Genomic DNA, 144,179 nt, shown 5'->3' with positions numbered 1-144,179 from the left:
TGTGAAGTCGGTCAGCGTCCTAGTGGCTGTAACCGTAACAATATGGTCCGTTTTCACTGTAATGCGCATATCGTCTTTGTTCATAATGATAGATAGGATCTTTTTCGTGTATTGCAAAGCCATAACATTTTTAGCACACCCATTTGCAAACGGTCTTTTAACGCATGTGCCAACAAAGGCTAATCAGGTTGAGCCTAGTTGGGTGGGTAAGCCTACAAAATCTGAGATAAACATTCAAAATCCATCGTATACCGGCCTCACCAGTGACTCGTTGGGTGGTCCCACTGTCTATATGCCGCGTGTCATTGAAGAGACTCAGTCAACTGTTCAAATATCGAAAACCGAGTCGAGAAAGAAAAGCACAACTTTTATTCCAGCTGAAGTTAACATTAGGACCAGACGGCAGAGTGTCATATGCGCACGTCCGTCCGTGCTTGTATGGAATGCGGACTTCATCGGCCTAGAAACTCGGGATAGTCAGGTAATTCCTAATCTACACAAAACGAGGAAGGATTCCACTGAACGATTAAAAAGGAAACTGAGGAACATAGAAGACATGCATGACCAACACAGTCCTAATAACAGTCGTAGACGCCTCTCTCAAAGTCTAAGATTTGCTCATATTGATGGTAGTCCTGAAGATGAAATATACGAGCAATATCGGAACATGTACTCAAGAAGGACCTCCCTAGCTGCTGACAGTGATGGGGTCGGGGCAGGCCAAGAGCCATATTCTGGCTTGCGACACGCAGCTGACCGGGCACCGGAGCGCAAACGTTTCGAAGAAAGCACCGGCAGTCCGTCCAGTAGACGCTGGAAAAAGTTGTTCAAGAGAGCAAAAGCTACACGCCATTGGTCAAGAATTATAAAACCTGATAAAATAATACACGAGGAAGAGTCCGACAGTAATCCAGCAGCAAAATCCATTATTTCCGAGGAGCGAACTAGCCAACTGAGCGATGAATTTAATCAGCCATATAAGCATTCGGTTGCCTCATCCATGAATGGCCATGCAAGAGACTATCTTGGCTTCCAACGTGGTAGTATTGACAGCGTGACGCCGCAGAAGTCGAATCCTAGATCGAAACAACGGTCGATTTCGTGCGTACATAACGAATGGATGGAACATAATCGAAACAAGGCTGACGTTGAACGGGTATTGAGCAATGCCAATCGTTTAGTAAAAGACGGAGACCAGAACAGGTCTACGTCTTTTGACAGTAACTGTGTGGATAACACAAAGCCAATGAGAGCGGGTGAAGGGAACCCCCGGAGGTGCGGAAAACGCCCTTTGGGCAAGTCGAGGAAGCACTGGTTGCTGGACGAGAGGACGACCAGGGAGGAGTGTATACAGAAACTCATGGATATGAAAAACTTTTTCTAAATACCCGCCATGTAAACGATTAGTGTACCTAAAATTCATTCAGTAGAAATTTTATTATATCAATTTGTTGTTGAATAATGAATTGATTTGTGTAGGGTGTCGTTTATTATAATTCTTTAGAGATGCAAAGAACATGTGTATGTAAACGTCGGCATGTGTTTGTGAAAATGATTTAATGATATAATAAAAACACCGTGACATTGGGTTTATTTGTATTTGTTGGTGGCCCAATTGACTTGAACTTGTGCTGTTATGTATATTATTTGTACATATATACAAGCAAACAAATAAAACAATCGCCACCATTTTGGAACTAGCTCGGCAAACTTTGAAATAATTGTTCGTCCTGAAAATTGGTCACATTGCGAGTCAAAAATATTGTAATTCACAAGCATTAACGAAGTAAGACTACTAAATGTGCACCGACTATATATCGTGTTAACTATAATAAAGTCGAATTCATCATGAAGTATTGACTTGACTTGGAAGCGGTTGGGGATGGACATTTAGGGAGGAATACTTCGTCCCGTTGGTTTTTTTAAGACGTTGTGCATAATCATTGAAATGTCTGGCCAATTTCAGCTATTTTCAACACACAAATATAGCAAGAAAAATAATAAAATATGTCCAGATGCATCTTAAAGCCCCCCCCCCCCCCCCCCCGGGTGCCTTCTAATCAGATCTCCAATCTGAGTATCCTGCTGTGCAGTTTTGGAGGTTTCATTATAGTATTGGACCCTAAATGGCCCTAAGCCAATAAACCAATATACAGAAAACTGGCCCCCTGGCCACCTGGGATTATCATGCCAAACATGTCCATTTAACGCGCGGTTGATTTTTCTGCCAGTCGTTCTAATGCACCAGTCAATTGTAACCCCCAGGTCCGGGGGTATACCGGGGATAGCCGGGGAAATGGGCCGTGTTTTTACTTTCCAGGTGGCCCCGCAGTGCCAGGTGACTGCGGTGGTTTTTTCTTCCAGCCAAATATAGCGGGAAATTGGCCTTATCTAGGGTCACTTGGGTGCGGGGGCACTTGGCGAAGGGTTTACCAGCAGATCGTCCCCGCAGGGCGGAGGTTTTGTCCGGGCTTGGTTGGACCGTCAAAGTCAAAGTCCCCGCTATTCCCCGGACCTGGGGGGGGGGGGGCGTGGTTACAAATGACTGGTGCATAACCTTCTTACCAAAAAACACACTGGGAATGCAAATTTGCGAATGTGTATACATTTTATGAAGTTATCGTTAGAACATATTGTGTGACTGTCAGTGAATAGGAATGGCGGAGCAAGGCAACGCGATCGAGTACTTTTTATTCATTAAGAATTTTTAAAACGTAATCTAAATTACTTAAATTAAAAGGCGTTTATGGCAGTCGGGGATCCAAAATATGTCCGTTAAATTTGCATGTTAACCTGCAATAATTAACGAATATGCGTGGCACTAACTGTAGGCCAATAGGCGATCTTATTGGCTTTAAGAGTAGATGACAATCTAAATAAATTGGTAACCATAAGCTTCTAACAGTGAATATTTATCATTCAAATAAAACGCCATGTTCTTGTTTTAAAACAAATACAAACAACAGCAAACAAAAGGCAACAACAACAAAAACTACAACACAAAACAGATTACCAACAATACAACACAACACCACGAAACGTTCGGATTTAATACGGTTTCAGGGAGCGCTTTCGTATCAATAACAAAATCTCCGCAAATACCTAGTATGTTTTCTTCGATATTTTTGTCACTGCTAAAATAACCAAATCGTCCCCGAGTTATTTGTTCCAGTTTCAACTTGTTAATATCATTGCAAAAGGAAAACGTATTCCGTCGAATCTTGTCGATTCTTTATGCGGGCAATACTGTAGTTCGAAGGGGAGATGAACGTGTAAGAGATTGATTGACCGGGGATTCTAATCGCAACTTTATTTAAATCATTCGGAACTCCTCGGCCATTTTTTCAAAAACAACCTCGGATGTATGCCGGTATATCTGTTGAAGTAGTCCGTATTTTTTTGAATAAAAGCATTAATTAAATGTACTGTTTAAGAGTTGTATTCATTGCTCTCAGTTTAAATTGATTGCCAGTGAAGTGTATTATTGCAAACATAATTACGATTCCCAAGAGTTAAGTCATAAATTTTAACTACTAAATAAGATTACTACGCGATCTATTTGCAGCGGACTTAAACGTACCACTTTTTAAGTATGTAAACCGTCCATATACATCCGAGGTTGTTTTTGAAAAAATGGCCGAGGAGCTCCGAATGTATTTAAATATAATAGTATTTTGTAACCTATTGTGACTATAAGTTAGCAAAGTTTACAACGCAGTAAATTTCCAGCGGGAAAACAAACATTTCATAACCAACGAAAAATAAACTTTAAACATGGTATATTTATTGGTATATTACTATTTCGAATACTTTAATGTGTGTTTCGATATGCAGATGCTGTGTTCAGGCCGTATATATGAGAGCGACTTGAAACCTTGACATTAAAGCAATGAAAAGATATCGAAAACAAATAAATGAATATACTGATAAGGATTTTGTTTTTGTTTTTTGAAAGATGAATGATTACTTTAAATAGTTCACACAAACATTTATTTTTCATTATCACTTATTTATGATTAAAATGTAAATAATCCTTAGGCGGTCGAAAACCCGTTGTTCCGGGATAATACCTGTTTCCGGTAACTTGACCGACCCTATTTTTTCCTCGCAGACCCTTTTCTTTTTTTAACATGAAAGAAAAAGGAAAAACTTAAAATTCTATTGTAATTTTTTTTTTTTTTTTTTAAATATATGGTCATTATTTTCGTTGTTTGTATTTCTATGTCCCTGGAGAATAAACTTTCATTGCCGATTATGTATTACCGAAACGCTTTGTCAATAGGAAAACAAAATGTCGGAGGGCGGCGAACTCTTCAGATATCTTCAAATTGGCAAATGCATGTTTACGGTCCAAACAAGTGGTTGATCACAGGAGACATATTTTGCTGTCTTTATAATTAAAATATTTAGGATTATAGTTTGCGGTGTTATTTATCCATGTCCAGGGCTCATCCTACCAGGCGACTTAGGCGATTAAGTCGCCCTGCCCGCGGCAACTTCGCTATTTTCTAAGATCAAAGCGAAGTCAACTTCGCCGACTTTTTCAAAGATCAAAAAGTCGATATCGCTAAGAACTAATGCTTGTCAAAACAGAGCGACTCCGCCTTCCGCCTGTCAGCTCGATTGACAAACAGCCAATCGTGTTAAACCTAGTAAATATGCTCCTTTGACTTCGACCAATGAGAACGCTTGTTTTATTCAATCGAGGCAAGTGTTTGCACCATTGACTTTGTGTACATGCGCTACGTCATCGATGTAATAAAATTGTAAGGGATTAATATGCCGATGTTTGTAAAAGTCAATTTGGGCCAATTAGGATTTATACTTTATGACAATAGCGGTTTAAATGATGTGCACTGATGACAAATGAACTTAATTGGGTGTGATTACTGCGAAGTTAGCGAGAAGGGCAAGTGCGAATCACAGTTCCAGGTTTGTTGTTTTTTTTTATTTCAGAAATGTTTCCATTATTTTTTCTTCGATCGGTTCACATCAATATTCTATATATGAGATATTTTGCATTCTGTTTAATAGTAATCATGCTTTCTACGTGGCTTCTGCGGGATTCCCCAGGCCTGAAACGTAAAGCTGACAATATTGATAGCGATGACATGATCGACAGTTCAAATAAGAAATCATTCAAAAAGTTAAATTATCAAAATAATTTCAGTTGGTACAAACAAGATGCAGATAAAAAATGGCACTGCGAAGTTTGTAGATGTGCTAAGTTGGACAACGCCTAAGCCCTTGGACATGACCAACCAGCAAAAACAACCAATCATCAGAGACATGGCTTGTGTAAGTATTTATTAAAACAATAGAAGCATTGCTTAGTCCGCAGATAAATCAATTCAAAGTGGTATTAATTTTAAGGTGTCTGGTTTTATATATTTTAAAACATGTTGTAATATATGCCCAAATTATTTTAAATGACAGCTGAAAATGATGAGATACTGTGTAAATATTTTTAAAGAAATATGTGTATTTTCAGCAAAATATTTTTCAGCAAATCAGCACAAGGCCGCCTTGGAGAGACAGTTCTGCGTTCCCAGGAACCCATGAGGAAAATCGTACTGGCCAAACTGTCCAAGGATGACAAGCTTGACCCCAAGCTCCTTCAGAATGCCTACCACCTGGCTAAGCGGGAGCTCCCCAAGGAGGAATTTCAGTACCACCTCCAGCTTGCCAGGGCCATAGGTGCTGATCTTGGCCATCTCATGAATGGGCACTCACCCTCTTACACATCAAACAAGAGTGTAACTGAGTTACAAGATGCCATCATGTATCATGTATTTAAATTCTGATATATATGTATGTGTGCATGATAGGTTAACTGTTTGCATGTAATAAAATGTTTGAAACTTGACTTCTTTTTAAAGGTATATACAACAAATTAATTCCAACTAAAAACAACCAGTATGACTATTTCAAAAACAATTTAAACACCTATTTAAATGCATAGAAAAGTTGTCCAGGACACACCAGAACCCACCATTTGACAATTAAAATCTCAAAATTTTCCGACCTACAGGAGGGGGAACCCCCCTCCCGCACCCTCCCCCTTTCTCACTTCTCCCTAAAATTTTGGTCTAGGATGAGCCCTGCATGTCCATAATATACTTACTTTGTTACGATTAGGCTTTGCGTATATCATGCAGGCTTCTTACGATTAGGCTTTGCGAATTCATGGAGGCTAACTGCCAGGTTCCAATACACATTTCAATAATCGTTACATTAATTTATCTGCAATTATCAATGGTTATTTACTTCGCCTTATTTTAGTCCCATCAACTGAAATCCAAACAAAAACATGCAAAAGTTAACAACACGTTTATTGGAATGTGTCGGCGGCAGATCAAACGGTACAATTTGTGACATCATAGCAAGAGCGTTGATAAGATCAAAGGCACATGGCTATGGTTTGTATTTAATTCGGTCAGTCAGATACCGTATGATCCCATTTAATTTTGACTAGGCTGGTAAGAAAATACCATACAAACAAAAAAATAATCAATAATCGTCATCTGGGAATCTTAAAACAATGACCGAAGTGTTTGAATTCAACATAAAAATGAATTAAACTTTCATTGTACGAAAATAAGATACGTAAACTAAATCCATATCCGCGTTTACTTGTTCTATTATTAACCTACCTCCATTTGAAGTCCTAGTTTAAGGAGCTCACAGTTGACAAGAAAATCGTTGATTTTCCTTAAGCAAATTAACAAATTTAGTTGATAAATGATTATTTTGCTAGAACATTATCACATATTTGTAGAGGTTGAAGTGCTGGATTTGTTATAAAAACCGATGGCGACTTATAAACGAGTATTGTGTACAAAAAAACACCAGATTTCATGGGCAAAATTTTGTTTATAGCAATGTTACCGGAAACACAGGGTTTTTTTTATGCCTAAACAAAACGTTAGAAAAAACATTAAAAACCACTTACAATTTTTTCTATCCTGATTGTCAAAAAATGTGGAACTGCATTTTACTGTGTACTGGCTAAGGTCACAAATCTGAACACTTGGAGGTTTTTAACAATTATCATGGAGACTCCGAGAGTTTTTGTTGTAGGAAGTTAATATTTGGTATGAAACATCTTAGTTTAATGTGGAAACATCTGTCAAAGTACAGATAAATGATCTCATCAATTTTATGTCGAAAATCTATCATTTAATAGACAATAAATCACCCTTCAATATATGCTATGGAGGGCACAAATACACTTGAAAAACACTTGAAAAGGGAAAATATATGGTCATACAATTATAATTAATAAGTATGCTATATGAAATAAACACTTAGCTGCAAAGTTATTTATTGTTTCCAATGTTTTCAAAACATGTGATTCACATGTAAAGCATGTTTTCTATTTAAAAAAATCTGTAGGTCAACATACGGTAACTGCAAGGCCTCAAAGAAGCGCATGTGTCTCAGACGTCATTCCCCCGTATGCTACATTTTGATTCTTCAGTGTATTAACATTGAATGGCATTTTTAGAAAAATACTTGACACAACAAGATGAAACTTCCCAAATATGACCAAGCCCCTGTATTGATCTAGATCATCAAATAATCGATCACGGTTAACAAACACTTGTTTTAGCAAGTGTTTGGGATTTGTGACCGTCAACCTGTATATGACTACAAAAGAAAGGAGGCAGGCAAAAAACTAAGTGAACAAATCTGGTAAAAAAATCTGAATAGCTTTGATAGGACTCAATTAATAATGTCAAAATCGGTCTCCAAAATAGACTGTCACCATATTTGTTTGACAAATTTATATGAATGGTGAAAATGGCATGGCAAACATTATTAGTAAGGCTCCCACATTTAAAGCTTTTTGTAAACATTTACAGAGACATTAAAAATGAATTGATGCCATATATGAAACATTGTAGTATATAAAAACTATCTGTACGCATGTATACAGTAAATTGTTGCATGTTTCATTCATTCATTGTTCATGTTGTACAGATTTATAAATGTTCGCTAGTACTCTAGTCTGCATGCATTAATAGTCAGTATCCAAATAAACTTTCTGTTGACTTGTTTATCATAAATTTTTGTGAAAATTAATCCCAGGGTTTTTGCTAGGCTTTTAATAAAAAGCTTGTCGGGCCCTACTTGCCTTCCCGCAGGGTGGCTAACTACTGGCACAGGTTTATTGCACCGACATGCCTTAATATCCACAGCCACAAGCCTTATCAAAACCGTAATCAATTTTGACAATTCACAGCTTAGGCTGTTGTTATAGTTGACAAAGAGCAAGAAGGCATGTTGGTCGTATAATTGAGCATTTAGCCATTATCATAATGGCTGGCTGATTGTGAGGTGTGGCTGGAATATTTAGATTGTCGCATCATCCAATTACGTTTGTGGCTCTCCCCAACTTCTTCCAAAATAAATTGGCATTAGAGGTGTGAAATACAATGTTCTTCATATTTCCAATCAGAACACTATTGGCCATTGATTTCAAATTAAACAATAGTGTCTTAATTGATTGGATGCTCCATTTGTAATTTAACGCAAAAAATTCACTCCACACTGTGTGGAGTGAAATTTTTGCGTTAAAATTAAATTACAAATGTCACACTTGTTGCATTGCTTTTCAAAATTGTATCATTAAAAATACAAGCAAATCTAAAAGATTTCCCACATGTAGAAGCAGAAAATAGCAGTAATTATTTTAAATTACCCTGTGTTATAAGATGGAATTATTATTGACTGTTAATTTTAACAAATACTAATCTTGTTGATATGTGGACATGCTTCAAGTTACTTTGGTACGACCATCTTTTTCAAATTTAGTGAAATGTTGCAACAATTCAGATTGTTTTACTTACGAATCCACTGTTGCTTCCTACGTATGACATGGAGAAAACTAGGAATATTTTCACACGCATTTATATTATGTGATCGATTAAATGTTCTGTAGCTTTGTAAACGTTTGTGGCTAAAAAATGACATAACGCCATTTAGCATCAGTATATTTAATATGAAAACAGAAGGAATAATGGACAGGACTAAGCTTCGTCCTTGACTGACTGCCATTTTCGAACAACTGCCTTTTCGAATGACTGCGGTTTTACTCTATCTTTTTTTGTCTTGCTTTTATGGATTTTACAATGACTTTGAAGGGTGTTTTTATCTTTATCTACAGTGTTTTCTCCCCCCCTCCTCAGCTTGGCATGTGTATGAAATCAAAACAAATATTTATATATTAAAAAGTTGAGCAGGTGTTTTATCCTTATGAAATATAAATGGGTTTAAACAAGGAGACAAAGAATGAGAACATGGAAAACAAAAGTGATGAATATCTCTGTGTTAATATATAAGATGCTGATTTAGTTGCATTTACATGAAAAACTTGCAAACCTTTTTTCAGAGTGAAAAACACCAGTTGGACTCAGAAGATGATGATGATGAATATGTGTATTCAAACTGTGTTACAAACTTTTACAAAAGGATGCGGGAGACATCATTAAAGGAGCAGATGAGACTCGCTGATGATGATGATGATGAAGGTTAGTAGCACTCTCAGTGAGAAGTGGCCCCCAGCTAAAAAGGAGAGTTCATTTTCATTTAAGCCAGTTCAAAAACATGTACAAGTATTGGCCATTCCTTTTCACGGACATTAAAATACCCATAAAATTTTTCCCCCAATTTTACCTGAACAAATTAAGTGTAATTTTAAATGTACGCAGGATAATGTAAATATGAGGATTTAATCATATTTTTCATGCATTGTTATTTTGCAAATTTCCAAAGAAGGATTACACACACAAAAGTGTGAAGATGCTTTAATCGTTTATAAAATAAGCTGTTTTATTATAATAAAAAAAATGTTTTTTTTATTAATTTTATGTTAGATTCAGGAAAAAACATGATTCTTATTCATACCATTTTAATATTCAACTTGGCTTGAGTATCTATGTCCCATCTTCATGTACATGTATACACTGACCACCTTTATATACTGCGAAATCATAAATATTTGTGGGTCTTTAATTTTCATTGGTTTCGTGGGTTGACTTATCCACGAATTCAAGATCCAAACAAAAATTTGACTTTAATCATACTGTCCATGTGAAAGGTTATACATATGTTCACATGACTATACATGGGTGCGGTTTACAACTTATAAGTACATTTACCTAAATGATTGTTTATTTTACTGGTAATATATTTTATACTACTCATTATTTATCCTTAATGGTAATAAATTAAGATCAGTTATTACTACTTGAATTTATTGCCGGAACATTATTACAAGCTGATTATCAACCCCCTGTGTGGCACATGTAAAACATGCTGATTATTAACCTCGTGTGTTTGAGCGTCGCCACTTGATTTAGTTTCTTTGATCAAATATTTCATCGATTAATTAAACAGCCTTACTATGTTTTCAGTTTGCAAAATCCTCAATTGAAATTCAATAGCTTCATTTTTTAGCTCGACTATTCGAAGAATAAGGAGAGCTATACTACTCACCCTGGTGTCGGCGTTGGCGTCACACCTTGGTTAAGGTTTTGCATGTAAGCACCTTTAAGTCATTATCTCAGTAAATACATCAGTTATTGCATTGAAACTTTAGATATGTATTCCCAACTATCTAAACTACTAAATTAATGAAGTTAGATAACAATTATTTGAATATAATGCAAATAATAGGCCTTTATTATTCGACTTAGAAATTCTGGTTAAGGTTTTGCATGTAAGCACACAAAGGTTAATATCTCAGCAACTACTTGAGGTATTGCATTGATACTTGATACAATGGTAGTCAACCATCCAACCTTCTTAATTAACCAAGTGAGATAACTCTAGTTTGCATTTAATGCAAAAACATTGCCCTTTATTATTCGACTTAGAAATTCTGGTTAAGGTTTTGCATGTAACCACATTTAAGTCAATATCTCAGCAAATATATCATGTATTGCATTAAAACATTAGATATGTATTCCCAGATAACACTTTTTTTTAATATAATTCAAATTATGGGCCTTTATTATTTGACTTAGACATTCTGGTTAAGGTTTTGCATGTAAGCACACATAGGTTAATATCTCAGCAACTACTTGAGGTATTGCATTGATACTTGATACAATGGTAGTCAACCATCCAACCTTCTTAATTAACCAAGTTAGATAACTCTAGTTTGCATTTAATGCAAATAATAGGCCTTTATTATTCGACTAAGAAATTCTGGTTAAGGTTTTGCATGTAACCACATTTAAGTCAATATCTCAGCAAATATATCATGTATTGCATTGAAACATTAGATATGTATTCCCAGATAACACTTTTTTTTTAATATAATGCAAATTATGGGCCTTTATTATTTGACTTAGACATTCTGGTTAAGGTTTTGCATGTAAGCACACATAGGTTAATATCTCAGCAACTACTTGAGGTATTGCATTGATACTTGATACAATGGTAGTCAACCATCCAACCTTCTTAATTAACCAAGTTAGATAACTCTAGTTTGCATTTAATGCAAATAATAGGCCTTTATTATTCGACTAAGAAATTCTGGTTAAGGTTTTGCATGTAACCACATTTAAGTCAATATCTCAGCAAATATATCATGTATTGCATTGAAACATTAGATATGTATTCCCAGATAACACTTTTTTTTTAATATAATGCAAATTATGGGCCTTTATTATTTGACTTAGACATTCTGGTTAAGGTTTTGCATGTAAGCACACATAGGTTAATATCTCAGCAATTACTTGATGGATTGCATTGAGACTTAAAACAATGCTTCTCAACCATCCAATCTACTTAAATAACCAAGTAAGATAACTCCAGTTGGCATAAAATTTAAATAATGGCCCCTTTTTTATTCGACATAGAAATTCTGGTTAAGGTTTTGCATGTAACCACTTTTAAGTCAATACCTCAGCGAATACATCATGTATTGCATTGAAACTTTACACACAGGCTCCCATCTATTTAACCTTCTTATTTAATCAAGTAAGATAACTCTATCTTTTATAATATATAATTTTTGCCCCTTTATTATGCGACTTAGAAACTAAGGTTAAGTTAAGGTCTTGCATGTTAGCACACATAGCATAATATCTCAGCAACTATTTGATGTATTACATTGAGACTGTATACAATGGTATTCAGCCACCCAACTTAATTGAATAACCAAGTTAGATAACTGTATTTTTGCAAATAGTGGCCCTTTATTATTAGCCTTAGAAATTCTCATTAAAATTTTGCATGGAACCACATTTATGTTAATATCTCGGCACACCATGTATTGCATTGAAATCTAATCTAACTGTGATCCATGCATGTTTCGCCAAAACTTTTCAATCCTTACATTGAAAAGCGGCGGAATAGTCGAGCGCGCTGTCTCCGTGACAGCTCTTGTTTTATATACGGTATGTTGGTGCACCTGAAGTTATGACCCTTAATTTACTGATCAAGTGATTATTGACATGGGTTTCTGCGCTAATTGACATATTTTCCCATTGAGATCACAGTTTTTCAAAGGAAAAGAAAATCCACAAATTAAAGTACCCAAGAAATTGTCCTTTTTCGAAAAACCGAGAAATTTTTCAAGCCCTAGAATATAACTGATTTCACAGTACATGTATATAGTGAGTACCTTATATGTGTTTTTTTTTTAATTGCATTGTATTTATAATAAGCTTAAAAGTGCACATTAATAATTGTAAATAATCTCTTTTTCTGTTTCACCAAACAATTAGTTATGATTTGATAAAAAATACAAGTTGAAAAGTTGAAAATGTTGATTTTTGCAATTTTTTATGAAAGATGAATGTGGCCACATATCTTACCATCAAAAATATTCAAACAACATACTTTGCATAAGAAACATGTTTAAGCGAAGTCAAAGTATAAGCTAGTAAACATGCCGGCACACCAAAAACAACAACAGAACAGTTCCTTAAAATTATGGATAATCACTAAAACGTCAAAGAGAAAAGGGAATATGTTTGCATCAATGAAGGCTTATGAATTTTTCTTACGTAAAATGTTTTAATCACCACATTGGCTTTTCTGTTTTGGAGGAAAAGCAGGACCAAAAATGCCGCTTCGTGAACTTCCTTCTTTACATAATCATGAAATCATAATTCAATTGCTTCAATACAGATGTGGAAGAGGACTTGTTCAAGTATACAGTGCAACCAGCCTTTTCTTCCATTGATGATAGCCTTGTTGTCGGGGATGACAATTTAAGCAACAATGCTTGGTAAGTAATAGAATCACAGGGTTTCGATGTATGAAATCTTCGTGCTGCTGTAAAAGATAATCATAGACACATTGTAGATAAACATTCATTGAATATAAAACTTATTACAATGTGAGGTACTGTAATATAAAGACATGGTATAGACACTGTATGTGCTGACATGAATTGTTCATATATTTTACATCAATAAATTATCTGTGATTCGCTTTTAAACTTTGTTATTTAACTTTATTAAATGCCAATATGGTTTCAAGACGAAATTAAAGGTATTGAAACTAGCAAAGAAAGGATTATAGAGAAGATTCTGCTATTCGTCGCTGACAGTTTCAGGTCAGCAACAATCGATCCTGTTGGTCTATAAACGATGTCTCTAAAGGCACCATACATATGCTGTCTGCAAAACAATAACATTTATTGAGTATTTAGCATATTCATACTGTGTGTGGCGACGCAAAATGTTTCTTGTTCTCAATATTAATTTCCAGTACATTTTGTCTCCCTGTAAGAAAAACATCTTTAACCCAACACAATATAACAGAGTTAACCATCTTAACACAGAGTAGAGATCAACAATAATGATTTTAATACTTTTGAAGCGTCTTATTTCCCCTCTGCATAGTTATCCATTGAACTTTAGAAATGCCCATTGAATTCAAATTTCGAATATTTAAGGTGTTTCCTTATATATTGTTAAGAAGTCAACTGCAAACCATTAACTTTATTTTATAATTTTATTAAGTATTTCATATACATGTATTGATATTAACCTTTCTCAATCAATCATTCATTCATTGTATCCAGTTATCATTACCCAGAAATCAAACTACAAAAACCAATCAGGCTCATGTATGTACTTTTGCTTTAACAGTTCATTGTATCAAAGTACATACATAATAAAACATAAATAAACTGGTTTGTTTATTTTCTTATATAAGTCTGGATACTCTTTCTGATTCAGTTTGATTATCAATAACTTTTTTGGTGAAATTATTCTGAATTTGTAGAAATAGTACCATGCATACCTGTTTTAATGTCAATATTTCCAGTATGTCATCATCCCCAGAGAGGAATACAAACAGCAGTCTCCTAGTGAAGTCTCCCACCCCACCACCTTCACCTCCCAAACAGCTCCCTAAAAAAGCACGGAACACAAAGAAGAGAAAACAACTCCAACGTGCCATGGAGTATGTACAATAGAGCTTGGATCTATAGCCTGGCCATTATGTTATAACCATTACGGTCTTGTTCCTTGCTTGCATGAACTGCACTTTGTCCAGGGCCTATTCAATTAGTACTGGGTTCAATTCATGTACAGGTATTGAAAATGTTGACCATTAGTTTAGAATCCATAAAGAAATTAATTAATGTGAAACTTGGTCCATAATTCACATACGGTTCTCAGAATGACAATATACATCCATGTATCCACAGTAGGGCCTTGCGTTTGGATTTGCAAACTTAAAATAAATGCATGCTCACAACCTTCTACATTTGAGAATCATATACTGTAATTAATCCTGTAATCTATTATAATCTCTGGAGGGTAAACCTGTAAACCTTGACATTGTTGCAGATGCCTGTCCTCTGATATCCGTACGGCCCAAAGTGAACTTGTGGCTGCGAACACATCAGCTGACTATGATGTACTGGTGTTGGAAGACGAAGACAGCGAACAGGTGACCATGCGGGTCGCCATACAGGGCGATATTGAAAGGTTCACGTATAAAATGGTGAGGCTTAGCATTTATTTATTTATTTTTAGCAGATTGTCTAACACATTCGATATGTTTGGGTATTAAAAAAATGAATGTACCACAGAATTGGTCTATTGGAAATGGGTTTTTTATTTTTAAAGATATAACAATATTTATGCAAACAGATAAAATGGCCAGGTTAAAAAATATCCTGATGTTTAATTTCATATCAATTTTAGCAGTGTTAACAATTGTATCTTTGAAATGAACAGATAGTTTATAACCATCGCAGGACGACCCGTTCGAAAACATGATGAATATGATCAAGGGGACTAAGGCTTGTGATAGGGTGATGTTGGTGTTTAATGACTGCACCATTTCCCGGCACGACACACCCAGGGTGGTGGGATACTCTGTTGGTGATATTATTAGTAAGTGCCTTCAGTGTGTATTATTGTGCTTTATAAAGGTCTGGTTCTACAAATACTCTCGTTATTGTACTTTATAAAGGTCTGGTTCTACAAATACTCTGGTTATTGTGCTTTATAAAGGTCTGGTTCTACAAATACTCTCGTTATTGTACTTTATAAAGGTCTGGTTCTACAAATACTCTCGTTATTGTGCTTTATAAAGGTCTGGTTCTACAAATACTCTCGTTATTGTGCTTTATAAAGGTCTGGTTCTACAAATACTCTCGTTATTGTGCTTTATAAAGGTCTGGTTCTACAGATACTCCTGTTATTGTGCTTTATAAAGGTCTGGTTCTACAGATACTCTCGTAATTGTGCTTTATTAAGGTCTGGTTCTACAGATACTCTCGTTATTGTGCTTTATAAAAGTCTGGTTTTACAGATACTCTCGTTATTGTGCTTTATAAAGGTCTGGTTCTACAGATACTCTCGTTATTGTGCTTTATAAAGGTCTGGTTTTACAGATACTCTCGTTATTGTGCTTTATAAAGGTCTGGTTCTACAGATACTCTCGTTATTGTACTTTATAAAGGTCTGGTTTTACAGATACTCCTGTTATTGTGCTTTATAAAGGTCTGGTTCTACAGATACTCTCGTTATTGTGCTTTATAAAGGTCTGGTTCTACAGATACTCTCGTTATTGTACTTTATAAAGGTCTGGTTTTACAGATACTCCTGTTATTGTGCCTTATAAAGGTCTGGTTCTACAGATACTCTTGTTATTGTGCTTTATAAAGGTCTGTGTCTACAGATACTCTCGTTATTGTGCTCGTAAAGGCCTGGTTCTACAGATACTCTCGTTATTGTGCTTTATAAAGGTCTGTGTCTACAGATACTCTCGTTATTGTGCTCGTAAAGGCCTGGTTCTACAGATACTCTCATATTGTGCTTTATAAAGGTCTGGTTTTACAGATACTCCTGTTATTGTGCTTTATAAAGGTCTGGTTCTACAGATACTCTCGTTATTTTGCTTTATAAAGGTCTGTGTCTACAGATACTCTCGTTATTGTGCTCGTAAAGGCCTGGTTCTACAGATACTCTCATATTGTGCTTTATAAAGGTCTGTATCTACATCTTCAGTGTTATTGTGCTTTTTAAAGGCCTGTGACTACAGATACTCTTGATATCGTGCTTTTTAAAGTCCTGTGTCTACAGATACTCTCGTTATTGTGCTTTATAAAGGTCTGTGTCTGCATCTTCAGTGTTATTGTGCTTTTTAAAGGCTTGTGACTACAGATACTCTAGATATTGAGCTTTATAAAGGCCTGTGTCTACATCTTCAGTGTTATTGTGCTTTTCAGAGGCCTGGGTCTAAAGATACTCTTGTTATTGTGCTTTTCAAAGCCTGTGTCTACAGATAGTCCCGTTATTGTACTTTTTAAAGGCCTGGGCCTACAGATACTCTTGTTATTGTGCTTTATAAAGGCCTGGGTCTACAGATACTCCCATTATTGTGCTTTTTAAAGGCCTGGGTCTACAGATACTCTCGTATTGTGCTTTATAAAGGCCTGTGTCTACAGATACTCTTGTTATTGTGCTTTATAAAGGCCTGTGTCTACAGATACTCTTGTTATTGTGCTTTTTAAAGGCTGGTGTCTAAAGATACTTCGCTATTGAACCAACACACGTAAAATTCTCAATTAGTTTGAATGATTTATTAGAAAATGTCCATACATTACTTTATAGAATCCAAATATTGACTTAGATATTTAATGAAAAGTTAAAATATTACTTGTATCACATTGTAATTATTTGAAGATGGTGTCTGGATTCAAGCTATGCGATGAAACTTCCTGCATGGTTTTTACCATGTTTATGATTAAATTATCAAAAGATATTCAGATAATTGTTCCAACCCAAATGAGATTTGATGTGTTATCTCATTATAGCCTGCCACCTACTGAATGGAGAAGAGTCATTTATGGAAGACTCCCATACAGATACTTCATCAGACTGTGTGGAGATTGTGGTCCAGTCGAATTTCTCTCGACAAAAAGAAGTCATATTGGCCAAGATTGTGAGTTTATATACACAGTTTATGTTCACTAGTACTAGTGAGTTTATAACCACTAACACTAGCCAGTTTATAACCCCTTAAACTAGTGAGTTTATAACCCCTTAAACTAGTGAGTTTATGTACACTTATACTAGTGAGTTTATAACCCCTTACACTAGTGAGTTTATAACCCCTTACACTAGTGAGTTTATAACCCCTTACACTAGTGAGTTTATAACACCTTACACTAGTGAGTTTATAACTCCTTACACTAGTGAGTTTATAACCCCTTACACTAGTGAGTTTATAACCCCTTACACTAGTGAGTTTATGTACACTAATACTAGTGAGTTTATAACCCCTTACACTAGTGAGTTTATAACCCCTTACACTAGTGAGTTTATAACCCCTTACACTAGTGAGCTTATGTACACTAATAATAGTCAGTTTATAACCCCTTACTAGTGAGTTTATGTACACTAATACAAGTGAGTTGATGCTCACTAAGTTACTAGTGAGTTTATAACCCCTTACACTAGTGAGTTTATGTACACTAATACTAGTGAGTTTATAACCCCTTATACTAGTGAGTTTATGTACACTAATACTAGTGAGTTTATAACCCCTTACTAGTGAGTTTATAACCCCTTACACTAGTGAGTTTATAACCCATTACACTGGTGAGTTTATGTACACTAATACTAGTGAGTTTATAACCCCTTACACTAGTGAGTTTATAACCCCTTACACTAGTGAGTTTATAACCCCTTACACTAGTGAGTTTATGTACACTAATACTAGTGAGTTTATAACCCCTTACACTAGTGAGTTTATAACCCCTTACACTAGTGAGTTTATGTACACTAATACTAGTGAGTTTATAACCCCTTACACTAGTGAGTTTATAATCCCTTACACTAGTGAGTTTATAACCCCTTACACGAGTGAGTTCATGTACACTAATACTAGTCAGTTTATAAACCCTTACTAGTGAGTTTATGTACCCTAATACTAGTGAGTTGATGCTCACTAAGTTACTAGTGAGTTTATAACCCCTTACACTAGTGAGTTTATAACCGCTAACACTAGTGAGTTTAAAAAAAAATGAAAAACTAAAAAAAAAAAAAAAAAAAAAAAAATCTTTTTTTTTTAATTGCTTTTTAATATTAAGTTTAAACCTTAAATGCTTGTACAGAAGATAGCTTTAACACCATTCTCCAATGATGAAAATTATATTCTTAAATAAAAACCTAATAAAAAAAAAAAAAAAAAGCCTACCTACCCTACCTATTTTTTTTAAGGATGTAACCCTAACCAAACAATTATTTTTTTTAGGCCTAGTGAGTTGATGCTCACTTAGTTACTAGTGAGTTTATGTACACTAATACTAGTCAGTTTATAACCCCTTACTAGTGAGTTTATGTACACTAATACTAGTGAGTTGATGCTCACAAAGTTACTAGTGAGTTTATAACCCTTACACTAGTGAGTTTATGTACACTTGTACTATTGAGTTTATAACTGCTAACACCAGTGAGTTTATAGCTGCTAACACTAGTATGTTTATAACCGCTAATACTATGGAGTTTATAACCGCTAACACTAGTGAGTTTATAACAGCTAACACTTGTGAGTTATAACCGCTAACACTAGTGAGTTTATAACAGCTAACACTAGTGAGTTTATAACAGCTAACACTAGTGAGTTTATAACCGCTAACACTAGTGAGTTTATAACCACTAACACTAGTGAGTTTATAACAGCTAACACTAGTGAGTTTATAACAGCAACAGTAGTGAGTTAATAACCGCTAACAGTAGTGAGTTTATAACCGCTAATACTAGTGAGTTTATAACAGCTAACACTAGTGAGTTTATAACCGCTAACACTAGTGAGTTTATAACCGCTAATACTAGTGAGTTTATAACAGCTAACACTAGTGAGTTAATAACAGCAACAGTAGTGATTTTTTAACCGCTAACAGTAGTGAGTTTATAACCGCTAACACTAGTGAGTTTATAACAGCTAACACTAGTGAGTTTATAACAGCTAACACTAGTGAGTTTATGACAGCTAACACTAGTGAGTTTATAACAGCTAACACTAGTGAGTTTATAACAGCTAATACTAGTGAGTTTATAACAGCTAACACTAGTGAGTTTATAACAGCTAACACTAGTGAGTTTATAACCGCTAACACTAGTGAGTTTATAACAGCTAACACTAGTGAGTTTATAACAGCTAACACTAGTGAGTTTATAACAGCTAACACTAGTGAGTTTATAACAGCTAATACTAGTGAGTTTATAACAGCTAACACTAGTGAGTTTATAACAGCTAACACTAGTGAGTTTAAAACCGCTAACACTAGTGAGTTTATAACAGCTAACACTAGTGAGTTTATAACCGCTAATACTAGTGAGTTTATAACAGCTAACACTAGTGAGTTTATAACAGCTAACAGTAGTGAGTTTATAACCGTAGTGAGTTTATAACAGCTAACAGTAGTGAGTTTATTACAGCTAACAGTAGTGAGTTTATAACCGCTAACACTAGTGAGTTTATAACAGCTAACAGTAGTGAGTTTATTACAGCTAACAGTAGTGAGTTTGTAACCGCTAACACTAGTGAGTTTATGACAGCTAACAGTAGTGAGTTTATAACAGCTAACAGTAGTGAGTTCATGTACACTAATACTAGTGAGTTCATGTACACTAATACTACCAGGGTAGTTAGTTATGTACTACTAGTGTGTTCAGGTTTTTTTTTTGCATTTGTGGAATATGACATATACCAATCAATTGGTCCCATTTTTAGCTCGACTATACGAAGAATAAGGAGAGCTATACTACTCATCAAAGCGTCGGCGTTGGCGTCGCCCCTTGGTTAAGGTTTTGCGTGCAAGCACACATAGGTTAATATCTCAGCAACTACTTGAGGTATTGCATTGAGACTTGATACAATGGTACTCAACCATCCAACCTACTCAATTAACCAAGTTAGATAACTCTAGTTTGCATATAATGCAAATAATAGGCCTTTATTATTTGACTTAGAAATTCTGGTTAAAGTTTTGCGTGCAAGCACACATAGGTTAATATCTCAGCAACTACTTGAGGGATTGCATTGAGACTTGATACAATGGTACTCAACCATCCAACCTACTTAATTAACGAAGTTAGATAACTCTAGTTTGCTTTTAATGCAAATAATAGGCCTTTATTATTTGACTTAGAAATTCTGGTTAAGGTTTTGTGTGCAAGCACACATAGGTTAATATCTCAGCAACTGCTTGAGGTATTGCATTGAGACTTGATACAATGGTACTCAACCATCCAACCCACTTAATTTACCAAGTTAGATAACTCTAGTTTGCATTAATGCAAATAATTGCCTTTATTATTTGACTTAGAAATTCTGGTTAAGGTTTTGCGTGCAAGCACACATAGGTTAATATCTCAGCAACTACTTTAGGGATTGCATTGAGACTTTATAAAATGGTACTCAACCATCCAACCCACTTAATTTACCAAGTTAGATAACTCTAGTTTGCATTTAATGCAAATAATTGCCTTTATTATTCGACTCAGAAATTCTGGTTAAGGTTTTGCATGTAACCACTTCTAAGTCAATGCTTCTGCAAATACATCATGTATTGCATTGAAACTTTACACACAGGCTCCCCGCCATTTAACCTTCTTATTTAATCAAGTAAGATCAGTCTATTTTTCATATTATATAATTTTTGCCCCTTTATTATGCGACTTAGAAATTCTGGTTAAGGTCTTGCATGTTAGCACACATAGGATAATATCTCAGCAACTACTTGATGTATTGAATTGAGACTTTATACAATGGTATTCAACCACCCAACTTAATTGAATAATCAAGTTAGATAACTGTGTTTTGCAAATAATGGCCCTTTATTATTACACTTAAAAATTCTGGTTAAAATTTTGCATGTAACCACATTTATGTTAATATCTCCGCACATCATGCAGGGTTAGACACTAACATTTTTCACAAGGTAGTCCCTCGGACTACTGGATCCAAAATCTTGGTAGTCCAGCAAAAACTCTGGTAGTCCATAAAAATGAAAGCCTTCAGTGTTTTGTGAGACTTAGCCTTCTTAGAACATTGTCAGTATAACCCTTTGATTGGTCATGATTTTTATCTGTCTCAATCTTAAAATTTCCACATTCTTCAAAACAATTTTTGGCCTTTAAATTTAATTTTAAAACCAAAAAAATGCTAAAATACCTCAGATTAAAAATCTGAAAACCATGCTAAAATACCCCTTAATCTGTCACTTTCAGGAAAATGTTGCAATAAATCACTTGACACTAAAACACCTCGACTGAGATCGTTGCTAAGTTATGGCACAAATGACAGACATCCTACTGATAAGCAATATTTGATTATTGGTATCCTACTATTCAGTATTCTTTGTTAATCTAAACAACATATCATATAATACTTAATAAAACATGATGAAATAAATTCCGAAAGTGTTATTAATTATTTTTTGTATGGGAGTAAGATAACAATTAACATGACGCTGCCTGTCACTCAAACTAGCGTCCAGATTAGGCAGGGCTTATCAGTTGCCGTTGCTATCCGCCATGACCTCATATCAACAGTAGTGTAATTACGCTGTTATATATATTTAACACAAATTATGTCTCATAATTGAGAGATAGTAAAGACAGTTTAAGAAATCCGAAATACTGACATTTTCCCTTTATGCTGCTAAAATTATAATTGATAACAAGGTACTGTTTAGTAGACTAATTCAATTCTCAAAATGTCTTAATGTAAACGTACATAATATACGTATATTTCCGTTTTAATAGCCTTAAAATAAGAAATATCATTATGAGAATTCGTGTACAATATTGATGATATCTTAGGATTTAGTTTGATTTTGAAATTTGTCTCCTTATTGTGCGAAAAGTTTTAAAACCGAGGCATATACATTTGCATTTAAGTTTGTTTGACATATTAGTGAAAAAGACACCTCAATTTATGTGAGTTACATTTTTTATTAAATTTAATTAAATATTTGATATATAGCTTAAGGTCACAAAAAGTATATACGTATAGATAAAACAAAATCATATTTTAAAATGACGCAAATCAAAGTAAAAACCTTTGCATGTATAATGACTATGGTCGTTTCAAAATTTCTATGCTGATTGTTAGAACAGTTTTGCATTTCATTTAAAACGGAAATTTATTCATTGAGAGAAACAATAAGGTAGTTATATAAATAATGATAATAATGCATTACACTAGTAAAAAACAGGTGATTCTGAATCGAAAAAGGAAGAAAAACAGCGAAATCCATTAAGTTTTGACAATGGATCTATACAAACATCTTTTTTTGTTGATTTTCGGATAGGAAATTAATACATGTTTTGTTTCCCTTTTTTTGAGTTTTAAAATAGAGACTGTTATTGTACTGTAACAAAATTCCGATGTTATTTAGAAATAAATTATTTTAAAGCCTAGACATTTTTCTACCTGAATTATACATTGCATACAATTAATAATAATGAACTTATTTAATGTTATACTTGGTTTTATTGCTATGTTTTACCATGTTCCATGCATTTTTTATCTGATTGTCATTTATAACTTTTGAATTATTATCGTCTGCTTCTGGGTATTTGTCGGAGGTCCTAAATTAAGAGGTCATGTGACACTGTAGGTGTAGCCTTATCGCTATCGGCGTGGTGTTAATTGTTATTTGCCCTAGCTTCAAAGTATAAATGTTACATTTTGGCGCGAAAATTAAAGCACACAACTCTGTCATCGTCTGCACTTACACTGCATTAAACCTGTTTTGGCCGTATGATTAATTTATCAGCTGTTCTTCTAAAAGCCAGTTTAAAAGATTTCATAAGCCAGACATAATGTTCCTTCTGTTTGCTTTAAATAAACACCGACATTTGGCAATACCCTAAACCATAATAATTATGACGTATTTTCAGAAAATCTAAAAATAGTAAAAACCGTCAAGTGTTTATCTGCATCGTATCTTTCATTGTTTTTGACTGAAAATGCAAGGGATTTAGAAAATCTGCCACTTGGACCCAAATCTACCTTGCTGACATTTAAGCAGAGGTGCACATGTCTGACGATTAAAACACACCATAGAGTGTGAAAATGTTTTTTCCCTTTCTAAATAAAGACATTCTACTGACTGGTTTAAACATTAATCGAAAGGCTATACGAAATGCGCGCGAAATTCGGTTAACAGTCCATGTTGTCCGGAACTGCTCGGCCATCCTCGGCAAGCTTTACAATGAGTGTTTACCGGTGATAATCGGCTTCTTGACATCAAGTTTTACGCAAGTTTAAGCGTAATAAAGATTTTATGCTCAATTAACTGATGTGATATTTACTTTCTTCTAGTAGTCCGACGGACTATTGACTTAAAATGTCTTGTAGTCCGACCATAAATCTGGTAGTCTCGGACTACCGGACTACTGTTAGTGTCGAACCCTGTCATGTATTGCAATGAAATCTAATCTAACAGTGATCCATGCATGTTTCGCCAAAACTTTTTAATCCTTACACTGAAAAGCGGCGGAATAGTCGAGCGCGCTGTCTCTGAGACAGCTCTTGTTTTATTTTAAAAAGTTTTGCAAGTCGAAAACTAGGGTATATAATTTTATTTAAAGAAGGGTGTAGTAAATGTAGTACAAAGCCATTTAGTTGTTTGTTATTTAACTAACATATGTAAAGTGTTACAATTACATGGACAAAAAACTGCCAAATGCAGGCTTCTCAGTTATGAGGACCCTTCTGCTACAGTACCAGGACCCGTATATTATACCAGCATTGTATGTCTCCGTGTTAAGAGACTTGCATGTAAGCCAGGGAAACCATAACTGTTTTGTTTATATTTTTATCATCGTTATTCTCTTCTTTTTTCGATTTGTTTAGGAACTTCTGATTAGGAATTTAAAAAAACAATTTGGAAAAATATGCTTTTTGCCACTGGGAACATGACAGAAAACCGGCTATAAAGTCGCTTCAAAATAAAACCCTGGAGTTCAAATACTCTTACACTATTGAGTTTATGTACATAGTATTAGTGAGTTTATTTACAATAATACTAGTAAGTTTATATAAATATACACTAATACTTACAATGTGTTTGCGGATGACCATTTTAGGATATATTTTTTTCAATGCATACCTTAAGAAATGTATTTAACTATTTATTATGAAAAAATAAAGAACTATCTTATAAATGGAAGTGTAAAAAATGCTACTGAAAGAGATTAAGCTAAATGTATCTGTTTTAAATTTATCCATTTATCTTTAATTCATATATTTATATAACATTTCAGATTAAAGAGTTAATTACTATTTTGTAGAAGTGTCCCATGTCTGCTGTGCTGAGTGAATATGCCTCCCGCATCAAGACTCCGGCTGAAGATCTAGTGTTGAACTTTGATGGTGATGTAGTGGATGTTACCCTTACACCAGAGGACCTTGAGGTTGAAGCAGGAGACATCTTTGATGTGAAAAGAAACAACGTTGTTATTATAAGATGATCTATATTGTCACCTGCAGTGTTATTGGACTTCTTATAGGCGAGCGTTAGACAGTTGGAGTTAAAAACATCTGGGAGAGATTTTTAATGTGCCAAACAGAATGTTTGAATGAATATAGTTCAATTTATTCTGGTAACTCTTAAGGTTACATCATTACATTACTATCATTCCTTTTAATGTATTGAACAAAATCCTTATGGCCCACAGGAATACTGTATGCAGTTGTATGCACAAGAATGATTTATCATTTGGTTTATTGTGACAGTGAATTTTGTCATTTTGATTGCTAGTTGATTGATTGATTGATTGATTAATCAATGTTTATTCAAGTTATAATACACCCAATATATATTTATATTTAGTAAAACTTAATGCATTAGACTAAATGTTAACAATTGAGGTAGAGTATATAGCTTACATACTACCAAAAAATAATCACATAACACGCTACAATCAAATATACAGGCAGGATAAATAAATTGCTACAAAATATTAAGTGCATTTGTAAACTAAGAATTTAGAAGCTATAGTTGGTAACTTGAGCTTAGTTTAGTGTTTAATTACCTAAGATGGTACATTTGTCAATATTTAAAAAAAACCCTTCTAGATCAGATCATGTTCTTGAGAAATTGCTAAAAAAAATGAAACTTGATAACTTGTTTGCTCGAGAATAATTTTTCTTTGAAAACTTTACCAAAGTTTTTAATCACCATATCCTATAAGATATAAAATTTTATATGATTTTCTATAATTTCGATGTTACAAGGTAAAATGAGTTAAGATTTATATTGAGTATTTTTTTAAATATTGGGGCCCAGATCTTGTATATAAAAGCAGTTAAGGTGGAACGCGACTATGATTTTTATTTCGAGTTACTTTCTGAAAATTGGTATACGAATAGAAGAGCATATGCCCAGTTAGGGACTGTTTTTACTTTTTCAATATTCGGAACAGTTTTGAATCTACGAGTCTTCAAAATATGCCACTGACCTCAATTTTGAGACGTCTGTCATATTTTTGCATTCCAACTACAATAACCGATATTTTCATCAATTCTTCGTTTACAGCTATGAAATTTCAACGTCAAGTGCGTCTTGTGAAAACGTTCACGCTCATATATTTTTCTTTCTTTTGATGAACGTTATTGTTTCTAAATTCGTCTATAACGTCATTTTTCGCGGGAAAAACGGCGTCGTGTTTCGCTGAAAAAAGTGCGCCTTTCTTAAATTCTTGAAAAAACTGCTCGTTTAATTTTTGACTTTTTTAAATACATGTATTCAATGTTTTATTACAAATCACCTGATATCAAGAAAAGGGTACCTCACCGACTTCGTTTTTGCGCAGTATCAAATAATCTAACCCCTATACCTGTTTCTTTTTCAATACGTAATGTATTCAAACGTTTAGCATGACGTTAATCGAATTGTTTTTGTTTATTAAATGGAAATATTAGAAATCTTAGTGTCTGATCAGTTTTATGTTAGGGATATTTGTAATTGTTGTAGTGCAAAATATCTAATTCCACACAAGACGGGCACTGAATAACCAGCTTTATAAATCAATGACTTAAATCTGGCAGCTATTTGAATGAGAGGCTTTCTTAATTATTAAGCAATCTCAATTGCCGAATTATAATATTTTGATAAAACATATCAATACTCGTTCCAGTCACTATGCTATGAGCTGTGACTATGCTGATTAGTGCTTTGTTTTTTGTATATACATCTATGTAGTAATAACGCAACAATAAACGGTTCTACTACTTTATTAATTACCAATTTCGTTAATAAGTATCAGTAGATATCTGCAGTTATATCCAGTTATAAGGCTCTAAACTAAGCAAAAGCATAGTAAATCCAGTGCGTGACACTCATTTCATACACAAAATATAACTAACAAATCAAAAAAATGATAATCGACAGAAATCTGCTTCTGAATATTACGGGAAAAAAATTGTCCTTTACAGTTTTGAACTTGAGTTTACATTCCATTTATTTTTAATTGATCGAAATCAGCACTGGTGAATTAAGATTTAATTTAAATGAACAAGTACAAGTGTGAACTTGAAATCCTAGCTATCTTCTCTAGAATGTCTTCAAATGTAATAAAACTTGATGATATGGCAAGGTATGCTTATACTTGGAAAGATATTCTTGTCCAAGGCTTATACACATAATGTGCGAACGAAATGGGGTATTGTTTTGGTTGAATATAATCTATAACAATATGATTATAAATATGTATGAAAATTTTAATTTAAAAAAGTTAACCAGTTCAAATTTTGGTGGCATTGACCAATTTCTTTTTGCGTAGAAAAAAATGTTCAATGGTTTAATTATGTCTTAGTGACAGTAAGTCTCGGTATGACTTGGAATTGTGTTCACTTTGTTTTTAAATTTGTATTAAGTTATGTTTATTAAAACTTAAACAAAATCTTGCCTTGTTTCATGTTTACACTATCTGCTTGCTATTCAATAAGCATGCTTAATGTTGAGGACAAATTCTGAAACCAGCTAGAATCTCTAGCTTCGAGTTTTAGACTGTCATACAGTTGTGAAGTTTGATTTAACTGGACATTCGCTTTTTAAAAAAGAAGTACCTTGGAATTGATATACATGTAAATTGCTTTGGAAACAATTTCAGCAGGGGTCTAATCACCTTAACCCTGCTTTGAGCCTGACTCCCTTTATCAAATGATAATCTTACTAGTTTTTCAGGATGGGTATTTATGGTCTGATAAAACCTGAAATGATGGAAGTATAGGAAAAAAATACAATCGGGGATACCTCGAATAAGATAGTACTGTAATGACAACTGCAACGTTTTGTCCCATGTTTATATAAATGGTTTCAACCTTGAGACTAATAACTGAACATTTTAGAGCGTTCATTATTGCTAGTGATTACATTGAAGTCCGGGCATTCCACAGAAATACCCACTATGTGGTGGTATATATTAGTAATGACTATGGAACAGTCAGTTTTGGTGACTGGGCAGTTGCTGTGACTGATATAATATTGGACGATCATCTGCACCATCTGCATAACTATATTTTGTGGTTTGGTGCATAGAGAAGTTTTGTGTACAATAATGAACACAAATCTATAGTCGCTATTCCAGCATTAACAGGTATGAACAGGTTCTTCCTGTCTACGAAAACAATCTTCACGGCAATGGCCCTTCAGGGAATAGTCCACACAACAACTGAAGGCTTACTGTTATCCTATTATATTGCACACAAATATCTTTATGATACACACTTGACAAGTTGCCTCCACATCAGCAAAACAATTTATCAGTATCTCTTGCTACCCTTCAAATGTATCTCAGCAACTACAAGATGTATTGCATTGAGACTTTACACAATGGTACTAAGAAGTTAGAAAGTTAAAAAACTTTATGTTGCATATAATGCTAATTATGGCCCTTTATAATTCAACTTAGAAATTCTGGTTAAGGTTCAGCATGTAAACACATTTCTGTCAATATCTCGGTAAATACATCATCATTGACACTTCAGACATGTGCAAATAATTGCCCTTTATTATTTGACATAGACATTCTGGTTAAGGTTTTGCATGAAAGCACGTATAGGTTAATTTCTCAGAAATTACTTAATGTATTTCATTGAGACTTTATAAAATGGTGAATGGTATACCATCCAAACTACTTGAATAATCAAGTTAGATAATTGTATTCTGCATATAATCCAAATAATGGCCCATTATTATTCAATTTAGAAATTGATCTGCATTTAAGCAGATTTAAGTTAATAACTCGGCAACTGCTTGATGCATTGCATTGCAACTTTACACTCAAGTATAATAATTGTATCTTGCAAACGATGCAAATGTTGTCTTTATTATTTGACTTAGATTTTCACTATATTATAGGATATTTTTCAAAGCATGTTTTTTTTTTATAGAATGGCAGTAATTAAATCAATAAAAACTGGTAATATTTAAGTTTGGTCTGTGTCGCCTCATATAGGTACAATGGTAGACCGAAACCAACAAAACGTACAGAGAACATGTTTATAAGATGATATTTAATTGAAGTCGCAAGACAGCATAACAACACAACATAAGCTCATGTGAGCTTTTGAATTGTCTAAATATATAAAAGGCATTGTGACCATAGCTTAACCGGCGTTCAAAGGACACACAATATTTGTTATGTTATATGTTACGCAATAATAATCACTAGCAGTTAATAATAATAATAATAATTCTTATTAAAAATAATAATAAAAATACTAATATTAATAATTATAAATATAATAAAAATAAAATCAAATATACATATAATAATAATAATAATAATAATAATAATAATAATAATAATAATAATTATAATAATAATAATAATATTTTCATCATTATTAAGCATATACAGCTTTACTGCAACCCAAATAAATATTATCACAGGTTTTTCAAATTAATTCTAATGGGGTCCTTGAAATTCAATATATTAAAGGGTAAACATAGTTTCTCTGTTTTAATTTACGGTTATACAAAATAATATCAAAACTGGTGAAGACTGTTCGCAGATGTTCTTTACTGCGACGTAGCATAACTCGAACATCACTTGATTACTGCGCCGGATTTTTGCGTAGCATTAGCCGATACATTTAGTTGAATGCAACCTACATCTCGTGACTTTCGGAGTTCTCACGAGCGTTCAATTCTGTGTTGATTTTCGTTCACTGAACTTCACAATGGTAGGTTAAATGAACGTTTTAAGTCAATAAATTGAATGGACTTCTACCAGGAACCATATATTTTCACATATACTAGATATTATCCAGCGATCGACAGTCAATCTTTATCTTAAATTTCTATGACGTAAAATAAAATCATGTTTATATGTGGTTGCAAATACAAAATTGTTTCCAGGTTACCACAAATTATAATTCTATGACTTGAATGATTTTACTTCTCGTTTCTGCTGCATTTAGATCAGTTGTTAAGATTATGATTAATTCTGCGCTGTGTATTGAAATCGCACATTATAAATAATAATAAATACTCATTCTAAAAATCAACTAAGATCTATTTTAAGGATTGACACATTTGTATAAAGTGTAATGTAGCATTATTTAGTTATTATTAAGTTATGAACATATAACCCATGGGTTGGAAACTGCCTTCTGTGTCTATCTATAGATTATCAGTGCTTGCTAGACCCGCGATTTCATTCCGGATCAAATCTGCGATACTTCCGGAGCGCATGCTCAGGATTGTGGTTTATTTATTTCCTGGATTTATTAACTGTTTTTGTCCTAAACTTTACATAAACTAATGAAATTCTTTCATCAGATTACCTTTGCCAACATTCACAATCTATACGAAAGTTCGACGGATGTCAGCTTTATAATTTGAGCCTTATACTATATCAAAATTTATTGCTATCAGTCTTTTTCTTATTTTTTTCAGCACTTTTCCTTTTGGGCTAGAAGTTTAGAAAACCATTTGCCCAAAAACAGTTTTACTTGCTCAAAATAATTTAAAAAAAACAACAACGAAAATCTAATTGTAGTGTCCATTTATTCCCCAAAGGATAACCGCAAATTGAAAACAAGGTTTCAGTCATCTCTAAGTCATCATCATCTTCACCATCCTCATCAGAATGTTTGCCACGCTGTTTTAAAAGATCGGTTTCGATTTTCTTTGAACTGCATTTTATCTGATGTACTAGTATTATTGTCTGCCTTTTTAACGCTTTTTTGGCTGAGCACCCTCAAAATATTTTAAAAACATAAACGAGAGAAGTATTCAATTACTAAGGGTCCAAGTGTCGAGCAGATGCTAAGACGATTATAAATGTATTATGAATTGAATACTACAAATGCTGAGCACGCGAAATGCTGTGATGTCACCAATTTATGCGTAAATATACAAAAGCCAATATTTAGAATGTTCATAACTGAGGGATTTAAATTTCGGAAAAATGCACTAGTCTTGCCTGTTCGGCCAGGGAATTATGACTTGTCCTAACCAGTATTCAGGGTTTCCGCCAGCCCTTTATGGCTTGTCGGGCCCGACGTGCCTTCCGCTGGCAAGGCCAATTACTGACTTGCGTTAATTATGCCGACATGTTTTAATCCGCGTAGCGACAATCCTTATCAAAACAATCATCAGTTTTGACAATACCCGATTTTGTTGCGATTACAACGGTTGACTGACAGCCAGAAGGCGTGTCGGGACTATTACGACATTTGTATCGGCCATTCAGGATCGACGACAGCATGAAGGCGTGTCGGTGAGGTTCAGCAGTGCCAATTAACCAAACTCCTCCTATTCTTTATCAGAATTGGAATGTGTGAAAAACACCACTGTCATAATTGCGACCTTCATCCCTATAATCATCTATGATTACAATAAGTGTTAATTGATTTTGGTAATATAAATCATGTGTCGTTTTATTTTGTTTCTTAATCCTGAGTCCGTTTGTTAACCAATTATTAAATTATAATTGAGAACCGTGTTAAGATATCTGTGTTATTATAAACAAGGGTTATGCTATGTCGTCTTAATTAATTGAGTCGCGTTCCCGTCTTTAGTTTAAAAGTGTAAAGTTATATTTTGTGTTGCTTATTATTAAACTTTGATTATTTTATCGTTCTTTTAATTTATTTAGAAAAAAGATAAATAAATCTGAAAATACACATTACATTCCCTTTAAGTAATTATTTAGCCAACCCGGCTTTAAAAATATTAGCTGTTGCAGCTTTAAATACGAATACACGAGCAGTCGCTTTGCTCCGGACTCTTTTGTGTTCCAGCATGCAGCATGCTTTACACGTTTTGCTGTGACGTCAACGGTGTCAATATAAATAATACCCGCACTAAACGAAACATGAGACGATCAATATCGTCGATATTGTATTGTCGGAAAACTTGAGAAATACCAATAATTAAGGAAGAGAAACCATTTAACCTTTTCACAAATAATTTTAATGTTAATCGGACTTTAGTTGGTAATTCTAAATCATAGGAACATATATAATGTTTAAACTTGAACATGATATTATTTAATCTATTATGAATGGTGTTTGATTGTTTATTCTCATTTCCCAATTTCTATGAATGATTTTTTTCTGTTACGGTTAGGGTCAAATTTAAGTTATGGTTAATATTTATAAGCCTTAATAAATAATTTAAATAATTTAATAGGTAACAAACTGATAGTAAAATCGTTCCTCATTAATTTTGTTAATGTGAATGTGTCTTGCCTCAAACTGAACATTTGAGGAACCTCCAACAACAAGATGGGGGAGAATCAAAGAAAGATGGAATTAGTATGTACAGAAACATAGTATGAACAGAAACATAGGGAAATGAAATGGAAACATTATATATTGTTGTTGATATACATGTAGCAATACTTAGCTACTCTATCTGTAATAAGTTTCACTAAAATGTATACAAAATTGCTTGGTCTTGCAAGAACTGCTTCGGTCCTGCAATGTAGACTGCATTGCGCGACCTCGTATACGGCAATTTGGTTATGACTTTCATACAGACTGCATTCAAGACAAAGTGGTTTCCATTCTAAAATCAGGAGAACTGACAGAAATTAACAGAGATCGCCGGTTATCTCCTTTCAAAGATTTGACAGATTTTCCCAATACTTGCTGAACCGACTTTGAGGATTGTGCATAAAGTATTTCTTCTGATTGTGTCACTAATATGGAGTTTCCAAATACATGGTTTATATACAAAGATGAATTGATGAATATAAGGGCCTTTGTGCCTAGTTTCAATTTTGGCCTGGTCCAAAATACCCAGTCCAGCCTGGTCCATTTTGGCTTACTTTTATTTTTTGTATTTGTTCTCAGAATCAACAGAATAAATGACAATTTAAAAAAACTGATCTGTTTTATTAACATACTAAAGAGATTTTTCTTGGTGCAATGTACTGCCTTCTATAGGCTGTTTCCCCTTGTGAAAAAGCTTCCATTTCCCCCAAAAATACATTTTTAAATCTGGCAAGCACAGTTTCTGTGAAAGAATAAAAAAACGTGTTTCTTGAAAAACAAACAAGACAGAACCAGCTTTTTTACTGTTTGATGTATAATAATAAAGAAAGTCCAAACATGTATATTTGTATATATACGCTATTTTGGCATGATTGTGTATTTCCCAATCACATTTTTGCCCAATTTGCAAGACATTGGCGGTTAAAATTAATTGAAAAAAATACTGCAAAGTCTACACCATTCTGTTATTTGATACAGATATTGTGAACTTTATTGTGTTAAAAAAGTGTAGAAAAAAACAGTTGGGGTCTGAGTAACAAAAAAATAATGGAAACTCAAAGAATTCGAGGTAAATTTGTCTTTCCCAGTCAAGAAGACCAGTGTAAGCAAACAGGGCTACAGCTTGAATGGGAAGGTTGAAGATTGACTTAAGTGCAATGTACTAGTTTCTAATGGGTGAAGCTTTAGTGCATTGGATTAGTTTCTAATGGGTAAATCTGTAGTGCAGTTGATTAGTTTCTAATGGTTGAAGCATTTTTTGGGCTTTACTAAGTTAATATTTGGGTCTGCCATTTTCAACACCATGGGTTTTGAACATACATGTATTAAAACCCCATCAGGATATGTTTGATAGTTTGACCAATGGAAACACATTTTATGCCCTAAAACAATGACTCTTGACCTTCAAAGTCTAAGGAGAGCCTTGTGTTGTATACATATGTTACCATCTTAAGATGAACAGAAACAATCTGACAATAAGATACTAATGATTTGTTTACCTCTTATATCTTTGAAGACAATTAAATTACTATTTTCAGGATGTGTTTTTAATGATCCGGAGGAAGAAAATGACAGTTTTCACAGATGCAAAAGAATCTACGACAGTGTTAGAAGTAAAGAAAATTGTAGAAGGCATAGTGAAACAAAAGCCAGAGGATCAGAGACTGTACAAAGATGAACAGGTACTTCATTTACATTTGATTATGAGCAGTTCGTTGACATTAAATAAACTAGTTTTTCCAATATGAAATGTGCAAATATTTGCAAAAAATCCTGAAATGCATTATATTGATTGGGTGTTTATTTAAACAAAGGATTTTGTGAACAATCATATGACAAGTAAAATTGACTGTTTCATAAATGAAAGCTTAACACAAGCTTTTTCTACTAATTGAGGATTGTACATTTTGCAATAAATGCATATAGTTTACCAGCCCTAAAACAGCTACTGTATGTTAAATGTGTGTTGTTGCAGCCATTAGATGACAACAAGTCGTTGGGTGACTGCGGATTTACCAGCCAGACAGCGAGGGCACAAGCACCTGCAACTATAGGACTTGCTTTTAAGCTAGAAGGTACACTTATTTCTTCACCTTAGTGATGACATTATGTAAGATAAGAGGGTAGAGAAATTAGGCTTCAATCCTTGAGTCTGTTCCAGGCAATAATCCAGAATTGTTGTTCTAACTCCCCTTAATGATTGAGAAAGACTGAACCCAAAACCTCTTGGATGAGAGGCAGACACCCACACAATAAAGTTACTAAAAGATAAATAAGCCATTGTTCTATTAAGTAAGCATCTTTGAGATTGGCTGCATACAACATTAGTACTGTTTTGTTAGGAAAGCTTTTTTTTGTGTAAACCTTTTCATGGGAAATATAGGTCGCATTGGCTGCAGCTGCAGCATTAACTACACCATGTACAGACAATTTGCATTTAATTATGATGACACATAGTGACATGTGTGGGAATAATAACTCGGTCAAGTCCAATAATGGGGTTAAAGGCCTCTGTAACTCATTGAAGTTGTAGGTTTGGGCATTTTGCAGACAATTACTTTAATTTATTTTGTATTCAATCATGATAAAACTTTCTCACAGTGTTTACAGGCATAATGTCTCTGTCAGTTTCATTGTCAGGTAAATCACCTTAGTAATCATTAATAGTTATTTCCCTTTTACATTAGAATACAGCTGGCTTAGTTTTTGTTTTAACAGTATGCTGATCAGATGAAACTGTGATTGTACTACACAGTTTTGCTTTTTGGTATTACAGTTATTGGTTTTTCTTTCATTTTTTTGGTCCTTTTAATTGCAATGATGAACGAACAGACACCTGGGATTTATCTTCATTTTCCCCTTTTTTATTCTCCAAAATGCTCATATACGCCCTTTCTGAGAATAACAACACTTTCTTGACGTCCTAGAATAATCATATGTTATAGGCTATTGCTTACTTATGGTTTAGTAGACCAAAAATAAATGCTTTTTTTTAATGTTCAGTGCAAAATGCCAAGTGAATGCCTTTATTTTACCCAGTGAGTATGCTCAAGCTTCTAAATAACAAAAGTTTTAAAACCAATTAAAGACTATAGAAATTTGGTGGTTGTTTTGTTACTAAATGAATATTTGGCTGTTTGTTATTTGTTTTTTGGGCTGTCTTTATTTTAATGTGAATATGTGCGGCAAGCCTGCTGGCGGAGGCATGAGCATGAACACTAATAGAATGAAATAAAAGCTAATTAAAATATTGAAAACGGACTACAATTGTTGGACTTAAAATGCCATTACAACATCTTGTGTTGCATGTAAAAGTGTACATGCCAGAGTGATCAAACTCAGATCTTTCCCATTTTTTTAATGCAAATGTTTTTTTGCATTTGTTTTTAAATGATTTTGTTTAATAAGGGCTGAGAAAAACAAAAGCAGATTGAATGATATAATATATCCTTGATGGCTTTATTATGATTGTTTTGGACAATATTGTTTTGAAATCCTAGTTAAAATTTACTTGAATTACTTTTAAATATGATGAAAATATTTGGTCAAAATCTGATTGAAAATATATGCAAAATTTCCAGTATTGGTTTTTATAAAGTTGGCTTTCAACCTGCAGATGGAGAGTTTGAACCTTTGGAGGTGACCCCACTATCGAGTCCACCAGAGCTTCCCGACGTGATGAAGCCCCAGGACTCGCCGTCGACACATGCACAGGAGCAGACTGCCTCATAGTTCCCTTCCCGCGATACACATTCACTTATCTCCTTTCCTCCTGCCCGCCTGTGCGGAGAATGTGTTAAACTATCCACTATTCACCACCTGGCTCAAAGTTGAATAAGCTTTTGTTATAACTTGTAGCGATAATTCACTGTACTGCCTGTAGTATACAAGCAAAAGTTTCCACTTAAAATTATATAGGTTTCTTTAATATCTTTTTGACCCATACCTTATTCGATGTTGTGCAGTTTTTAATGTTTTTAATTTGAACACCTTGCAAATGTAGCTCTAAGGGTATTTAGATACAATATATATTACTGAATATATGAGTGACTGACTTTAACCTCATTCTTGAATCCCCTTGAGCTAGTGGCAAATGCATATTCAGCTTTTTGCTCAGTTATGTTTACTTTCAGTTATTTTTGATAGGTTTAAAAAGGAAATTCAGTTGTAGGAATAACAATTCATTGGGGAAAATAAAAGCAGGAAATAATAGTTAGTACAGTAATGAAAAAATGCAGTGTTTCTAGCTATTATATAATTATTTACGATAATGAGCACTTCTCTTTTCTGAAAGTATTTTTGGCACTGTGGAAGCAAAGTGATTAATTGTGTAATTAATACTAAGGTTGTGTAATAGCTAGAGTGCACTGGTTTGGTGATAGTTTTTGTCTCTATTTACTCATCTTTTATTGTTCTATTGTGTTTTTGTGATTTGTAGGCTCATATCCAACATTGAACACCCATGCAATAAACTGTAAAAATGATCTATTTAATTTTTAAACCCTGTACCATTTAATATTTTAAGACATTTTTTGGCATGAAATTGCCAGAACTGCTGCACTGGAAGCAGATAGGAAAACAGGAAGAACTTACTTGAAAAATACTCTGACTCTGAAAAATTGTAATCCCAAACATATCACATAGAATAGATCTTATAGGTAAATCTAAAAGATGGACTAAACATACTTAATGTTGTTTGTGGAGTTTTTTTTTATGAATCTCTTCTTAACCAAACAATGACTTAGCATTAAAGTAATGTTTTGTTCGTATGGTATTTATTACTATTTAACATCAGTTAACATCTGCTACTATTCAGAAGTAAAAAATGATACCTATGCAATTAAGCAAAATGGTAATTTGTTAATAAACACGCTGTCTTAATATCATCATTGGATTCTACTGTCATTTTTGTCTTAAGAGTAGGTCCTACACCTGTAGTTTTGTTTGTTTATTTTATGTTTACCAAATAAGAAGATGTACATGCTCTTCATTTAAGACTAGTGTACAGCATCAGTGTTCTCTGACTATGTTAATATGTGAAATATTGCTTTTCGCTGAACTTGCATTGTTGTAAGTTATAATTTATTAAATATTTGTAAACTTGCAAGTTGAAGATCAAAGTAAAAGTTTTGTACTAATGCAATTTGTTTTGTCTTGTTCCTGCTGGTAATGCTCTGCCTTGTACTGGAACAGTTGTTTAAGACAGGCCGACCAACTGGTGGCTGTCAGTGCATGTTCAGCGCTATTTGATTGGAACAGTATAATTGTTTAAATTTATTTTAACCGAAAAATCCTTTATTGTCGTGCTTGTTTTGGGATAATTCAACATAAACACAAAGGCAGTTCGGTGTATACGAGTGCGTCCAAGTTTGGCTTATAACTTGGCCATTCATTGGGTGATTTAAAATGTATTGGAACATATGTTCATCATGAGAAACCGGCGTATTGGGTGCAATATCAATATGTAGGTCAAAGTTCAAGGTCACACCCAATGATCATTGGTCAACATCCACTGTTTGGGTTGTTAGTTGGTCACGCATACGTGTTTTTCAATAACTTGGCAAAAATAATCATCACAAAAGACCGCTTGTCGCTGCAATATCCATCTATAGGTCAGAGGTCAATGTCATACTCGAGCCTTGCCCGGGTTGTAACTTGGCCATCATGCATGACGAACTAAAAATAACTTGAAACTAATGTTCACTGAGAGGACGCTGAGTTGCGTACAAGACTGTCTGTAGGTCAAAGGTCTAGGTCACACTCTGGATCATTGTTCAGGTATTGGCTTTTTAGCTCACTATTCGAATAACTTGAAGGCAATACTACCCGCCCCAGCGTCGACGTCGGCGTCCGGTTAAAGTTTTAGGGCAGGTTTGGATTTTCACAGAAGTCCAATACCCTTCATTCAATTCGCTTAATACTTTACACACTTGTTCAGGGCCATCACAAAATGAGGGTAGAAGACTCCATTTTATCCGTTATACAAATTATAGTCCCTGATTGACTATGGAACTTGGATTAAAGTTTTAGGGCAGGTTGGGATATTAATAATCACTTCTATACCCTTCGTTCTATTGACTTAATACTTCACACAGATGTTCAGGACCATCACACAATGAAGTTACATAACTACACATTATCATTAATACAAGTTATGGCGCCTGATTGACCTAGGAATTTGGGTTAAAGTTTTATGGCAGGTCGAAGTTGAGGGGCAAGTTTGGATTTAAATAAAAAACTTCTATACCCTTCATTCAATTGACTTAATACTTCGCATAATTAATTGGCAGCCATCTTACTATAAGGTTACATAACTCCATTTAAACAAAAATACAAATTATGGCCCTTGATTGACTTTTTAATTTTCTTTTTATTTCTTTTGACGGGCACATTTTTATATTCTTAACCAGGTTTTCACACCTGGAAAACAACTTATTAGAATGACTTGCGTCATTGTTGAGGCGGGCTGGTTGGAGGGCAGCGTCAGTCACATTATGTATTGAATAATTTTAGCTAGGTTTGATATAAAGTGACCGAACTTGGTATATAAGAAGAGTTTATGGAGACCTTTCATGGGATGGCGTTTGAGGCCCCTAGGATGAAGGTCAAAGTAACTATTAATGGAAAAATGGTTGGTATTGAATTACTTAAGGGAGGGTCGACATATTGCGAGCAAACTTGGTATATATAAAGAATTTATAGAGACCTTTCATGAGATTGTGTTTTGGGGCCCCGAGGGTTAAGGTAACTGTTGACTTTTTTAATTTGATTTTTTTTATTGCTTTTGACGGTCAAAGCGGCGTAGTCGAGCGCGCTGTCTTACGACAGCTCTTCGTTTAATATCATTGCCTTGCATAACCATCAACTGTCCTATCACGGTTAAAAAGTATTCTTTCTCAGAATTGTTTCATGATTGTGACATTGGCGGGCTCGACATTGTTGGCAGTTTGCCGACAAGCATCTTGTTTTTGCGTACTTGAGAGGAACATTCAGTGAAACGTGCTTTCAACTTTATCTTGTGTTTCGTTAATTATTTCATACACATTTCGAAATGATCATAGTAAATGTATTCGAAAAGGAATGATTCAATGTTTGATGGTGCATATATGTAGATTAATGCTACGATAAAAAGGTTTTAAGCACATGTATGCAGATACAATTATATTCGAACTACCATAGGGAATTGGTTAACTTGACTTGACTTTTAAACAAAATGTTCTTTGTAGGAACACTACAACTGGCAACAGGTCGATGTTTCGGTGCAACTTGATGTAAGATATAATGTTCGTGAAATCGTTGATAATTCCCATCAGACCCATGATAATGGGCGCCTGAAACCATTGCTAACACTGACAGACCGTCAAGTGGAAGCACCGTCAGCACCTGGTTTATATGCCGCCAGCACACGGTACTCCCCCCTGAACCGCATATTGATTAACTAATTACAAGGGAGATAATCCGACTGCAGGTACACGCATATCTACGAAGATATTTCCTATATAACAGTTGCAATGATTTGTTAAGCTGTTAGCATAACATGTTGAAAACAGAGTTTCTACTGCATAACCGATCATTTTTTTAATCAAATCAAATTACAGAAGCCCTAGCAGCAAATATTAAAATATACCACAATAAATTCATCGGGAAAATGAAAACATAAAATACATATGCATACTATTTTTTTTCATTTTGTTGGAGCAATATTGGTATTTCGAAAGACCTTCAAAGCATTATAAATATTCTGGAATATCTTTCATGTTATCTTATAATTACATCTACTTATCATGCTTATGTGAAACACACAGAATATTTAAGGTTTGGTTTAGTTATTCTAAGTCAATTCAAGGTATTTTACAGGCGGTAGCAGGTGTCTCCGCGGGCGAAATCTTCGATAATCGATCCCTAATGTTTATGTTGATATATTATAATACCATACATATATATTATGCTAGGGCTGTCTAAGAGAATGAGCTTATTAACAGGCAGACGGGAGACACACGTCAACTCGGTACAGAACATAAAGAACTTTATGAAAAGAAGATCCGTGGAAAGCGTTTGTTATTCATATATATTCGATCAAGTATTTCATTTAAAATGATCATTACTGTATTTATTGTAGTTATACAACTGTTGCAATTGAAAAGCTTAACTAAAGGACACATCGTTGAAATAAATGAAGCTGGTAAGAATAAATTTCATGGTCAAATCAAGATGCGGAATCTGATAGTTTCGGTTGAAGATGTTAGTTTTGAAGGGTGCATCAATGAATGTAGATTTCGCGCGTCTTGCACGGCCGTGAATTACCACAAATATAATAACCTATGCGAAGTGGACATAGAGCCTAGTCCTCAAGTTGTTTCGACCGAAAAAAGAGGTCTACTTCACTGGATAAAACCAACGCAAGAGGTACTAAAACTTTATTATCTTTATATGAACTCTTATAAACGCTGCCTGTAACCTTATGAGGAAGTTGGTACTTTTTAACGAATGAAATACTCGTTCACATAAGCAGTTAGACCCGTGAAGGGTCAAAGCCACCACATGTATAATACGTTATATAAATTATATAGAATACAAACAGGAGCTCTATAGCGGAATCGATCTTATATCCTATTGGAAGAGCGGCCGCTTCGATGCAAAAGGCCCAGGGTTCAATCCCGACCGCGTCTTACCGAAATATATCAAAACTATGGAACCAATAGCCCCAATGCCTGGTGTACTGGCATTTCTTGAAAATTTGGAGAAGACAGTTCTGGTAAAACACCTGGAAAGTTCTTTCCCGTGTATCGGTGTTGTATACATGATTTGAAAAAAACCCCACACACTAAGGGGTCTTCTTGAAAAGAGCAAACAGAGTAACTGTCACTGGAAATCGCGGGGACTTATAACTAACGTCATAGTCTTGACTGCTGACGGCGAGGTTCAGACGTTAATAAACACTAAAACACAATATAGCGGAATAGTGGTGTGCGATTAGGAACACGATATTTCCGCAACTGATCGGTGCATGCATTTTCAAATAAATTAAAAACAAAAACTTTTTATTAGAATACAACCTTCATTTTCAGCCAATGAGATTGCATATAGGCAACCATTAAGTAGTAGACTTAATCATTAAAGGTCTAGTTTAAGGAATGTTTGGCATGATAATCCCCTGCTGTGCATCTCCTGCTAAATGCACTGGTGTCACAGTAGGGGCCAATTTCCTGTGTATTCGTTTATTGGCTCAGGGCCATTTAGGGTCCTTTTCTATAAAAAAACATCGAAAACTGCACAGCAGGACACTCAGATTTGAGATCTGATAAGCCATTTAACTATTAATTACACTCATTTACAGCAGTAAGATGGCAATCTAAATCAATGATTGCATTTATTTATTTCATATATGGACGCATGTTGCGAGAAAATACTGATTAATCATCCGGCGTATGTTCGCCCTGCTACTGGCGTAGTTGCCTATTTTCACCCCGCCACGAGGAGTATTTTCGCTTTTTAGTAGGCATGCGCACATTATTGAGCATCCCTTAGTAAACCCAAAATAGAGGAAATGTCAGTGGAAGGGACTTATGATGACGAATAACTGAAAACTAAATATAGTCTTAAAAACTATTATAATAAATGCATAATATTAATGAAATCTGAGAGGCAAACTAAACGGTTAAACTTGAATAAGGTTGTCCTAGAATACATTCTGGTTTGATAATTCATTTGAAAACAATATGCGACAATGCACAAAAAAGATACAAACGAACCTACATACGAACAACGTTCAAAGTGACAATCTTTGGCAATAATACAGTAACTGAAATACTACGAGAGCACAACTGGAACATAATCCTACTGAAAATTGAATGTAGGCATTTAATTCAATGAATTTTTTTAATTTAAGTTTTCTTTTACAGCGGTAAGTTTAATATGAACTTGTTTAAAATTGCAGCGGTAAACAGGATTTGTTTCGAAAGCGTTTTGTGCATGCCGACCGAAGGCGAACATTAAACATACGCCATCTAGCGTTTTCGTAGTTTCGACTGATTGGCAGATTTTTGCCCCGCCACAAGGTATATTTTCACCCTGCCACAAGGTATATTTTTGCGCCGCCACATGACATATTTTTGCCCCGCCACATGACATATTTTGCCCCGCCACATGGCATTTTTTTGCCCCGCTACACGGCATATTTTCACCACGCCACATGAAATATTTTTGCCCCGCCACATGGCATATTTTCACCACGCCACATGGAATGGTTTTGCCCCGCAACATGGCATATTTTCACCATGCCACATGGAATGTTTTTGCCCCGCCACATGGCATATTTTCACCACGCCACATGGAATGTTTTTGCCCCGTCACATGGCATATTTTCACCATGTCACATGGAATATTTTTGCCCCGCCACACAGATTTTATTATGCTCCACCACATAGAATATTTCCACCCCACAACATGACATATTTTTGCCCCGCCACATGAATTATTTTTGCCCCGCCACATGGCATATTTTCACCACGCCACATGGAATATTTTTGCCCCGCCACACAGATGTTTTATGCTCCAACACATGGCATATTTTCACCATGCCACATGGCATATTTTCACCATGCCACATGACATATTTTTGCCCAGCCACATAGAATATTTTCACCATGCCACATGGAATATTTTTGCCCCGCCACACAGATGTTTTATGCTCCACCACATGGCATATTTCCACCCCACACCATGACATATTTTTGCCCCGCCACATGACATATTTTTGCCCCGAAACATGGCATATTATGAATTTTCGCACTCCATTTAAAGGATATTAAACAAAATAGTACATAATCTTTAGTATATTGTGATTGCAGAAAAACCATTTCAACATACATACCGTCTTTGTTTGAGTATTTATACTAGATTTAGATATTGAACGTTGTGTGGTCTTTTGAGCCTCACTCTACATGGTATCTACAAGTATAAATGTGTGTGCCATTTTGTATGAATCAATTTCTATTTCTTGTTCCATATATTTTAGAACCAAAGTATTCAGTTTTTTACCTAAAGTTGAATTTTATAGAGCCGTTTCCCGTGCAAATCCCCAATTTAAATGTACACAAATGTAAAAAGTTATTATGATGGTTGCTGACTTTTGGTTTTCCCTTTCTGACAACGCGACTTTCTGATTGCGTTAAGGTGCACAATTGCCGCGTTATCGATCTAAATGTTGCGTATTTTGGCGTGTTTACGTTTACGCTCCGCCAACTCGAATCTACGACTAAGTAGCAATTTGACTCTATATCGCCTTTTATCTTAATGGACTCATTGTAGTTTATATAAACATTTTTTCGTTGGTGTTAAATTGCAAAGAAAATCATGAGCCACCATAATAGCATGCTGTCATGCTCTATTACTTAATATAGGATATACTGTAAAAACCTTATATGCGACCACCCGGTTTTCACGACCACCCCGCTGATGAGATTTTTTTTCCGAACAAATATTTTTCATGTACATAAAATTATTCAATATTTCATGTTTGTATTTCTAATCGATTCTATTCTTTTAGATTTTACTATCAAACTCGTTTTTCAAGCAAAATGTTCAAAATCTTTGCCCTATCACAAAAGCACAAAAGATTACTAGTGTTGCGATACCAGGTATACTTAAGTAACCCATTTAAGCCAATACAGACAACATTTTGAATGAATAACATAATGGTTACCACCTATCTTGGTTCTTAAGTATGTGACCACTTCTGAAACATAAAAACCAAACAATTTTACTTGGTAGGACGCTGTAGAGTGCGGCACACATTCGTGTAAGCCTGGCTATGTATGCAATATTCAGGAGAACAAGTGTGAAGTTAAAGGTAAGCTTATCGTCAACAAAGGAACGGAACCATATTTTAGGCAAAGATGGTTAAATAGTCATTATTATTGTGGGAAAATGAAAGGCGTTTGCAAAACTTAATACATTTTTTCCTATGGTGGACGAACTATATTTTACCAACGATTATTATCCACCTATCATGGAATCGCTTCTCGATTGAATGCCTTTTCTGTAAATCAAGGGTTTCAGTCAACGATAATTAAACATGTCCTTTATTTTGTTCGACTAAAACATTGTACATGAAGAAATATAACTATTGTATAAGAAGCTGTAATCCTGTGAATAAAAAAATAAAAGTCCATCTCTCAAATATGCTTGAAATATACTTGATAAGTTCAAGAAGTTTTAATAAAGAAATTTTTTTTTGCGGCAAACACATTGTTCTACTTCTTTTTCAGAATGTATCCCATTGCCATTTTCGAATAGCACCGCCATCCTCGGCAACGTAAACGCCATTGGAGCCAATGTAAAGATGCGGTGTAAGAAAGGCTTTGTCGCACAAGGACCGGCAACAATCACTTTGACGTGTGGAACGGATGGAGCTTGGAGTCCAGAACTTTTAATTTGCCTGCCAGGTATCTTATCAAGCAAACTATCTTAATAATTCAAGACTTATTGCTGCTTGGCCATTTTTCTTTTGTTTGATATTTATTTACTCCAACTTAACATTGTGTAAGTCAAAGGAATGCGCACGTTAATGGAAACTTTCACGTTATTTTCCATGGATGTCATTAGTCTAATGTGATACATATTTACACTTTCCAATAGACAAGGGTCTTTGGATAACATTTAATATTGCAAGAAAAGTGAATACTTATCAATAACTTATTTCTTTCAACTTTCCTTAGAATATAACCATCACTTCCAGCTAATTCAATTGCAGATATACAATCATTTAGTACCAGCCTTATCCTTAAAAACTTCATCTTTTGCGGGTGTTGAAAGGTCCACCTACTGCCACTCATCCGACACACAATTCCTGCGTCAGAATTTGCGTCTTGGGCTTATCTCAATGCTCCGTTTACTGAAATAGTCTGATGTTTAGGCGATTACGCACCTAGATATCGACCTTACGTGTATGGAGCATTATCCACATATCCTCTATATTGTGCCACAGACATTGAATGCGAAATGACGGCTATTCGGGTGGTCGGGTTACATGTTTTACTTAATCTATAACATGGTTTAGACAACATGACGCTCTCTATTTGAATGTTTTACGGCGTATATCAATCATGTCACCCCTGCTTATTTCCTACACTTTTTAGAACGCTTAAACTAAGATTTACCCTCATGCGAATTATGATAAATAATAAGTATTTATTTATTCACACTTGAACCTATTCAGTCGCGTCTTTGATGTCTTGCATCAAAAATCGACTTGTTTTTACTGCAATACCAATTCTGCTTGTTGCGGTTTACAACTACCTGTGTTTGTCTTAGCTTGAGAAGGAGCCACAGAAACCCGGTGTACAGATGTGGTCCGTTATTGGCTTCCTATGTGTTCCCTAATTAGGTCAAAGGTGAAGACAGACACTTTTGCAACAGAGTGCACTGTAAAGTAATGTAATTTTACAATGAAGATATTTCTTACTTTCTTAATTCCCCTTCCAGTATATTTGCCTAAGCACTAAGCAACCCTCTATTTTCTTCCGTCTTATCATTTTTATACATATTTCATTTTCTATGATAAACCACTATCAGCCGTAAATCAAGCTTTATTAACAGTGTTGCACTCAATACAAGAGCAACTTTTGTTAGATCTTGTATTTCGTCTTTTATCAGCAACGTTATTCCATCCATTTATACTATCAATACTATCACATCACTACCAAATTGTTCATAATAGGTTTCTTTACGAGCATTATTGCATACATATTTATGAGGTAGACGTTTTAATTTTAACATAGCAGTTCAACATAATTTGAAATGCTAAACGTAAAAAGGAACTTAATGAAACAATGGTAAAAAAGTTGGGTCTCTATCAATACAGTTCAATATTTTATACGTAGAAATGAAAAAAAACACTTAGTGTACCATGAAAATATAAAAGTGTTCTGTATCATCATCAAATTTCCCATTCAAAGCGCGTATGCCTGTCTGTTTTTCATAACTTTAATAACATTCTTTATCGTTGACACACTGAGCAATCCATAACCTACTTGCAAATAATCATTAAGGTGCTATTTTTCATCTGACACAAAATCTGGTAAATCTCATGTTTTTAATTCATATCCCCACACACAATCAAATTGAAAGTATCGCCCGACATTATACAGTAATCTGTCCACTTGATACATCTTTCTATTTCCCAAGCCCCACCCCCTTTCCCGAACGATGATAAGCCTAACACACCAGTGCCGTTAACCATTAAATATATTTTAGAGTCGACGAAAGTTATGAAGTCGGTTCTGTAATGGAGCCCGCAGGTGCTACTTTCTTCTAAAAATATATATATTTGGAGTATAAGTCCATTTTCAATTCACTGACAAATTATAAAGGGATTTCGAATGATCTCTCACGGTGTTTAGCCATTCGGCGTAAAACGTTCTCATCTGTGTTCATACATTTCCCGGAATATTTCGTAAACCTCTACTGTCGGACCGGCTGTCAAGTCTATACTTTCATTAATAGCACAGCGTAGTGGGGCCATTTCTTGTCGACACATACATAAGCTTGTTATACCCGTACCCGGACTTTAACAACATGTACAAAAAATAACATAACAATTTTTAAAGAAAACCTTTCTCTGCATGCCATCAGATTTAAACCAGCTATGAATAATGCTTTTGAAGCATATCGTGCCGAATTGTCTGTTGATAGTTGTTTGTACAAAGATATGAGATCGGTCTCAAACCGCAGAACAAGTATATGCATTGAAGCCGGAAACTTGAAATGAGCCTATAATTGGTTTAACCTGACTTGAAGTCCAAGGCAAGCATTGCTAAGAGATCACATGAACGGTCTTTAATTTTCTGTGGTATGATAGATATGATAAGTGTTTATTTATGCACTGATATTTGCATGAATCTCTGCATGTCAGAATAAACTTCATTTGACATAAAAGCAGCTAAAACTACAACTATATTGTTGTGTCTTGCTTGTACGATTGATAAAGAAGTCTTTTGAAATAATACTTCGATGTATGTCGTTATAATGCAATGAAACATATTGGTTGAGGTACTTGCCCAGTTACAATCATATCATGTCAAATATGATAAGTTCTACCTGCAAACAGCATGTCCCCCATAGGGATATTGAATACAAAATATAGTGACGCAACACGGATAAAATAGAACAATAAATTGAAATACATGTAATTAAATTAATTGAGTTCCTTGCTCAGCAGCATATTTTACTGATGTTTTCATTTTCTTTCATTCTTTCCGACGAAATATTGAGTTTTATCGGTGAAATAACAACAGTTAAAATATCATATCAAGGTCATTTTATTTTGCAAATAGACACTTATATTTGCCGCTCTAAGTTAAAGCATACATGGCATATAACGCATACGAGTCATCAGCGATAGTAGACGAGAACAGGTCGATATTATGCATATATTTAAAAAAAAAAATCATTTTATTTTTTTTCTATTAAAAGCATAAAGTCTCAAACGGTTTTTCAACCTTATTTTGAACTTGAATCTTAAGCTGAGTGCTCGAACATTTGCGTTCGTACGAAACAAATTAGAGAGGAAGACAACTGCTAGACCGATTCGAAGTTAAAACTGTATGACTTGTAATAGGAATGTCCCGGATAATTCACTGAAAAAAATAATTGTGAACAATCAAAGGTGGTATACACTCTTTTTCAGGAGAAAGACCCGTCTTTAAGCAAATCTGACTGACCCGTTTTTAAGCAAATCTGACTGACCTCTGACACTCACAGATTGACCATTTTAATAACTTTTTTATTGTTTGTCTTGGAAAGAGCAAATTTTGCGTAAATATCTGCAAACCAATGATAAAAGATTGCTGACAAAAATCAGATCGTAGTTTTCATATCTCCGTTCGAAAATTAATTTTTAATGGTTAAAAATGCATAAAATATCATTTTTTGAACTTATATATAAAATCAGCGGTCTGATTTTTTGTCAGCAGTCTTATGTAACGTCTTTCCATGGATTTTCGCCAAATTTGGCTCGTTCCGAGACAAAAAAAAAGTTGTCAAAACGTTAAATCTGTGGGAGTGCAGCAGTAAAACTTGTCAGCCCTTTGATTCTATGTGAGTTGGGGGACTTTAATATGCATATTACACACACCTTATTATACTGCAATGATAGCAATAAAATCAAGCAATACACCATGCACGTTTTTTTTTAAACAAACACCAACCTTGCTTTGATCAATTTTTTTTAGTTGTTCAAAGTGTTTGAGCAGCTATTAGTAGTTATTGCATTTCTATTGTCATTTTTTCAAAACATGTTGTAGGCACTGGCCTACAAGGCCTATATGTAGCTACGCCACTGTAAGAACATAGTTCGAATCTAGATAATGCAATGCTACATGTATCATTCATATTTAAATCAAGATGATTTTAAAACTTAAATTGAATCATTTACTTGTACACAATATATATTATTTTATAAGCGAGGTTGGGGAAGATTTGATCGTGCACCAAAGGTTAAGTGCTCTGATTTTTTGATAGAATTATTGCCATTCGGAGCTCCTCGGCCAATTTTTATCGAAAACACCATCGGATGTATTTGGACGGTTTACATACCCAAAAAGTGGTACGTTTAAGTCCGCTGCAATTAGATCGCATGGAAATTTCATTTAGCAGTTAAACTAATGACTTAACTTTTGGGAATCTTAATTATGTTTGCAATAGCACACTTCAATGGCAATCAATCTAAACTTGGATCAATAAATCCAACTTTAAACCACTACATTTAGTTAATGATATAATTCAAAAATTTACAAACTACTTCAACTGATGTTTTTGACATTATGACATTTTAATAAAGCGCAAACAAATATGTATGAATGCCAGACTTTTAATTCACATTGAAATATCATATCAAATGCGAGTTTTAGAAGAACTATAGTGATCTAAAATCTGTTCGTTTTAGTACGTCTGTCGCACGCGCTTTTTGGTGAAATGTACATTGCCATTGGTACATTGGTGTCATTTTTGTCGCAAATTGATAATTTTAGGCATGCAAGAAAAATAAATATCAATAATGTTTTTTTCGGTCTGGATCGAAAAATTCCGACCCCTGGGCACTTTGCGTGACCGGTATCGCTATATATAATTTATAGACAAGCGATACAACATCGATTGCGCAGTGTATTACCCAATCGAGTTTTATCCCTTGTTTATACAAACTATATAGGGTAAAATAGAGCATCGAGAGAAACTGTGGTTGAAAGGGCGCCCAACATCGCAAGACACACTTGTCCAACCTTTTTATTATTTGCAAAAATACAAATATTAGCCTTGTCGGAGTTTGCAACTTAAATGAAACGTACACATGAAATAATAGTCGATAGCCCGTGAAACAAGATAACATTGCAAGAGATTTTGAAGCAGAGACATTCACAACATTTTTAAAATTGCTCGACATTAAGGATATTCGCGACATTCATATCAATCACGAGGCGTGTGCTCGATGCTAGAGGGATGCGCCATCATTAATAAATCTGGTATAAGATTTAGTGTCCAACCTCTTATAATAATAACATAACATACTTTTATTAAGAATTAAGCATATACAGCTTATCATCATTTACATGTTAGTAGATCACAAATGTACACATACACAAAGAATGGCATACAACACCATTACCAAAACATGCATTTCATCTCATATAATTACACGAGAGAAGGAAATGATACAATATTCTATTGCACAATATTAATAATAGTATCTCTTAATTTAGAGGCTTTAATAATATAAACAGCTATTTTATGCAGGAGCTGCTTACTCTTTACATTTAGTAGTTTAACAAATTTGAACATGCTAGGCCTGTTTGTATAATACGGAGGGATATAGTCTCTCCTTAAGTCACTATATACATTACATACAATCATAAAATGATATTCATCCTCAATATCGTTCCTGTTACATAGTTCATATTTTCTATCTTGTCTAGGTATTCGTGTGTATCTGCCCCTTTCAATATTTAGCTTATGTGAGCTCAATCTCATTTTTGAAATAGCTTGTCTGTGCTTAAAGTTGTATAACACTGCTAAATAATCACTTATTTCAAAGACAGTCTTAATTTCACGATATAACGATAATCCGATTGACGTGTTCACTGTTTCCCTCCATTGGGTAGTATAAATGTCTTTAAGCCTTAATCTAAATTGAGCAATAAAGCATTTAACATTTATTACAGAGTCCCTAAACAACCACACATCATTAAAACCAGTGTGCCGAAGCATTTCTTTAATATTTGAAAGCCAATAACTTTCGTTATTATCACATTTTCGTAACATATTAACATATATAGCATACAAAATACAATTGTTATCATAGCAACTTATAAGCTTAAACCAATATTTAATAATGCGTATCTTTCTGCTGATTATCAATGGTAACCTTCCAGTTTCACCATACAGTCCATTATTACAGGTTGCCATTTTAACACCTAACTTTTGCTTTAAAAACTTTCTATGCAGTCTCTCAATATTGTCAGCACTAGAGAATCCCCACAGTTCACAGCAATAGATAAGTACTGAAGTTACATAAGTATCAAACAAATCAAAAGTTATCTTTAACGGTATACACATATCTTTTATAATATTATTTAATGAACTTACAGATTTAAGTCCTTTACTGGCCAAGTTTTCAATACCCTTTCTATATGTGCCCTTTGAGGTCATTACAAAACCTATTCTACCACTTCGATTTGGCTCCCTTTAAACGTGAATATTTCACGCCCAGTCAGTTGCCCACCTTTCCTAAATATCATAATTTTAGTCTTTTCTACATTCACTGTCAATTTCCACTTCATACATTAACTATCTAGCTGATTGAGGTGTAATTGTAATCCTTGAGCGCTGTCACTAAACAATGCACAATCGTCTGCAAACATGATCAGGAATATAGATAATTGGTCAAGTGTTAACCCGTTATTTATGTTTTCTTGCATGTGGTGTTCCAGATCATTGACAAATAACATCTGGCATGTATTTCCGGTCCGGATAGAAAAATCCGACCGTTGCCGGATAACGAAACGTGCTACGTATTTTTCTATCCGGACCAGACACACATGGTTGATTTTTTTTCAATCGTATCTTAATTTACATTTTGTGAAAAAAGGACATCGGAAAACACATTGTTGTACATTTCACAAAAACGCGCACGCAGTAATGTTTACTGACATCATGACGCGCAGTAATTTTTATTCACTGCAAACGTCATAAAGTTCCTTCAATATAACGTCTTTTAATTTGTTAAGTTAATGTTTATGGAAATAATCTATTGAAGTATCTTAATTATGCTTACATAAAGTGTATAATGAAATCAATAAAAAGCATATGCCGGTGTGATAGAAAGAGTTTTCCAGCACGGCTAAAATCACCGGAAATGCCTATTGGGTGTGCTAGAATCTCAATTCCATTCATTTCCGATTTAGGTCAATGTCTTGGTCTGAAACAAACGTATGACCTCCTTTATAAAATGCTTCCATCTAAGTACTTTACGTTTGCATATTTTTACTATTAAAAAACTGCAAAAGCCTTTATCTGGAGAGATGGTATCTGAAATGTATTCAAATCATAGATATTATTATTCTAGAGTGCGAGACCGGTTGGATCCTGTTTCAAAATTCCTGCTACAAAAATTACCTTGAAGAAATTGACTATGAAACGGCAAAGAACTCTTGCGAACAGATCGGTTCACGACTAATTTCAATTACCAGCTCCGACGAATATCACTTTGCACGCAACACGTTTCCTCCTCATAGCTGGATTGGAGCCAATGATCAAGAAGTGGAGGGATCTTGGAAATGGGAAACGGGAGAAAAGTGGTCATACGAGCATTTCGCTGTTGATGAACCCAGTGGGGGTACTAGAGAAAACTGCCTCGTCATGATTAGTCCAGGGTGGGCTGACATTAAGTGCCACCGGATATGTAAATATGTATGTGAAAAAAGACTTTGAGACTGAACATATGACACGAACACATGTAGCAAACTGAACGTTACCAAATGTTTGAATGCGTATCATTTACCTATGTATCTGCAAACAAATAATATTGATTTAAGTAATCATTTCAGATGAGAGTCACCAACTTACAGCTTAATGTGTTAAATATTTAATTGTACAAGAGGTTACTCTTGTGGCGAGCAAAATCGAAACCAGTGAATTTGGGGTTACCCTTGTGGCGAGCAAAGTCGAAACCCGTGAATTGGGGGTTACTTTTGTGGCGAGCAAAGTTGAAACACGTGAATTGGGGGTTACTATTGTGGCGAGCAAAGTTGAAACAAGTGAATTGGGGGCTACTCTTGTGGCGAGCAAAGTTGAAGCACGTGAATTGGGGTTAGTCTTGTGGCGAGCAAAGTTGAAACACGTGAGAAATGATGAATTATCGGAATATGATTGCACTGTTTTCTTAGATGTTACACGTTTCATTGTAATAATTGTAACATACAATGTCGCGAAAAATACGTCATTTAATTTGGTTTCCGTTTTGACGACATTCGATTGAATTTTCTCACGGGTTTTCTATAAAATATCAATTACATTTTGTTTTTGTTAAATTATTGCATGAATGTTATTTAGTTTCAGTGAAAATGTGCAATATATATAACCTCATGAAAACCAAAAGAAACGCCACTCGTGGAATATGACTTTTGGTGCTCACTCAGTGAAATGTATTGCATATCTTAAAATGAAACAAATGGTTAATATTCCCTATATAATACCCGCGTGATTACACTAACTGCGGATGCTCGAAATCATGCAGAATTCAATACTCGCTGAATTTGGAACTTACCGGGGCTATGAATAAAATTGGTAAATATTCCAATGAAAATGATGTAATAACAACTTTTTTTTAAAATTCGATATTGTCAAAAAAAACCGAACATGTAAATTTAGCAAACAAAAGAAAAGAGATAAGAAGAATTTGTTGAGAAACGACTCGAGTATCTGTGTGGTATTGGGGACAGGCATGTTCATGAAGCCGTCTTTCCCCTCCATTTGGTTTGAGAAATTAATATATGATTCAATCCAATCATTTTTCCCATATGCAATGATTCACAAGCACCAGAAATCAAACTTATGTGGAAAAACATTGTTACTGTATTTTATTTCTAAACGGGGATTTCTTGTACGAAAAATTCGTATTCCCCTTCTATCCCTTATTACCAGCTCAGAAGTTTAAATTGATGAGCGTTATCGGGAAGTAAGTAAGCTTATTGACGAATAATACATTTCATAGATTAGAATTAAGTAGTGACATATCTATTGTATAGTATAATCATATTCTTATTTTGTGTGTTTTATATTAATTCAATTATAAATTTTACTAATAATGACATTTCCTTGACGTTTTCAAAAACATTTGTTTAATTGTTTATTAAAATTGAATTAGAAATTTAATAATGTTTTCCTGGTTGTTGCAATACAAAAATCGTCGTCATATCAATAAAGGTCATTGTTGTTGTTGTTGTTTATTAAAATCACGTTTACCATCTCAACCAAAGAGTGGATTCCATTTTTCACTGGCTGTGAACATAAATGCTTAAATGCCGCTGTAATATGTGTTCCTTGTCTGGCAACGTTTTCGTTTCTCGTTGATTAAGTCGGAGGCAAATTGGCTTTTAGACAAAAAACCAGACCTCGTCATGGCCTTGCTGGCCAACACACAGTCATTTGATAGAAATGAACTCTTACTTTTTTTGTCATATATCCTGAAATACATTTAGTGACATTTTAACTAAAACGATTTTTTCTCAGATTTATCAAAAGAGTCACTTATACTTACAATCTAGCATTACATAACGATGCATTACTGCAGTTCAAAACGTTTATTTTTCGGTAACAACCAGAGTTCTTATGTGGTCATGTCTAGTTGACGAAATTTGTTCAATTTTCCGCATGTATCCCAAAAAATGTCAACACAATACTGCGGTCCAGTGATAAACACTATTTACAGCTAAAAGGGACTATACTCCTGACGGAGTACATTCCCTTCAAATGATTTATAACTGTTACATTGGAAGGAATCAGTTCAAATCTATTGAATGAAGAACTCTTAAATCTGCACTCTCACGGATTAATCGATTTTACAACTTGGAACGAGCACATTTTTGTGTAAATATCTGCAAACCAGTGATAAAAGACTGCTGACAAAATATTACATCGCAGATTTCCATATTTCAGTTGAAAACTAATGTTTTATGGCTTAAAGCGTTACTAACGGTTTAAGAAAAATGCATAAAACAACAATTTTTGAACTTAGATAGAAAAATCAGTGACTCGATTTTGTCAGCAGTCTTATATCAGCTATATAAAGCTATATATTGACAGAGGAACTTTTTTAGGTTTGAAGGAAACAGTTCAAATTTGCTGAACGAAGAACTCTTTTCCCACTGAAGGATTCATTTCAAACCTATCGAAATAAGCAATAACACTTAATGAAACAGAACAGATGTACCGAAAGAAGATTTCTTATCACTGAAGGAAACAGTTCAAGACTATGGAAAGAAGAACTTTAACATTGAATGAATCTGTTCAAATCTATTAAATGAAGAACACTTTAATTATCACTGAAGGAAACATGTCAAACTATTGAATGAAGAACTCTTATCACTGAAGGAAACAGGTCAAACTATTGAATGTAGAACTCTTACCACTGAAGGAAACGCTCTTAACACTGAAGAAAACAGGCCAAACTATTGAATGAAGAACTCTTACCACTGAAGGAAAGAGGTCAAACTATTGAATTAAGAACTCTTACCACTGGAGAAAACAGGTCAAACTATTGAATGAAGAGCTCTTATCACTGAAGGAAACAGGTCAAACTATTGAATTAAGAACTCTTACCACTGAAGGAAAGAGGTCAAACTATTGAATTAAGAACTCTTACCACTGGAGAAAACAGGTCAAACTATTGAATGAAGAACTCTTATCACTGAAGGAAACAGGTCAAACTATTGAATGAAGAACTCTTACCACAGAAGGAAAGAGGTCAAACTATTGAATGAAGAACTCTTACCACTGGAGAAAACAGGTCAAACTATTGAAAGAAGAGCTCTTATCACTGAAGAAAACAGGTCAAACTATTGAATGAAGAACTCTTACCACTGAAGTAAACAGGTCAATCTATTGAATGAAGAACTCTTATCACTGAAGGAAACAGGTCAAACTATTGAATGAAGAACTCTTATCACTGAAGGAAACAGATCAAACTATTGAATGAAGAACTCTTACCACAGAAGGAAAGAGGTCAAACTATTGAATGAAGAACTCTTACAACTGAAAGAAACAGGTCAAACTATTGAATGAAGAACTCTTACCACTGAAGGAAACAGGTCAAACTATTGAATGAGGAACTCTTACCACAGAAGGAAACAGGTCAAACTATTGAATGAAGACCTCTTATCACTGAAGGAATCAGGTCAAACTATTGAATGAAGAACTCTTATCACTGAAGGAAACAGGTCAAACTATTGAAAGTAGAACTCTTATCACTGAAGGAAACAGGTCAAACTATTGAATGAAGAACTCTTACCACTGAAGGAAAGAGGTCAAACTATTGAATAAAGAACTCTTACCACTGGAGAAAACAGGTCAAACTATTGAATGAAGAGCTCTTATCACTGAAGGAAACAGGTCAAACTATTGAATTAAGAACTCTTACCACTGAAGGAAAGAGGTCAAACTATTGAATTAAGAACTCTTACCACTGGAGAAAACAGGTCAAACTATTGAATAAAGAACTCTAAACATTAAAGAAAACACTCATTACACTGAAGGAAACAGGTGAAATCTATTGAATGAAGAACATCTTTCAATCTGAAGGCAACTCTTTTGATTTCGTGTGAGAAAGGTTTTCTAGATTTGTTAATCAGTTAATAGCAACAGAGTGATTTCTAGTTCAGATTTTGATAACCGTGAGAAAATAAAGCAAAATTCCCATCTTTAGTTGTTTTTTTATTAATTGTTTTTGACGCGAATTACTGTACTTGAAGGTTAACAACAATGCTAAAGTATAAATCATTCATTTTTTTAATTTAGTATTGAAGTTGAATATTTACATTTTATCCGATGATAAATCAAATAAAACATTTACATCTTCAACGGAATTTCTTTATACAAAATGAATGTGTTTTGGTGTCAAAATATTCAAGATTACTCGCTCAACAATGTGTTGTGGTTTGTGGCAATTGCATACTTTTTCCAAAAAAATGCAAATACTTTTCGATCCAAAATCTGAAACAATTTCCATTCGTTATATTTGCTCAAATCCTTAATACCCCAAAACAAGATGCTAAGTATATATATTATCATACTTAACAAAATCCTCAAAACTAAATAAAACACAAACTTTTAAAGCATTTTGGTGTTTGACCTTCCCCACTTTCACTTTGCACTCATGTAGAAGGATTTAAGCTGCATCTGAGTTATGGTAATAATGAATTCGTGTACGTATTTTGCTATTATTTAATATACCATTAGCGTGGCGTGTAAAGCATTGATGCAATTAAGAATTTATGTAAATAATGGAGTGAAGCGATAGAAAACGCAAATGTTTGATGAAAAATAGTGTTAAATCGTCCAGAATGCGTATTAAGAAGAACGTATAAGGACAGCTGACGCGATTTACGTGTTTCGACAGGTGCAATTGTAACGCTCCGCTGTAGGCGGCGGATGTGCGTTCATTGAATAACATTCCGCCATAGACGGAAGTACGTTCATAGTACGTATGTTTACTTGCTTGATAATATGTAAATTAGCAAAGCCCGGGTGTGGATTAAGAATTTACTGTATATAAAGACCCCTTCACGATCGAGCATGCTTTTCTCTGAAGGGATCTGTTGGCCTTGTTGACGTCGCACGTTACAAATGGTGGCAGCGGTGGGATGTTGACAACTGCCGAATCGGAGTTGCCTTACCCACGTGTTTCCCAGACCAATACTCGGGACGGAAGTTGTGTTATGGTCCGCTGTAGGCGGCGGATGTGCGTTCATATTATAGCATTCCGTTATAGAAGGAAGTACGTTCATAGTACGTATGTTTACTTGGTTGGTAATATGCAAATAAGCAAAGCCCGGGCTCCGTGTGGATAGAGAATTTAGTGTATTAGACCAGTGGACCCTTCAGGGTCGAGCATGCTTTTCTCTGAAGGCATCTGTTGGCCTTGTTGACGTCGCCAGGGGGGAGAATCGAGCTTAACCTTAGCATTCAAACAAGATGGCGGCGCCCATGTAAAAGGTGAGTTTTTCGGCGATTTAAAATTTTGGAAGCCAGTTTAGACACTGGCATCTTGTGAAAAACCTGCTAGAGAAAATTCCACACCCATTGGTACTTGGATCTCCATGAAACATGCTGTAGTTTTGTCAAACATTCGGACATCGGTATCGACTCGAGAGGAAAACGAACTAAAAGGCACGGCTAAGGTTAGGATCCCTCGATAATATTGGCCTGTTTTGACGATTAGCAACACTATTCATGATTGTTGTGTCAAGTTGGTGCAATATAAATGTGTATTGATCAAAAGTTATCCGTCTAGAAACCCGTAATGACGTATTTGCTTCGAAATTAGTATTTATGCACAATGCTAAGGAGCAGTGCACGCAAATAAGTGGCTAAGGTTAGGTGCCATTTATTGAGAGAGGCGTTCATTACCTACGATTAGTTTCCTGTTTGTATCTGTTCTCTCTGAGAGATTAAAGATTTCCGTAACACTGTGCGACATCATCATTATCCAGATGAGGTATTTTGAAACTGCCAAATCTGATTTCGCTGTGTTTTCATCTAGATACAGTTGAGAAAAAACTACAGTGACGCGATGTTGTGGATGAAAATCGTCTATTTTGTAGTTTTTGGTGTACCTGTTTAAATTTGAGGATGCATTTAAACAAGTAATAAAGAAATATTCACATTCATATTTAATCAATCGTTACCAGAAGCGAAACTCATCGCACTAAATTAGTACTTGTCAACGGTAGATCGGTCTTGTCAAAAATGTTGACAAAAGATTGTAATGATGATAAAGGTTTAAAGTAGATGAATGATGTTTTCTGTATACTCGTATTTGAAAATAATGTCTGGCTCGATCAAACATAGTTTAAACGGTTGCAGGCATAGGACGAATACTTTAAAGGTTGTTAAATAGGGCCGATCTAGAACTGTTATGTTTGTTGTGTCACTAAACCCTAGTTTCTCCTGACATGATAATACTCTATTGTTTAGATCTTCATTTGTGATTTAAGACAGTCTTGCTGTACGTAAACGCAAACATGGCTAACGCTATTTAGCAACCCGAGATAAATTTACCGTACGCACAGCTGTCATTAGGTCTAGAAAATGACACAGCAGGATCCAGATAATAAGATTCTGAACTTGTCTCGGAGGCAGAATCGGTAAATGCCACAAGTCGAGGGAGTGAACTGAATCTCCTTAGACCGAGCCTGGTTTGGCAATTTGTACCAACAACAAACATGTTTTCCTAAAAACAAAAATCGTTGTGTGCGAGTCTATCCAGCTCTTCTCCTAAAGTTGCACTTTTTTTTAGAAAAAAACAAAGGAAGTTATAAAAATATCTTATCGTAAGACTCCTGCTAACTTACTAGTACAAATTGTCAAACCAGGCTCGGTCTAAGGAGATTCAGTTCACTCCCTCGACTTGTGGCATTTACCGATTCTGCCTCCGAGACAAGTTCAGAATCTTATTATCTGGATCCTGGATACTTGTTTAAATGCATCCTCAAATTTAAACAGGTTCACCAAAAACTACAAAATAGACGATTTTCATCCACAACATCGCGTCACTGTAGTTTTTTCTCAACTGTATCTAGATGAAAACACAGCGAAATCAGATTTGGCAGTTTCAAAATACCTCATCTGGATAATGATGATGTCGCACAATGTTACGGAAACCTTTAATCTCTCAGAAAGAACAGATACAAACAGGAAACAAAATTACCGTAGGTAATGAACGCCTCTCTCAATAAATGGCACCTAACCTTAGCCATTTATTTGCGTGCACTGCTCCTTAGCATTGTGCATAAATACTAATTTTGAAGCAAATACGTCATTACGGGTTTCTAGACGGATAACTTTTGATCAATACACATTTATATTGCACCAACTTGACACAACAATCATGAATAGTGTTGCTAATCGTCAAAACAGGCCAATATTATCGAGGGATCCTAACCTTAGCCAAAACTACAGCATGTTTCATGGAGATCCAAGTACCAATGGGTGTGGAATTTTCTCTAGCAGGTTTTTCACAATATGCCAGTGTCTAAACTGGCTTCCAAAATTTTAAATCGCCGAAAAACTCACCTTTTACATGGGCGCCGCCATCTTGTTTGAATGCTAAGGTTAAGCTCGATTCTTCCCCCTGGTCGCACGTTACAAATGGTGGCAGCGGTGGGATGTTGACAACTGCCAAATCGGAGTTGCCTTACCCACGAGTTTCCCAGACCAAGCCTCGGGACGAGTATTCTCGGAAGGGAAAGTAATGTAACGCTACCGCTGTAGGCGGCGGATGTGAGTTCATTGTATAACTTTCCGCCATAGACAGAAGTCCTTCATAGTACGTATGTTTACTTTCTTGGTAATATGCAAATTAGCAAAGCCCGGGCTTCGTGTGGATTGAGAGTTTACTGTATATAAAGACCAGTGGACCCCTTCAGGGTCGAGCATGTTTTTCTCTGAAGGTATCTACTGGCCTTGTTGACATCGCACGTTACACAATAAACGAAATTTGCCCATGGATCACGGTTTTAAAGTGTGTTGTTTTTATTTCGTCAATCAGTTTAAAAGACACGCGATCAAATTGTATATCTTTAAAACCGTTTTATATGTTTTACATAACGTTTTTTTTCGAAAGTATTTGTACATCTAAGCTCTTCAGTGGAAGTTTATGTTTAGTTTATGTTTTTCTTACTTAAGCATTCCAGGTATATTGGGACATATACAATATTATCTTATATACATGCATTTAAATATACTTGAGCTAAACGTTTTACCTCACACCATTGAATGTAAATACGGTAACATAGGAAAGGGTGTTTAAAACAAATACACGTGCTTCTTAATAAGCTTTTACATAGATTACTTCTTTCGTCATTTTACCGTCGAATCGTTAACAAAACCTATAACTAGAGGCTAACGTATTAGGCTAAAGCGCATTAATTTCCTTATATTAACTCTTATCGATACACTAAAAGCTAAAAATAAAAAAAGTAAAAAAGAGGCCACCAATATTTAAGCATTTCTGTATGAATTAAAATACGTCAAAATCCCCAAAGCAAACTGAATGTATAGGACAGTATAAAATAACAGCCGAATTTCGTTTAATGTTCAAAATTAGCAGTAAAAAACCCCGACTCGTTCAAGACTTACACGTTTTTCCGAATCATGAAAGATATTTTAACAAAATTACTTTGTACATATGGTCAAACTGGTCCATACGCGATGGCCATACTTTTGCATTGAATTATTGTCGAGTTCTGCAAAAACACGGATGAGTATTGAAATATGTTCGCAGTACTTCAAATCTTGAACAGCAGCCTCGCACAGGAGTGAGTGTGGTCTAGTGGTATAGGTGTCAGCCTCTCATACAAGAGGTTCTAATTGCCTCAAAGATTGACATCAGTACTGGTTTCTGCACAGAAAAAGGACTCGAACGTGTTACTTAACAACTTACCTCACAATCAAGCTTTAAGACGCACCATATAGGTTCATTATCATGTTTAATCTATTCGACTTTACAACAAAGAAATGCATACAGTTGAACAAATATAAGCCTAAATATATAAAATATTAAATCAATAGCTACGTGGCCACAACTTCCCCAGTTAAACAAGCGCCAAAATATCGTTATTTTTTGTTCGGATCATTAAATTCAAATGAGGAAAACACGGGAATGCATTGAAAGTAAAAAAGGAAATGTGCATAGCCCATATTGTGCGCCTTTAAATGGTACGTTTAAACTTATAGTAACCTCATTGTGTTAAAATGCACTCAGGTAAAATATTAAAGACAAGCAACGTCCAGAAGACAACGACTATATATTTTACACTGTGTGGGAATGGACACCGGATATAGCTCAAAAAGTGATAAGAAAACATACCAATATGCTGTTGTTTTTCTAGACCAGAGGTAAGATCTTGCTGTGTTAACGGTTATCTACCGTATCCACAAATGAAACAAGTGTTTGAACTAATAGCTGAATGCTAAATTTGGCCTATGATGTGCTTTATAATGCTTAAAAATTAGCAGACCATGAAAAATGTTACTTTAAATCTGTGATGATCACCTCAAAACTCACAGAATTTCGACAAGTATTGTAATCTTAGGAAATATATCGAATAAATAAAGAAATCTGAATCGAAGGATTTTACAAACATAAGCTAAACTATGTTTATTGTAAAAACTGGCAATGTTACTTTTAAACTGTTAAAGATATGCCCTACAAATGTTCACGATACTGTACCGGGGATAGCCGTTTTGTGTACTGGGGATAGTTTCAAAGTTGAGCTATGTCCTGGGGATAGCATGTAAAAATGGACCAAGATGATCGTAACACAATAACAGTATATATACAATACACATTATATTTAATGGCTTCGATATTTCATTCGCCTTTTCTTTAGATTCTGGAGTGCTGGTCCTTGGTATGTCTCTTTGTACATTCATATGCCTTTTCAGGTTGCTTTTGTAGTCAGTTGAATTGGTACATATGCTGCACACAAACTTTTTTCCATTATCCTCAGTCACAGTTACCGCTGACAAATCCATGGATGCATCCGTCAAATCCATTTTTCAAATTATCTGCAAAAGTGAGAGTACAATGTAATGACAAATTATTGAATAAACTTAAGTTATCAATGAGTTTGGTACATGTCCTCCTAAATGAACGTATACATGTGTATGCATGCTGCTTATATTTCAAGGTTGGTCACAATACTTAGTTTCTCGGTGAAGTGAACGAGCTGAGACCATTTTCTGTTCTAAGTAATAGCAACATCGATCCAAGCTTAGAAACAGCTTCAAGTGAACAAAATTTGATCACAATATATTATTTATTATTGATGACTTAGTGTGCAAAAACGTTGCAAAAATAGCCGGGACTTTGACTTTCGGTCCAGCCAACCCCGGGTAAAATCCCCGCCCTGCGGGAACAAACTGATGGTTAAACCCCGGCCAAATGCCCCCGCACCCCAGAGACTCTACATAAGGCCCAATCTCCGCTAAATTTGGCGCTATGACAAAACCACCCGGCCCTGCGGGGGCACATGGAAAGTAAAAACACGGCCCTTTTCCCCGGCTATCCCCGGTATACCCCAGGACCTGGGGGCCGTGGTTACAATTGACTGGTGCCCGAAGTGTAATGTAAATATTTTTTATATTATACCGAATCTTTTATATTACCATTAAATACTTTTAAAGCGCTGTAGGTTTGTTTTATTAAACAAAGCTAATGAAGTTTTCTTGCGACTTTTCTACGTCGTTGTGAAAATAGCAAGCCGCACTTACTAGTTGTATGACGTCACCGGTCAATATTATATTTATGATATGGACAGCTGATGATATAAAACTGAATTTTCATTAGAATGCAAAGACATACGGACCGATCATCTCTATTTATATATACAAACAAGGGACACATTTATGTAAGGTATACTATACATATAACAGTAACACTATTGCTCTAATTTCTCGATATGGACAACATTGGACAATTTTCCCTGAGCTTGCATAGAGTTAAGAAGACGTAACCATCATCAGAGTCTCGTTAATATAAATACATCGCAACTATCCTCAGTACAGCTTATAGCTATCCCCTGTGCAGTTATTTATTTGTTTCAGCTATCCCCGGTACATCTTCAGGTCATCAAAAAGGATGAATATCTCCATAACAACAAAACATATCGTATTGATATCATACACAATATTAGATGCTGTAATTATAATGAAATCGCTCGATTCAGTTTTTATTCTTATTTTCTATTTGTTGTTTTATGTTTGAAATCGTACCACATAACTGAACATTTGTGAGCGATCATGTAACTTTCGGCGAGAATTTTGCTATTATACAAAAGAGGAGACACATTTCCATTATAGTCGTGTATCGCACAGGATTGATCTATTCGAAGCTCATCACTATAAAATAAAATAATAATAACAAAAAACTTACCATGTGTCAGAATCAAATGCTTATTGATTGATCATTTTTCGAGCTATATCCGGTGTCCATTTCCACACAGTGTTTTATATACATTTTATATCATTATCAATAAATGTTCGAACGGGGTTGGTATCTAGCTCACGGGTTTTGTCTTCTACAACAATTTACGGAGGATCAGTCCACTATTTCCCAAAGCTGAAGTTTCAATTAATTTTTGTAACATAATAAAGACGTTTATTTTTTAACAGCACAATGTTATTAAATTTGGCCAATTTAACCTATAAACCATATCAATATAGCTCTAGCCCTAGGCCAAGTCTCTTTACCTTGAATCGGATATTTCGATCCGTCCAACAAACACATGAGTGTTACTTCATATTGAGAACGATTGAGAAATGAAATAAATATCAAAGATTATTTTCGGAAACGTTAGATTACATCGGGAAAGCGTAGAGCGGTAGCAAAAGTCTGGTTCACATGACTAGATATGGGAAAGGTGCACCTACATTCAGACCCATGTTGATAATATTTTCATAAACACTTTTCATAAGCTATGGAACAATGTTTGTTATGTGTCATTGTGGTTGTGTGTAAGCTTATTTATACTCGCACTCGGGCCTTGCCCATTCGGAGAGTTCTCCGTTAAGAATGTTTGTCATTTTAGTGTTTTTGGAGCACAGTGCACAGACTGAATGTAACCCTGGTTAGAGCTACCCTGGTTCTTGAACGTGCACCAGTGTATAGCACTGTCAAACGGGATCCCCATTTAAAGTCCCTCCCGGAACACGATTAGTAGTTTTAGTGATGCGACGGGGAATCGTACCTGCGACCCCTGGATTGATAGTCAAGTGTGTTACCATTAGACCACGGATCCGCCACTATGCGTCACTTTGTCGCGAAATGGACACAAGATGGTCAAATGAGTATGGTATTTTGAATTTCGCGCGAAGATAGCCCCAAACTTGGCCAACAGCCAACCAACAAGTACGATGCCTACAGAAGGACACACGATGGCACCGACTCACACACGACGGCAACACAAATACATAATTGTATTAAGTTGTTAACCCGCGGGACTCGCAAAGGCAACACGATGTTCACACGACGTCGTTTTTAGAGTACGCTACGTTCGAACTAGGTCACGAAAGCATCACCTGACCTCCCGATGGTATAAACATTCGACCCAAAAACATTGTCCCCTACTATAAAGTATGGGTCAAGAACGTCATCACCATGTAGAGACTTCTCTTCACCTTTATGGAGATTTAATATGTTGTTCGGACGTTCCATGCATTCCATTAGTCCTGACCCATTGTAGGTACTGGCATCGTTGCTGGAACCATCAGAGCCGACAGCAATCTTGAGAAATTTGTAGTCAACGTCGTCTAGGGCCATGAGGACAGTTTCCTCATGGCAGTTTCTGTATATTATTCCAAGTACAGGTGTTCGCCACATGCTTAATATCCATACCACCATTGCAGTGTGGAAAATTACCATCTCTTTCCAAACTGCCCAGTTGTAGTAGGACAGTGGTTATCAGCAAACTCAGCATCGCATGCTTCATTAATGATGAGGGAGATGGAGTTCGGAGCAACTCCGAAGTTGAAGAAGAGGCTTGGCTACTAATAATTGACAACACAGGCCAGGTTTCGTAGACTGATCAACAGCTTGAGACAAGGAGGTATAAAAATTCCGTACCATGTGTCGTTCTTCTATGTTCTACCTTCTACCATTCGCAAAACTTTATCGTAGACGCCTCTGGGAAGTATTGTGTAGATGTAGGAGGCATTCTCATCTTCTTTATTCAGCTCATTTAATTGAGTGCTATAGTGATCATAGCGTTCTCTTCTTTTGTCAGATGGCCAATTCCTGACCCACATATACTTCTTTGGTCTCTGTTTGCCCATACCCTGGAAAATAAACAGCAAAACAAGACAAGTACCTTGTCGACTGCTAGAAATGCAAAAAGCAAGGAATGAAAAAGTAAAAAAATATAACTTTACATGCAAAAGGCGGTGCTTGGCCTGTAAGAATTGCTCATCGTGTTCTCTAAAATGCATCAAAAGAAACAATGCTGCTGCCTTCTTTTTTCTGCTTGTCTCACCATCAAAGTATATAATCATGTATGAACTGAATTGTGTGACTTGATTGTGGTTGACACATTTATGGATACACACGCCTCTACTCTGTAGAGTTGCTCAGGGCTGATGGAGGAAGATGCTTTTTATTTTTATTTTATATTTTATTTTAAACCACCTACACGAAGTCTGTCCGTGCATATTGACTGCCTTGTGACTTGACCCCCCCCCCCATCACGACCTAAACTGTTTTAAATGCCAAAAGCATGAGATAGAAGTGACTACAATTTGCAGTCAATTCTGACATAAGAATACCTGAAGTAGCAAAGAGAGATAAAATAAATCTGGGTGCGATACTCTAGCTCTATACGAATAGACTACTAGGTCCTTTAACGGGCTCGATTTATGCACAGATAAACGGGATTCAGCTTTCCTGGGTTGAACCAGCACTGAGAACACCAATTAATCCCAGTACTACCTTTTTATTACCAAGCGCTAGCAAGGGAGTTACAGGTAGAGTGTTTTAACATCTTTCGGTTTGAGGGACTGAGGAAGATGCTCCGATGCTGGTCATGGGTAACTCAGATTCGGCTGTTTTTGCCGACACCGTGGTCCCATCTCTACGTCATCGTACTATAAATCGATGGCTACATGATGGCTACACAACGGCTACATGATGGCGACACGACGGTATTACGAGGCCTTCATGTAGTCGTGTTGCCTTTCTTTGAAAATCGGGCCACTTCTTGTTTCCTTCGTATTGCAAGATGATACGATTTGACAATATGCTTTCAGGTTGGCATTACGAAGAGAAAACTGGGTAAACGAATTCAATACGAAAATGAATATTCGCAAGGTCTTTCGGCAATTGTTTGTCATGCGAAAGTATTGCAACCGCTCACGAAGTTGCTGCCGAAGCTTTAGAATCTCCACCGGCGGTCATACGATGGCTATAGATACCCTCACGAATGGCCCCATGGTTTAACGATCAGAGCCGAATTTTAACATTTCTTATGCGTTTCTGGTGCGTTGATTGGCCCTATTCTCTGTCTATGTTTCTTTGGTATCCGAAGTGCTCTATTAATTACAGTTGTTGTCCATTGATGACCTGTTTCTTATTGGTATATTTTAAGAAAGACCGAAATAGTTTCCTTTTCTCATCCCCATGGCCAAGTGTTCTACAGCGACGTAACGTTTCCGCTCCTTAGTGTGTTGTTTTAATCTGCGTAGATATAAATCCATTGTTTGCTTCCATATTTGTGTGTGGTTGTTAAGTGTTTGTTTCAGATTTCACAAAGTATGCTTTAAATGATGGGAAGATCACTGATGTCAATTTATCTGTATTCACACTTAAAGCATGAGCCAACAATGCCGTTATTCTGGTCGATGAATGAAGACAGGATTATGTACCGCACTTTTCTTATCCATACTCACTTTGTCTTGTAAACGAAGTTGTACCTCGTCTTTATGCCAACAACTTAGGCAAAAAGGGCACGTGACGTTACTCGGGTCCTGAAGGGGCATATCGGCGGTCTAAATATGATTATATGTTTCAGCCTGGGGATATCATGAATTGATTTCATTGGTACCAGAATGGTAAAATGATATATAATAATACAAAAATAAAAAAGTCTTAAAAAATGAAGCTGCATTTCCAGGCAAACAAAACAACAACAATACAAATCGTCTAGGGTCGTTTGTTTTCTTCAGTGAGTTTCATTTACATAATTATAAAACATATTCTGCCTTGTTTTCATTGTTCTATAGTGTAATCCCTATGTGATAATGTTTACGTGTTTGCATTTCATTGTATTGCATATTAAAATAGATCTAAATGGTAAATGGTCATAAACTTTTAAAACTGTTGGGGCATATTCAGCGTGATCACATTAAACTATCGCAAATTTGGTACTTATGTGTGTGAATCGTATATGTTGCACCCCTTATGTAACATGTAAATCCTTCAAACATAACGACAGAAGTAATGAGACATATGAAAGTGGTATGACATAGAGGTTATTGTAATATCCTTGTTTTATGTTAAAGTTTGAGTGGAATAGAAATTGTAGGCTCCAAAACGCACTGGATGGGGCCCTTCCCCCATTATTGTGTGTACTTATTTCAGTGATAGAGGTTACAAAAAACGTGTAAGTTACGTATATTCTTTTCACTATGACAGACTCTCCTATCCAACCCCCATGGATATGAAATTTGTAGAAACCTATAGTGATAAATAATAAAAGAGATATTATACTGTGACAATCCACATGCCTGATGTTGACTGCTTTGTCCGTTGGAAGCTCGACATCACTTACATAACACTGATTTCGCTTGGTAGACATCATAGTTGGTCGCATTTTTGTTCAACATGGGATGTGGATAGCAGGATTTCCGAGTAACTGGGGTTCCGCTCATTTTTGGCTTATTAATACGGCACCAGGTAGACAGCTAAACAAGAAAACCGTTCTACACAGATGGAGATCTCAGACTGTTCGCCACATCAAACTTGCGTGCAGAGGGCATGTCCCTGCCACCAATAATCAAGCTCAATGTCGCAATTAAGGATCATATATCATATTCATGCCCGCTCTGTAAGACCACACAAAACTCATACGTCACATGTGAGAAATATTCTTTACGTGAGAAGTATATACTTATACATAAGTCTGAGACCATATTATACTTGAATGAAAATACGTTACGTATGCGCTATATTCGTTGCGTGGTATTAACATAACGTGTGAGGTATATACGTAAGGTACCATGCATATACTCTTCATATGGGGTATTTAGGCTACGTTTGTGGTAAACACGTAACGTTTGAGGTATATACGTTACATGTGAACATTATACCATACGTGTGCGCTATATACGTTACGTGTGAGGTATATATGATACGTGTTAGGTATAAACGTTACGTGTGAGGTACATATGTTCTGTGTGAGGTATATACGTTAGGTGTGAGGTATGAACGTAACGTGTGAGTAATTTACCTGATGTGTGAGGTATATACGTAACGTTTGAGGTATAAACGTAACGTGTAAGTAATTTACCTGATGTGTGAGGTATAAACGTAACGTGTGAGGTATATACGTAACGTGTGAGGTATAAACGTAACGTGTGAGTAATTTACCTGATGTGTGAGGTATATACGAAACGTGTGAGGTATAAACGTAACGTGTGAGTAATTTACCTGATGTGTGAGATATATATGTAACGTGTGAGGTATAAACGTTACGTGTGAGGGATATACGGCCCGTTCTAGGCATATACGTAAGGTGTGAGATATAAACGTGAGCAATTTACCTTATGTGTGAGGTATATAAGTTACGTGTGAGGGTTGTGCGTTACATTTGAGCTATAAACGTTAAGTGTGCGCTATAAACGTAACGCATGGCAGAATGACATATTTTGTCTAAAATAAAAATTGCAAGTGTTTGGAGTCCCAGTTTATGTCAAGCGCAGCATAACTGCTTTTCGTAAAACTGATAAGCCGATATTGCAGAAATTTGGCTATAAATCATAATAAGGAATCAGCACTTACTTATTGGTACCGACGCTCGACAGTTTTTAACACAACTCACCCGTCTATTAGTCTAGCGTTTGATACTTGTATTGCAATTATTGTTGTTACTCGTGACACAGTTTTATATCAGGAGGCTAAACCGTTGACTGATCGAACAATTCAATATCATTGTCCTATTTTCTGCCGTTTAAAGAATACCAAATCCGACAAAATGTTACGAAATAAGATCTCTTCTTTTGACTAGGCTATCCCGCCTTGATAAGCACATTCATGTCTACGTCTCAAATTTAATGAGCTTTTGCCTTTTGCAAGGCGTTCATCCCGAACAAGACTGTCATTAGCCGTAACTTATATCCACCTTGGTTTCACAATTCGTCGACGCAAAACGGAGCATACAAGTGAGCCAATAAAGAAGTCGGGACATCTGGCAATCAACTACCGTCTACGAATTGAAACAATTGAACTATCTTAGCCTAGCAAGTCCATAGCAACAAACCGACATCTGCACTACGTGATCAACATCAGATACAGACTTGTGGAAACTTGTTATCCCTACATGCATATGCAATAACTAAGGGTATACGAAAACACGACAAATAAAGCTTATAGTTGGTTTTAATCTTAAAGTAACACGGTCTGTTCCAATGCACACCATCCTGATATCGACAGTGATGCAGATATCCCCTTGTTTTCCAACACCTGCTTTAGCTAGACTATTCAACTATCCGTTACAAGAAGTGCCATTTACGGTGATATTTTTAAAGCCTTTGATAGAGTTTGACACCAGGGTTTTCTGTTTTGACTTTAACGGAATGGAATTTCTGGTCGCCTTCTTAGCTGGCTCCACGATTGCCTCTCTGGTAGAAGAACAGGTGTTATCGTTGCCTTCACCAGAACACTCCGACAAGGTTTCTTTATGTGCTTGTGTTCCACAAGGCTCGATTCTATGACCTCCTATAGTCCGTTATATATCAAAGGAATTGTCAATGAGATCAAATCCACAATAAGGTCGTTTGCTGAGGAGACTACTCTATACGTACAGCTGTTATTATTCTAATGTCTGACTTGAAGAAAATAAATGGACGAGTCAAACTTTAAGAACCGCAATTATATAGTTGTCACATTATCATCAACATTGACTTGGCACGAGTACTTAAACCTCGGTAAAATGAAGGCATGGCAATGTAGTAATATCGTGCGGTTCATGTTCTCTAGATACTTGGACATCATCTATAAAATTTTCATCATGGCTATTTTGGAAAATGCTGACACTGTCTGGGACAACACTAATCAATCTCAACAAGAAGATATCGAACGATTTCAGATCGAAGCTCTAGAATTACTCCAGGAGCGACGTACTTGGTGTCATTAGACAATCTTAACAGAGACACTTGTATCTAAACGTGAAACCACAAACTGTGTTTATTCTTTAAATGTACGAATCAATCGCATAATTATTCCTGAACTATACATATTACCCTAATATGTCCGCTCTCGAAATGTGTAACTTATTCAAGAAATTCATTCCATCTTTCTAACCGTCAATTATATCTGCAATGGAACTCTCTTCCAACTCAACGAAGTATGTTGGAAAATTGCTAAAAACACAGAATTTAAAAAAACACAGCGTCTGACAGGTCCATCACATAATATAGCGTTACAATATGTTTTCTTTTCTAAAAAGACACCCTCAATGACAATACAACACGTTATTTATAGAAAACATAATCAAATTACACTATAAATAAGATATTTCTTACGCACAAAAGCTGTCTTGCCATTATACGGTATTTCTTAGCTGCTTTGTTTAACTTTTAAGCTAGCGGATCATACCTGCCATATAAAATGTCGTATTTTTTCCGAATGATTGGGGGAACGGCGACATTGAAGAGGAAACCAAATACATACATTGAATCATTAATAACAGGAGATCATCTTTCACCTATCCTTGTAAAATACATTTTAATTTCTCGATTACTTAAATGAAATGTCTTACCTCTGGTCGTATTTACCACCACAAACCAGCGTTACTCCAGCACTAACCAACGTTACCTCCACCACTTCACCCCGTAACGAGTGGACACAGTGGTCTATCATCGGCATGCATCATATGTTGTATAACATGAAAATCTCATTACACAACACGTCGTTAAACTGTGGAGAAATCAAGGATACTCACCACTTCCTCACGTGTACTCTATATTAATCGCACACATACAAATGCATTATTAGTTAATTTAGACCTCTATTTAAGGTGTCACTGCAACACTTGCTACTCGACGATATACAGGCTCCATCAGAAGTAAACAATACCTTATTCAAACACGTACACACGTCTATCATTATCAACAACAGTCTGTTTACTCGTATTTTTTCTGGATGTGTTACTTTTTTATATTCCAAATAGTATCAATAGGAGATTTCAATGCGGAGTATAATACTAGATACGTCTTTTGAAGCATAATGTATCACTGTCGTAAATATATATTTGAGAATATGTCTGCCTGGGTAAAATATCCCCCTTCCCTTGAAATCCCGACTAGCAAATTCTGAATACTGCGTTTTCACCACCCCAGAGTCCTGAATATTGTGTCATCAGTTTTCAAAATTTAAAAAATACACCAAATAGTGCCTAATAGTGAATTTAAATTGTAATTTTGAAAGCTTGTTCAAAGTTGATTTTAAATATTTGATTGAGCAAACACTCAATGAAAAAATGAAAGCAATAAAATTTAATACACCGTTTAATAGCCATGATATGATTTGCAAGTAACATCTCCTTATATAATGAATTCGAGAAAATTTTGGATCTGTATTCATGTACGAGGAACTTTACCTCGTGTTACTTTAAATTCGCAAATAATGTACTGAAAGTTTAGTCATTGTTTAGTCTGTAATGATAAATTTTAGTCAACAATACTCACACAAATAACAATTTTGAACGTTTGTAGACAATCACCTAGACTCTATTTTTGTCCCAAATTGTTGTTGTCAATGATTGACTTTAATATATCCTTTAAAATCAAACGATGACTCCAATTCCTGAGTATGGAAGGTAGGGTCCCGCCACGTGGGGATGTCCTTTTATACAATATCTTAACCAAGGTAAATAACTATAACAAAATACTTGACTGTCCTATCTTACGCAAGAATCCGTACTGGTTCATACATCCATTTGTTATGTTGAATGCGTCATCAGATTGCGGGTTTCATGCGCTACAAAACGCGGTTTAAGAATAGTTCATGATTTTACGTCACGTTAATCTCAATCTCATTAAAATCATATCGTGACGTTCACTTCATTTCATTACATAGCGTAACGTCGTGAAGCGTGTATTGGGGATCTGATTTTAATGAGATTGCGTTAATCTATGTTATAAACAGATCATTTTGTAATGTGGAAATTATATTTCGGACTGAGTACCAGTTTTATTGCGTACAACCTTGAGTCCCGAGTACGGCCTAAAATGCATTGAATGCCGGGTACCAAAGGGCGGGATTTGGGTGCACCCACATGGCTAGTAGGGTTATCACACTGTTATATGTACAACTATGTACAGTTTTATGTATTGTCGGGTTACAGCAACGCTATTACGTTTTATGCAATTTACGACATTAACATCACTTTTATGGAAGGACCCTCGTAGTATTTACATTTAATAGTGAATGTGTGATAGGATCTCTTGAGACAATGAATCATTGTGACACATACCGATTAAGGGCACGTTTGCCCGTCTTCACCGTCTAAAATGGTTCCAAATGCATCGTTTACGAGTGCAGCATACATAGTTTTCTCTTCAGATAGCATCTGTTTAACACCTGAAGTATGTTTGTTATCGAAACAATAATTAGTTTAACCGCATTTTTTTCATCCAGGTATATCTTTGATGTTTAAGTTTAAGGCTTTTTCCTCTTGGAACGAGTTGCCGTTCGTTTCGCGCGGGCGCTTGGATAAATCCATAATGTATAGTGCAACACTTGCGTCATCAAAACAATATCGACCTACTGGACTGGTTATACGCGAGATATGTTTCTGGTTATGATCCGGAATCGAATGGATAAAATAACCTTGACAATTTTTTCCGCGGTCGCTTAGTTTTATTCAACATGCTTGATTCAGTTTGTTTTACCAAATCATTGTTGCAGTCTGTTTGTTTGCATGTGTAAATAATGTAAACAATAATGCAAATCTAATTTCAAACTTGAATAAAACCTTGGACGATTTCTTCAGCTTTTAAACCTTATAAGGAATTTCATGTCGACAGTACGATTTAAAGTCAAGTTGTTTTCAATTGTGATTGTGTGTCTTCTAGGTTTAAATTATTACTAAGCGTACGTACTACCACTGAGATTGTTTTAACAACTAGTTACACTTAATTGAATGCTCTACGTATATAATAAGTTCACAGGACAATTTGTCAACAGATGTTATTTCTATAATCTGAATAAACCATACAAAAAATATACCACTAATAAAACAGCTTAACTACGAGCATATAGCGCCACTGACTTGTGAGGTATTTCATAGCGGAGTTGATATTCGTGCCGGGAGGACTTCTGTTCGGGTTTAGGCTTGAGATGGGCTTCAGGCAGACATGTAGACGTATACTTGAATGGAAAAACTTATTTGTGATCGTTCTTCTACCTTTGATTTTACTGCCACTGCCCTTGATCGGACAAACATCGGTAAGAAGCCATGTTTTATCTAGATGTTTACGTTAGTTAGTTTTACTATCACGTAGTATTCATTAGCTTGTGATCGTCTGCTTCCGCAGTTACCACGTGTTGTTATTGTGTATATCTACAGCATACTAATAATCATCAAAGTCAAAAAGAAAGGGAGTTATTTTTTGCATTATGAAACAACATTTTATAGAGAACAATGTCGATATGTACAGCGAATTATAAACCCAGGTTTCAAAGTGGAAGCCATGTTTGTTTTGGTTGCGTTCACGATCAATATGCCAACTACATTTTATCGAGCGGGAGGAAGTTATGAATGAACTCGTCGGGTCGAATACTCACACTACTGCTATTGCCAGCCATGCGTGACTTGAAAACATTCCTGTAGGAATACCAATGGAGGTGAATTACATGTATAAATCTTGTCAATACAATCCCTATATCCTGCGCGTGTTTTCTTCTCTTTATTGACACCTTGTATCGAAAGTTGAAGTAGAGGTTTCATTTCAAACTTCCCTGTTTACATGTCCATCAAGGTCGGGATTTTTAAATTCAAGGTCGACGTTTATGCTTATGATACTGAGTGATTGGATTATTGTATCTATTCACTCAAGACGGACTTGATCAAGTTGGCTGTCTCCCTTAAATAAGTTTTACGGGTGAATAAGTTTAATCCATTGAATTGAAAATTATTTCAGTTGCCGGTAGTAAAATATGATTTTAACAATTATTCATAGTCTTCATTTTTTTAATGAAGACAAGTCAAGTCAAGTCAAGTCAATATGTATTTATTGTCGGGTACTATCATCAACAGTTTAACATAAGCTATGGATAGCTTTTGACCGACATTATAAATAAATAGCATAATTTATGTAACTAATATATCACACACATCAGTTCATGCAAATAATAATATTCAGTATGTACACTTGAAACAAATAAATAATTCTTATAGTAAAATCACATAAACATATTTGGCAGTTAAAAGACATTAGACTATATATATAGAATGTAGGTAGATTAGCATAATTTATAGCATAAGTTAATCGAAAATACGAATTACAAGGTAATACGACAATGCATTTAGCATGGGAAATAAAACAAAAGAAGTCACAATTAATTAACATGATTTAAATCAAAGACACATTGAAAGAGACCAGCTGCCTAGGCAGTCTAAGCTCGCGAGGTCCCATCCAACATATCTTTGATTAAGACATTTTACAGCATGTTATATGACAGCATTCTTATATGCAAAATGAGCATTTGCAGTTATCTCCGCTCCATGCCCGGACTAAACTCTTGAAATGATTAGACCGTTAGACAAATTATGAATACATTTTCCATGTTTATTTTGTCATTTTTGTAAGTCGTACAACATCACACAAAGTGTGTTTTGTTTTAAATTAATAATAAAACAGTTGAAAACAACAACAAAAAACAAAACAATGGCATATTAGTGTCGTTATTGGTTGCTTTGTTCACCGCTTTCTGCACTGTTTAAAGACAACAAACCATATTTAACTCATTTATAGAAACATTATGAAGGGATCTGGTATCTATCTTGGTCATATTTAACATGATAACAACATAAAACAATAACACGCACCGTGCACATGCACACAAGGAAATGTAGACCACTTTTGTCATAAAATAATACAAAATCACCTTGGATGACTTTGAACATTTGTCACGTACACTCATTTGGTCGTGTTCCAACAATATGCCTCTTTTTGCGCCATAAATTTCTTGCAAAGAAAGATAAGTTTCAATCTCGGCTAGTTTTCAAATAAATATTATTGAGTAGTTACGCCCATGTCTCCGTAAATGGGATTGCCGGATGCATCTGATTTATCATTAAGAATGCAACTGACGAAAACGACCGCAAACGTTCAATTAAGTCATTAATTGCTTTTATTAAGAAGGTTATTGGGCGGTTATCATGCGAAGTGGGTAGTCCAGTGGAATTCGCGTCAAGCACTAAGGCAATGATTATTTATTTTGCTTTATGCCAATGAACTAGTTTAGTAAAGCAGAAATCAACGCTGTTACAGTGAAAACCTGTAAGTGGTTTATGACGACAATTTCCGCGCCAATGTGGGTATTAATTATGCTATACTAATTATGCTATACTAATTATGCTATACTAAATGTTCGAGCATACTTATATTGGTTCAAGGCTAAATCTTCCAGCAGCCAAATGGCATTAGCTGCTGAAACAAAGTATAAAAGAAAAGAAAACAAAACACCAACGTATTAAAAGATTTTTTATCTGGAAAGAAATATTGCAAAATGACATAAGTTAACACTCTGCTTTAAATGAATCATTTGCGTGTAATACTTGTATTTCTAAGCGCCAAATTAAGATCTATTTCTCGAATAATAAAACAAAAGCATTGCGAGGGATAAGGACATGTATGTCGAATATACTGATGTTGTTTGTTGCCATGTCTATTTATCTTGTGTCGACTTGATGAGTTATAACGCGACATTTTTGCAAGTATTTACTTATTAGCTGGATAACTGATAAAGAGTTATTTTTTTGTCGAAATTAAATAAATTATTAAACACGGTTTGTAGAGTTTATTGTACATGAAGTCTGCAATCAACATATTTCGTTACATATAAACAATTAAGTGGACAGGTCGATACAATTTTAACACAATGTATTATACAAAAGTAAGAAAAAATCAAACACGTGTCCGCTTGTGTTAAAGGCATTTAAGCTATGTAATGCACTTGGTCAAATGTTACTTTAAATGACCTGAATTGTAGGAGAACGAAACATTTTTCTATGAATAGAGGCTTAATCATTTAAACATTATCAATTATTTAAACATGATCTTTTAAAATGATTGTTCGGTTATGTCAAATCCGATTCAAATAAAGCTATTGAGCGACTTTAAAGATTACAAAAAGCTGATTTAATTTGCAGATATGTTTGCAATATAACCTTGTCTACTGGCATACTGACATTTTATACCCTTGATTAATTCTATCACGTGTACTTCACAATTTTGAAGCATGACTTGTGCCCTCTGCACCCATAGACTGGGTTTATTCCTGTACTAATTTTAAGAGCTAATCTACAGAGCTTATGTTTGTTTGTATGTTGTACAAAATGACATACGACTTAAACCAAACAATAACTTGACCAAGGCTTACCAAATGTAGCCAAAATTATGTTTAGTTATCTTGACTTAATTGTCATTCATGTATATTACTTTTTCCAGTACATGGTCACAATGACATGCGTTGAAATATATCGTTGTAAATGCATAAAAACAGAATATTCAAGAATTTCAAAAAGGTAATCTATGGCTGTTGTGAGTGATTCAAATGACAGCAATCGATATTGTTAAATTCGTATTAACCTCTCCCGGCCAAAAACATATATTAATCCCAGCGGGAATAAGTTGTTCTCAGCATTGTTGGCATACTGACAAGATAAATGAACTACGTAAATTACTTGCTTATTGTTCAGAGTGTTCATACCTGTATGAAATACAAAAGACTGATATAACGGTGAAGTTGTATATTTCCAGACCTGCATCGACCTTATACTTTCGAAAAAGCATAACATTTATCATAATTATAATTTCGACATCGGCAACGACCGTGAGAGACAGATACATTGCTTTAAAATCTGGGTTTACCTACATTAACCGCAAACGATGAGAAAGTATTGCATCATCAGTACTAAGCCATGTGTACATTCTTGCTAAGTTATTACTTTTTTTGGTTTTGAACTTATTTTAAGGGGGAAACGTGGGACTTATTGTAAGACTCCATTCCATTGGTCACACCCTTACGTAACCTATGAACATATCCTTCATCCTATTGGTCACACCCTTGCGTAACCGCTAAACATAGCCTTCACCCCATTGGTCACACCTTCGCGACATCTCAACATAGCCTCCATCCCATTGGTCACACCCTCGCGCACCTTTTACCACAGAGCTTTTATGTTCGACGATATTATCAGTGACATCGTAAAACATAATGTTTTTTTCTTAAAATAGAATCATTGATCTAAGTTGTTTCGATACAAAACTTAAATTTTATGAGATCTACTAAGTGATGTGTTTTTTTTTCAGGATCTCAAGCAAAACAGTCATCGCAATAACCGAGATGTTTTATAAAACATAGTACATTTTCTCAAACGTTCATGTGATTATACTGACTCAGTGGAAATGTTAAAAAATGATCTTGATAAAACTCTTTATGCACATATTTCTTTAGAAAGAATTCTTGTCCCAAAGGTGCATTAATTATTAAAATGTAGATATTAATCGAACACCAATATATATCGCATAGAAATACAAGTACTTCTTGTCCCTTACTTTCTGGTTTTATTTCAGGTTAAGGCCCAAGCTGTTGACTTATCTAAGTAAATGTGGATTGAAAGCAAAAACTATTGAATGCTTATTTATTAAATTATATACTAGTAAATTAACTTTTGGAAAAAACATATCGGTTGTCATTTTATTATATGTTCTGCCTTAAGAGATAGCTGTAGAATTTGGGTGTCGAATTATGAATTCCACCGTAACTTTTTAATAAATTAAATGTATATCTGTATATGCTATAAATATGTTGGAGAAAACTCGTTTGTAAATGTTAAAGTAAGACAGAACTGGGCAAAAAGTGCTGAACGTCTACTTGATGGATTGAGGTTTAGGTAATATTTAATTGAATTTAAACAACACAACAAACTGTTCCCTAATTAGAACAAAGACTGCATGATCAGCATGTGCAAACATGGTTTGATTATTGTTGATTCACAGACTGAATTAGTATATAACAACATTAAGGTTAAAAGGACATTTAAATACAGCAAGATTGATAGAGAGAACAGAAAATGATTACAATACAGTTGAGTCGGAGTAATTAGGATCAGTATCGTTTCTTGTACGAAGTATAATCTAAATCGATATCTTAAGACCATTTTCAAATGTGTATCTTTTATGGCTATTGCTAACAGCCTGTCTATAAGTTTTTTATTTCAAATTTGTATTTAACACTTGCGAACGGGGGGTGGTAGGGGAGTCTTAAAACGTCCAAGTTTACTTTTTATTTTAATATATGAAAAAGGAGATCATTAATATTAGGATTTGTTAAAGGTTTCTTTGGTGAGTACCTAAAAACCCCATACCAATACTTTATACCAAGAAATTTCGATTCTGAGGGAGGGGTGCCAAAATGTTACACCCCTAAGCTACGCCCCCTTAACGTCCAATCCTGAAGCCATCCCTGTTTAACCTAATACTGATACTGTTTCTGTCGTTGATTTATGTACTTGATGAATATACATTTTTTGTTGTTGAATGTAGCTACAAGTTATACTTGTCATATTCATACACTTGATGCTCAGATATGAATCCGTTTAATCGTTGTTTTGTGTGGCCATCTATTATATTAGTACATTACGATGTTAGTGTTTTTTGCCAAAACATGTATTTGCTAATATTGCCAATAAAATGAAACTGGTCATTATCAAGAGCCTTTTTTATATTTGCAGGTGGCAAAATGCGCATACGCAGTGATAATAATCGGGGTGTACTGGGTGTTGGAGGTCATGCCGATCGCTGTGACGTCACTGATTCCTGTGTTTCTATTTCCGATACTTGGCATCATGCCGTCGTCTGCCGTCTGCAAGAATTACGCCAATGTAAATATAGATTAACTGCACAATGAACAAAAACGCAACAAGAATTTATGGCAGAATGAGTTTTTAGAATATATTTTCGGATGAATGTTGAATAACAGTTGTTTCCGAATCATATGCCACCATTTAGTACCATTTCGGTAATTTAACACAATTATTTATAAAGACAGAAAAGAACACTTTTAATGTTTTAAAAAAAATGTAATGTTTTATACGTAAGAAATATCATGAACATATATATATATATATATATATATATATATATATATATATATATATATATATATATATATATATATATATATATATATATATATATATATATATATATATATAATATACATATAAAACGCACGCGATCAAAACGTGTCTGGATTATTTTAAAGGTAACATAAAGGGGTTTTCAATTTCTGACTCTCACCATTGTGGGAATTGTGGGAAGTATATAATTTCATGATATCTGCACCTGTATAGTCAGTACATGCCCAATAATCATGTTGACAATACAAGTGGAATATTTTTTTGTAATTATCTTAAACGAACTAAGCTGGGCCTATCTCTCGACGTCAGCATTGAAGGATCCTGTTTTGTTTTGTTTACATTGGACATTTATGCAATTGAACGTTTTGTCCTAAAGTTAAACATATCGGTATTGGTCCCATTAACATCACAAACCGCAGTGCCATTTTTGCAATTATTTCTATATTTTCCTCGTAAAACGGCATCATAGTATCTGTTTTAATTTATTCCTTAACAATTTATTCTATTCAGAATTATTTTTATCATGCTTCGTATTTATTGGAAGGATTTGAGCGATCGTTTGCACTAACATGTCTTTAAACTATTCCTTAAGGATATAATTTTATTTTACCATAGGTATTGGCATGTTTTGAAGCTGTAAGAAGTCATAATGTGTGTGAACTATTCACCATTCCGACATTTACAGCTTTATCAGCGTTATATAGTTACTATCATGTATGATATGGTTGTAGTAGCATGGCAAGTTACAGCTATACAATTGCACATTCTGCACATTTTGGAATGTAGACAGTAGAATTTCAAATATAAACTGCAGTTGTTAAACACCACTGCTGTTGTATGACAAGTTGTTATGGCTATGGACGACTTCACAATTGTGTATAGCATGCTTGGACATTCTTTCAGTATTCACAACATAGTGTAGACACTGTAGACAATGCATTAAGAAAACATTCCACTCTAAACTGTAGAATCGTTTTTTAGAGAAACCTATTACACCGAGAACTATGTCATAAATTGTTTTGGGCGATCAGAGATAAAATCGTGGGTTCCGCATAGACATGCTAAAATATGAACCTTATATTGCATGTTCACTTAAAAGGACTCGCTCATGTTTTGACACCAAAAATGAGTTTTCCCGATAATGCATATGAAAACACTTAAATACTAATAATCATACTCCTTAATACCGAGATAGCAGAAAATAAGCGTACAAACACACCGCTTTTAAAGATACATAATTGAACCTATATCAACATTTGTACAAGGGTTCCGGGCCGCGGTCAGTATCTTAGTTTTAACACTCCTAATGATTTTCGACACTTCAATATTACGTAATAAACATTTCCTCCCGTAAAAAAACATTTAATCAACCATGAAAATAGGCCCTTTAGGGATATAAGAAATAATGTATTTGAAATAGAGAAACAAAAATATATTATAAATGCTCAGTATTAATAAGAGGTAAAGGTTCTAGTGTCAACAAACTTACTTAGGGTATGCAAATCAGCGTGGACACTGTTATTTGCATATGTAAACGGTAGGCGTGGCATATGTGCATGCCCATTTATAGCAATTTATGCACCAGTCAATTGAAACCACGCCCCCAAGGTCCGGGGGTGTTTCGGGGATAGCCGGGGAAATGGGCCTTGTTTTTACTATCAGTTCATCCCCACAGGGCGGGACTTTTACCCCGGGTTGGCTGGACCGAAAGTCAAAGTCCCCGCTATTCCCCGGACCTGGGGGGGGGGAGGGGGCCGTGGTTACAGTTGACTGGTGCATAGCCTTATCATGAAGTGTACGCTCTTCAGCAATAAGATGACCTGAGGTAACATTAAACTGATTTAGAATGAGCGAAGTGAGCGTAGCGAACGAGCCTTTCTTAATCATTGAACTATTTCTTCATGTCATCAAACTGTCTTAGAATACTACGTCATTCGCCAACGCAAAATCTGACGAAGGGAGTGTGTATCGGATTGAGTGGCAGTGGGCGTACCTTTAAACACCCGCGGAAGTCGAAATGCTAGATGATTGAGCATTGTACTTATTGATTGCCTATCTGCGATTTCATAGCTGAATATTTAAGTTGTACTCTAAGATGCGACTGGGTGTCGATTGTTTTTCTAAAAAACCGTCCGGAATGGTTAACAAATATATTTTATTGAGATATGGGGTGCTCTGTACAAACGTACTGTACTATATTTTTAATTCCATCATCATCACAAAGAATGCATAAACAGATATATGGCCGTAAACTCCATTGACTATCGAACAGGAAATGTCTGTATTTAAACACTGACTATTTATATTGGTAGTTGACCCCCTGTCAGAAGTAGGGAAGTAAATATAGATCAATGAAAACGCTATTAAGACCGTCGTTGTCCGGCCTACTTAAGGGCTTGGGTCAACACATAGGGTTGTCAATAGTCAATAAAACATGTGCGCGATATTTTTAAACTTATTCTGATGTTTGTTCTTTCAGAGCCAGTGTTTCGAATTTTTGCTTTGCAAATAAAGACAACCATATACCACTTCACAATGGCAACTATTTACCACTTCATAATGACAACTATATACCACTTCATAACGACAATTATATACCACTTCATAAAGACAACTATATACCACTTCATAACGACACTTATATACCACTTCATAAAGACAACTATATACCACTTCATAACGACAACTATATACCACTTCATAAAGACAACTATATACCACTTCATAAAGACAACTATATACCACTTCATAAAGACAACTATATACCACTTCATAACGACAACTATATACCACTTCATAAAGACAACTATATACCACTTCATAAAGACAACTAATTACCACTTCATAACGACAACTATTTACCACTTCATAACGACACTTATATACCACTTCATAACGACAACTATATACCACTTCATAAAGACAACTATGTACCACTTCATAAAGACAACTAATTACCACTTCATAACGACAACTATTTACCACTTCATAACGACAACTATATACCACTTCATAACGACAACTATATACCACTTCATAAAGACAACTATGTACCACTTCATAAAGACAACTAATTACCACTTCATAACGACAACTATTTACCACTTCATAACGACAACTATATACCACTTTATAAAGACAACTATATACCACTTCATAACGACAACTATATACCACTTCATAAAGACAACTATATACCACTTCATAACGACAACTATGTACCACTTCATAAAGACAACTATATACCACTTCATAACGACAACTATGTACCACTTCATAAAGGCAACTAATTACCACTTCATAACGACAACTATTTACCACTTCATAAAGACAACTATGTACCACTTCATAAAGGCAACTAATTACCACTTCATAACGACAACTATTTACCACTTCATAACGACAACTATATACCACTTCATAACGACAACTATATACCACTTCATAAAGACAACTATATACCACTTCATAACGACAACTATATACCACTTCATAACGACAACTATATACCACTTCATAACGACAACTATATACCACTTCATAACGACAATTATATACCACTTCATAAAGACAACTATATACCACTTCATAAAGACAACTATGTACCACTTCATAACGACAATTATATACCACTTCATAAAGACAACTATATACCACTCCATAACGACAACTATATACCACTTCATAAAGACAACTATGTACCACTTCATAACGACAATTATATACCACTTCATAAAGACAACTATATACCACTTCATAACGACAACTATATACCACTTCATAAAGACAACTATGTACCACTTCATAAAGACAACTATTTACCCTTCATAACGACAACTTTATACCACTTCATAACGACAACTATATACCACTTCATAACGACAATTATATACCACTTCATTAAAACAACTATGTTCCACTTCATAACGACAACTATATACCACTTCATAAAGACAACTATATACCACTTCATAACGACAACTATATACCACTTCATAAAGACAATTATATACCACTTCATAACGACAACTATATACCACTTCATAACGACAACTATATACCACTTCATATAAACAACTATATACCACTTCATATAAACAACTATATACCACTTCATAAAGACAACTATATACCACTTCATAAAGACAACTATATACCACTTCATAAAGACAACTATATACCACTTCATAAAGACAACTATATACCACTTCATAACGACAACTATATACCACTTCATAACGACAACTATATACCACTTCATTTAAACAACTATATACCACTTCATAAAGACAACCATATACCACTTCATAAAGACAACTATTAACAACTTCACAATTACAACTATATACCACTTTCATAAAGACAACTTCATACCACTTCACTTCATACGGTCTTTGTAAAACAAAAATAAAAGAACGGTATTAATAAATTAATTTCTTGTTTTGAATTTCGTGTGTATCCATCTATAGTATTGAAATCATGGAAAAGTTAATGCTCATCAATTTTGGTTTTCCTATTTGTTATGTTTTTCTTCCGTTGTTTATTATCAAAAGAAAAACAGCTAAAATACAGTATAGCTATTTTTTTTTGTTATTTGCTTTACACTTTGTAAAACCAAAAAATGAAAAACATAATGAATCTTTTTCTTATCTTGTAGTATTGTTTCGTATTCCATGGTTATAATTGAAAAAAAGAAAAGGAAAACAACCTATCAATTTTTGTTTTTTATTGAGTCATACGAAAAACGAAAAAGGATGTGTATGTTCCTTTTTCGGTTTCTTTTCTTTCATTAAAAAAAAACGGGAAAAAAAACAATACAATAAAGACTGTTTATTCATCCGCAAGTTTGTTGGCTGAGAATGTAGGTTATATTCTAAGTATATTGTTATTAGCACCAGCACAAATTAAATACCTGGTAAATGTATGTCTTGGAAAGTAAGCAGTCTGAAACACAATGGGTCGATTATTTAGAACTTTTTAAAGTTAACAAAGTTGCTGACGGCAATATTGTTTAATTTTAAAGGTGATATATTTTCTGAAAGTAAACAACGATCCAGTAAATAACCTTGAATATTTTCTGAAAGTAAACAACGATCCAGTAAATAACCTTGATAACAATGTTCCGGACAACCGGTCCATTTTTGACAAATAAGAATACATATTTAAAAGTTATCGATGTTTATACATAACCTAGCTAATGTGGCTAGTGTCCGTATTCGCTAAAATCTTGAGTCTTTATTACAAAATAAATGATGCAGTTTTGAGCCTTGAGTCTCGATCTTAGACATAAGACGTAAGTGGAGGGACCCACTGCTTTGAAAATGGAGATCTCAGTGGGCGGGCGCTTACATTTGTCGATACATTTGCCAGACAACTTTCAACCATACCGGTACGGAAATGGCAATGATAGTGTCGATCGATCATTGCTGGCGGATCTTGCCTGCGCCGCTTACTCAACATGTTTCATCGCCGCCCAATAAACCAAATTAAGCTGTATTGATAAATGACGTCAATACCTACTTTCCAAACATTATCAATACAGGAAAACCTGCTTACATTTAGAAATGGTGTATTTTCTATATACATTCTTAGACAATGAACGGGCTATACCAAAAAAGTAATTTATAATACATGTATTATTAAGTGCATGCAAAGAACGCCAGTGCTATAGTCAATGCTGTTTTGCATGCAACAATGGTCTTAATACAAGTCTCATTGTTTGATATATTTGTATCTTTTTAACAACAACACAAAACGTGCGTTACATGTCGGCAAAATGCGTTCAAATAAGTGAGCATTTGTGAAGGTTATATCTATATACCACAATGTAATTAATCGAATGTACTTAAAGCTGCGCTTTAACAGATTGGTCGTTTTGACAAGCGTTTTTTTGTCTTTAAATGAGCCAATTTTTGTGTAAATGTTTGTCTAAAAACCAGTGAAAAGACTGCGGACAAAAGATCAAATTGCAGTTTATCATAATTACGTTCAAAAAATGTTTAATGGATTAAAGCGTTACTTACGCTTTAATATAAATGCCTTTTTCGGTAGTTTTACCAAACATTTGAGAATTCTTTATGGTGAATTATCTAATATGACTAAATTGCAGGCATTGACGCCAAAATCAGCCGATTCTGAGACAACTTTTTTCAATCCTGAGAACCTGTGAGAGTGCATCTTTAAGATCTCTGTTCAAATTTTTTTACAACAATTATTTGTTTATTATTAGCTAATTTTGTATCTAAATGACGGTTGTTTGACCTTGAGACTCCATTTCTTTCCAACACTGAGTCTTTAGGTGTTTTTTTATATTTTTTTTATTTATTTTTGTATTCACACACAGCGGTTAGACTTGTAATTTGTAGATTTAACCTTTTAGAATATAATAAGCTATTCTAATATGGTATACAATTTAGTAGCATATCTATCTCCCTATATCTATTTCAGGACACATTGATGTTGTTTTTCGGGAGTCTGGTCGTCGCTGCGGCAGTTGAACGATGGAACCTTCACAAGAGAATCGCCCTGAGAGCCCTCACTCTGGTCGGCCCCGAACCCAGATGGTTAGTATCAGGGCCTCTAAGGGCTGTCTTACAAACCACGTGTCCACCATTCCATTACACTCCATTGATGGAGTTTATCGGAATTAATCGACTGTGGTTTTCCGCCGATGACAATGTAATTTGGCCGAATGTCAATTTCCAAAGTACTAGTGTTTTTTTATAAAACGTTCTTTTGGAGTATAAATGGAGATGTCATCATATTGCATTATATATTTTACATTTGTCGGTTTGTCATTGGCGCTTGATCACTGTGTCACTGATAAAGATCATCGTGGGTTTTTGACTACCGGATGTATTTTCTTGTATTTAGATTATATCCTGTTGCGGTACAGTCTTTCACGGGCCCACTTACACTGTCGTAAACCCATGCATGCATTTGCATCATAAATCTGCAAGCAAAACATGATTCTAAAAACTAATTCTCCGTAATCCCCTCGACTGACGTCAACCTGGCACTAGTATATTCTATTGTACAAGGTAATGAACTCGTAAAGCAAAGTAATGAGCCACGCAAATGCAATTTATGATGTTATAACCTGCCTTCTATGTGTTTTTTACCCGTAATGTTTATAATATAAGGCTTATTAGAATTAGCGCTCGAACATGCGAATCTTCAAAAATCTCGAGTCAAAAAATAACCCTAGTGGATTCCTGACAAGACAGAACCAAGCCACATTCATTTGATATGAAAGAACTCCTGCTTTGGTGTCTTATGTAATACATTTAGTGGCATTAGCCTACAAATATGTTTTTTTTCTTTATCAAAGGGGTCATTTCTATCAACGATCTAACCTGAAATAACTGCAGTTTAAAATATCAGAACATCGCAAAAGGCCCAAATAGCTTAATAATTTTAGGTTAAATGTCACTAAATGTATTTCAGATCATATGTCACTAAAGCAGGATTTAATTCCTATCAAATGACTGTGAACCAAGCTAGCCTTATGAAGTATATTTATACGCTGCTTGGTATTCCTCTACGCAGACAAAATATTAAATCAAAGACAATACATTTTAATTTTCACGTTCATTTTCACATGTATATACAGTACATTACTTACGTTTTAACAAGTGCACATTTTACACTGCTGTCATTTAATGTAAATATAAGATATAAATTATAGCTTAATTGTTCCTGCATACATTAATACATTCAGAATTAAAATGTCGTCTGTTAAGATCTGTTAATTGGGTCGTCGTTCACACACATGATATACATGGTACAATAAGTGCAAGATACTGAAGCTCTTGTTTAAACCGATTTCCTGCTGTAATGTCAGGCCATGTTTACCTAAACTAAACGATTTAAAATCCTGAAGTGATTTTGTTACATTTGGATGTAGTTCATTCTCACCGCAAAATAAATGCATGTACTAGACCCACTTTGATGATAAGAACATTTATTTATAATTCAGCTTGTCATTTCTCATTTTTAAGTAAACAAGATTCGAAATCATCCACAGGGCCGATAGTGTAAACAACAATTACAATAAGTCAGGCGGTAGCTAAACACCATGTTGCTTGTTTTGGTATTCCGACAACATTTTAAATAAGGTTAATATATGATCATATAGATAATCAACATGTTGACAAATTATCTTTTTTTGTGCAATTCACCGATTTTTATTAGTGAAATCAAAGGGCAAATGCAAAAACTACAGTAAACACCGTGGGCCTGTTTACCACGAAGCATCCGGCTACACATATCCAGTAGTTTAGATTATACTAATTTGTTTGAGTTCGATTGTGACGAAAGCTGATAATATCACTATATCTTTCTGAGAGGCCACCAGAAAGTACCCCAAGTGCTGGTCGAACCCACAACCTCTTGCGTAAGAGGCGCATACTTCTACCACTAGGTCACCCTCACCCTCGGGTGATCGAACCCACAACCTCTTGAGTGAGGGGCGCAGACATCTACCACTAGGTCAACCTCACCCTCGGGTGATCGAATCCACGACCTCTTGTGTGAGAGGCGTAAACATTTACCACTAGATCACCCTCACCCTAGTGGTGATCGAAACCACAACCTGTTCCGTGAGAGGCGCAGACATGTACCACTAGATCACACTCACCCTAGTGGTGATCGAACCCACAACCTCTTGAGTGAGAGGCGCAGACATCTACCACAAGATCACCCTCACCCTAGTGGTGATCGAACCCACAACCTGTTCCGTGAGAGACGCAGACATCTACCACTAGATCACCCTCACCCTAGTGGTGATCGAACCCACAACCTTTTGAGTGAGAGGCGCACGTATCTACCACTAGATCATCCTCACCCTAGTGGTGATCGAACCCACAACCTTTTGAGTGAGAGGCGCACGTATCTACCACTAGATCATCCTCACCCTAGTGGTGATCGAACCCACAACCTTTTGAATGAGAGGCGCAGACATCTACCACTAGATCACCCTCACCCTAGTGGTGATCGAACCCACAACCTGTTGCGTGAGAGGCGCAGACATCTACCAATAGATCACCCTCACCCTAGTGGTGATCGAACCCACAACCTGTTCCGTGAGAGGCGCAGACATCTACCAATAGATCACCCTCACCCAAGTGGTGATCGAACCCACAACCTGTTGCGTGAGAGGCGCACGTATCTACAACTAGATCACCCTCACCCAAGAGGTGATCGAACCCACAACCTGTTGCGTGAGAGGCGCAGACATGTACCACTAGATCACCCTCACCCTAGTGGTGATCGAACCCACAGCCTATTGAGTGAGGGGCGCAGACATGGACCACTAGATCACCCTCACCATAGTGGTGATCGAACCCACAACCTGTTGCGTGAGAGGCGCAGACATGTACCACTAGATCACACTCACCCTAGTGGTGATCGAACCCACAACCTGTTGCGTGAGAGGCGCATGTATCTACCACAAGATCACCCTCACCCTAGTGGTGATCGAACCCACAACCTCTTGAGTGAGAGGCGCAGACATCTACCAATAGATCACCCTCACCCTAGTGGTGATCGAACCCACAACCTGTTGCGTGAGAGGCGCAGACATCTACCACTAGATCACACTCACCCTAATGGTGATCGAACCCACAACCTCTTGAGTGGGGGGCGCAGACATATACCACTAGATCACACTCACCCTAGTGGTGATCGAACCCACAACCTCTTGAGTGAGGGGCGCAGACATCTACCACTAGATCACCCTCACCCAAGTGGTGATCGAACCCACAACCTGTGGCGTGTGTGGCGCAGACATCTACCACTAGATCACCCTCACCCTAATGGTGATCGAACCCACAACCTCTTGAGTGAGGGCTCAGACATCTACTACTAGATCACACTCACCCTAGTGGTGATCGAACCCACAACCTGTTGCGTGAGAGGCGCAGACATCTACCACTAGATCACACTCACCCTAATGGTGATCGAACCCACAACCTCTTGAGTGAGGGGCGCAGACATCTACCACTAGATCACACTCACCCTAGTGGTGATCGAACCAACAACCTCTTGAGTGAGGGGCGCAGACATCTACCACTAGATCACACTCACCCTAGAGGTGATCGAACCCACAACCTCTTGAGTGAGGGGCGCAGACATCTACCACTAGATCACCTTCACCCTAGTGGTGATCGAACCCACAGCCTCTTGAGTGAGAGGCGCAGACATCTACCACTAGATCACCTTCACCCTAGTGGTGATCGAACCCACAACCTGTTGCGTGAGAGGCGCAAACATCTACCACTAGATCACCTTCACCCTAGTGGTGATCGAACCCACAGCCTCTTGAGTAAGGGGCGCAGACATCTACCACTTGATCACCCTCACCCTAGTGGTGATCGAACCCACAGCCTCTTGGGGTGAGAGGCGCACGTATCTACCACTAGATCACCCTCACCCTAGTGGTGATCGAACCCACAGCCTCTTGAGTGAGAGGCGCACGTATCTACCACTAGATCACCCTCACCCTAGTGGTGATCGAACCCACAACCTCTTGAGTGGGAGGCGCACGTATCTACCACTAGATCACACTCACCCTAGTGGTGATCGAACCCACAGCCTCTTGAGTAAGAGGCGCAGACATCTACCACTAGATCACCCTCACCCTAGAGGTGATCGAACCCACAACCTCTTGCGTGAGAGGCGCAGACATGTACCACTAGATCACCCTCACTCTAGTGGTGATCGAACCCACAGCCTCATGAGTGAGGGGCGCAGACATCTACCAATAGATCATTCTCACCCTAGTGGTGATCGAACCTACAACCTCTTCAGTGAGAGGCGTAGACATCTACAACTAGATCACCCTCACCCAAGAGGTGATCGAACCCACAACCTGTTGCGTGAGAGGCGCAGACATGTACCACTAGATCACCCTCACCCTAGTGGTGATCGAACCCACAGCCTATTGAGTGAGGGGCGCAGACATGGACCACTAGATTTCCCTCACCCTAGTGGTGATCGAACCCACAACCTGTTGCGTGAGAGGCGCAGACATGTACCACTAGATCACCCTCACCCTAGTTGCGATCGAAACCACAACCTGTTGAGTGAGAGGCGCATGTATCTACCACTAGATCATCCTCACCCTAGTGGTGATCGAGCCCACAACCTCTTGAGTGAGAGGCGCAGACATCTACCACTAGATCACCCTCACCCTAGTGGTGATCGAACCCACAACCTTTTGAATGAGAGGCGCAGACATCTACCACTAGATCACCCTCACCCTAGTGGTGATCGAACCCACAACCTGTTGCGTGAGAAGCGCAGACATCTACCACTAGATCACCCTCACCCTAGTGGTGATCGAACCAACACCATCTTGAGTGAGAGGCGCAGACATCTACCACGAGCTCACCCTCACCCTAGTGGTGATCGAACCCACAACCTCTTGAGTGAAGGGCGCAGACATGTACCACTAGATCACCCTCACCCTAGTGGTGATCGAACCCACAACCTGTTGTGTGAGAGGCGCACGTATCTACCACTAAATCACACTCACCCTAGTGGTGATCGAACCCACAACCTCTTGAGTGAGAGGCGCACGTATCTATCACTAGATCACCCTCACCCTAGTGGTGATCGAACCCACCACCTCTTGAGTGAGAGGCGCAGACATCTACCAATAGATCCCCCTCGCCCTAGTGGTGATCGAACCCACCAACTCTTGAGTGAGAGGCGCAGATATCTACCACTAGAATACCCTCACCCTAGTGATGATCGAACCCACAACCTGTTGAGTGAGAGGCGCAGACATCTACCAATAGATGTTCCTCACCGTCATTAGCAAAAAGGGATTGGTTTGATTGGTGTTTTTGAGCACAGATTAAACGACCTTATTCTAGTGGTCGCTATTGTTCCATTTAAATAAATTTGTTTTATTTGATGTACATGAACTTTCACATGTCCCTTTTCCCCTTAAGCCTGGTTTATTATTTGTATACAACGCCCGTCATTACCCTTCAGGTTGATGCTAGGAATCATGCTGCCCACGTGGTTCCTATCAATGTGGATGTCGAACACGGCCACCACCGCTATGATGATTCCCATTCTCAACGCCATTCTTGCCCAGATCAAAGAAGTCAAGTGTCAAGGTACAATACTGGTCGTTGGAGCTTGTTTGGTTTCATAGACAAACAAAACACTTCTGTGGAATACACCTTATAGCTGTGGTATAACGTAATGCGTGTTAACACTTTATGTACAGTAGTACACATTAACAAATGCAGGTTAATACTTATACACACTGAAGAAAATCAATCATAATCTTATACTGGCGACAAACAAGTAGGTCAACAAAGGCAGGTAAATATGCAAACATTAGTGTGTCTCTAGCTCAGATAACGTTTGAGTTATACCCCTTGAATTAAAAGATGCGAATATCATTTATAAAGTAATGATACATTTTTGTTAATTCGAGTTTGTACAAACGTACATTAACAGAAGATTTAATACAGACAATATGTCAACGTATGTAAAAGGAAAGTCCATTGAATTTCTGGTATGGTCAAGGTCTAAAGAAGGCATTTATTTATCTCTCGTTCTCTTGTAATGTCAATAAATCATCCGTATATGACGTGTACTTTATCTAAATGGATCGTGAAGGACGAACTATTGTTAGAAGCGCTCCAAATTTAAACGTCCGTGACTTTCTACACAGTAAATGGAGAGTTTCAGTGCTGAAGCTTAACAGGGCACTATTCTTTAAAACATGCGTTACCTAAACCGTCTCATGTAAGCGTGTTTGATGTCTATATGATAACATTACGTTGGCCCTTACACAGTCTTAATTAAGCCCACGTCACAATGAGTAATTTGTAAACATTGACCTTAGTATTTCTGCGATACGTTTGGAGAAACCTGATCAATCAAAATACATTGAGACCATGCCCATGTTTTCTTTAACTGTAAAGATAGTCATTTTTTCAAATTGGTAAACTTCATTTATTTTATAAAAGATGAATACATATTTCACATTCGTATTTCAGTTGTCGCAGATGAAACCGAGGAGGAGTCCATGCCTCTGAAGCGGATGGAAAATAATGGCCACGTGCCCGGTAACCATGACAACCATGATCAGCATAGGGACATCAAGGTCGTCCTAGAGATGGACAATATACTAGAGCCGGGTCATCCCGTGCAGTAAGTCACATGACGTCTTCATACCCAGCGTTTATGGCTGCTTATTTTCACATAACACTGTATTTTTCCACGTGCAATTTCTCGACTGAGTTGTTTAGTAAAATATAAATGAAAGCATGCGTATTATGACTATTTCAAAAGTTTTCATTGCAATGATTTCTGATGTTTGAGTTAACAAGCCAGTTTGCAGTTTAACGCACTTGGATACTATTTATTCATGATGATTGATGACTCATAAATGTACCCCATACGTGTTTTATGAAGTAATAGGTTGGGGATTCTGATGGGAAGGTTAACGATTTCCTCTAAATTACATATCCCAACGTTATTCAACTCCAGACCAATCAGCCCTGAAATGGTTCATGTCTAATCAATGCCACATACCTATACACTTTTGCTTGCGAAGAGATAAAAAAAAATAATATCCTGACCGTAGTATTGATTACGATATATTTTATTATTTTCCTGTGCTGTCAGAGCTGATTGTTTATGATTAAATTGGCTCGTTGCGCGAGACAGAAACTGGGCTTATCCCCTTAGTTGTCATAGTATTATATTTATATTTTTATCTTTTTAGCTACCAGATTCAAGTTCACGAACCGGAAGAGTGAGTGTAACTTTTTTAATAGTTTGATTATGAAGAAAATCTTAATGGATTGCCACACTTCTTCTTAACGTATATACAGAATATGCACATGTATAACTATGTTTCTTGCTTCCATCTGATTTAACTAGTCGTTAGTGTGTGGCTGCGGCGTCTGTAACTCTCTGACACTAGGTTTTATTGTGGCAGTGTATTTTGCAATGGTTTTGTCATATATACATTATCATTTTGTATTTCATTACAGCACCTTCGTCAATTAATACTAAAGCACTTGCACCCATATGACACATATAACTTACTGAACAAAATTTAACTCCTATGATCTACATGTATGTTATATTTGTTGCCAGGTGTCACATGCGTATGGGTCCGTATTAAATCGCACATAATTGATGCTTTCACCTTGTCCCAACAATTCAGAAACATAATACCTCGGCGACCCTATTCAACTTTGTTATCATGTTTGCCCAAATCTCATGACTGATGCCTGATATTTCCTGCAGTCACCTTGGCGTACCAAGGAACGAGAGCAGTTCCGGTCTCAACGCCCAGGATTTCACGTCCACTTCCCTGCTTACCAACCCGGTCGCCGACCGCAGGTGACCGTACAGATGCACATATTTTAGCTGTCTCCGCATGAACAAATGTTCCCTGTCCTCCTATTGACATATGCCACTTCTCACACGCATGTAGTGTAGATGTTGTAACAGTTATTGATGGGTTCTGTCTTTTAGTTGTGTGTGTTTGGGATAAAATGGCACCTTACTTACTCATAAGTATAAGATTTGTTTGTAGCGTTTGTATGTATATGTTTTTAGAGCGTTCTTTCATTTTCTTCGTTTGAGTGTTTTCCCGTCCCGGTGGTAAACATATCAACCATTTTATGTTCAGTGTATAGGTAGTTGAGCAATCACGTCATGTTAAGCTTATGCGATCATATCCATACACATTATTGTTATTATTATGTAATAAATTATAACTTTCGCACCAATTTCAGTTTTGCGACAATGTATACTGTCTATCTAATGCAATTTTCTTTGCGCTTTTCAATTCATACTTCTGATCTTTTTACAGCTTTATCAACTGGACTTCTATTTTAGTTGCTTATTTTAACATTTGCCTTGCAGACCAAATACTGTTGTACCTCCTGAAAAAATAAAGATGGAGTAAGTCATGGCTAAGCTAATAACCAAGTGTTTAAACCAACAATTATTCCTATTATATCCTATTATATCCTATAACCACGCTTTTCCTTAACGAGAACAACAAAGCAGCAGCATGCTAAATGTACATACTTAAATACAGTTTTATATACATAAAGCCAGCTTCATATTTACATATTTTCTGAACCTTGATGGCTGGGACAGTTCGTTTATATAATTATAGCATGTTAATGTTTTTGTCGTTATAAGTATTTTAGTAATTCCTACAGCAAGTTTTGCGACAGTTCGCTATTTAGAATATTTCCTTAATATGCAAATGAACATTAAGGCGTCTGACGTACAGGTCAGATTTTCGTTTCCTCAAGACATTGGCCATGTTAAATGTCGATGCCTGGTGACGCCTTGTAAATTTGATATGCACGATAAATGGTCGACAACACATTTTAGATGTATCACAGTTTAGATTTTTGCTCTTTATTTTATTTTAAATCAGACGTGAAATAATCTATATTGTAATATTCCAAGGCCAAAACAATCTTGATGTAATATGTGTTGAGGGATAATGTTTACACATAACTATTTTTCTTTTTCTGCACATAAACCCCTTTAATTAAAATGATATCAAACTAATACGAGGTCACAGACATCCACAATTGACAAAGTTGTAAACCAGATACCTGAATGTATACAAACTGGAATGTTTTGCATACTGTATGGCGTATTAGTTTACTTAATGTCGCAATATTTGTTTTGGAATCTATCGCTAAGTTGACTTCTAAAGTAAAACGTTTATCACCTTCAACGCCGAACTATTAAACCTTGACATTCAAAATGGGTTGAATGTTCACTAGTTTTAAAAAGATATTAAAAGTTGAAAAGCTTGTATCATATTTTATAGATGGCTTATTCACACAGTTTGTCAGTATAACGTATTTCAGGGTAATAAATTAGTTTCCGAAATCATCGCTTATTTAGAAATTGCTTAAATCCGTTATTCCAATAGTTTTCAGAAAAAAATCCCTGCTAAACACAATTTTAGTATATAAAATGTACTAACAAGAGTCGTTTTTAATATGATAGTGTAACTTTTAAATGTAAGTTAAAAGCACTACCAGAAATAGTTTCATCCATATTCCAGTACTATACTCGAACTATAACATATATTTTAAGAAGGAAAGCAACCTAAACAACCAATAGCTTTGGTAACAATTACAGCAGCAGCAATAGTAATAAAAAACCATATTATTTTACGGCATATTTCACCCGTAGTTTTAAACCGTTTCAGATCACCCATCGCCCTGGAGAACCGCGCACATCCGGAAATATCAAGGGACAAGGAGTTTAATCAGCTGGCAAAGACGTTTGCACTGTGCACGGCGTTCGCGGCGAACTGCGGTGGCATAGCCACATTGACGGGAACCCCGCCAAACATCATTTTAAAGGGACAGGCAGATATGTACGTATTGGAAAGAGTATAAAAATGCTCTATTTTTAAAAAAGCAAACATGGAAACCTCGGTGCGAAAATATAAAAAAACAATGTTTCATTTAACCTACTACAACATGATGATGTACTATTTTGTTTGACAAAAGTGCACACAAAACCATTACATATGTCATAAATTTTATAACGAGGTCATGTTAGCTTTGTTCATATACGTGTATCTTACATCTTATCGCAGCTGTTGATTATTGTTTAAAATAACCAGTACATTTCAAAATGTTCGGTGAACTGTCCAAAACAATTTAAAAGTTTTAGAAACCTTGTTAAGTTGATGATCGCGTGTTATTTTGATAACTTTTGAGAGGATTTCATATGCAAAAAGTATAAATGTATATGTAAAATCGTGCCGGAAATTTAATTTAAAAAATGCTCTTTCGACCTTAAAAGATAAAGATAAAGTAATGACATTCTCATTCGATTTCTGTTGATATCAATAACCAGACTGACAAAACTGATTTTCTTTCTAAATAATTGTTTTGCTGTCATATATTTATCATGCGAGTTATCAGTAAGCAATACCAGGGTTAGGAATCACGTGACTTAAAGGGGTTCTCACATGGCTCACCACGGGGCGGGGCACAGCCGATGTAAACAAAGAATTTAGTGACGTTAATCTCTAAGTAACATTTTTGACTGAAAATATATTAAAACATTTCTTAGCCTATACAGACTATGCTTTTTCTGCTTCTAAACGTGTAAAATATTTCAGATTTGCGGTCAGGTTTGCTTGTATATGAATGATGCTATCCTTTGCCAGAATTTCAACTTGACGGAATTTTGTAGAATGGTGCAATGCTGAAATTTTGGGCAATAATATCATCATTAAAATATGGGTATATCGAGTCTGGGTTGGCCAGTCGATAAACTGTTTCGTTTATATTGCTTCCCAGAATGGAGAAACAACTTATGGTTTGTGTTTATAGGAATAAATTGTGTTCCATGTTTAAAAACGGATTCAAACGCACACACAGAGACAATAAAACATTTTGCTAAAAAGACTTACGGCGAAATGCGTAAAATGGTGCGGTTAGATGGCTGTTTAATCAAATAATTTTTCTCCAAAATGGAACTACCATCATACATTTATCAATAAAATAATTTGAATCGGGCCGATTTTTCAGGTCCATCATGGGAGGGGGACATTTTATAATTAGTTTTTGCCTTAACTGGACAAAAGGTCGTGGATATCTGTAATATAATGGTCAGTACTGTTAATTTTTCTCTGTACGCGCTGTCAACAAGCTCAACTGAAGAAGTAATGAAGTTACCAAGTCATTCAAGGGAAATAACAACTGCGCATAGTAGAACTACATAAGAAGACCAAGTAGCCTCCCTTCCACTACAGAAACGAATTGCTATACAGATTTTGATTTCAATGTGACTCATGCATAACATAGATGAATAATAAGTCTATGTTATACAAATACAACGTTATTTTTTTAAGCTTGTCTAATGAACTAAGAATATCATTTTAAATTTTCAACTCGTATTTGAATATTTCTCGTCTCTAACTAAATGACGCTATTCGATTGGTATTGAGCGACATATGATCTAGAGCAATAACGTATTGGAAAGACTGCCTGTCCTCCTTCTAAGTATCCTTTAAGCAGGGGCTCTGCGATCTCTCTATTAAAAGTGTCGGGTCCCGGCTTTAAGTAAACCATTGGTGATGCTTGTGGATGTGCCTGTCGTAGCTACCATGACGGAGAGGTTTTGCACAAAAGGCGAAAACGCAGCTTCCGAAGTTTTTCCTATTTTCTTCCTTTACATCTAGCTTTGTTCCAATCTTATTACAATCTCTTCTTTACTGATCAGTAACCCCCGCCGCGAAATAGACAAGTGTGAATTACGCGATTAATTTGTAGATGTGTATATGTAACAAAGTTCTTGATTTATCCAACTTCAGGAAAGTCGATATCATTAAAAGCTTTTCTAGAACCAAATCTGATTATTTTTGTATAATAAACAAAGCAGACATGAAAAATAAATATTAATACGACATGTATCCGGAAAATATCCGGCGTTGTAGATTAGGAAATATCATATAAGGTTAATATTAAAACACTGGTATGGTGAATGACGAAAATCTGACCGAGTGCTGTTTTTTCTTGGAAACACCAAGGGTTTTGGTGAGATACTGCGTGCTCGTGTTCTTGAAGCCAGTGGGGTGGGGGTGGGGGCGGGGGCGGGGTGTTCATGCCAAGATACTTACAGTGTACCTAATTGAACACGTATAACAAAATCCAACAGATTTGGCAAAGTACTTGTTAATCAACCCAGGACATTTTCGAATGAATAAAAAAATGAAACCTAGGTGTATTCAGATCGAAGATGAAATTGCAGTGCAGTTCGCTATCTTAAATACAGTATTAATTCAACCATTTGCTAAAACCCCGATTGGCATGCGTAATAAAAACCCGTCTATCAACTGCAAACGACCGTTTTGGTTGCGATATATTTCTATTATATGCGCAAATCTTGTTCCAAAACCAGCTTTTAATTCTTTAGCCCACATTTCATTGTTTGGTTTCAGATATGCATTTTGGAGTAATTGACAAGTTGCAAAATCAATTTGAAATATTTAAGTCTGTCTGAAAACGTTGGTGTTTTGCTTTTCAGAGAATATATGAAAATTAAATCCCTTCAATGGTTTGCCCTGCTCCTGCCTTTTCAGGCAGTATTCATCACCAAAGTCCTTTAATGGTTTGCGCTGCTCCTGCCTTTTCAGGCAGTATTCATCACCAAAGCCCTTTAATGGTTTGCTCTGCTCCTGCCTTTTCAGGCAGTATTTATCACCAAAGCCCTTTAATGGTTTGCTCTGCTCCTGCCTTTTCAGGCAGTATTCATCAACAAAGCCCTTTAATGGTTTACGCTGCTCTTGCCTTTTCTTCAGATAATATTATATCATCTAAGCCCTTTAATGGTTTATGCTGCTCCTGCCTTTTCAGGCAGTATTCATCACCAAAGCCCTTTAATGGTTTGCGCTGCTCCTGCCTTTTCAGATAGTATTATATCATCTAAGCCCTTAAATGGTTTGCGCTGCTCCTGCCTTTCTAGGCAGTATTTTATCACCAAAGCCCTTTAATGGTTTACGCTGCTCCTGCCTTTTCAGTCGGTATTCATCACTAAAGCCCTTTAAAGGTTTGCGCTGCTCCTGCCTTTTCAGGTGGTATTCATCACTAAAGCCCTTTAAAGGTTTGCGCTGCTCCTGCCTTTTCAGGCAGTATTCATCACCAAAGCCCTTTAAAGGTTTGCGCTGCTCCTGCCTTTTCAGGTGGTATTCATCACTAAAGCCTTTTAATGGTTTACGCTGCTCCTGCCTTTTCAGATAGTATTATATCATCTAAGCCTTTTAATGGTTTACGCTGCTCCTGCCTTTTCAGGTGGTATTCATCACTAAAGCCCTTTAATGGTTTACGCTGCTCCTGCCTTTTCAGTCAGTATTCATCACCAAAGCGTTTTAATGGTTTGCGCTGCTCCTGCCTTTTCAGATTGTATTATATCATCTAAGCCCTTTAATGGTTTACGCTGCTCATGCCTTTTCAGGCAGTATTTGATCACCAAAGCCCTTTAATGGTTTGCGCTGCTCCTGCCTTTTCAGATTATATTATATCATCTAAGCCCTTTAATGGTTTACGCTGCTCCTGCCTTTTCAGATAGTATTATATCATCTAAACCCTTTAATGGTTTGCGCTGCTCCTGCCTTTTAAGGCAGTATTCATCACCAAAGCCCTTTAATGGTTTGCGCTGCTCCTGCCTTTTCAGATTATATTATATCATCTAAGCCCTTTAATGGTTTGCGCTGCTCCTGCCTTTTCAGATAGTATTATATCATCAAAGCCCTTTAATGGTTTACGCTGCTCCTGCCTTTTCAGATAGTATTATATCATCTAAGCCCTTTAATGGTTTGCGCTGCTCCTGCCTTTTCAGGTAGTATTCATAACCAAAGCCCTTTAATGGTTTGCGCTGTTCCTGCCTTTTCAGATTATATTATATCATCTAAGCCCTTTAATGGTTTACGCTGCTCCTGCCTTTTCAGATAGTATTATATCATCTAAGCCTTTTAAGGGTTTGCGCTGCTCCTGCCTTTTCAGATGGTATTATATCATCTAAGCCCTTTAATGGTTTGCGCTGCTCCTGCCTTTTCAGATAGTATTATATCATCAAAGCCCTTTAATGGTTTACGCTGCTCCTGCCTTTTCAGATAGTATTATATCATCTAAGCCCTTTAATGGTTTGCGCTGCTCCTGCCTTTTCAGGTAGTATTCATAACCAAAGCCCTTTAATGGTTTGCGCTGTTCCTGCCTTTTCAGATTATATTATATCATCTAAGCCCTTTAATGGTTTACGCTGCTCCTGCCTTTTCAGATAGTATTATATCATCTAAGCCTTTTAAGGGTTTGCGCTGCTCCTGCCTTTTCAGATGGAATTATATCATCTAAGCCCTTTAATGTTTTGCGCTGCTCCTGCCTTTTCAGGCAGTATTTTATCACCAAAGCCCTTTAATGGTTTGCGCTACTCCTGCCTTTTCAGGCAGTATTTTATCACCAAAGCCCTTAAATGGTTTGCGCTGCTCCTGCCTTTTCAGATGGTATTATATCATCTAAGCCCTTTAATGGTTTGCGCTGCTCCTGCCTTTCTAGGCAGTATTTTATCACCAAAGCCCTTTAAAGGTTTGCGCTGCTCCTGCCTTTTCAGATAGTATTATAGCATCTAAGCCCTTTAATGGTTTGCGCTGCTCCTGCCTTTTAAGGCAGTATTTTATCACCAAAGCCCTTTAATGGTTTGCGCTGCTCCTGCCTTTTCAGATGGTATTATATCACCAAAGCCCTTTAATGGTTTGCGCTGCTTCTGCCTTTTCATATGGTATTATATCATCTAAGCCCTTTAATGGTTTGCGCTGCTCCTGCCTTTTCAGATAGTATTATATCATCTACGCCCTTTAATGGTTTACGCTGCTCCTGCCTTTTCAGGCAGTATTTTATCACCAAAGCCCTTTAATGGTTTGCTCTGCTCCTGCCTTTTCAGGCAGTATTTTATCACCAAAGCCCTTTAATGGTTTGCTCTGCTCCTGCCTTTTCAGGCAGTATTTGATCACCAAAGCCCTTTAATGGTTTACCCTGCTCCTGCCTTTTCAGGCAGTATTTATCACCAAAGCCCTTTAATGGTTTACGCTGTTCCTGCCTTTTCAGGCAGTATTCATCATCAAGGCCCTTTAATGGTTTGCGCTGCTCCTGCCTTTTCAGGCAGTATTATATCACCAAAGCCCTTTAATGGTTTGCTCTGCTCCTGCCTTTTCAGGCAGTATTTGATCACCAAAGCCCTTTAATGGTTTGCTCTGCTCCTGCCTTTTCAGGCAGTATTTTATCACCAAAGCCCTTTAATGGTTTACGCTGCTCCTGCCTTTTCAAGCAGTATTTTATCACCAACGCCCTTTTAATGGTTTGTGCTGCTTCTGCCTTTTCAGGCAGTATTTTATCACCAAAGCCCTTTAATGGTTTACGCTGTTAATGCATTTTCAGGCAGTATTCATCACCAAAGTCCTTTAATGGTTTGCGCTGCTCCTGCCTTTTCAAACAGTGTGGTGCTTTTGTCTGTTCAAACAGTTTGAGATTATTAAAATCCTACTGTCTTTCCAAAGAGTTTTAGATTATCCGAGCCCTTTATAGTTTATACTGCTGCTACTGTCTTGTTAGCAAAGCCCCTTAATGGTTTGTGCCAGGGTCATCTTAGTTGTGATTTTGAATAGATTCAACAATAATATATGCTATATGAGACAGGATGCTAGTGTCAGTTTTTTCGTTTTATGTTGATTACAACATATGTTTTATATTGAACTATCTGCGGTTGGTGAAATATTCGAATAATTTATACTTTCTATTCAAGCAGTACGGTTTTGATTAGAAACGATTTTAAAAGCCCTGTGCTCCATGCATGTACAAATAATATAGTCTAAAACCATCCTTAGTATTTTTGTTATGAAACTGTTGTTTTGATGGTCAGCTGCAAAAAAAGACGTGTAACCTCTATTAAGAAATGTGTCTCCACTTTTCAGCGACACCTGCATTATATATACTCATACTTTGACGTTTCGGTTATAAAATAATGGCACCCATATGCTTTGACATAGCTCTTAGTTCAGGGCAAATTTTGTCTCCACGGTAAGTCTTATATATTTCCAGATTATACGAGCAATACGGCTTGGACTCTGCTGTGACGTTCGCCAACTGGATGGCAGTCGGTGTCCCAATTTCCCTGGCGGTGTTCTTGGCAACGTGGCTTTGGCTCCAGGTTTACGCCATGGGCAAGAAATGTCTATGCTGTTTACAGACGGACGATGATTATTCGCTTGTTAAAACACATCTACAACAAGAATATATTAAGCTGGGTCCTTGGAGGTAAGATTCAAAACGTTTTAGTACTTATAAAAAAAAATCATTTACATACTATGCTAGCCTTTTTTCATAGAGGATAAGGTTGCAATATAGTTCAATAAGTGAACACCAAAAGCTTCAACCTCACGCTTTTTGATTATTCGCCTGTAAAGGATATACGATTACAGTAATTGGATGCGAAATTAACGTTGCTGGATTTGTGTCAAAGTTCTGAGCGCATTGTAATAGTTCCTGTTTTGCGCATCACTTTCTCAAGTTATTTGAACCTATTCTAATGATACTGGCAGAATGCGGTCTTACTCTGCATGTAATTCGTCTGCGACATTGATCAATCTTAAAAGCCTTCCTTAAAAACGTCTGTAATCTTTCAGCTTCGCGGAAGTATTGGTGATGCTTGACTTCGTTTTCCTCGCGGTTTTATGGATAATGAGAAACCCGGTTTTCATGCCTGGATGGGGAAAGCTCTTTCCAGAAAAGTAATCATTAACCTATTTTAAGTTTTGACATGCATTGATTTGAAATAAAAATTGGAAGCTTGAATAAACCAGGGATATAACGCTTACATTGCATAAAATAAATAATGTTTATTGCGTTTTGTTTTTGTATTTACATAAATAAATTAATTTGAAATAGTTTATGATGTTAAGTTTGACATTGCTTCCCTTGGAACTTGATTAAATGTTAATTTATTGGTTTATTTAAGGTTTGTAGCCGACTCCACGGCGGCTATATTTATGTCGGTGATTCTGTTTTTCTTGCCAAGCCAACTCCCTCAATTTGGCGCCAACAGATACAGTACGTTCGTAACTATGATTTATCAAAAACAATACAGTAACTGGGTTCGTCCATTCGCAGTGTTCTTATTAAATGATTAATACTACATTTATTATGTAAGTTTGACAGTTTAAGATGGTATTATATGCGTAAAGTCTATACATCTCGGCTAATGGCTTTCATTTAACCATCATTGAATAAATGATATATTTAAAGGCTAACATATAAAATAATGCCGCGGTGGCGGCTTACTAGACTTGTTTATTCGATAACGGATATTAAAGTGGCACTTCTTGCCTATGTCCGGCTGGAAGCAATAAATAACAAATTATCAAAGTATGAAATGAAGTGAGAAATAATTTCCAAAAAATGTAGTTGTAGACATTATTTGATTGCTTATCATTTCACATTTTTGGCTAGACCTATCCTTTCACATTATTTGATTGCCCTATCATTTCACATGTTTGGCAAGACCTATCATTTCACATTATTTGATTGTGCTATCATTTCACATGATTGGCTAGACCTATCATTTCACATTATTCTATTGCCCTGTCTGTTCACATGTTTGGCTTGACCTATCCTTTCACATTATTTGATTGCCCTATCATTTCACATGTTTGGCAAGACCTATCATTTCACATTATTTGATTGTGCTATCATTTCACATAATTGGCTAGACCTATCATTTCACATTATTCTATTGCCCTGTCTGTTCACATGTTTGGCTTGACCTATCCTTTCACAATATTTGACTGCCCTATCATTTCTCATGTTTGGCTGGATCTATCATTTCACATGTTTGGCTAGACCTATCACACACATTATTTGATTACCCTATCATTTCACATGTTTAGCTAGACCTGTCACACACATTATTTGATTACCCTATCATTTCACATGTTTGGCTAGACCTATCACACACATTATTTGATTACACTGTAATTTCACATGTTTGGCTAGACCTATCACCCACATTATTTGATTGCCCTTTCATTTCACATGATTGGCAAGACCTCTTGTTTCACATTATTTTATTGCCCTATCATTTCACATCTTTGGCTAGACCTATCATTTCACATTATTTGATTGTCCTATCATTTCACGTGTTTGGCTGGATCTATCATTTCACATGTTTGGTCATATTGCATAATTTTTTTATTAGAATTTTTGCTTTTTTACTTGCTTAGTTTTATCGCAAAACTATTAATATTTATCTCGTATCGACTTGTAGAGAAGAGATCGGACGAGCTGACGGCGACGTCGGAGTACATTCCACTGTTGTCGTGGAAATACGTGAACGACAAAATGGCGTGGGGCGTGCTGCTCCTGATGGGAGGAGGGTTTGCACTAGCGGATGGGTGTGCGGTAAGGATGAACCATTTACGCCAATGGATTTGCTTATTAATTATATTCTTTGTTGATCCGATTGTTTCGGCAGTTAAATCAATTTCTAGTCTATTTGCCCCAATGTCCGAAACATGTGGGTCTCAAAAAGCTTATTCATTGTTTCCAAATTCATTTGAGTACTTTTTGCTTTTAACTAAACTAAAACTTATTGAAGTTCATTGACTATGTATGCTTCCTTCCTGATGTCATTAGTTGTCAAGGCCTTGTATCATGTCCAATTGTAAGTTCATCATTCGGTACTGAGGCAAATGTGTTCCCGATTTTACGGTTACCGTGATTTAATCAGCCACCGCTTGTCCTTGTTCGAGGTCATCTAGAAGCGAAATATTACTAACCTAACACCTACCACATTAAAAAATGAAGTATTATATTTCCAAGCCAGTTGTCGCAACGTTTTTAATTCATCATGGTATGTCGCTGGCCACTGGGCTTGTCGATGTAGGTGAAATATGTCGCCCAAGTCTCAGCAGCATTTGTATTCAGCTTGGTTTGGTTGCCCACAGGTTATTTTTGGGGGTATTTTGCTCACCTAAATGATTTGACTTGTAAGTTGTAGTTAAAGGAAAAATATTGACCAAATCAATACACATTTTGCTTACTTGCTTACACGAAAACGTGTCTTCCTTTATGTATAGACGTCTGGTTTGTCTGAGTGGTTAAGCGAAAAGCTTACTGTGTTTGCGAGCCTCCCACCCTGGGTGACGTCCTCCCTGCTGGCTTTCATTACCGCGGCCATCACAAACGTGACCAGCAACGCCGCCACCGCCACGCTCTTCCTACCCATCGTGGGCGGACTGGTAAGAGTTTGGTAACTTGTGAAGCTCACGATGGTTTTGTTAATTATTAAGGAAATAAAAGAACAGACAAAAAATAGCTAAGTCGGATATCTGACAATAAGAAACATTAGCTGAATGAGCTATTTTCCGACATGAATAACATACAAACATTACTTTACAAAACATAACAAAACGTAACAACTTGTGACCTGGAAATAAAAGTTTATAATTTTAAAAAGGTGATGTATTGAAACAAATATTTACTAAGGCCGTTTTGAATTATATTATTGCGAATTATTACAAGAAGTATGATAAATAAGAACACTGTTGATGACATCAACTAGTTTTGCCTAGTCTGACTGGCCTCAACGCAGAAAGAGTTCGTCCCATATTTAGTTGTTCCAACTGATCGCACATTTACACAGTTTTCTTATCTGAGATCAGAATTACATGTCTTAAATTCTACAAGGTTTTGAACATATTCTGGTGAGATACCATGCAGATATTTGTACGTTTCAATAGCGATGCATCTTTCTCTGTCCAGATGCTATATAGGAAACCGAACTCTATGAAGAAGATTTCCATCAGATGAGGTGTAATCATTACAGATAAAGATTTAAAGCTCTGTATTGAATATTTTCTATTTGTTTTTGTGTTGTTCTTGTAGTTAGCCTTCTTGCAAAAGCTTACATTGTATTGTGGGCAAGAGATGAATACAAATGACACCAACTTCTAAACTTCCGTGTTACAGTCAGCCCACTCGATAAATAATCTGTACACTATAGTCATATAACCGCTAATGCTACAATTCGATCACCAAAAAACAAACCGTTAGTAAACGTAAGACTTGAAGAAGTATACAGCTGCCGTTCAAGTAATTAGTCTGTCAACATTTGCTAACAAGGGCCGGCTCAGCTGGCATCGGTCGTTGTACTTGATCAGACACTAATGTTGTTATTTTCACTATCAGAGTTCGCAGCTGATATTAAAACTTGCAAGATATTTTTTCTATATGCTCTACTTAGACTTTTCAAAACTCTCATCTTTCTTGTCTTCAAAATGTTATTAAAAAAAGCTATCAATTTGAATACTGCAGCCCATATTTCAGTTGAATGCTGCTCAGAATAGAACTAGTTAAATTTGCATTCACTGAACCTATCCTATCGTCATATTTCTTATTTACTTAGGCGATCAAGCTGGCGATCCACCCACTGTACTTCATGATTCCTTGTGCTGTGGCCGCCTCGTTCGCATTCATGCTTCCTGTGGGCACGCCCCCTAACGCCATAGTCTTCTCAACAGGCTACCTCAAAGTCATCGACATGGTAAGGCACTTAGCTCTGCGTTTGCTGACATTTAGATCCTCAAAGTCATAGACATTGTAAGGCACTTAGCTCAGCGTTTGCTGACATTTAGATCCTCAAAGTCATAGACATGGTAAGGCACTTAGCTCTGCGTTTGCTGACATAAAGAACCTCAAAGTCATAGGCATGGTAAGGCACTTAGCTCAGAGTTTGCTGACATTTAGATCCTCAAACTCATTGACATGGTAAGGCACTTAGCTCAGTATTTGCTGACATTTAGATTCTCAAAGTCATCGACATGGTAAGGCACTCAGCTCAGTGTTTGCTGACATTTAGAACCTCAAAGTCATAGACATGGTAAGGCACTTAGCTCAGTGTTTGCTGACATTTAGAACCTCAAAGTCATAGACATTGTAAGGCACTTATCTCAGTGTTTGCTGACATTAAGATCATCAAAGTCATAGACATGGTAAGGCACTCAGCTCAGTGTTTGCTGCGATCCTCAAAGTCATAGACATGGCAAGGCACTTAGCTCTGCGTTTGCTGACATTTAGATCCTCAAAGTAATAGACATGGTAAGGCACTTAGCTCAGAGTTTGCTGACATTAAGATCCTCAAAGTCATAGACATGGCAAGGCACTTAGCTCTGCGTTTGCTGACATTTAGAACCTCAAAGTCATAGGCATGGTAAGGCACATAGCTCAGAGTTTGCTGACATTTAGATCCTCAAAGTCATAGACATGGTAAGGCACTTAGGTCTGCGTTTGCTGACATTAGGTCTGCGTTTGCTGACATTTAGATCCTCAAAGTCATCGACATGGTAAGGCACTTAGCTCTGGGTTTGCTGTCATTTAGAACCTCAAAGTCATAGACATGGTAAGGCACTTAGCTCTGCGTTTGCTGACATTTAGATCCTCAAAGTCATAGACATTGTAAGGCACTTAGCTCTGCGTTTGCTGACATTTAGATCCTCAAAGTCATCGACATGGTAAGGCACTTAGCTCTGGGTTTGCTGTCATTTAGAACCTCAAAGTCATAGACATTGTAAGGCACTTAGCTCTGCGTTTGCTGACATTTAGATCCTCAAAGTCATCGACATGGTAAGGCACTTAGCTCTGCGTTTGCTGACAGCTCTGCGTTTGCTGACATTTAGATCCTCAAAGTCATAGACATTGTAAGGCACTTAGCTCAGCGTTTGCTGACATTTAGATCATCAAAGTCATCGACATGGTAAGGCACTCAGCTCAGTGTTTGCTGACATTTAGAACCTCAAAGTCATAGACATGGTAAGGCACTTATCTCAGTGTTTGCTGACATTTAGAACCTCAAAGTCATAGACATTGTAAGGCACTTATCTCAGTGTTTGCTGACATTTAGATCATCAAAGTCATAGACATGGTAAGGCACTCAGCTCAGTGTTTGCTGCGATCCTCAAAGTCATAGACATGGCAAGGCACTTAGCTCTGCGTTTGCTGACATTTAGATCCTCAAAGTAATAGACATGGTAAGGCACTTAGCTCTGCGTTTGCTGACATTTAGAACCTCAAAGTCATAGGCATGGTAAGGCACTAAGCTCAGAGTTTGCTGACATTTAGATCCTCAAAGTCATAGACATGGTAAGGCACTTAGGTCTGCGTTTGCTGACATTAGGTCTGCGTTTGCTGACATTTAGATCCTCAAAGTCATCGACATGGTAAGGCACTTAGCTCTGGGTTTGCTGTCATTTAGAACCTCAAAGTCATAGACATGGTAAGGCACTTAGCTCTGCGTTTGCTGACATTTAGATCCTCAAAGTCATAGACATGGTAAGGCACTTAGCTCTGCGTTTGCTGACATTTAGATCCTCAAAGTCATAGACATGGTAAGGCACTTAGCTCTGCGTTTGCTGACATTTAGATCCTCAAAGTCATCGACATGGTAAGGCACTTAGTTCTGCGTTTGCTGACATTTAGATCCTCAAAGTCATAGACATTGTAAGGCACTTAGCTCTGCGTTTGCTGATATTTAGATCCTCAAAGTCATCGACATGGTAAGGCACTTAGCTCTGCGTTTGCTGACATTTAGATCCTCAGAGTCATCGACATGGTAAGGCACTTAGCTCAGCGTTTGCTGACATTTAGATCCTCAAAGTCATCGACATGGTAAGGCACTTAGCTCTGCGTTTGCTGACATTTAGAACCTCAAAGTCATCGACATGGTAAGGCACTAAGCTCAGCGTTTGCTGACATTTAGATCCTCAAAGTCATCGACATGGTAAGGCACTTAGCTCAGCGTTGGCTGACATTAAGAACCTCAAAGTCATAGACATGGTAAGGCACTTAGCTCTGCGTTTGCTGACATTTAGATTCTCAAAGTCATCGACATGGTAAGGCTGTTAGCTCTGCGTTTGATGACATTTAGATGCTCAAAGTCATCGACATGGTAAGGCACTTAGCTCTGCGTTTGCTGTCATTTAGATCCTAAAAGTCATTTACATGGTAAGGCACTTAGCTCAGAGTTTGCTGACATTTAGATCCTCAAAGTCATTGACATGGTTAGGCACTTAGCTTTGCGTTTGCTGACATTTAGATCCTCAAATTCAGAGACACGGTAAGGCACTTAGCTCTGCGTTTGCTGACATTTAGATCCTCAAAGTCATAGACATGGTAAGGCACTTAGCTCAGAGTTTGCTGACATTTAGATCATCAAAGTCAAAGACATGGTTAGGCACTTTTTTCTGCGTTTGCTGACATTTAGATCCTCGAAGTCAGAGACATGGTAAGGCACTTAGCTCAGCGTTTGCTGACATTTAGATCCTAAAAGTCATAGACATGGTAAGGCACTTAGCTCTGCGTTTGCTGACATTAAGATCCTCAAAGTAATAGACATGATAAGGCACTTAGCTCTGCGTTTGCTGACATTTAGATCCTCAAAGTCATAGACATGGTAAGGCACTTAGCTCAGCGTTTGCTGACATTTAGATCCTCAAAGTCATAGACATGGTAAGGCACTTAGCTCTGCGTTTGCTGACATTTAGATCCTCAAAGTAATAGACATGATAAGGCACTTAGCTCAGCGTTTGCTGACATTTAGATCCTCAAAGTAATAGACATGATAAGGCACTTAGCTCAGCGTTTGCTGACATTTAGATCCTCAAAGTAATCGACATGATAAGGCACTTAGCTCAGCGTTTGCTGACATTTAGATCCTCAAAGTAATAGACATGGTAAGGCACTTAGCTCAGCGTTTGCTGACATTTAGATCCTCAAAGTAATAGACATGATAAGGCACTTAGCTCAGCGTTTGCTGACATTTAGATCCTCAAAGTCATAGACATGGTAAGGCACTTAGCTCAATGTTTGCCGTCATTTAGATAGGTGCTCTCAGAGGTTTCCGGTGTAATAATTATCTGTAGTTTAAATCATTTAAGCGAATTATGTGTATCATACAAGGCAAACCATAACATGCAAAACGCTTTTCATAACAGTTTAAGTACAAGCAAGTAAATATGTCTGGCAATATCTGGCATCGGTTCTTTGAGTAGAGGTCGTGGCAATGCCTGCTTCTGATAACACCAATCGTATATGTACTGTTTCAGATTTCCGCTGGAAGCGTCATAAACTTCGTGTCGGTAATGATTGTATGCATTTGTCTGAACACATTTGTGATGCCTATCTACGACCTGTACACCATTCCGGCCGCATTTCTCGCAAACATGACCTCAGCGAATCTCGATCCCACGGTGATAACGCCCCTGCTGGTCAACGGAGCTGTCCTTAATGGAACACTAGCCTATACAAATGGAATTTGAGTTCCGAATTCATATCAACATTCATTTCCATTGAGTGATACATGTGCCATTTGTCATAATGGTTAGTTGTTCGACACGTATGAACCACATCACTGCTAACATTAAACAGGGCAAAGGTACTATAGTATGTATCATTGTGGCGCATTTGACGAGAGGAAGAGTGAAGGTTGTTGTAGAATGAATTGTAAATGACGGCTTATGCGTATTACTCCTATATTATTCGTGTAACTCCGACAGCAAGGAGTGCATTCAATTTCACGGGTGTGACTGACTAGTCGTGTGCACGGAGTTGGTTGTGATTCAGCATCATACTTGATGGTTACCCGATCCTAGTTAATTAGCTGCTGCCAAATACCCATGTGTTGCTTGCGCTAGTGCATCTGGACAGATACGTTTAGCCAAAATGTTTATAACTATTGAACAAGTTTAAAAGAATGCATAACGGAATATAAGCTGTTAGTGTATACTTTCCGATGGTTTATAGAGATGTATCAGGGGAATTTAACTGTTTCAACTAGTGAAAATATGAGTTTGATTTTTTTTTCATTTTTTTTTTTAAATTTAAAGGATCGGAAGTATCTGTGGTTTAGACTCATTCCGGGTAAAACGTTTCTGCAGTGCATGTAGGGCGGGGAATGTCTTAGCGTTCTGGTATTGGTCTCATTACTAGAGCAGGTGAAACAGGTAGGTCGTGTTTACTACGTTATTCAACTCGTCCAGGTAATACGTTAGACTCGCTAATGAAATTTCCTGAACTCGTTGAATAAAAATTGTGTATCCTTTATTTCTTTGGCAGACGTTAAAGATAAGCAAACAGGCTTTCTTGTATATCAATGTTCGCTAATGCTAATTCAAAGTGCTTAAAGCAGCCATGTGCTATTTGTTATTATGTAATATGTGTTATAATTATAATGCACATGTCTATAATGTCCATGTATTCGACAAGTGTTATAACGTCACTACTCTACATACATTTGGCATGGGTTATATATATGCCTCTTTCACTACGAAATGATGCACAGTGGTTAATGACCATCGATTATGTAAACAGATTGTATTATTACCTTATTTGGAATCATTTGAAGCTATGCAATCATTGTTCATTATGTTCAGGTATTCAACATTGTATACTCGAACTCTATCGCATTTCACTGCGTGTTACACATGCTATGTCATTGGTATATCTTAATATATCTTTTATTATTCATTTTTTCGAAATGAAATTTAGTAGAAATGTATTTTTATCCTGCGGCTTAGACTGAATATGCGTCGATGTAAATTTGAATTTTTGCTTTTCATCATTCTTTTTATTCTGATTGGGCATACCATACCGTCAAGTTTGGACACAACAATCAATTTAACTAGACTTGAAAATGTAAAAGTTGCAAAACAATAGGTGATGAAATTATTTTTGTTGTATATTTTTCAAAAACAAAAATTAAGGCTTGATTTTCAATGGGAAAACCCCCCATTCAAAACGTACTTTTGAGCATTTTTATCGAAAACCTTGGATCTCCAGTGTGTGAATAGAATTTCATGACCTGAACGATAGTGGAAATATTAGTGGGTGATATTATGTCGTTTCAAGAGGCTTGAAAGTGTATGCCCAGCAACCCAACGTATATATGGCTAATAGCTGTTTTTGCAATGTATAGCTTCAGCTATAAAATTAAACCAACTACAATCATAATTTAAAGCTGTAGCTTATCATTTATATCGATGAAGCTGTTATTTTTTGGTCTAAATGATAGCTACAGTTGTAACTCATAGCTGTAGCTTTAACCATACAGCTGCAACTATTTTGATAGGGCATTACTGTCATATTTGGAACTTTTAATCCTCTTTGTACGCCATAGTTGATATGGGCTTATTGCACACTGCTTGGAACCGATCAGTAAAGGCTGTGCAAGACCCATAATAACAATGTTTTGAATGAATAATACCAAAGCTTAGGAGTAAACTATCGAACATAAATTATGTAGCATTTATCATTCTTTGTTTTATTTCAATATATCATTTTTCATGTAATTGTTATACTGAATATTTAGCTACAAACAATATTAGCATTAATGAATATCAGACTATGTACTAAATGGTGTTTCTCATACTGTATTTTACAACAGTTGAACATCTTTGTTGCTTTTAGTTTAACTTGATAACCAGAAACGCCGATAACAAATATTCGTTATGTTAAGTTTTATTCTCAGGGACACATATAAGGAACTCGCCTATGAATGCGTTTGACTGGTCGTTTTGTTTAATCTGTTAGTAATGCACCAGTCAATTGTAACCACGGCTCCCCCAGGTCCGGGGATTAGCGGGGTCTTTGACTTTTCGGTCCAGCCAAGTCCGGGTAAAATCCCCGGCCTGCGGTGACGTTTAACTGCTGGTTAAATACCCGCCAAATGCTCCTGCACCCCAAGGACCCTAGGTAAGGCCCACTCATCGCTATTTTTGGCCCGAAGGCAAAACCACCGCATTCACCCGGCACTGCGGGACCACCTGGAAGGTAAAAACACGAACCATTCCCTCGGCTATCCCCGATATTCCCCCGGACCTGGGGGGCGTAGTTACAATTGACTGATGCATCATAGCAATGTGTATAGATTGATACATGTTAACTGTTCAACTATTGACATGGTGGAGTGTTGTTCACTGTGGTTCTTGTATATTTATATCCTCTCTATCTACAGGTCATGCATTTCCACATTGATTGTTCGGATCAAACGTGCCGTGTTACATATTTAATATCAATGCAAAACTCACCAATCAAGAACTGGGCTGGTATTCGAGTTTGGTCTTAATTGGATATAAGAACGATGTAGCTAATTAAACTAGTTATTAATAACTGACCAATAGAGTGGATGAAGTCAATGCTGTATGACCATATGATTCACTTAAGCCGAATATTGAATACCACCCATAATCACAAAATTGTTTAACGTTTTGTTTTATATCTTCTTAGAACCCTGCGTCGTACCTTCAAAACTCTTATATCGTTTATCATGAATTCTGCCATTTTATGTGTTTCGCATTTTCACGGCGAAAGGGCTTAAATGCTAAAACACGACGGAATGAACGGCCACTTTATCGCAGTATCGCCCTTTCGCCACGAACATGAGATTACACCAAACGGCATGAATCAGTCACCATAGCAAAGAGGTTACAAAACATAACCTCTACTTGAATGCGCAGCTACCTGTAAAGGTTAAACGGGGCGTTGGCCCAGTGGCGGCTGAACGACTCGTGCAAAACATGGTATCCTCGTGATTTTGTAAGTCACTATGCAGGTGTCCACTCATACTGGTATTTGTAAATCACATGTTATACATGTTTCCTGGAGACTTTCAACATTTAAAATGAACACGTACTTACAGGGGTTCTTACAAATAGTGCACGCTTAAATGTTCGAGTACAAGTACCGATTTGCAACTTTTGAATTATTCACGTTTTAACCGCGCAATGTACATAGGTTTTTTTATCATCATAACACCATTGTGCAAAGATTTCTCCTGCTGTTATTGTCACCTGTTTTGCTCAAACAATTGTAACATGACCAGAAACTGTACAAACTCACAATAAAAGTTTTACAAATAGTGTATCTTTGTGTTGTAATTCAAGCTCGTAAATTTTTATTGACTTAACCGGCGTTTGCTCGCACCCCACTAAAACCAGAATATTTTTTTTATACCTTAAGTGTATTTTTCCGGCGACAATATCGGTATCAAAGAGTAAAATAGTTAAAATGAAGTTTTTTCAGATGCATTACCGGGAAAATAATTCCAAAAGATGCCAAAGGTGCCAAAAGATGAGCGAGTCCCTTTAAAATTCACTTACGTGAGTCAGTCATTGCTAGTGATATTCCCAGGTAGATATATATATGTTGGGTCTATGTGTGAGTTGCGTGTGTCGCGTCACATAGTGTCACATCATGTCCTATAACAATATTGTGTCGATTAATCTCCGAATTATTTACCCGCACACTTAAATCTTCAGTTATGTTGGTCACTACGGCATGTTGTGCACCTCTCATTTCTGTCACAGCATTTCTGTTTTTATTCACTGCCAAATCTGCTCTACATGATACATTCGGAGCTCCTCGGCCATTTGTATCTAAAATAACCAGCGATATATGCCGGAACATCTGTTGAAGTAGTTCGTACATTTTTGAAATATATCATTAATGAAATGTAGTGTTTTAGAGTTGTATTTAATGATCTAAGTTTAAATTGATTGCCAGTGAAGTATATTATTGCAAACATAATTAAGATTCCCAAAAGTTAAGTCATTAGTTTAACTGCTAAATGAAATTACCACGTGATCTACTTGCAGCGGACTTAAACGTACCAATTTTTGAGTATGTAAACCGTCCAAATACATCCGAGGTTGTTCCGATAGAAATGGCCGAGGAGTTCCGAATGTACATGATACTGACCTGCAGTAAGTAGGGTTAATCCCCGATTGTCATTGGCCCACAAATATGCGCGAACACCAAGTAAGCGAACAGTAGGTTACCGGAAGACTAGCGGAACAACAAAAGCAACAACAACAACAACAAAAACAACGACATTTTAGAAGATTGTTTATGGGATAACTAAACGCATGTTAAACCATCTAACATACATAATATAATGATAATCCATATAATAAATATCCTTATTCTATTGATCATACTTCGTAAAACACCAAGTCTGATGCAAAGCATTACTGTTACCAAAGCTAATATTAACATGTTAAACAAAGGTTTTGAAAACACCAGAGTTTCATGTAAATACTCGGAGTAAACATTCCAAGCCAAATGTCTACTAAAGTCTTGTATTATAGCAAAGGTTCTAAAAGCAAATCAGACAAAATAACATGAAAACACACTCTCACAATAGATACTACAGTGGATAGCCTAGCAGCCATGACGGTGATCTTGTTTAAAAGGCATACAGATAAGATCCTAGCAATGAACAATGACACACAATGTCAAAAGAAAACAGACGGATTAATATTATTATTGTTTTCAATAAATGCTGGAGTTACGTACTTTGAACAGTCAGTGAAGAAAATAGTTCACTGGGTATTTTAAGGAGATTTCTGCGACAGGCTTAGAGCACGCAATGAAATTTGTAAGTAGTTCACGACAACGCATAAATCTAACATCCATATTAAAAATGGCTCAAAAATTAAAGTTTGGATTATCATTTTCAAATGTTTTGCAAAACACGAATCATTGGTTATCTCAGGTTAACTCAGCCTCACAATAATTCAGGCATAAGCAATAACATAACCACTTTCTCCATAAACCCAAAAGGTTCTAAAGCTAAACAAATTTTGATAGGATAGGCAGGCATTTTTGTAATACTTTGCAAAATGATGCGGTTACATCGCCCCAAAGTCCACCTCATGCAGGTCAAGATGTTGGGAGTTAATGCCAAGCCAAACTATCTTTTCAACGGAGAACACTGGGTTGAAAATACCCTGAAGTTGCCCCTCGTGATAAACCTGCAATTCGTTGAGACCAATGCATTAATGACAAGACAACGATCCACTCCTACTTAAATTATGAACATTAAAGATGTAAAGATTGTAAAATTTAGTTTCGCTTTTTTAATTCACACCATCATACCTGATCTTAATCCTGAATTATACAAAAGTGTTTCCCTAAATCATCCGATCAACTAGCAACAAGAGAAGAAACGCTGTTTACTTAAGCTTACCTGAAAAGCATCCCCAGTGCAGTTGACTTCGATTGTAGTTTCTTGTCCAAGGTTTCCATTAAAAGCTGATAAATACAGACCACCGGGATTTGCCCATGCGTACCCATTATACTCGTCAACATACAGGTTGCCGTTTACTAATTTCATATGCAAGACGATGCCCACCAGGCCATTCAGGTCTATTGCAAAGCTGTAAAATATTAAAGTATAGCACAAAATATTTTTTATTCTAGAAATCATTTACAGACGGTTTACATTAACCATTTAATTCAACAAGATCGCAATGGGGGCGAATCACAATGCTTGTTTGTCGAACAAGGGGCATAGTTCACACGATATTTATGAGCGCATTGCATTTGGAAACATGTGTACTCTGTTTCGTTGAATTTCGTGCGTATGTTTTGTATAGTGTCCAAAGTTAAAGTTCTGCACGCAGACGACGACAATGCCGACAATGACAACAATGGTATGCCCTGACCTCTATTTCTTTCTTCGAATTAAAAAAAAAACAACGGACGATCTAAAGACGTACGTCTTTATTATAAATGTCTTACTGAGGGTCCTTAGGTGTGAAAACCACGATCACTCTGCTATTTGCTAGCCCAACAGGGTTTTCCTGTCTATAAGAGAGATCTGGTGTTACTTGAAACTGAAAACATTGAAAGAAAATGTATTTACATTGTTGGCAGTTATTGACGTTCAAGTTGAACATCGGTTGACAATAGGTTTTATTTCATTGAAGTAGTAAGTTTATTTCTTCAATAATTTTATAAAAAAACTACAGAAACAAGCCTAGTAGTCGAACTTTTGTTACGTAAACCCCGTTCAATGGCACAGGCTCAACACAGAACAGAAAAACAAACATTTATCAACAAGAACCAGGAACACAAAACTCTACGATCAACTTGTTACATAAAATTATATGATATATACAACTAGATGTGTTTATCAAGGATTGTAAGGTACCAACCAAACAACCGCATACTTATACCAATAAAATAAATATTCTATTATCATTTTGATGCTTCTTGAAATAGATAAACAAATTGGTACCCAGGTTGGGCCTTTTTTACCTCGAAAGTTTTAATTTTAAAACATCAGAACCGTTGTCATCTTGTCTGGGTCAATGTAAACCAGAACTTCTACCAAACAGTTTAATAACGCAAATAGTCTATAAAGAAACTGTCGTAAAGCAAAACACAAAAAGACATTAAATTAACGGCAAAAAAGATGATCTGGAAAAGCACGCATATTTTGTTATGCCTGCCTGTCCGCCATTAAAGTTTACCTACCGGTGGATCAAACGTCCTGCGCCTCCTCTTGTGAATGATATACTTTGAAGTTGCGCTGAGGCTTCCTAATGCGTTTTCGGCCACTGTCAAACATTTACAGGGCTTATAATCGTCAACTTCAATAATATCAATTAAGTCTGTAGTTGCCATAGTCACACAGTGAAACACGCATTCATTGTTTTTTGACTGAAAGCCATTGACCATGAACTTGGAGAATCGTTTCCCTGAAGTAAGTTGAACATGTAAGTAAAAACAGAGCACAGACGCACAGATAGATCGCATACTGAAATTCATGCTTGCTAGTCCATCAGAAGTAAAACAAATGTGCTGCGAATTCATCTATTTGACAAACGTCAGTATTCACTTGACGCAAGCGAACCTATTCATTCCTTTTATTCAGTAAACACTATGCAACGTTGTTGTAATATTTGAATTTTATGTTTTAATTGCTAGAACATTGAAATATTTCCATGGCTTTTGTTATAATGTTTACTTAAAGTTTTATTTAAGTTTTACTTTCGATTTATAGAAAATTGAGCATTGTTCAGACAGATAGGCCGTACACATGTCATAGAAATGTTTTAAAAACCAGGAAAGCATGCCGCGAACGGCACATCACAATTGTTTAATCACTGTAATTTATATATTGTGCAAACGATTTGAGCAAACAAAAGCAGTGAATTTCGTTATTTTGCACATCAAGAACAATTCCAATTTCTATTTACATGTATGACTCTGATTAAATTTTAAAGTAAAATTTTTAAATGCCCTGATGAAAATGGCTGACGTTTTAACAAAGTTTAAGGACGTTAATTTTGTACAAACAAGGGTGTCACTCTCTCTGTTGTTTGTAAATCATTTGGTCTGTAGCTTATGAAATCTTTTCGTCGTTATTTATTTTAGAATATCAAACGACGTAACACGAGATAGCTTATTTCTCGTTTATATCTTAACTTTAAGCTTAAGCTTCATTATTTTCATTATAGCCGTTTTTCAGCGCATAACGTGATTTCATATTTTTTTTTGTTCATAGAGTTAATGGAGATTAGATAAGGTAACTGTATGATGCCGTTTTAACCGTCTCCGTGGCCTATTGGTTACGGTATACGCCTACGGAGCATAGGTTGTGTGTTTAATCACAGGCTGCGTCAGACCGAAATACGTTTAACGTTTGTACAAGTAGCTCCTTTGCCTGGCGCTGGGCAATCAAAGGCTAGTACTTTGAAAAATGGTGAACGCATATAAGTTGTACCCCACGTAGCGGTGTTTTACACCAAGCACGTAAAAGAAGGTTTTTTTTCGAAAAGAGCTAGAGTAAAAACCCGAACTTTCTTGTATACCACCACATTCTCTTCCGTGTGCTAACCCTTCAGCTAAAGCAAAGTACTCCGTTGGAAATAAATGATATTTGACCGCAAGGTCTAAAGATACATACTAGTTTCAAATATAGATATAAGGCTAATTTTACAAAAGCGACTGCACTTACTTCGGTTAAACGGATACCAATTTGTTAAAAGTCCTTCAAACTGACTACGTCAACAAGCATCATATGTATATTTCTGTAAAACAATGTCTTGAACTTATACATATGCGTTTATAACGATATTTTCATTAATTTACAAAACTACAATTGAAGGAACAATGCTTTGTAGAACCACGATGATTATTTTCTTTGTAGTTACATTCCATTTGGAAAACTGTTATTGAACGAAACCGTTCTTCGTGACATTGTTGGAGACAGTAATCTGGCCATTATCTATAGCCAGATATGTAGTTTGACGCGTTTATTCATCGTGATGCTTATAGCTAGTAGTAACAGGGGGGTACACGTATTCCGAATCTGCAAGGGTTTAAGTTAGGTTTTGGAGCTTGATATGCAAGATGGCGGCGAAACCATGATGAAATAGGATTTTGGAACCTGTTTTCGCCTGGTAAATGGTATAAAGTATATATTTCAAAAATATCATGACGAGCATTCAGCTCTACAATTACCATGCCTCACTCGGCTTTTTATTTCATGCGTCTAGGTTACGGAATAAAAAAGTAATTGAAGGAAAACCTTCGGCCAGTCTGTTATTTACAAATGTGGGAAAATCATATGCCTTCTTTTCTGTACTGGTGATACATGTACGAAGCATGGCGAGGTACGCGATCGCTGCCAGCTTATCTCGATTGATGTCCTGGATTTCATTTTATCTTAAAAAAACCCAGTACTTAGTACTACCGTCATTTTGGGAGCATGATGGATTGATTTCGAAATAAAGCAGCACTGAAGCAGTTTCTTATAACCATGAGGATTGTGCATACATATATCTGCTAAATGATAAGTGAAGAATTTTGTTAATTGCATTATTCATGCGTTCATGTTAGATTGAATGACATAATGTTAAATAATAATATAGCAAAAGTTATCTAACTAGACAACTAGTTTATTGCCACTTTGCTTTTTTCAAGTTGTCAGGACATTGGCAAAATTTGTGGATTGTTTTTTAATCATCATTTATATAAGTAATGTTAATAACATCGATCAAATCAATCCGGCATGTGTGTTAATCACGGGTCTTACACCCCCCTTGTGAAATCACGTTGATTTTGTCATCTGTTTCAACCTTTTATTACTCAAAAGACATTTCGTGAAATGTTGTATTCGCCAGGATGCCCTACTAAAACTATTCAACAAAGCGAATTACCTCGTTAACCGGGTGTTGTCAGGGGATTGGAAAATAAGTTTGTGCAAGATTACAGTCATCAATAACCAAAAATGTAGACAACACCGTCAGGAATAATGTTTTATATCTTTGTGAATTTTTCAGTAATAAACAACATCTAGTACCGTAAAAGTAAATTCACATACGTTTATTACACTTGGAACTAAGAAAATAATTCAGAAGCAAAAAGGAATTCATTCCAAAACTCTGTATGTTACTTCGGGTGCAAAACATATTCGACAGCGCCACCACTGCTCGACAGCGCCATCACTAGAGCAACAGCACCACCACTTTAAAAATATGTGCATATTTCCTTTCTTAAAAGTGCTTATTAGTTTAGATGTGTTCCGGTGTAAGTACTATACAAAAAATATATTTGCAGTGAGCTGTAACTTTTGCAGCTAGGTCAAAGGTGCATGGCCCATGTTGGCTACTCGAATCAGGGATGGACCACTGTTACGACCGGCATTGTGCTGACTCCTGGTGATCTCTTGGCAATGAATTTTTCGGCTTCAGTATGGTTAATATTTTTAATAATAGACATCTCATTTTGCTGCGAAAAAGCACGTATTAACTGCTTCGTACTGCGTTCTTTGGGTCTTTTACATACAAAATCTGGCTTATTGATTTCTTACCCAAATAATGGCAAATATACATTTCTCACTGATTTATTGTAGTTCTCTACCATATTACGTGACTGTTATACACTTAGGCCGTTGACGATTGATTTCTTATGCCGCAATACGCCGTACCTATAGTATCTATTCTCAGTCGTAGTTTTCAAGTGCGACCTGTGTATGGTTGAAGCCCGAATCCGTTAATTAAATATTCACCTGTAAAGTTGCGCCATTCTCATGTGTATCTTCCACTTCTGTCGTCGTTAGTTGTTTGAGCATTAATCAATATATCTGTCAGAGGGACGGAGGTCTTCCTGGTCACCTCACGCTTCGATCGGAAATCGTAGTAATTGTCGGCCGTTGCTTGATTGTGGCAAAGCATGCATACAAGCTCCTCTTGCCAACCTCTCGTCGACGGAACGGAACAGTGGACTGACCGTGATCGTGATTGGTTTGGATGGATTGCCTCTGAAGAAGTCATCATTAGTAAAATCATTAGAAAGAAGTCACCTGCAAAAATTACGGTTTAAAACGGTCAATAAAAGAAAGGCATGGTTCGGTTATTTTTGGTTCTATATTTAGAGCACTAATCACATTAAACATAATAAGTCAATAATATATTTTCCCCACAGAAAGTACTGTGATGTATAGCTGAAAGGTCTTGGTAAGTAGCGCCATGGGAGCTTTATTCATCTGCAGAATATAACTTTACTGCTTACTTCGTCAGACTATTGCATTAACAATATAATTAAAAATACACTAACGAAATATGTGTCCAGGAAATGTAAGAATTAATTATATTCTTAACTTGTGTTAGTCTTGCAGGAAGCGGTTTTCGTCCAGAATGGGGCTTTATGGGATCGCAACTACTCTTTGTTAGGTCACAACAGTGATGACAATTAATGAACTCTGATATAGATTGACAACTCTCTTTAGATAAAAAAGTGTTGTATAAATATAGCACAAAATGATAAGCAATCTTACTCAGTCATATTATTTAACATATTAAACTTGAGGATTGTTTACAAATTCAAAAGAAACCAATCACATGTTAAAATATCGGTCTTCCAAGAAATAACTATCATAAAAATGAATTATTACAATACAATTTTGCAATATCATTCGTGTTGTGTGGGTGTGTGTGTGTGTGGGGGGGGGGGGGGTACAAATACAAATACTAGCATCAAAAATGTAGACTCAAATATTTAACCGGTGTCCATTTAATCGGTTTAAAAATAACAAAATAAGCAATGCAATGAACAACATAAATCATTATACATACAGGTCCTTTGGAAGTTTTCACTAGTTGACAAGATATTCTAAATAATCCATCGTGCAGTGTCGATCAAACGTAGGTTTTATTTCGTTAAATTTCGTTCGTCAAATAAACCCTACACTAGTCCTAATCTCCGGTATTAAATTCTTGATTCTTGATCGTCTATTCAAGCTGACATTAGTTGCCGTTAATAGTTTCAGAGCAGACAATGCTATTTTCTCGAAATCTGTTAACGACGATGCATGTTAATAAAGCAGTTACATTCAATGATAATTAAGTGAAAATACGAGATAAATAGTCTCTCAACGCCATATCTGTATACAAGTGATTAAATTACAAGCGTATACATTGTATTTTTCGTTTTACGGGATAAGGAGGATAGACATGGATTAGATTGGACATTTACTCTTAAAATCTCCACATATCAGAAAAGGCAATTTAGCAAGAAACAACAAAGATACCGCAGTATAGTGCCATTGCCTGGCCAATTCTTTCCAGGAAGGGCTTAACCATAATAAGGTTTGCGCCTTTAGATAAGGATTATACCGTATAATGTTTATTGTATTATCTATATTGCAGTGATTCAATCCAATTTCTTTAAGTGACATTACCAGAAACAATGTGTAGAACTGTGGGGTCTTACCTTACAAAATGTACCCTAACTATTCATTATGTTAGATACAAAAGGCTGGTATATGAAAGTACGTGATTTTACATCATTATTTATTTTTGCAAAAAGTATGTTTTTTACTCTAGATGGAAGGCTTTTAGGTATTTCAAACATGACGTTTTTTTGATTGAATTCTAATGAACAAGTAATTTTACATTCTTATGTTGGAGTTTCTTGCTATCACCTTTTTTACTTTTAATTAAGGTTTATTTCATTTTGTATTGTTTCATAACATGGCATAGATCCTATAATATATTGCTTTTTAAAACAGTAGGAGGCACATGAAATTTCCTTTTTCGTCTTGCGAACGACGAACGATTGTTTTGTCATGGTTTTGAAGCAGTGTATGATTATTTTGTCATGATTTTGAAGCATTGCATGTCCCAAAATCTCTAGCAAATGCCAGCTGCGAATTAAGATGTCTTACGGCTTGCGGCGATATGGCGATATGGCCTTTAACATCAGCAGTATTTTGGAAGGTTTCAATAAGAGAGAATGTCATCCAACCCACTTTTGACTCGCCGGATTCCCGGATACGATGCTAGGTAAATCAAATTTCATTTCTATGTAAAACTGCAGTTGGAAGACATAGAAAGACAAGCAAACATAAATGACGTAAATGACAGTGATACAAGTACTCGTTTTCAACATTTTGATCGTCAGTCGGCAACACTAAGAACCTACAGTTGGCTTGTTCACAGGGGCATGTTCAGAGTTCTCCGACCCTTTTGTCCCAACTGTCAAATCAAAGAAACACCACATGTCAAGTAAATTTAAATATGAAGAAAACTATAATTATTTTGCCTTTTCGGGTGGATAACCATTAGTAAATTACATAAACGTTGAAAATATATTATACCAAAACCCCATTTACGCTTTGGAGAGTCTTCCGGACAACTCTATCAATTAAAATATAGCTTATATTAAATGTTTATTTTTACATAAACTACAAAATGTGACCTTGAACCTTTTTATGAAAACACAAATGTTATGCGCGACAAACCTTCCAATGGAGCTTGGAAATTTTGTGTATTTATAATAATAATTAAGTAGGCCACCGTGATCTTGGCCTCAAAACCATTAAGGGTTATCTGCTTCTCATGCACAACCTGTCTACTACATTTATGTTTCCTGTGCCCAAGCACACTTCACTTATTTGTCGGTAAGCGTTCTTTAGTTCAAGTTCATCTTCACCTTGACCTTTGACCTAATGAGCTGAAAATCGATTGGGTCATCTGCTGGTCATTACCTACTTGCATACGTAGTATGGGGGACGGATGGTCCCATTGCTTTATGCCGTGAAAAAGCGTGTAAGTTCAACGAGCTTTTAACTGGTGTTTTGTTTTTATTTTTAGGCCCCTTTTGTGAAGCTGTGGAACCCTTGTAGGGTATGTAGTCCCCTGCAGTTCTGAGATACGACTTGACTGAACAAAATAATTAAAATTTGGTATTTTATGTTTTTAGTGTGATATACACAAACGTTCGCCCATAAACTGCGATTGCATTCCAAAACGTTTCCCATTCTTACGCTTGTTTTTGCATTATTTACTGTTTACATTATCCATAAAATTATTTTTAACGTGTCATTATATAACAAATAATAATCCTTGCATGGAGTGAAGCTATTGTTCAACGTAAACATTCGATACCAGGCAAAGTGTTTATGTGTGGCTTTATTATGCCAGCAATAATTCGTTTTATCCGTATCTTAACAAATTCGATAATGTTATAAACATAAGTCTAAGTGCATATTATAAGATGTAAATACGATCTAAAGGCATTTTGAACATTTCATTTATTTTTGGACAACAACACCTAAACTTATTATCTAGAATATATTTTGATTTAGATATTTCCTCAATTCACTTAAAAAGTGCACAACATACCCTAATTTTAATTCAATTTCAACGCGTCATAAGTGAATAAGGAAAACCAACAACCGTATCTGCGTGAAACTGTGTACGTGTTAATTTATAAAAAAAAGTTTGAAAAACAACAACAGAATCAACAGCAAAAAACAATAACAACATTTAAAGTAGATTGTTTATGGGATACTTAATGCATGCTAAACTATCTGGGTAATAAAATGATAATCAATATAATACATTTCCTTCTAATATTGATGTTTTTTTTCTTAAAACACCAAGTTAAATGTATATCATTACTGTTACCAAAGCTTATATAAACATTTTTAATAAAAGGTTTTGAAGCACATCATTAAAACACGAATCGGAAAAACAACATGAAAACTCGCTATCACAATGGAAACTGCAGGAGAACCAGCAGCCATGACGATGATCTTGCTTAAAAGGCGTACAGATAAAATCCAAACAATATACGAGACACACGAAGCCAAAAGAAAACAGGCGAATTCACATTATTATTGTATCCAATGATTGCAGGAGTTACATCCTTGGAACGGTCAGTGAAGAAAATAGTTCACTGGGTATTACATTTTTAAGGAGATTTTCGCGACGCGCTAAAAGCACATACACGTGCTGTAATTTGTTAGTATCAAGACAACGCATACAACTGGCATCTAAATAAAACATCGCTCAAGAATTAAAGTTCGGATTACCTTCTGAATCATTGGTTAAACCAGGTTAACTCAGCCTCGCAAACATTCAGGCATACCCAATAACATAACCGCTTTCTCAGTAAACCCAAAAGGTTCTAAAGCTAAACAATGTCGAATAGTAAAGGCAGGCATTTTTATAATACTTTACAACTAATGTGGTAACATCGACCAAAAGTCCACCTCATGCAAGTCCAGGTGCTTAGAGATAATGCCAAGCCAAACTAGTTCTCTTTTCAACGGAGCCCTCTGGGTCGAAAATGCCCTGAAGTTGCCCTTTGTGATAAACCTGCAATTCGTTGAGATCAATGCATTGATGACAAGACAAAGATCTATTCCTACTTAAATTATGAACATTAAAGATTATAAAATTTAGTTTCGCTTCTTTAATTCACACCATCATACCTGATCTTAATCCTGATTCATACGAAAGTGTTTTCGTAAATAATTCGATCAAAAAGCAACACGAGAAAAAACACTGTTTACTTAAGCATACCTGAAAAGCATCCCCAGTGCAGTTGATTTCGATTGTAGTTTTTTGTCTAAGGTTTCCATTAAAAGATGATAAATACAGGCCACCGGGGTTTGCCCATTCGTGCCCATTATACTCGTCAACATGCAGGTAGCCATTTACTAATTTCAAATGCAAGACGATTCCCACCAGGCCATTCAGGTCTATTGCAAAGCTGTCAAATATTAAAGTATATCACACAATATTTTTTATTCCAGAAATCATTTACAGACGGTTTACATTAACCATTTAACTCAACAAGAGCGCAATGGGGGCGAACACCAATGCTTGTTTGTTGAACAATGGGCGCAGACGACGACAATGCCGACAATGACAACAATGGTATACCGTGACCTCTATTTATTTTTTCGAATTAAAAAACAACAACGGAATATCTAAAGACATACGTCATTATTATAAATGCCTTACTGAGGGTCCTAAGGTGTGAAAACCACGGTCACTCTGCTATCTGCTAGCTGAACAGGGTTTTCCTGTCTATAAGAGAGATCTGGTGTTACTTCAAACTGAAAACAATGGAATAAAATGTGTTTACATTGTTGGCAGTTATTGACGATTCAGTTGAACGTCGTATAATAAGGTTTTATTTCATTTAAGAAGTAAATTCTATTTCTTCGATATTTTCATGAAAGACTACAGAAACAAGCATAGAAGTCAAATATTTTTACATAAACCCCGTTCAATGGCACAGGGTCAACGCCAATGGCACAGAACAACATAAAGGCAAACATTCATAAACAAGAAACAAGGAACAAAAAACAATACTCTACAAGCAACACATTACATATATAAACTATACAACTGGAGCTGTTTATCAAGTATTGTTAGGTTCCACACAAACAACCTCACACTTATCCCAACAAAATAAATCTTGTATTATCATTTTCAATGCTTCTTGCCAAATATTCAAAAATGAGTAGGTATATTGGGACTTTTTGTTTCTTCGAAGATTTGAAATTTAAAACTTCAGAACCATTGCTATCTTGTCTGGGTCAATGTTAACTAAAACTTCTACCAGACACTTTATTCACGCCATTTGCCTAGTATAAATAAATTGCCGAAAAGTAACACACAAAAGGACATTAAATAAACGGCGAAAAAGGTTGTCTGGTGACAAAAACAATTAGGGTTTTGGTGGATCTGGAAAACAAACACATTTTGTTATGCCTGCCTGCCCACCATTAAAGTTTACCTACCGGTGGATCAAACGTTCTGCGCCTCCTCTTGTGAATGATATACTTTGAAGTTGCGCTGAGGCTTCCTAATGCGTTTTCGGCTACTGTCAAACATTTACAGGGCTTATAATCGTCAACTTCAATAATATCAATTAAGTCTGTAGTTGCCATAGTCACACAGTGAAACACGCATTCATTGTTTTTTGACTGAAAGCCATTGACCATGAACTTGGAGAATCGTTTCCCTGAAGTAAGTTGCACCTGTAAATAAAAACAGAGCACAGACACACAGATAGATCGCATACTGAAATTCATGCTTGCTAGTATATCAGAAGTAAAACAAATGTGCTGCAAATTCATCTATTTGACAAACATCAGTATTCACTTGACGCAAGCGAACCTATTTATTCCTTTTCATACAGTAAAAACAATGAAACGTTATTTAATATTCTTTGAACTTTATGTTTTAATTGCTAGAACATTGAAATATTTCGATGCCTTTTGTAATAATGTTGTCTTTAAATTTTATTTTAAATTTACATTGGATTCATGGAAAACATTGTACTGTGCAGAAAGATAGGCCGTACACATGTTATAGACATGTTTTAAACACCATAAAAGCATGCCGCGACCGACATAGCACAACTGTTCAATCACTGTAATTTATATAATGTGCGAACAATTCAAGCAAACAAAAGCAGTGAATCTCTTTATTTGCACATCAAGAATAATTCCAATTTCTATTTATATGTATGACACTGATTAAAGATAAGAGTTAAATGTGCAAATGCCCTAATGAAAATGGTTGACTGTTTAACAAAGTCTATAACTTATTGGAATCGTTTGGTCGCTATTATTTTTAAAACATCAAAAGGCGCAACACGAGTTAGCTTATTTCTCGTTTATATCTTTAACCTTTAACATCATACACATTAAGCTTCATTACATCTATACAGTCGTTTTCCAGTGGACATTTAGATAATTTTGTCTGGTTCTGTTTGAGTATAATGCGGGACTTGGTATCTAAGAAATTTGAAATAGGAGTGGGCTTTCGTTTACCCACATCTGCATGTGTTTAGATGACAGAGTTAATGGGCATTGGTAAAGGTAACTGCATGTTGACGGTATAACCGTTTCCGTTGCCTATTTGTTAAGGTATTCGCCTATGGAGAAGGAGGCGTGTGTTCAATCACAGGCCGCATCAGACCGAAAGACGTTTAAAGTTTGTAGAAGTATTTTCCTTGCCTAGCGCTGGGCATTTAAATGCTAGTGAGTGGTTTACTCAGGTAAGTTGTACCCGTGTATCGGTGCTTTAAACCAAGCACGTCAAAGAAGGGATATTTTCGAAAAGGTAGAGTAACGCACCAGGACTTTCTTGGTTCCCACCACTTTCTCCTCCGTGTGCTGCCCCTTCAACAAAAGCAAACTACCCCGTTTAAAATAAGTGCTTGCACTATCACGGGTTAACCTTGACTGCAAGGTCTAAAAAATACAAACCAATTTCAAAAAATACATTTAAAGTTAATTTTACAAAAGCGACTGCGCGTACCTTAGATAAACGGATTTCAATTTGTTCAAAATCCTATCAAAATGACTACGTCAACAAGCATCATTTGTACATTTCTGTAAAACAATGATAATCCCGCTCGACAGGCAGCCAGTTTGGTTTGGTAAATTTAAAATTTAGCTGGCATGGTGGCATTTCCTAGACGTTATTTCATTAATAATATGCCAATAAAACGAAGAGTACAGGTTATATTAGATTAAGAAATTTGATAAATGACTCCACTGTGTTTTTTATGACTCTTTTTCTTCAAATAATGGAACAATAAAATCTGTTTTATGTATTGAATTTCTCGTTTATTGTATTTGTATCTGGTAAAATGTCATTTACGCGAATCTAGTTACTGTCTTGATTGAATTGTTCCGCCAAAGTATTATAGAATAATTGGAGAATTAATAGAAGGAGATGGTAGCCTTCGATTTTCCTCTTCTTATAATGACTTTAGTGCTGCCGGCTTGTTGTGACAAGCTTGTTGTGTTTTCTGGTCATATTGTAATAAACAGGGGCTAGATCGAGTGAACACATTGCCAGTGCACAACGCATCTGACACCGTGTTCGATACGCTGCATGACTTACAAGTAATATTGATCTGCCCCACATGATGGAGTAAATACTAAAATGCCAAAATTATATTAATTTAAACCTTGCAATTTGATTTAAATGTTGCAACATTTTAATCTTTAAATGGAGACAGTTTCAATACAGGACAATTGTTTTGGCTGCTAGGTTATACATATGCCTTTATGACGATGTTTGCATTATTTTACAAAAGCACAATGGAAGGAATAATGCTTTGTAGAACCAAGAAGATTATTTTCTTTGCAGTTACTTTCCATTTGGAAAACTGTTATTGAACGAAATCTTTCTCGTGGAATTTTTGGAGACACTTGCACAATTTTGTAAGTGGTTAAACGTATATGAGAAATGCCATTATCTATAGCCAAATATGTAGTTTGACGCGTTTATTTATCGTGATGCTTATAGCTAGTAGTAATTCATCAAGAGAAACAATCTGATAACTTATCAAGTCTAGTCGTTGGATTTCTTTGGGGATAAATGCTTGCATTGTAATTGGTCTAGGTCTGTTAATCTAATCACCGGTTTCTTACCGGAATTGATTAAAGCACAATTTCTCTGTCATCGGACACATTATCAAGTCAGTGTCGGTAAATCAAAAGAATGGTTCAATGCTTTCTTGTCATTTCTGATTCGTTTAAACTGTTATTTCATTAATTTAGTTTGGAAGTCGTTGCGTCTGCAATAAGAAAATAATGCATCTTGTAAAATTGTGGAAGCTTTGTGGAAGGTATGAAGATATAAACACACAATGTTTCATAGCGATTTCTTTCCCGGTAGGTTCGAAAAACTACAGTTATTTACAGAATTATGAACTTGTACTCTGATTCTGAATGAGAGTTAATGTATTTTCTAATTTGATTTTCATACATCAAAAGTGTCAACTCTTAGGGCAGAATGATTTCTTTGTCGCCAAAAAGACATCTTTTGACGATTTTATGTACGACAAAACTCTGTATTGCAGGTTATTTTTCTCCGGAAGGGCGAAAACAGCCGTAAATGTGAACTATTTTACTAGATACCATGTCAGGAAGTATCACAATAAAGTCCAAGAACACGCCAAGAAGCTTTGCATGAGCCTAACGTGCGCGAACGTTAACCTCGTTAACATTGTGTTGTCAGGGGATTGCGAATAAAAGGTTTGTGCAAGATTTTAGGCATCACGAACCAAAGATGTAGACAACACCGTAAGAAATAATGTTTTATATCTTTGTGAAATTTTCTTATATAAATAATAACTAATATTGGAAATATATATACGTTTATAACAATGGAACTAAGAAAACAGCCCAGAAGCAAAAAGGAATTCATTCCAAAAGTCTGTGTACTATACCAAAAAGTTATATTTGCATGCGCCGAAATGTTCTTACGGTGTGTATAAGCAATGAAGTGTATTTGAAATGCTTGCAGACCTCAAAATATGCATGAGTCCGATCAGGGCGAAAAGCTCCTGGCACCACTGTTCGCACAATATTGAAATGAACTCGTAACCAACCTTCCATAAAAGTGTTGTTACACACTACCACATTCTCCGATTTGAGAAATATGTCCATTTTATAAAATTATCAAATACAATATAAATCATGCTACGTTTGAAGAAATAGACACAAGACACTGCTGCGCCACGGAAGTGTCGACAGCTCATTTTCTTTGAACCACAGATACGTGGTGGTGCTGTCGTTTTGTGGTCGTCATTTGAATGAGCTGTATCTTTTGCAGCTAAGTAAAAGGTGCATGGCCCATGTTGGCTACTTGGATCAGGGATGGGCCACTGTTACACTCGGAATTGTCCTGGTGATCTCTTGGCGATGACAATTTTTGCTTTAGTATGGTTAATATTTTGAATAAAGGACAACTCATGTTGCTGCGAAAGAAAAAGCACATATTAACTGCTTCGTACTGCATACTCCGGTTTATTGATTTATTACCCAAATATATATTACTCACTGACGTACTGTAGTTCTCTACCATATAACGTGACATGTAATACACTTAGGCCCATGGACGACTGATTTCTTATGCCGCACTACGCCGAACTTAAAGTTTCTATCCTCAGTCATAGTTTTCAAGTGCGGTAAATCAGTAATATCTGTGAATGGTTGAAACAACAATCCGTTAGTTGAATAATCTCTTGTAAAATTGAGCTATAATCATGTGAATTTCCAACTCATGTCGTCAGTTGTTTCTGGTATTAATCTACCTTTGAACATTAATCAATAACCAGTCTGAAGGACGGAGGTCTTCCAGGTCACCTCACGCTTCGACCGGACGTCCTAGTATTTGTCACTAGGTGCTTGATTGTGGTAAAGCATGGCTACACACTCCTCACACCGACCTGTCGTCGACGGAATGGAACAGTTGACTGGCCGTGATCGTGATTGGTTTGGATGGGTTGCCTTTGAAGAAGTTAACAATAGTAAAGACATTAGGAAGAAGTCGCCTGCAACAAATACCGTTCAAAAGAAAGGCATGGAACGATTATTTTTGCACTAATCACAATAAACATAATGAGTTAATAATATAATTTCCCCACAGAAAGTACTGTGATGTGCAGCTGAAAGGTCTTGGTAAGTAGCGCCATAGGAGCTTTATTCTTCTGCAGAATATAACTTTACTGCTTACTTCTTCAGACTAATGCATTAATAATTTAATTAACAATACACTTACGAAATATGTGTCTAGGAAAAGAAAGAATTAATAATATTCTTAACTTGTGTTAGTCCTACAGGAAGCGGTTTCGTCCGGAATGGGTCTCTATGGGCTGGTAACTCCCCTTTTTTAGGTCACAACAATGGTGACAATTAATGAACCCCGATGTGGATTGACAACTGTCTCAAGACAAATTGTAAATGTTTTTAAAAAAAATATCGTTGCATAAATATATCACATAATGATATTTTACGTATTAAACTTTATTAATTTTACAGAATTGTTTACAAATTCAAAAGAAACCGATCATATTAAAAGCATCAGTATTTCAGGAACAAACTATCATGAAAATGTATTATTACGATACAATTTTGTACTATCATTTGGGTGTGTGTGTGTGGGGGGGGGGGGGGGAGGCTGTGCAAATACTAGCGGCAAAAGATGAAGACTCAAATTTTTAACCGGTGTCCATTATTTTTCAAGTTTCTTTCAATCGGTTAAAAGATAACAAATCAGCAATGCAATATACATAATAAATTATTATACATACCGGTCCTTTGGTATTTCTCCTAGTTGACAAGATAATCTAAAGAATCAATTGTGCAGTGTCGATCAAACGTAGAATTTATTTCATTAATCAAATAAACCGTACACTTGTCCTAATCTCCGGTATTAAATTCTTGATTCTGGATCGTCTATTCAAGCTGACATTAGTTGCCGCCTATGCTTCTTTTCCCCGAAATCTGTTTACGACAATGCATGCTAATAAAGCAGTTATATTAAATGATAATTAAGCGAAAATATGAGATAAATAGTGTCTCAACACCATATCTGTATAAAAATGATTAGAATTACAAGCGTAAATTATGTATTTTTGGTTTACGGGAAAATGAGGATAGACATGGATTTGAATGAACATTTACTCTTAAAATCTCCACATAGCAGAAAGGCAATTTAGTAAGAAACAACAAAAATAGCGCAGTATAATGCAATTGCCTCGCCAATTCTTGAAGGGGCTTTTTCATAATTAGGTTTGCGCCTTTAGACAAGGATTTTACCGTATTATTAATATTGCAGTGATTCAATCCATTTTCTTTCAGTGACATTACCAGTAAAAGGTGTGAGAACTTTGGGGTCTTACCTTACAAAATGTACCCTAAACATTCATTATGTTAGATACAAAAGGTTGGTATATGAAAGAACGTGATTTTACATAATTTATTTATTTTGGCGAAAAGTATGTTTTTTACTCTAGATGGAAGGGCTTTTAGATATTTTACATACGACGTTCTTTTGATTGAATTCTAATCAACAAGTTATTTTACATTTTTTATGTTGGAGTTTCTTGCTATCACCTTTTTGACTTTTTACCAAGGTTTATTTCATTTTGTATTGTTTCATAACATGGCGTAGAACCTATAGAAGAATGCCCATTCAAACAGTAGGAGGCACATGTAATTACCCTTTTCTTCTTGCTATCGACGAACGATTGTTTTGTCATGGTTTTGAAGCATGGCATGTCCCAAATTGACGACTTGTATGACTACCTTAGTGCAATCTAAGGTTCTCTAGCAAATGCCAGCTGCAAATTAAGGTGTCTTACGGCTTGCGGCGATATGGCCTTTATCATCAGCAGCGTGCAGCCACCCACAGCCAATATTTTGGAAGGTTTCAATAAGAGAGAATGTCATCCAACCCACTTTTGACTCGCCGGATTCCCGGATAGGTACACCAAGTTCCATTTATATGTAAAACTGTAGTTGGAAGACATAGGAAGACAAGCAAACATAAAAAACATAAATGACAGTTATACAAATATTCTTTTTCAACAAATTGATCGTCAATCTGGCAACACTAAGAATGATTAAATTCGTTATGTTGGACAAAGCTCCCGAATTCCACGGGATTTGAACCTACGGTTGGCTTGTTCACAGGGACATGCTCCTAGTTCTCCGACTCTTCGGCCCAAAACGTCAAATCAAAGAAACACCACATGTCAAGTGGATTCAATCTTTATGATAAACGTGATGATTTTAATTTTAAAATAATTAATTACCCTTCTTTAGATGGTGATGTTCCTATTTCACCATCATATGGTGTTTTTATTGCACATTTGATACGATTTGCTAGAATATGTACAGATGTTAATAATTTCAGCTCTCGCAGTAAACTTATGACGCAAAAACTTCTAAAACAGAATTTCCGATATTTAAGGAAAACTTTCTCAAAAATTGTTAATGGTCATTATAATCTCACATCAAAGTACAATAGTAGTCTTAAATCGCTCTTTGCTGAAAGAATTGCTCATCCCGATTTTTATGGTGATGTTTTAAAGAAAATTCGTAAAATTAAAATGTTTCCAGCAGGTAGTTGGGCAGATAGACTTAATGAATTACTTGGATTTTATTTAAACCGTGGATATAAAGGCAATATAAGTGCACTTGCCTTCTTGTTTTTGAAGATGAATACCTGAAACAAAATATTGGGCTGAACATAGCATCCTTTCATTACTAAACTTTCAGTGGTTTGATTTTATGAAGAATTTGCTAATTCATGTTATCTTTAAAACCTTTTTTGGCGGACACGTGTTGACTGACTCCGAGTGTTTTGGCTGTGACTTAATTTTCTTCAAATATTTTACGTTTTCAAATCATTTGGAAGGAGAAAATAGCATATACAAGTCGCTTTTATTTTTAATAATGTTTTTCTTTATTTGTTCCCAGTTTTAGTACAATGATGCTTTTTATTATGAAACTCTATGCTCACACAGTTTTAAACCTTTTATTTTATAAGGCAGACTGTGTGTGATGTTTTTGGTTTCTAACGATGACTGCATCGTATCTTTGAAAAGTATTTGCATAAGGTGCTCTGAATTGTTTCCCTCTGTCTGCAGATAGAGTTGGGATCTCTAATCATTGAAGTACTTGGGGTTTAGCTTTTCGTTTATTATTATTATTTGTTTTATTGAAAATTTTCCTCAAATTAATGCATACTTTGATAAGATTTACCTTTTGCGTTTTATCTTTATTAAGAATTGTTGGGATAAGAGTGAGGTTTGTGCACATAAACTGGTTTATATATATATATATAGTATTTATGCACTGTGCTGTTTGTAGAGTTTTGTGCTGTTTAATGTTTCTTGTTTGTGATTTTGTGTTCTATGTCTTTGGCGTTTGCCCTTTGCCACTAAACCGGGTTTATGTTTAAACATTTTGCTACTGAGCATGTTTCTGTAGCTTTTTGCATATATATTTATAATAAGGCCAAAACAAATAAATTGTTTGATTAGGGTAACCTTCCCAAAATTTCTTGGTAGGGTAGGTAGGGATTTTTATTATTATTTTTTTTTCAAAATCTGTCGTAAGTTCAGAGTGTTTTGTTGCACGTGGTAGTCTTTCCTACATTACTGTCATTGCCTGACTTTGTTTTATCATATAAACAATAATTCTGATTAAAATCTGCATTTATCCGGCCTTTGCAACTCTATTCGCTAACGAATATTTTTTTTGCTCAGAAACGGAAAAAAATAGTTAGGGTCGGCGCATTTTTATAGGTAGGGTCGGGTTACCCGAAACGGACATATTTTTTTTTAGGCCTAATAATTAAGAAGGTCACCGCTTTATTATTATTATTATATTTAAATTTATTTTTAACGTGTCATTATATAACAAATAATAACCCTTGCTTGGAGTGTAGACATTCGATACCAGGCAATGTGCTTCTTTTTGTCTTTATTATGCCAGCAATAATTGTTGTCTGCTAATCTTTAATATAAATTTCTCTGATCTCTACCAACCGGGCATTAAAATCAAAGTACGTCCCGCTACGCATATATTATCACTGAATTTTTCTTTGAAATAATCAGAGAAGTAAAGATTTAGATAATTTTATCGAAATTATTTTATTCAAATAAATAATAGGTATTGCAGATTCCAGTCCTTTCAAGATTTCATGGGAGAAGGAATGGTATTAGACACTGTCATACAAGGCTCCCTCTACAATGCTAGCTAGAATATAAAGGAATCTGTTCTGCAGAAACTTCCAGGCAAATAGGAGGTCTTGTCTGGAAGAGATTATCAATATACGAGCTAAATTTGGGATGTTGCTAAGCGATTTTGTTTTGTGAGTATGCCATTAAACTTGCAGAGAGCTAGTTTTGCAATTTAACAACATGCTCCTGCATTACCAATCTCGACTAGCCTTTGCATTCCTTTTTACTTATATGTAGGTATATTCCTATATTAACTGAATTAAGCTGAATTCCTGTCATCTGAAACAAATAAATGTTGGTGAAGCAAAAAAATAAATTTTAATCTAATCTTAAGCAGCACCATTTTGAAAATATAAAATCCCTTGGTTGCGTAAAAATTCTAGTCTATGTTAAGACTTTGTGACAATGCATTGTTGTAATAGAGAGCATTAAACAAGTCGTGAACATTTTTAATATTTGAAGGCGGAATAAACAGTTCAGACACGTTTATGAAGAATCTTTACAGAGATCGGTTTGAAGAGTGTAACGTTATACAGCAAGTATATGTGATTACAAAATATAAGACTGAATTTATTCGCTGGGAATAATTGGCCAATTAAGTGAACAATTTTTTCTAGGAACATATTGGAAAAGTTGAAGTGGTATTTGAATACTGAAGAAGAAATGTTTACCAGCACTCAAACATAACTGCAGAGACATATGGCCGGTTGTCCAGTTTCGGTTGCTTAAAAATGTACGCCGCAGAGTATTCACAGTTCAGGGCCACGCCATGGATATCCATTTATGAACATCAAGAGGTTTCACGGCTACTAAAGGTTTTTAATTGTAGACCTTTCCAGACATAAACACATTCTTCTGAAAACTCCTTTAGTATCAAAATAGCTTAGCAAAAACTTGATTCAAGGCCAGGAACGTCGAATGACAAACACGTTTTTATTAAAATGAATGGTCTTGCTATCTTATTTCGCATTTTAATTTAATCATTAATGTGTAAGATCAAGATGTTAGTATTATATCGTTTCCAACGAATTGATGGTTTGATGGTGTCTCAGCACTTGTCTTGTTAAACAGGCTGTCACAATATTACGACCGTATGGGTATATAGAGAGAATAAGATACTATAGAACTTTCTCCTTGATTTATAAATATTGACGTAATCAATCTTTATTACTTAAAAATGTCACCGAAAGCCAAGTGTTCAAGGCAACCTTAAACGCAACCCCAACAGTTAGACAATATAATTGTTTTATTTGAGATTATGTAATGTCACCTCAAAAAAACAGTAGTGAGATACTCAAAGAAATTGTCATCTTTTCGCAGATAAATGAAATGCCATTTTCAAGGAATGTTGTTGGTATTTAAGTAGTATCATTTGTTTGAAGTTCGCACACTGGCTTGTTATCCCACGACTGCTTTACGTAGAATCATTTGTATATGACACACCTATACACAATGCACACTGGCTTGTTTCCCCACAACTTCTTCATCATCTTGTCGCATTACCAAGATTCACACACAATTTAGCCAATGCGCGTTGTTTGACGTGACAATGTCCTTTCCAGAGTTGCTGTTGGCTCCATTTACATCCCTGCTGTACCTTACTTACAACGTCAATTCAATCCAAACATTTAAAAAAAGTTTATTTTTAAAAATTCTTGAATGAAATTATGAACTATTGGTGTAAATAAGTCATGAGTTGCGGGATAATGTCATCATCGGGAATATGAACCCAGTTTGACTGGTTAAAGTACGCATATACTTACAGCCCAACTGCGTTTATACACCGATAATGACATCAATTCCGCAATTAATTCCTTAAATGAACCATGCACTTGGAATAGGAAGCATATCATTCTGACGCATGCCTCCCCCATGCCCAGAAATGTTAAGGTTGTGGTGACATCTCGAAGAAAAAAAACAATTGAGCTTGAACTCCGTGTCTTTCCTCTAGATTTATATACATGTTACGTTTGACAAATTTTTGATACGAAGCTATAATACTAGAACATTCATTTAAAGCAAAGCGTGTCGTTGCCTTAAACATATTCAAAGAGAAAGCCACTATGATGCGTTTGGACAAGGACTAACAGGATTACAAATGCTTTTGTGTACAGAGGTATATAATGGGGTTACAAAAAAGCGTGTTTGTATATCATTTTTGGTTTTGATGTGAAGTATTTCTGTATTAGATTAGTCCGATTCTATTAAAGAGGCTAAAGTCCATCTTGTAAAGAGGCTTTAGTCTATCTCGTAATCTGGCAAACTTTGGTCATACGCAGACAGACTGACAACCAATTCTCCAAAAAGTCCCCTTTTAATAAATTCTGTAGATTGCATTGAACAAAATACAGTACAATTAACGGAAAAAAAGTGCACAAAGGGTTTTGATTGCTGAGTAGCGCTGTAGGGTTACAATGGAAATATGTATAAGCAAACATTTATTCGATATAACTAATCACTGCGCTGGTTTAACATTTATACAAGAATGAATTGGAATGAAATTGCACATTGTCGCTTCATTTTACGTAAATGGCCTCTGTATCTGATTTCGTTCTTTTTTTCAAACTGCATCTTTATCAGTGCATATGAATGGATATTCCTGAACTGCTGCTGCTAATACTGCAACAACAACAATAACAGCTAAAGTAACATGAACGAGAAAAACGACTACTTATATAAATATTACCTCCACTTCTACTCCTACTGATGCTATCTCTAATACTATAACAACAACTACTAAAACGACGAGGACCACCATCACTTCATAAAGAGATTGCGGCAAAGTACTTTACCTGGGGGGAGGGGGGGGGGTGACATTCGTCTAAAATTTTGGTGATTGGGGTGGTGGACACGGGGCACGGGGCCGTTTGGGTCATTCAGTCACATTTAAAGTATCAGTTATTCCATGGTGATGGACGGGGGCGGGGCGGTGTTATTCCTTTTCATTACACTGGCGCTATGAAACCTTCCGGATACCATACAACGCACCCTTCACAGTAATGAAGCTTCCCTTATAGCCACCATACCGGTTGAGCAAATGTTAGTCGCATGGAGTGTGTACAAACGGACATTTAAGTTGTTGCCCTTGTGCATTATCATTTAATATTTTTCTATTATAAAAAAAATATTACAAAATACCACGCTTAAACAAACCAAATATGTTTTTGATTATAAAAGCCCCAGAAAAGCCTTAAGCGGTAAAAAGTATTTAAGAATTGTTTTCGAAAGGAATTGGGACGGAAACGATATTTTTGTTTTCCCGATGAACGTACGGTACGGATTGCATTGCAGGCTAAACCTGACCACAGACTGACATGCATGATAAATGTATTTGATCTATGACAGACTGACACGCGTGCCAGACTGTATGACAGACTGTATGACATATGTAGCAGAGTTTATTGTTGATGGATGGATACTTGTCAATATACGTACGAATGTCAGTTACATTTTAACCACTTTAGAAAGAAATCTGAAACGGTGTCTAGTGGTTGGAATATTCTCCGAAACTGAGCTTGATTTAAGGATAAACTTAAGTGCCATTGAAAATTAAATTATCTATAGAATATATTTTTTAGCTTTTTGTTTTGTTCTTTATCTTCCATTGGGCCTTAGTTTTACAAAATTATATAAAAAATCCATATGGTCGGCACATCTTGTTGGAAAGCTTACTATGCATTTTATTTTACAACATTATTTAGATGAAATATTTATACAACAAAGGTACTGATGGTTCAATGGTTCAATGTTTTAGAAATGTTTGCGAATACTAACTTAATAAAAGGGCCATGTAGAGGGCATATTTGACTAGAAGCATTGCTGTGAGCCTCATACCTAGTTTAATCTTTAGCGATTTAATTTTTTGGCAGTCGTATTCTCACTGCAGGATGTACAGGCTTCAAACTAGTGTAAAATGAAATATAGAACAGATAGAAGGGTTTTTCTATTTATTAAAATCTGCAGATTAAGGGATTTTCAGATACAACTCTGTTTATGTGTCAAATCCATGAAGTCGTATGTTTTAAGATTGACAAATCAAACGTTTAAAAATATTATAATTGTAAAATATAAAATTCTACTTCTACCCTAAACACAAGGTAATAAAGAATGGATAATTGGATCACTTTAGCGTCAACCTAAAATGTTTGTTTCGAGCGTTCGTCTTCAATACAAAAACATACACATTTCAGAGGGCAATTGCCATTATATTAATTGATGTCGGATACTTTGATACTTTCTTTGCCAGCTCCAAATTCTTATTTATCACTTAGTAAATATTGCCTATAGACAATTTTCGATACCATGTAATAAAATCCATATAACTCAAATGGCTTATAAATTGGAAGCAAAATCCGACAATTTGGACAATAAACAACAAACTTAACATTAACGTTTAGATCTGAATTTTCCCTATATTGTAATAATCTAAATAAATTAATAGAACCATGAATACTACAGGGTCAAGCGTAGCAGCCATGACACCAAACGAGAAACACACAATATTTAAAGATGCACTATTAATCCCAAATAAGATTAACCATATTCAATACAATTAATTTAATTTACCAAAAAGGATTAATAAATGTCGAAAACAATGGTTTTTATGAAGGATACTATGTTTAATTTGAAAGAAGTGGGCAGCAAACACGGTTTATCTACCTGATGAGACAATAGTACATTACATTGAATCTTTAAGCATTCACCAATCATATTTTGCGTTTTCAGCTATTCAATACACGGTTATAAACTTGTTATCAGTAATTAATATTTCCACAAATGCATTATTTAATAAGAAAGTTGAAGGTTTTTCATTCAAAATGTATGTTTGTTATACATGTGTATGTATTGATTATGAATAAATGTGTCGCTCTATTTAGTAACAAACAGAGGTATTATAGCCATTTTAATTTTGTTATGAATTTATCAAATGTAAATGGAAAAGCATACCAATGGGTGAATAATAAATACATGAATGCATAGATGAACGAATGAACGAACTTCCGAAACAATGACGAACGGACGAACGCGCACACGAAAGAACTGACGGACGGGCGAACGAAAAAAACACAAACAAACTGACGGACGGACGAAGGAACGAACAAACAAACGAATAACCATACGATCAAGCGAATTAATGCTTTAATAATTAGTTTATAAGAAAAGGAAATGAATGAATAAATATGGAAACCAATCATTTAAAATTCAAATAACACATAAATGCTGCGCTTGGTAATACACTAGTATGTTTTAATAATAGCGCACCATACCCACGCAAATTTTTATATAGTAGAAACGATGCCCAATTAGTGACTATTCATTAAGGGGTCTAAATGTAGCTTAAAAGACATATTTAAAAACAAAACAACATACACTATGTAGAATTTGTCATTCTTTGGTTGATATCAATATATCATTTTGCATGTTTTTGTTAATCTGAATATTAAGTTGCGAGCAAAAAAAGCATTTACGAATAAATAGCAGTGAATATATGTACTAAATGGTGTTTGTCATACTGTATTTTACAACAGTTGATTATCTTTGTTGCTTTTAATTACACTTGATAACAAGAAACGCCGATAACAAATATTCTATAGGTCATGCATTTCTTCATTGATTGTTCGGATTCAATGAATTCAATGATGTATGACCATAAGATTCACTTAAGTCCATTATTCAATACCGGCCCTAAACACAAATCTGTTTAACGTGTTTTATATATCTTCATAAAACTATGCGTCGTACCTTTAATTTTTTTCCATCGTTTAATATGACTTCTGTCATTTTATGTTTTCGCATTTCTAATTTTGGGAGTATTAATTTACTTTTTTCTCCTATATTGATATAAAAAGTAAGCTTGGGCGATTTTAGGGGAGTTGGGGGGGGGGGAAATCAGCCACCATAGATACGAGGTTACGAAACATAACTTGTACTTGCCCAGTACTTGCCAAGTGTTTGTTCAACGACTCGTGATTTTGTAAGTCACTCCGCAGGTGTCTACTCATACTAGTATTTGGTAAATCATAAACTGTACATGTTTTCTGAAGATTTTCAATATTTAAAATGTACACGTGTCTTCACAACGAGTACACTCTCAAATAGTTCACACTTACGAGTACATCTACCAATTTACAACTTTAAAAAAAATATTCACGTTTTGACCACGCAATGAACATAAATTTATGATCTTCATAAAATCATTACGCAAATATGTTTTTCATGTTCTATACTTTGATTGACTGTATCGCACCCAACTAAAATCCTGAATATTTTTGTACACTTGAAGAGCATTTTTTCTGCCATTTCGGTTCAAAGAGTAAAATAGTTCAAATACGAGAACAAGTATCTTCATACCCATTACCGATGAAAAGAAATTGGTGACAAAACATGAGCGAATCCTTTTAAAAATACTTACCTAAGGCAGGTTCTGCTTATTATACCAATAAGAAGATCTATATATATCGTGATATATAAGATGTAAATACAATTTTAAGGCATTTTGAGAGTTCAATTATTTTTGAAGAACAATATTCAGGATTTAAAAAAATCCGCAATTCACATAAATTCACATCAAAATTTCCCCGCACATTTTAAATTTAATCAGTTTAAACGCGTCATTACTATATAAAGAAAAGAAACAAACAACCGTTTCTGAATGTATCTGTGTACGTGTAATTTTATAAAAAAAAACAACAACAAAAAAAAACACACAAAAACACAACAACGACAGCTTTGGTAGATTGTTTATGGAATCTTTACATTTATTAAAACACCAAATTTTATGTAAATAATAACGTTTTTAGAATACAATATTTTCATGTCAATATTTGAACAAAGGATTCCAAATAGCCAAATTTCTACTAAAATCGTGTTTAATAGCACATCCTTAAAACGCAAATCGGACAAACAACAAGAAAAAACAACACACACACGCACACACACACACACACACACACTGGAATATGCAGAGGTAAGTCTAGAAACCATGACGATGATCTTGATTAAATGGCATACTGAGTAAATCCAAAAAAAAGAGAGAATCACAATGCCAAAAGAAAACAGACGGATTTAAATTAATAATATAATTATTATTGTTTGCATTAAATGCAGGAAATACGTCATGGGAACGGTCTGTGAAGAAAACAGTTTATTTTTAAGGAGATTTTAATGACGCGCATAGAGAAAAAGACGCTCAAGATAAAAGTTTGGATTATCATTTTCAAATGAGTTGCAAAACACAAATGGTTCACTGGTTAAATCAATTTAATCAGCCTCGCAATAGTTCAGGCCTAATCAATAACATAACCACTTTCTCCGTAAATGCAAAAGGTTCTATACAAATTTTAATAGGATAAGCAGGCATTTTTGTAACACTTATAAAATAATGTGTTTACATCGTCCCAAAGTCCACCTCATGCAGGTCAAGGTACTGAGAGCTTATGCGAAGCCAAACTATATTTTCAACGGAGCCCCCTGGGTTGAAAATAACCTGAAGTTGCCCTTCGTGATATACCTGCAATTCATTGAGACTAATGCAATAATGACAACACAACAATCCATTTCTACTTAAATTATGAACATTAAAGATGTAAAGAGTGTAATATTTAGTTTCGCTTCTTTAATTCACACCATGATACCTGATCTTAATCCTGATTAATACAAAATAGTTCCCTAAATCATTCGCTCAAAAAGCAACACGAGAGGATACGCTGTTTACTTCAGCTTACTTGAAATGCATCCCCAGTGCAGTTGATTTCAATTGTGGTTTTTTGTCCAAGGTTTCAATTAAAAGCTGATAAATACAGACCACCGGGGTTTGCCCATGCGTACCCATCATACTCGTCAACATACAGGTTGCCATTTACAAATTTCATATGCAAGACACTTCCCACCAGGCCATTCAGGTTTATTGCAAAGCTGTTAAATAGAATATCAGAAATAATATTTATTCCAGAATTGTTTTACTGAAGGTTTACATAAAACATTTAATTCAACAAGAGCGCAATGGGGGCGAACACCAATGCTTGTTTGTCGAACAAGGGGCATAGCTCACTCGATAGTTATGAGCGCATTGCATCAGGAAACCTGTGTATTCTGTTTTGTTTGAATTTCTTGCGTAAATTTTGTATAATGCCCAAGGTTAAAGTTCTGCACGCAGACGACCACAATGCCGACAGAGACAACAATGGCATGCCCATGTCTTTTTCTTTCTTCGAATAAAAAACAACGGACGAACGTCATTATTATAAGTGTCTTACTTAGGGTCCTTAGGTTTGAAAACCAGGGTCACCCTGACATTTCCTAGCTGAACAGGATT

The 144,179-nt window shown here is 35.9% G+C and overlaps 3 protein-coding genes across 8 annotated transcripts; all 3 read left to right on the top strand.

The window, feature by feature from the left end:
• The first annotated feature begins 3,656 nt into the window (after positions 1-3,656).
• LOC128232820 (NFATC2-interacting protein-like) lies at positions 3,657-27,401 on the top strand. Of its 3 annotated transcripts, none has more exons than XM_052946570.1 (10): positions 4,693-4,932; positions 5,171-5,298; positions 5,507-5,697; positions 9,395-9,533; positions 13,147-13,246; positions 14,293-14,430; positions 14,820-14,976; positions 15,233-15,371; positions 17,300-17,427; positions 24,795-27,401. In XM_052946570.1, exons 4-10 carry the CDS (start codon positions 9,476-9,478, stop codon positions 24,972-24,974), a joined length of 900 nt encoding a protein of 299 aa, XP_052802530.1. In that variant the 5' UTR covers positions 4,693-4,932; positions 5,171-5,298; positions 5,507-5,697; positions 9,395-9,475; the 3' UTR covers positions 24,975-27,401. The 3 variants fall into 3 exon arrangements, with proteins under 3 accessions (XP_052802529.1, XP_052802530.1, XP_052802531.1); XM_052946571.1 differs by having other exon boundaries at positions 5,492-5,697; XM_052946569.1 differs by lacking the exons at positions 4,693-4,932; positions 5,171-5,298; positions 5,507-5,697 and adding an exon at positions 3,657-3,777.
• Positions 27,402-29,573: 2,172 nt separating this feature from the next.
• LOC128232898 (elongin-B-like) lies at positions 29,574-37,373 on the top strand. Its single transcript, XM_052946694.1, has 4 exons — positions 29,574-29,694; positions 33,774-33,917; positions 34,211-34,310; positions 35,852-37,373. The coding sequence occupies exons 1-4, from the start codon at positions 29,692-29,694 to the stop codon at positions 35,965-35,967; spliced, it is 363 nt and encodes a 120-aa protein (XP_052802654.1). The 5' UTR covers positions 29,574-29,691; the 3' UTR covers positions 35,968-37,373.
• A 35,800-nt stretch (positions 37,374-73,173) lies between these two features.
• LOC128230516 (Na(+)/citrate cotransporter-like) lies at positions 73,174-114,134 on the top strand. 4 transcript variants are annotated; one of them, XM_052942840.1, is made up of 16 exons: positions 73,174-73,720; positions 79,236-79,385; positions 86,091-86,206; positions 91,644-91,771; positions 92,666-92,819; positions 93,397-93,426; positions 93,927-94,022; positions 94,551-94,589; positions 95,872-96,042; positions 102,272-102,487; positions 102,856-102,960; positions 103,188-103,279; positions 104,493-104,626; positions 105,304-105,465; positions 106,632-106,769; positions 110,326-114,134. In XM_052942840.1, exons 1-16 carry the CDS (start codon positions 73,613-73,615, stop codon positions 110,536-110,538), a joined length of 2,052 nt encoding a protein of 683 aa, XP_052798800.1. In that variant the 5' UTR covers positions 73,174-73,612; the 3' UTR covers positions 110,539-114,134. The 4 variants fall into 4 exon arrangements, with proteins under 4 accessions (XP_052798800.1, XP_052798801.1, XP_052798802.1 ...); XM_052942841.1 differs by lacking the exon at positions 94,551-94,589 and having other exon boundaries at positions 73,176-73,720; XM_052942842.1 differs by lacking the exon at positions 93,927-94,022 and having other exon boundaries at positions 73,178-73,720.
• Positions 114,135-144,179: the final 30,045 nt, after the last annotated feature.

The sequence above is a fragment of the Mya arenaria genome, chromosome 4 (genome assembly GCF_026914265.1).
Source record: "Mya arenaria isolate MELC-2E11 chromosome 4, ASM2691426v1".
Taxonomy (NCBI): domain Eukaryota; kingdom Metazoa; phylum Mollusca; class Bivalvia; order Myida; family Myidae; genus Mya; species Mya arenaria.
The sequence above is the reverse complement of the archived record's forward strand: the minus strand, read 5'-3'. Positions and strand labels throughout refer to the sequence as shown.

What these genes read in the sequence shown, in the direction of transcription:
- LOC128232820 (XM_052946569.1), top strand. An exon ending in TGATGATGATGATGATGAAG is followed by an intron (nt 9,534 to 13,146) that starts GTTAGTAGCACT and finishes GCTTCAATACAG; the next exon opens with ATGTGGAAGAGGACTTGTTC. An exon ending in AAAGGTTCACGTATAAAATG is followed by an intron (nt 14,977 to 15,232) that starts GTGAGGCTTAGC and finishes TAACCATCGCAG; the next exon opens with GACGACCCGTTCGAAAACAT.
- LOC128232898 (XM_052946694.1), top strand. An exon ending in GACTGTACAAAGATGAACAG is followed by an intron (nt 33,918 to 34,210) that starts GTACTTCATTTA and finishes GTGTTGTTGCAG; the next exon opens with CCATTAGATGACAACAAGTC. An exon ending in ACTTGCTTTTAAGCTAGAAG is followed by an intron (nt 34,311 to 35,851) that starts GTACACTTATTT and finishes TTCAACCTGCAG; the next exon opens with ATGGAGAGTTTGAACCTTTG.
- LOC128230516 (XM_052942840.1), top strand. Translation starts at nt 73,613, where the DNA reads ATGGGCTTCAGGCAGACATGTAGACGTATACTTGAATGGAAAAACTTA. An exon ending in AACCCGGTCGCCGACCGCAG is followed by an intron (nt 94,023 to 94,550) that starts GTGACCGTACAG and finishes TTTGCCTTGCAG; the next exon opens with ACCAAATACTGTTGTACCTC. An exon ending in ACCTCAAAGTCATCGACATG is followed by an intron (nt 106,770 to 110,325) that starts GTAAGGCACTTA and finishes GTACTGTTTCAG; the next exon opens with ATTTCCGCTGGAAGCGTCAT.